General features: G+C 42.2%; 6 protein-coding genes and 1 long non-coding RNA gene across 14 annotated transcripts; 3 read left to right on the top strand and 4 right to left on the bottom strand.

The window, feature by feature from the left end:
* Positions 1–2,976: 2,976 nt before the first annotated feature.
* LOC133514692 (adhesion G protein-coupled receptor E2-like) lies at positions 2,977–18,638 on the bottom strand. Its single transcript, XM_061846548.1, is given in 24 exon segments — positions 2,977–3,120; positions 3,903–3,968; positions 4,107–4,266; positions 4,594–4,685; positions 4,794–4,860; positions 4,971–5,212; positions 6,247–6,450; positions 6,529–6,720; positions 6,811–6,986; positions 7,551–7,664; positions 7,761–7,923; positions 8,016–8,045; positions 8,326–8,406; positions 8,517–8,554; positions 8,692–8,838; positions 8,945–9,091; positions 9,318–9,461; positions 9,580–9,705; positions 9,787–9,933; positions 10,057–10,188; positions 10,273–10,641; positions 10,718–10,756; positions 10,967–11,084; positions 18,502–18,638. Coding segments are annotated over 23 exon segments (2,976 nt in total). The 5' UTR covers positions 10,998–11,084; positions 18,502–18,638; the 3' UTR covers positions 2,977–3,051.
* On the top strand, positions 11,627–17,753 carry LOC133514637 (uncharacterized). The gene is made up of 13 exons (XM_061846465.1): positions 11,627–11,719; positions 11,876–11,963; positions 12,061–12,098; positions 12,199–12,277; positions 12,372–12,589; positions 13,556–13,622; positions 14,398–14,579; positions 14,951–15,082; positions 15,154–15,277; positions 15,365–15,516; positions 16,221–16,329; positions 16,419–16,479; positions 17,590–17,753. The coding sequence occupies exons 1-13, from the start codon at positions 11,649–11,651 to the stop codon at positions 17,751–17,753; spliced, it is 1,485 nt and encodes a 494-aa protein (XP_061702449.1). The 5' UTR covers positions 11,627–11,648.
* gtf2f1 (general transcription factor IIF, polypeptide 1) lies at positions 18,513–26,266 on the top strand. Of its 8 annotated transcripts, none has more exons than XM_061846553.1 (14): positions 18,513–18,536; positions 20,259–20,303; positions 20,471–20,517; positions 21,070–21,142; positions 21,274–21,467; positions 21,560–21,730; positions 22,273–22,475; positions 22,578–22,725; positions 23,868–23,926; positions 24,009–24,140; positions 24,321–24,394; positions 24,570–24,711; positions 25,333–25,471; positions 25,584–26,266. In XM_061846553.1, exons 2-14 carry the CDS (start codon positions 20,292–20,294, stop codon positions 25,786–25,788), a joined length of 1,599 nt encoding a protein of 532 aa, XP_061702537.1. In that variant the 5' UTR covers positions 18,513–18,536; positions 20,259–20,291; the 3' UTR covers positions 25,789–26,266. The 8 variants fall into 8 exon arrangements, with proteins under 8 accessions (XP_061702537.1, XP_061702543.1, XP_061702542.1 ...); XM_061846559.1 differs by lacking the exon at positions 18,513–18,536 and adding an exon at positions 18,853–18,946 and having other exon boundaries at positions 23,871–23,926; positions 24,321–24,391; XM_061846558.1 differs by lacking the exon at positions 18,513–18,536 and adding an exon at positions 18,853–18,946 and having other exon boundaries at positions 23,871–23,926.
* A 133-nt stretch (positions 26,267–26,399) lies between these two features.
* alkbh7 (alkB homolog 7) lies at positions 26,400–28,253 on the bottom strand. The gene is made up of 4 exons (XM_061846560.1): positions 27,863–28,253; positions 27,243–27,416; positions 27,016–27,140; positions 26,400–26,925 (listed from the first exon to the last, which is right to left on the bottom strand). The coding sequence occupies exons 1-4, from the start codon at positions 28,148–28,150 to the stop codon at positions 26,805–26,807; spliced, it is 708 nt and encodes a 235-aa protein (XP_061702544.1). The 5' UTR covers positions 28,151–28,253; the 3' UTR covers positions 26,400–26,804.
* Positions 28,254–45,299: 17,046 nt separating this feature from the next.
* Positions 45,300–110,049, top strand: cacna1aa (calcium channel, voltage-dependent, P/Q type, alpha 1A subunit, a). The gene is made up of 49 exons (XM_061846547.1): positions 45,300–45,392; positions 45,985–46,124; positions 52,091–52,182; positions 53,496–53,648; positions 53,794–53,981; positions 55,608–55,711; positions 55,842–55,957; positions 56,629–56,673; positions 57,239–57,322; positions 58,779–58,985; positions 59,322–59,434; positions 59,589–59,701; positions 59,832–59,963; positions 60,129–60,201; positions 60,763–60,880; positions 61,247–61,314; positions 61,424–61,530; positions 63,377–63,427; positions 64,012–64,180; positions 64,793–65,397; positions 65,846–66,186; positions 66,274–66,409; positions 66,927–67,056; positions 67,997–68,056; positions 68,145–68,251; positions 72,271–72,370; positions 72,467–72,627; positions 72,757–72,897; positions 72,980–73,181; positions 73,269–73,433; positions 73,576–73,686; positions 75,575–75,658; positions 78,226–78,342; positions 78,511–78,576; positions 79,649–79,746; positions 79,820–79,970; positions 80,064–80,191; positions 82,531–82,627; positions 87,942–88,056; positions 89,903–90,010; positions 91,702–91,805; positions 92,710–92,801; positions 92,879–92,999; positions 93,969–94,082; positions 95,060–95,098; positions 98,259–98,475; positions 99,384–99,646; positions 102,387–105,418; positions 109,936–110,049. Exons 1-48 carry the CDS (start codon positions 45,300–45,302, stop codon positions 103,170–103,172), a joined length of 7,125 nt encoding a protein of 2,374 aa, XP_061702531.1. The 3' UTR covers positions 103,173–105,418; positions 109,936–110,049.
* LOC133514696 (uncharacterized) lies at positions 57,172–61,488 on the bottom strand. Its single transcript, XR_009798832.1, has 3 exons — positions 61,340–61,488; positions 58,771–58,981; positions 57,172–57,312 (listed from the first exon to the last, which is right to left on the bottom strand). It is a non-coding gene; the product is annotated as an uncharacterized LOC133514696 (long non-coding RNA).
* Positions 110,050–117,620: 7,571 nt separating the features above from the next.
* nacc1a (nucleus accumbens associated 1, BEN and BTB (POZ) domain containing a) lies at positions 117,621–132,114 on the bottom strand. Its single transcript, XM_061846549.1, has 8 exons — positions 131,934–132,114; positions 123,699–123,852; positions 122,634–122,906; positions 121,298–121,925; positions 121,011–121,181; positions 120,745–120,850; positions 120,544–120,641; positions 117,621–117,931 (listed from the first exon to the last, which is right to left on the bottom strand). Exons 2-8 carry the CDS (start codon positions 123,822–123,824, stop codon positions 117,621–117,623), a joined length of 1,713 nt encoding a protein of 570 aa, XP_061702533.1. The 5' UTR covers positions 123,825–123,852; positions 131,934–132,114.
* Positions 132,115–133,325: the final 1,211 nt, after the last annotated feature.

The following is a 133,325-nucleotide window of genomic DNA, read 5'->3' as shown; positions in this document are numbered from 1 at the left end:
CCAGTCTGTATGTATCATGTGAGAATATACCGTATATACAGAGGAATCTAAAAGTATCAGTTACAGTTTGCCTTTCCAAAGCTCAGTTCTGATTTGACATTAATATTCGATCCCTCAATGCCAGAGGAATGACACAGATGTGTTAATCACTCATAGTGCCGCTATTATTATTATTAGCAGAAGTAGTGGCAGTAGAAGGAAAGGGGGAGGAGTCATTGTTGTACTTAATTACTTTCCATTAACCTTTTAAGAGTTTAGTAAAAAAAAAAAAATTAAGAATGTGTTTCCATTTTGGAATGTAAAGTTATCACTAATGTACCACATTTCAGTATAATGCAGTAAATTTCCTCAAAACTGCAATCTACTTCAACAACAATACAAACCCTGACTGTGGAAAATACATGTTGTAATGGCATATGAAGATGTTACATAGACGGTGATTAAAAACATGCAACATATTTTGAAGAAAATGAGCTAAAAGCTATTAAATCTGTGGACACATGCATGGATATGCACAAAAAAATTAATAGAACATGGACACAAATAGGACTCAGTCAGCTATCCGGTGCAGACAACGCTGAATTCCAGTTTATCTTGATGGATCTTTTGCACTCATAATCGTTTCTACATTCAAAGTTAGCCCCGCTCACTCATGCCTTCGACTCAATTTGATCAATATTTCATTCATCTTGCTTACACCACTGCTGATGTAGCACATGTTGCTGCTATGAGCGGCGGTAATAAAAGCTCATAAATGATAAACACAACGTCATAATTTTGCTACGCATGCACAGTTTATTCACTGGACTGCAGATTATGGACATTTTTACCATTCAATGAGAAAGAAAACAAGAGCCGTGTGAAAAATGATACGATGATGCTGTAATTGACAATCAATACTGAAGTGAGCTGGACTTTTATGCTGCGTGACGGGAGCACCGTTAGGGGTGTGTAAAACTTGCAGAGTTATGGTTTGGGTTTAAGCGCTACCGAAGGGAACATGTAAGTCAGAGACTGCCAATAAATCAGACCAATTACGTTTTCCAGCTCTTTTCTGACATCTAACGGTAACCACTGAAAATTACATCAAGTTGGTATTTTTGTTTTTACTAAAAGCCCATTCTTAACGAGCGTCCGAAAGAATGTTGAACGTATTAGTCCTAAAAAAAAAATATATATATACATTTACTTCACTTAGGTTGAATACAACTATTTAAAAATAAAAAAATACCAAATTATCATGAACTGCTGTGAATTTTTCCGCTAAGCTCCTTGTCAGAGAGCAGCAAGTTGCGCAAAAAGTACTAAAATATTAAATACATAGGACATGTGCATTCAAACGTTTATAGGTCAGATTAAATTTACCTGTAAAGGGTTTACAGAATTTTAGGCTGTGTCTGAAAGTTCACACCAACAGCTCAATTTGGCGAGTAGTTTTACTTTACCACGCATCATTCCATTTATATATTTTTATTAAACTGTTATACTTATTGTTTCCATGCATATATTATTAAGCTACATTGCATTTGTTCTTTAGTGTAAGAACAGTGCCCTTCTAGTTATATTTTGCACCTTGTAAAGTTAAGCGTGCTACTGCTTCATATTACTTTGCATAATGTGCTATAAAACCTAGTGGATCTCAATTGCTTTTCTTTGTTCTGCAACACGTTATTGTCCCTTACTGATTTTAAATGGGATTGAATTATCAACAAACATGAAATAACTAACCGGTAGGGTTACTGCTTCAGCACACCAGAGCTGCTATTATTTTGGCAGCTCGGTTTATAGGCCCGTGTGGGATGATGTAAAACAAACAAACAAACAAAACATTATCTTATATCGCAAAGTAGCAACAAGCTGTCACAGGAGTCAAGGAAATGTTTCATTAATGAGTAATCTTGTGCAACTGGTTCACATCATGGACATTCAATCTTGAGTCTTAAATATTTGACAATGCATAAATTGTTAGTATTCCCAGTCATCTTTTTCTCAGGCAAATTATGTTTGAGCACTTCATAATCCTTGTCATGTTGTGTCGGATGGATAACAGCTATCATATCGGCTGGTGCTATGAGCTCATTTAAATCATTTTATTTATCATAGCAAAGAGGCACTTAGCAACAGGACTCAACAATAGAAATTCCGTGGTGAAATTTTAAACTTCTACGGCAAAATCTTGTTTGTTTGTTTCATTAGCAAGCGAATTGTAAATTTTCAAACGTTGATGTAATGCTCATTGATCAGATCTCTCAAAAATGAATTAGTTTATATTCTCGCCACAGTTTCAAAAGGAGGTTGGCACAAGGTCATATTGCTTGCATAAACTCCTTGAGAAATAATTTTATTTTCATTGAATTTTCAAATACATCCATTTGTTTGCAAATGCACTCCTTAGCTTTTTATCTTTGGATGAAATCATAGAAAAACCTGAGAAAAAAGAATACCCATAATGTGTATGTTAGTGTGTCTGTGTGTGTTTTTTAACTACTTTTTTTTTAGCTCCTTTCTTTGGACTGTAACAAATGTCATGAAGTAGCATAGAAAAAAAAAATCACATTATCTATTACAAGGTCTGTCTTGCATCAGGCTTCATTGTAGAGAACTGCATTCAGTCTCGGTATGCCAGTTCTGTTTCGCCACTCATTTGAGTTTGTCTCATGAAGTACGATGTACTTCAGGAAGGAAACGTCACCCAAGGCCTGAATGTTTTACATTTTAAAGTGTTTGTTTCTTTAGGACAGGCACGCTCTTGTTTGTCAAAGACCCCACACTCACTTGTAAACAAATCATGCAAAAGGGGACAAACCCTCCATTTGCCTACTCACACGAAACAACCGCACATGACGTTTTAAGAAGGATAAAACTGTTTATCTGTGGCACACGTCATGTTCGTTACAGTCAGGGACATTTCAAGTGAGCAAAGTAAGCACAGTTAGTTGTTGCAATGTTTTATTGGATACAACAGTGGAGGCAACAGCAATCAAATGTGTTATGGCTAATCTTTCCAAGTGGATGAGGTTCTCATAAGAACTAAATTCTTTTTTCATCATTTTATTTTTCAACATTGTGTCTTTCCTCTTCAACCTTGTCTAACTCCTCAGACACTGACTGAGCATCTTTCTGTTGAAAGAACAACGTTCATATATTTTTCATGCACCTTCCAAATTTTGTGTAGCAAATCAGACACCCATCTGTTACAATGCACTAAGTATTAAGCACTAGTTCTCATTGCATCTTGAAGGACACATTAAAATAGCTGCCTTTATGAGAAAGGCAGGACCCTCTAAACACAAACACTCCAAATGTGGAACAACTGTAAAATCCTCAAAAGTCAGATGACAGCACAGCGAGTCTAAAGGATAAACTCTGCAAATGTTTTGATTTTTTGGGGTCTCTTGTGATACCACCATAGAAGGGTACCAGGAATGACTTAAACAGAAAATGTTGTGGTAAAAATAGAACAGGAAATTTAACTTACTCTGACTTAGACACTTATTAGAACACATTAATTGCAGCAATAACTACAAAACCCCATGCGGTGAAAGCCTTACTATTCAAAAACATTATGTTCCTGTTTCAGTGCAGTATCATCAAGATGAGCACTTGCTACTTTTTGTGAGGTGGCACCGTTATTTTTAGAGTTAAAAATGTTCAAATATTGTCCGGGGCAAAGGGCCGGGCCCCCAAGACTTCCAAGAGGCCCACTCACCATAGCTAAATCATGTCACCAAAACAACTTTTTTTGATGCTATTCAATCCTACATACGGCAGATCAGGTCTATGCAACCTTTCAAGTGGTTGTCAGTCCAGTACAGCAAAGATATGAGAAGCAGTTTCACCTAAATTTCATCAAAATAGTACACGAGCCAAAAGAGAGGAAAAAGAAATATCCATATACTCACCATAGAACCATCGTCTTGTTTCTTTTTGAATGAACAGGTCAACCATTTCCTGTACTCCTCCCTAACCTAGAAAATACATTGAAATAGTGGCATTTTTTTTTTTTTTTTTTTTTTTTTAATAACAGTGCTTAACATTGAAGCAACATGTTTTTCTGGCCAGTCGTCACTTGATATGTGGAATAATGGTGATCAGCGGGGTCGAACCTCTTTGTTGAGCACACAGTGGACAATATAGAGGAAGGTTCCCTGCTGGGAGTTGAGAAGTAGAAAGAGGACATGGAAGAAAAGGTTGCTCTGGTATAGGCCAATAATCCATGTACAGCCCAGTATGACAAACTGGGCCACAATTTTAAAAACAATCAACCTGCAAAGACGTATAAAGGGGTTTCACTTCATGATGTATAATAAAAAGATAAGAAAATACAACTGTATATCTTCTTCTACATTTTAGTTTAATTCAAACACTAATGAGATTGTCAAAACCAAGCGTAATAGTCTTTTTAATAGAGGCTTGTTTCTTGTGGGGCAGTAACTACAGGATGTGCTGCAAAGCTATGAACCCACACAAACCTCCTTACTCATTTTCCTCCATCAAACTGATGACTCATGTCAAATGACCATTAATTCCCTTTGGAGTTTCCAATTTCAGAAATGTTGCGAGAAAAATGTTAAATACTGCAAGCATATTCACCTTGTGTCTCGGGACTGCGAGACATCACTTCTCATATCGGCCAATGTAGGTCTCAGACTCCATAAAGTAGCAATGAACAAGAAGATGTTAAGCTGGTAGACCAAGCATAGGCACAGTGAGTTTGAAATCAGACCAGTTATATCTCAAAGAAACACATTTTCAGCATTAACGCAGTGATTATAAGCCTACTTTATACTCACTGCGAGGACAGTAATGACTGGTCCTGATACAGCCCAGTTGAAGTTGCGCTTTTGCGACAGCCAACAGCTGAAATTCATCCACATATTAACTCGTCTTTTCTAAAATGTTAGCATGACACATCATTCATGAATAAACACAAACACACGCATTTGTATTTTGCTGCTGTCACGACTCACTCCTCTGAATTTGTGGCTCCGTATCCATCAGAGTACACGAGCGCAGAAACACCCACAATCACGAATGGAACACCGTAGCCCATCACGTAAAGGAAGAGCCTAGGAAGTCCATCTCTCTGGATCACCTCCACCCTGGAGAGCTTGCGGACTAGCAGGTGAAGCTGCAAGGCCTCCAGCAGCATCCACACAAAGCTGGCGATTACTAAGAAGTGGAGGAGACCAGCTATGACGGTGCAAGCCAGCTGTGAAGACACGACGAACGTCCATCGGGAGGGTACTCAAAGGTTAGCGATAACGCATCAAACGCCCTCAAATTCTGCTGACTTTGGGCAAGATGACCAGTCACAGTCATCTCCCCAAGTACTCCAGTAATTTTGCTTATTTGGTTTCACTTCCCTCCAGATGAGTTTCTGCCGCCCATAGTGTGTGTGTGTCTATACTAAAGGTGATTTTTTGTTTTCAAAATGTAATCTGTCACCAAACTTCCAGAGCACCAAGTCTCTCACTTTCTCTAATTTCTCTTAAAGACCCAGATCGCTTTTAATTCCACTCTGCACACACAATTGTGTATTCATGTAATCATCACCCCTCCCAAACCCCAATTATGGCTGTTTACATAAGTCCATATGCCTTCCACATTTTTTAACCAATGTGTAACTACAATGAATTTAAAAAGTTTCAAAACCCAGCTTTAATGCCATATTTTAATTACATTTAATAAATAAGGCCTAGATAAATAATTTCATTTTCATTTTTCCATTATTAATTTGATCTATAACCTGTGCAACTCAATTGATGATTAGCACTTTTTGAAAATTATTCAAATCTTTTTGAAAAGCGATGCGCATAACACAATCTCCCAAAGACGTAGGAAAATGTAATGATGATACCAAAGATGAACATTTTCATCTCTCCTTCCAAAAGGTATGTCCAGCGCAAACTCCACACTTCTCATCCACAGAAGAGCACGATGCAATCATAAAAGGCTGATCATACCTCCGGAGCATCATTTTAGTTGTTTATTTTTCCTTCTCCTCTTGAAAATGATATGGAAATGAGAGCTGTGAAATTATTAATCATGGTCTCATTTTTATGCCACAAAAACCCGACATTTGACTCAAGGTTTTTTTTTTTTTATACCCACTACATCTAGACATTGTGAATGTAGCATAAATGACATGTAACTGTGCCTTTTTCTTACTGAGGTCTTGTCATGTAATATACTGTACTTTTTATAGCAAGCAAAATACATGTCCGGATTTTCAATGTAGTGTACCTCATGTTCAACATATTTGTCATTCCACAAGAGCAGGAGATGGGACAACGAGAGGCTGATACACAGATGAAGACGAGCCGTGTTGTTGATTTTGGGGTTCCAGCTACACAGCAGAAAGGTGAGGATGGCCAAAGCAAAGAAGAAGAGTCCAACTATGACACACATCCGGTTCAGCCACTCTAAAAAAGAATCCTCAAGTGGCGGCTGAGAGGAAGAAAACTCCGTCAGCAAATAGCAAATGTTGACATTTGTCGTTAATCTTTTGCAAGTCGTAAATGATACCTGGCCACTCTGCAAGATGAGGGCAAATGTGGAAAGATGAGTGCAGCTACACACTGTGAAATTTTCATTTGAGTACGCAACTTGGCATCCGTCCACTGACCATCTCATTCTCTCAGTGGCGCTCATGTTTTTGATCTCTTCTGTTTTGTCATCCCAGTACACACAAGTCGCCAAACCAGATTCAGGTAATATCTGATTAAATGAGAGTTAGCGTTATCAAACATTATATGCTGTACTGCATAGTTTCCAGAAAAATTATTTAATTAAAATGAGACATAGAACCCTCTTGTGTTGAATGGTGAAGTTGACCGGCTCGGTGAGGTTAGTCTTGTTCGCAGAGGGTAAAACTGCCGTGAGAACGTCAGAGTACATTTCCCTGCTGTTCTCGCTTTGGAAATAATGATGACTGAGAAGACTCTCCATGCCCCTTAGCGTCATAAAGGCCACTGCAGCGGAACCTGAGGTAGTCCACAAGGACGCACCGGTGAAACCAGTGAGGACAACTAACGTAGATAATTTTCTTGTTGAAAAATAAACACCCCGCAACATTAAGTCATTGTCGAAATATAAAGTACAATCAAGACATGCCGCATTAATGTTAATACAGAGAGTTTACAAGAACTGAAAACATCTTGGAAAACACTAATTTTCTACAATCAGATTCCTCGGACGGATTAATAATGGTCAACTTGTGTCAGAACGATGGGGAGAAAAAAGTATGGCAACATCATTTGGTGGAGTGCAGGGTGTTTGGCATGGATGTGTTATGGAACAACATTTTGGCCTCACAATTCAATTTGGATCAGATACAGAAGAGAAAAAAACTGAATTATATTCATCACCAGTGGAAGAGTATTTAAAATCTTTTTTTTTAGCTGGCTTTTGCTAAGTCACTCATGAATAATTTTTTTCGTAACATTGCATAAAAATTCCCACCATTGTCATCATACATTTTTAATGTATGAAGTGTCTTTTTCATTATGTTTTTGCATTATTCCTAATATTAAACTTTCCAATCTCACCATTGTTGTTTTTTGCCAGACTTTGTAGGCTGATGTCCATGACGTTTCCATTCACTAAGAGATGGGAGCCACTCTCGTCATCACTCCCAGGCCCAATCGTCTCCAGAGTTAAGGCTATCACACGTGTGGATTGGAATAATTTATTCCCGTAGAATAATTACACCATATCTGCAGTGTATGAGAATATAAAAAATTTGGAAATCGTCTTACCCACTGATGAGCTATTCAAGGTAGTCTTGGTTTCATTCTGAGCTGGCGACACCATGGCACTCACGAGGTGGTCTGAGATGGCCAAGATCTTACTTCCAGTCTCTCCATCTCCATCATTGCTCAGCTTGATTTTCTTGGCTCGCGGTCCAACACCTGAGACCTCCTAAAGCACATGGAATGAAGCATAAAAAGTGTGTATCGTATAAAGAGTGTTACCAGCAAATATTGACGCATGTGCAATTGTGGAAGTAGTACCATGGATGCTGCAAAGCTGTTGGCCACTGTCTGAAGAAGGAATCGCAAAAATGGCAGAGAGAGAAGTCACCAACACATCGTTGCAATTTATGTTTCAATCATAGAAACATTTTTACTGTTTGGAAGTTGATTGTTCAACTTAATTTTAGACAAATTTGGTGAACGCCGGAAAAAACGCTGTCACCACGTTTCCTACACCAAAGAGAGCTGACAAATAATTTTCAATAGCAATGCCAAACTTATATTTTAAAGGCACAGCAAAAAAATTACATATATAAAGAATACAAAAACATTATTGATCTTTACTGACAGGCACCGGTAAAATGATATCTGTGTTGTTTAAAAGTTGTTGGTCCATGTTGTCAAGAAACACTCTCTCTTTTGTCTGGCCCTGAAACAAATACAACCACTTTACATTGTCCAAATCACAGGAATTTACAGTATTTAGTAAAATGCATTTGATTTAGGGTCAGATTATGACTCCTCCTTATCAATCCTTACCACTGGTGGGTTTATCTCATTGAGAATATCCTGGAGACCTGTGGAATGATCATACAAATATCAAAATTATTGAGGAAAAAAAATTTTATATATATATATATATATATATATATATATAAACACACACGCACATATTCATCTCTGATGATAGAATTTTTGTGTATTTTAAACTTACTTTTACAAAAAGAAACCCCAACAATCCATAAAATCCCAGTTGAGGGGTAAAAGCCGTCTGGACAGGAACAATAGAATGTTCCGTTTGCATTCGTACACACAGTTTGAGCACCACATATGTCAGGCACCTCTTTGCACTCATCCACATCTATACAATGACATGTAAGTCCACATTTTAAAAATATATACATGATGTACATTATACAGCTTAATCAAGGTCAAATGTCAAAAGGTGTGAAATGCAACACACACACCTGTACAAGGGTTGGCATTACTGGCTATCTCTTTTGGGTTATTCAGACGGTAACCATGGAAGCAGGTGCAAACATACGAGCCCACTGTGTTTGTGCAGTTGGAATGAGGACCACAGACTGTGGCATTTTCGTTACACTCGTCAATATCTGCGCAATACAAATTACAATTCATTGAGAGACCTTGGGTAAAAAAAAAAACTTGAGCCCAGATATCAAAGAAATGAGTTACCCTTAAATAAAATGCCACTGAATTGTCTAATCTTTTTGTCTGATAAAACCTACCTTGTCATGAAATCTGAATTGCTTATACTGCTTATTAAGTGGAAATCTTTTCCCTCCCAAATGTTTGTTTTTCCACTGATTAAAGGTTTACCAAGACAGTTGTTTTTGGCGCTGGGTGGCTTCTTTTGTTCAGTTGGAGAGAAGCCCACTTGGCATACACACGTGTAAAGGCCGGGTGTGTTGGTGCATTCAGAGTGGGGACCGCAGATGGTAGAATTCGAGCATTCGTCGATATCTGACAATGAAAGAGATTACGCACGGAAAAACAGTAAGTATATAGTCAAACTTGACTCTTCCACCCCAAAATAAAACAGAAAATACATAAAATTAAAATATTATATTAATAATAATACCTTGGCAAATGGGACTGGCATCTTTTACATTGTGGTGCCCATCGTTGCATTGACATTCAAAACTTCCCGCCACGTTCACACATGTCCCATGGTCACCACACACGTTTTCAAGACACTCGTCGATATCTCACGGGATTAAAGAACGTAAGGAGAGACTGGATCAGCTGGTAGAGAATGCATGTAAATAAAACACTTTTTAAAAAGTACCTTTGCATTCATTGGTCCCTCCGGGTGGCTGTTTTGGATTGGCTGCCATGAAACCCACCAGACAGGTACAAGTGTACGCTCCAATTGTGTTGTTACAATCAGAATTACTTCCACAAACACCTGGATTTGCTGTACACTCGTCTATATCTATTGAAAGACGTGTCGACATGGTGTGGAAATGTCATTTAAGGATCTCACTGTATGCCATCAAAAAATAAAAAAAAGAGAAATGTAAAAAAAAAAAAAACATGCTGGGATTCTTTTATTTACCAGTACAGCCATATGAGTCCGTTGCGGGCAGATGACTTGGGAGTAACTCTTACCCGGTCAAACAAGTGCACCCTCCATCACTGTTACACTGAGCAAGTGGTCCGCAAGAGTCATTTCTACACACGGAATGGTCTGTAAACACACACATGACGGGGATCAAACACTGCAAATGGATAGTCATGAGGTCAGTAATGTCAAACATTTTGACTATCTTACAGGTTACGAAGCCAGAACTGGACACAGGATGATTTGTTGGTTTGTGTATGTAAAATTCTCCCGGACAGAGCACCACTTCCATCGTGATGCTATGCGTATCACACCCTCCAGCATACACATACGCATTCCCAGATGATGCCGTTATAGATTTCCTATTTGGATACGTATACATAAAACGGATGGGGTTTTGGAAACCGCCGCGAGGTCCTGCGTGGCAGTTTTCCATGAGTCTGTCTCCACCGATGCCAGTGAAGCGTGACCACTGACTTGAAAGGTGGCCGTCGTCGCGTGGGTATCCAGAGAAAGAAGACGAAGTAAAGGCTATGTTGCGAGATGGTTCGGTGATGTTGACGTAGCTATCGCAAGAACCTGCGCGAGAGGGCAAGACATCATGACGTGCATGTCATCTCCGTGTGGATAGAATGCAAAGTATTATTCAGCCTACCGGGAGGAAAAACACAATGCCCAATGGAGAACAATGATCCTTGGAGAAAGAAAAACAGATTATCCTCATGGAAATAATTGATACACAAATTCATCTAAATGTTTGTGTTTGGGAATACAACTATGGAAAATACTACTTTTACACATTTTCTACTTCAACTACATACGTACACTTGGTACGTACAACTAACACAAAAAGCTCATGTTTAGTTATTTTTATTAAATAAAACAATATATCATTTACACTCACCCAGGAGGAGTGTTAAGGCGCAGCAGATCATGATGACAAGAAAACACGCCAGTAAAAATCTCTGCAAGAGCAAAACAGCTTTGCAAAGCACCCAACAGCTGTTTTCTCAAGGTCAAGTCTATATGCAAAAAATTAAAAACAATGCAAATTTATCTGGCTGGAATTGAATACAGTGAAGTTAGAGTGGGTTTGTTTGATATTTTAATCTGATTTTTGTTTGCGTGGTGGCATGGTAATGGGTGGTTGGTACATCAAGTCTGATATCATTATTCATGATTTTGTATGCATCTTTAATTAAAATATCAATCTCTTATTCATGAATGTTACAAACTGCTCACAAGCTAAAAAAAGAACAAAAAAAATTCTTTTTCAAACCATTTTTAAAAGTGACCTCAGTTAGTTTTGGTTAGCCCGACTAATAAACAGAAGGACTTTTTCTCGCCGAACGATGACTCATTCCCGCTGATGCTAATGATATAAGGGCTCTGATGTTTGACAAAGAACATGATGTCATTTATGACCAATTAAGTAACACGAAACTGAGAGGATTGTGTAATTTCCCGTCTTAGACTGCACTAAGGAACCCAGGCCCATTTTAAGACGGCCCTGTTGACTGTGGTTTGCATTTAGGTAAACGCACTCGTATGGCCAATAAACACATGAACGGCCATAAATTACCGAAATGGTTCAAAAGAACACAACTCCTGTACATGTGGACGCATATGACAGCAAACGGATGACATTCTCTGAAAGGTGATCAAATTCTAGAATTTTTTTTCCTTCAGTTGTCCTGATGAGGGCTCAGATATTTCCGGCGCACTTTGATTCATAAGTGTTCTTCCAATTCGGACCAACTCATAAGAGGGTTGAGAAGGCAACATTGATCACCGTGTTTAACTTGTTTCACAGACTAGTCAACCAAGTTGATCCTGCTGCAGCCTCCAACATTAAGAATGAAAGCATCTCATGGTGGAACCGATTCTTGGGCTGTCAAAAGGTATATTCAAGAAAATCAGTACGCTTGAGTTGTTCTTGAGAAAATAAAATGATTTAAAACTCTGAAACCAAACAATAAATGTATCTGTTTCTCTAAGACAAAAGAAAACCAAAGTCCAAAAAATGAAAACCAGAGGTAAATATCCTCTTTTTATTTATGCAATGCCAAACATACATGTAGTATGTAGCCAATATAACAAAAACATTTTTTTAAATTTCCTTTAATTGGTTTGCAGTTGTAACTGCTCGGAAAGCAAAGGGGCAGTAGGGAAACGACACAAATTTAAGAAGTTACGGTGGTGGGTGTGGTGCAGGGTAAGTTGGACAAGAGCATATCACGTTTTTTTTTTTTTTTTTTTACACATTGGACCATTTATTAATCTAATTGTGATTTCTTTATACCAACAAGTGGAGACCTCAACAGCAGAGCTGCAACTCCTCTCACCAGGACACAGTGAATGTTTGTGAAAGCCTCCCAAAGCAAAAGCAAAGAATGCACGTGTCTTTTAAGGAATACAACAAAACCACAAGACACACGGACCTGGGTGTTAGAAAGGCAGATTGGGGCCCAAAACAGAATCCAGCCATTGTCCAAAACCTCACCGGTGAAAAAGAGCACCATCTTGGGTGAGTCAATCACTTTTCAATTGATAACAAGATACTAGTCCTACTTTAGGGTGAATTTTAAAAATAAACGAGATGATTTATGGAAATCCATCCATTTTATCAACTGCTCACTATTTTAAACCAATGCCATCAGACTCATAGCAAAAGTCTTCCTTGATTGTTAGTCAATCAAGCAGTGGATTGTGAACAGGGCATTGACCAAGAATTGAGCCAGTGCAATCTTCCGTAAAATCAGCTATGTGAACTGCTACACGATAGCAACAGTCCATATTCTATGTGCTCAGTCGTGGAAAGAGCAAAAAGAAACTAATTTGCTGAATGTTTTAATGTGTAGCGTAGATTATAATTGGCCACGAGCCATTTTGTCATCATCAACTCACCATCAAATAAAATAAAAACACTTCTATAGTATTTTATAGTAGCCTACTATAGTTTACTTTCTTCCTTGGACTTGGCATCAATGCCATTATTCACACACCCTCTTCCACCAATTACAAAGATGCTCTGAATAAACAATTTGATTGGCTGAGGAGGGAGGAGTCACATATCAATGCAATTTGATCAAGTGACAGTGACATTCAATAACAACCAGAAAAGATGATGAAAACATGTTCTAGTTCAAATAAGACCATTATATACTGTATCTCACAAAAGCGGAGGTTAAATAACACATGTACAAGGTGTTCATTGGTCTAGAGAAATGGATCGGGACATGAAGTCCACCTTTTGAGGACGTCTGATTTAGAAAAAGGCATGTACTGGGGAAGGTGACATTCATTCATTTCCAATTAAGGGCCAGTCATAACAATAAAAAAAAATACAACAGATGCATTAGAGATTAAATTTTGCTAAAAATATTGCCAAAACAGCATCTAAACTAATCCCTGTGAAGTCCAACATAATTTGCTGTGAATTTCACAAAAGGCACTGGGAAAAACGTTTACAAATAGTTTTCTTCTTCAACAGGAATGTCGTCCGAGATGATCTCGCTCATGTTAACAATCGGAAATCACGGTGGTGGCAGTGGCACAAGGTGGGTTTGACACAAAGCTCAGGACTTGATATACAACCCATCCCAGCAGTACGTTTTGAACTGATTACCAATTAATCCCAGGGCATGTGTGTACAACAGAGGTCCGAAGCAAATGAAAGTTTTTAATTGCAAACATTATTTTGCCACATGGTTCTCTATTCTGTATGCATTTTAGGTTTTTTTTCCTAAAAAAGTTGGTTTTGGTAAAATTTCTGCTTTGCTATAGTATGAATGTTCGTTTAACTACTGGTGGCTAATGTCTTGTATTATAACATACCGTATTTTCCGCACTATAACGTGCACCGCATTATAAGGCACACATTCAGTGCATCGCCTATATTAAAACTTGTTTCATATATAAGGCACACTACATTGTAAGGTGCAGCTTCAATGCGTGGTCTATATTAAAACTTTTTCATTTATAAGGTGCACCGCATTATAAGGCGCATAGAATAGACGCTACAGTAGAGGCTGGGGTTACGTTATGCATCCATTAGATGGAGCTGCACGAAAGGCTCAATATTGATCCATATATAAGGCTCACCGGATTATAAGGTGCACCATCAGCTTTTGAGAAAATTAAAGTGTTTTAGGTGTGCCTTATAGTGCGGAAAATAAGGTACTTGGCAAATAAAGATGATTCTAATTGAATATCAAACTGCAAGCTCACATTATCTGCTGGATCTTGGGTTAGCCTGTCCCTAATTCAGATTTCAGAGTGAGTGTGAGAGTAGTTTAGCATGACCTATTCAAGGCTTTTTTTATTTTGTGACAGAGATGTCAAGTGGCACCAAATCCAAATGAGCAGTGCCATCGAAAGCAGAGCCGCGCCTCTTCTCACTACGACAAGCCGGTGGTGTTGGGGGGCCTTGGGGAGAGAAAGAAAAACTATAATCAAACCATAGAGGCCAGATCCATCGCGTCAACTCTCCCATTTCAGCATTTCAAATATCTTGGGTGAGGCCATAAATATGTCTGTGCCAGGCTCGTTTGTCCAAGGTTTTTTTTTTTTAATGCTGAGTGGAGTGCACAAAAAGAATATGCCTTTTCCAGCAGCCGTTCGCACAGCTGAATTCCATGCAGATGACATGGGATGAAGTTACAGTCATTGACTCACTGACCCTTTTTTTTTACTGTCCATTCATCAGTTATTAAGGGTGTAGTGTGCCCTTCGCCCTAAGAAGGTTGCAATAGGCTGGATCTGTGGAACAATATTGTTCACCAGTAGTAGTTTATGCATGTATCCATACACATACCTTCCCCAAAAAAATTAATTTAGAATAAGGGTTTGGGCAATTTGTTCAGGTTATGCCTTTCTTGGTCATCAGGCTTCCCAACCCAGCACAGATCTGCTACATGAATGCCAGCCTGCAGAGCCTTCTGACTCTGGAGGATTTTGTTGAGGGCATCAACTCTCAGAGGTCAGTCTGGAGTTCAAGTCCTGAGGCTACACTAATAAGGTAACGTATAGAAACACGTAGTGTGGATGTGATCGCTAAGGACATTATTAACTGTTTTTCCTTCTCAATAGATCATTTATGAAGATTAGTGAATGTCACAGTTCGAGTAACATCCAACATAAAATCGGCTGCCTTTATTCGTTCAAGGATACTGTCTCTGTTTTGGCCCCAGAGTTTGAGGATCTCCGCCAGAAAGTAAGGACGTTTAAAGATTAGATATATTAATTTTTGTAATACATTTTTTTTTCTTTTAGATATTTATTTGTGTTTGTGTGTTTACAGGATGCCCATGAGTTCCTGACTTCTGTACTTGATCAAATAAGAAATCTGAAGCCAGCACAGCAAAAGATGGCCGCCACGATAGGAAAAGCCTACAAATGTCCTGTGGAGGAGCACTTTGTTTTCAAGATGCAGAACATTAGGGTGTGCTTGAGGTACAACTCCACAAATATCTGATCAGCATCCAAACACAAGAAATAGTTTTGAGATGTATTTCCTAATCAATTTACCAATCGAGTGTTGCCCTTGATCACTTGCCATCCACTAAACTTAAATCTTCCAAAATATTTTGGTCAACTGTGTTTTCAACTTTACCAGAAAGCAGGACCAATACAGTCAGGTTTGGATGAAAGAATATGACTATCTTGCAACACTCGCATAACACTTTGGGGTGACCTGTAGCTGAGATTTCAAACCAATAATTTTCTCTACCTCCTAATCCTTAGGTGTAACATTACATTTACGAGAGAGGAGGAATTTACAAACCTGTCTCTAGACCTGATACCTGGTTGTGGAACAGTAGAGGAAATGCTTCAGAATTATCTGACGGTAACTAAGACAAAAACACAAGACATTCCATATCTTCCAACTCTAATAAGGAAGTGAAAGTAGGCTGTTCTGTCACTTTTGTGCAGAAGACACAAGTAGAATTTCAATGCGAGTGTGGTTCCAACGTATCATGGCAGAAAGTTTCCTTTATTAGCCTCCCCAAGTAAGTCATATTTTACCTACCTGTAGAAAGACTATCTGAAACTGGCTGAACCAAGAAAATACTTGTGAATTAAGTCATGTAGACGATAGAAAATATGATCTAATACCCCCCAAATTCAATGATTCCCATTTTCCCCCCTATCTGTAGAGTGCTGGTGTTGCACCTGAAGCGATTTGTGTTTTTTTCAGTGTTTGGGTCAATGAAGGTCCGTCGGCCCATTTGCCTTTCTAAGGACATGATGCTCCCATCAAAACAGGTAAAGTGAGATTAAAAACAGCAATCACAACAACATCTATAAAAGCAACCAATGACGAACTATATATGCAAATTGTTGGTTCGTTACAGGGTGGGGCTTGCTACAGTTTGGTGAGCATCATCAATCATAACGGCTTGACAACTAGCAATGGTAAGATAACCCATTCTGATCTAATTATGATTTACTTATCCTTAAGTCCTCTAGAGACGCTATTGTTTATGATTGTTTGTTAAGCAAAATAGAACATTACCTAAATCTACAAATTTGGGGGGGTCTAAAGATGCATCAAGGCTTTCCACTATACAATAATATAGCCCTTCAAACAGTTTTCACACAACTGGAAGAGATTGTTAAAGCAGGATTTATCGACCTGTGCCTTTCACACAGATGCCAACAAAATGAGATATTTGCCTTGAGCATGGTGACTCGGCTTCCCACATTTAAATAATTGGCTCTGTGGCCATGCCATCACCAACATTTGTGGAGAGGTATATTTTATTTGATGGATAGGGAAATGTACTTTCAGCATAACAAGTGCAGAAATAGTGAGTGCCAGATATTCAACTTCACACTCTATTCCCAAATTTCTGCGTGTGACGGCTGTGCATTTGGATAGCTGGGCCTTCACTCGAGACTTATCTGAATGAATCTACATCTTGATACCACCACTATTATGTTGCAAGTCTAGAAGCCATCAATACGTTACAAAAATGCAATATAATTGCAGGCAGCTGTGTCACATACATTATCTGGAATAGTTCAGAATCAATAATGTACATCAGACTGACCAGAGATGCAGATTATTTAGTGCATTAATGTGTGCTTCTCGCTATCGAGGTGTTCTCTTATTCAAAGGTAGGTGTAAACAAGTTTTGCTCTCACTAACTTATCGAATGATGGAATAATGCTGATATTCCCCAGAGCCAGTGCACTGGCCCTGTGAGGCTCAATTTGATATCTAATTAGTTGAAGAAAAAAATACTAGTATAGTTTAAGTTATATCGGCCAACACTACCATTTCGGGAGGCCCTGGGAATATTAGTTTGACATGGAATGACACCATATGGACCCTGAAATGTCATCAATATCCACATACTGTACAAAGCCCCATCCATTGCAGAGGTTACAGGACATTCCAGGCCTTGGTAGCTTTGGTCTTCAACACTTCCCCGTTTTTTTATGTACCTTTACACACATTGACACTGAATTAAAAAATTTCATTGTTAGTGGGACTGGGGGTAATGTTCCATTTCTTTTTAGGACATTATATCAGCGATGGAGTGGATCCGGCTGTGAAAAAGGAGGACCCAACTGATCGCTGGTTTACCTACAATGACCTGGATGTCCAAGAAACAAGTTGTGCCTCTGTGTGCGACAAGCGTCAAACCACAGCCTATGTCCTGTTTTACAGAAGGCATGACTAGAGGGTCCTGCAACTCAACACCAGGGTGGTGACAGGTACTCTGCACCTCTCATATCCCAAAGGCCAGAAACAAGTACCGGGAGCTACAGATACCATGAGATGGTTACAATGTCAGTGTCTACTGTTTGTAAGCAAGCACAAGGGTACCACAACCAGTGACCATGGACCAGAGTTGTTACCCTTTTGGGAGGTGAGTCAAACCTTATTTTTGCAAGTAACTGGATATATTACCTTAAATACTGTAGGTACCCTGATAAAAAATTTCTATAGAACATTTCTAAAGAATTTCTCAAGAACTATAGAACTTTAGGACCTAAGGCCTATAGAATTTTTATTGTTCTGTAGAATATAGAAAATCACAGCCAAAGTTCTCGAGAACAAATTGTTCTGTACAAATTCTATAGAATTCTATAGAATTTCTATAGAATTTTTTTTTTTAGCAGGGTAGGGGAGTGGAGTACAAACTAAACTAAGAGAACTCAATATGCAGCAGATGTTGCTCTGCAACACATCGTAGTAAACTATAGCCACAAAGACATATTACACCGTACAAAAGTTATGGAAGAAAATGCTTTTCAAGTGAAAAACTTCTGCACCTTATTATTCATTTAGGAAATACTGTACATATTTTTCTCATGTCTTACTTTGCCCTGCCACACACAAACAAGCACGCACATTTACGGAGTGGAATCAAGAGAGAACTGATACTGATACATGAACTGATAACATACTTATCCATCATTTGGTACCTTGGCCTTCAATAGGAATTTATCCAATCCACCAGGTAAGGCAAGCTGTCAGCTAGTCCAGGTCGTCAAGTGAGACATTCTTGGTTCTATTTCAATTTATCTTCACAAACATTTATGCAGCGACATATATGCCGCTACTAACCCTGAAATACCAACCCTATGACTTATGTCCGGATTGGAGCTGTCTATGTTTTTGCCACTGTATCCAACGAACGTTTCTCTATTAATTATTAAATCCACATTTTAGCACATCCAAGAAGATTCGACATTCACAACAGACAATAACTGAGTAGGTTAATACAGAAAAAAAGAAAACGGGAAAACGAACACAGGTGTATTACTGTTTGAGTTCATTCCCATCCCTTTACTGATTGACGACTGGGGAACCTTTATCGTTACTTGTTTCTTACGCGCAGGATACACCGACGGACCCGAGAATGCACCGGTAAATTGCTGTCGTACAAAGAAACGCATAATCTGTAATCCTGCATTTTGGATCGTTGTACTTTTCAACTTCTCGCCTCATCGTAACATAGATTTGTACATTGGATTAATGATATTTATACAATGGCTTTAAACATCAACAGTAATGTTGCAATTGAGATATGCTCGGTTGTGTGAATTGTGAAAACACTACCGCCCGGTGAACGATATCATAATCAAAAGCCTAAAAATAAACTTGCTACTCCTTATTTATGTTGTCTGGACACCACATAGGTATATTCCATGTGCTGGCTTTTTGCAATGTTACCCAATTAATTAACCCAAACCCAGAAATCAACGTGAATGCCACCAACGATTGTCGGGTATCACACGACACTGTGCTAAACGCAATATAAATCGTGTTCAAGACAAAGTAGACAATGTTGTGTCGTTAAGACACTATTCGTCTAGATCGGGTCTGATGTATTACACTTGGGAAATTATGTTTGACGCAATCACTAGTATAACTAATTATTCAACACTAACAGTAAACGTTGAATGTATTTTTTTCCTCTAAGTGTGCTTGAACTAAGCACTAACCGCTAACCTAAAAGTTGTGACTTGTGACTCACATCTCATTGGGAGCAAATCCCACTTTGAGCGTGAGAAGGTAACCTCCGTGTAGGAAATCAGATTGTTGCTTAAATCAGTGATCGCCAAATTTAATTGAGCCAAAGCAATCGTACATGACAAAAATCACACGGCACCAACGTCACAGAAAGCATGAAGAACGAAGTAATGATGGTCTCGTGTCAGTTTGACTTTCTCAGTGTGAAATCTGAACCTCTTCAATCAAGCACAATGCTGCTAATCATGCAGGAAGCATTACCTTATTTTATTTGCTTGGCATTCGGTGGATGCATATAATAGCTCTGGGTGTCAATACATGTGGCTGACACAGGAAAAATTGACAAAACCTGCATTTGCAATTAATTAGCAATTATCTCTGCACAAATACTGTGAAAATTGACAATTTCCTATGGCACCCCTGATCTAATGACACAACATGGCCACAGCATCATGTTTGTCACCCATCAAATAAGAGCACAGGTTTGTAAATAAATCCAAAGAACATAAAGTGCTGTATTTTAATTCCATAACCTCACAACACTCCGGTCAAAAATTTGATTTATTTTATTTTTCCAAATTCAAAACTATTAAGAAGTTTAACGCTTTTATGACAGAAAAACTTTGAATGAATTTCAGACCCAAGAGACACATTATTTGCGTATGTACTATTTGGGCGTATTATTATTCCGCTTTTCTTTTTTTAGTGTACCTTGAGGTTAGAGTCAAGATAACAAATCATGGCATCACTGGTGAGTAATGGTTTTTGGCTTGCTGACATATTTCTTCTGGTAACTGCAATGTGTGGGAAATATTTTTACACATTTTAATTTCATTTTGTTCAAATGTACTTAATAAGCTGCTGTGTTGAAGGAGGAAGAGCCATGCAACATTGTAAGCTAAACTGATTGTGTTACAGGCAACCAGCAGTTCTTCAGGCACTGAATACACTGTGAGAGTCCCTAAGTGAGTAACATACGCGTATGTCATTATCTTATAGATAGTGAAAATATCTGCGTAGGTCCTCAGTTTGAAAGCTAATTAAACTTTAAGTTTATAGTTGATCCAATAACATGACCAGAAATCAGCACCAATCATGTATGTAATGTCTGTATTTTTTTCCGTAATCTTAAAGTACAGTGATAGCGCCTAGGCCGGCAGGGAAAAAAAACATCTGTGGATTAATTTAAAAACTATTTTGTGAATCAAATAACTTTTTGGGTCTCTAAATACTTAAAACAAAGACCTAAATTACAGGCATAACATTTGATTATTTTTTTTTTTACAATCCTTATCCTTATTTGTTTAGATTTATAACAGGAATTTTCAAGTAAAAACAATGTACAACACAAGCAAATCTTACTACAGTATCGCACTGTGGGAAATTAATTCATTGATTAATAATGGTTTAACCCCAAAGATGTTTGACACCTTACAATTCTGGTTGATAATCTTACATTATGTGATTCTCCTGCAAATAAATGTTTTAAAATTAAATGTAATATTTTCCACCCCCAGGAATACTAGCAAGAAATACAACATAATGGCTTTTAATGCTGGAGATAAAGTCAACTGTTCAGCATGGACACAGGTAACTTTATCGTTTTAAATGCATTCATGCAGTATATCAAAAAACTGAAACATGTGTGATCAGTCCATAATATGAAGAGAGTCCAAACAAACTTTTTTTTTTTAATATTACATATCTAAACATCTTCTCAGGCTCGCATGGAGAGAGATATGAGTGCTCGGAAGATGTATGGTGAAGAAGAGACACCGGAGAGTGGAGCTGGCAGCGAGTTTGGCAAAAAACAGCGTGAGGAGGCGCGACGGAAGAGGTTTGGGATTGTGACGCGGGAGTTCAAAGTGGAGGACCAGCCTTGGATTCTTAAAGTCAATGGCAAGGCTGGCAAAAGGTGTGTTGCCAAAAACAAAATCATTTTACCTTTCCCTATAACTTAGAATAACTGCAGCTATAAGTGAACTACCCTCTCACTGTCTTTATAAGGTTCAAAGGTCTGAAGAAGGGGGGCGTCACCGAGAATGCCTCCTACTACATCTTCACCCAGTGTCCAGATGGAGCTTTTGAAGCCTTCCCTGTTCACGGCTGGTACAACTTTACTCCGGTGGCGAAACACAGAACTCTCACTGCGGAGGAGGCTGAAGAGGAGTGGGGCAGGTAAGGCAACTGAACAGTCGGAAAGTGGGAGAAGACATTTGGGTTAAAGCTCCTGACTCAATATTATGTTATTGATTGGAAGGGGGGACAAAAACAGATACTCATTTTTATTTAATTTATTTGTAATGCGCCATCCATCCATTTTCTTAGCCACTTATCCTCACAAGGGTCATGGGACTGCTGGAGCATATCCCAGCTGTCAGTGAGCAGGAGGCGGGCTGGTTGCCAGCCGATCGCAGTGCACATGGAGACAAACAGCCGCACTCACAATCACACCTAGGGGCAATTTAAAGTGTCCAATTAATGTTGCATGTTTTGGGAATGTGGGAGGAAATTGGAGGACCCGGAGAAAACCCACGCAGGCACGGGGAAACATGCAAACTCCACTCAGGCGAGGCCGGGATCGAACCCGGGATCTCAGAACTGTGAGGCTGACACTTTCCAGCTGCGACACCATGCCGCATCATATAAATATAATATGTAATTTTTATTTGGGAGGCATCTTGTTCTTTTTTTAAATAAAATCCTCTTGTTCAATACAGGAGAAACAAGGTCGTAAATCACTTCAGCATCATGCTTCAGAGACGTCTACGCGAGCAAACGCAGGGTGACGAGGAAGAGGATGAGAGTGAGAAATTAGCGAAGAAGAAGAAGGGCGCCGGTCGTGGGGGTGACCTCCGCATCCATGATCTGGAAGATGACTTTGAGATGAGCAGCGATGACAGTGACAACAGTCTGGGCGATGGTGAGAACATTCAAAGATGTCTTCTTAAACACTATGCCTCATTTGCAGCAAACGTACAGCATGTCTGCGCAATTCAACCGTGATGAAACTTTGTATCTTTAGATGGAGAAGGCAAGACAAAATCAAAGAATGAAAAAGGGAAAGGAAAATTGAAGAAGAAGAAGAAGAGCAATGACAAAGATGCTTTAGAAGACAGCGATGATGGGGACTACGAGGGTCTCGAGGTGGATTACATGTCAGATGAAAGCAGGTCAGAGCCGTAGTGTTGATTCAATAAGATTTATTTGTTACCATTTTTTTTTCAGTGCATTTCAGCAACATTGTTGGGATGTCTGGTGTGTATAGGTCTCTTGAGTGTCATGTTATAAAATGTGAAAGAAGAATGGCAATTCATAGATAGATAGATAGATAGATAGATAGATACATAGAGGAATACAATTGGAGGAGGAAGTCATTGATGCCTAAAAGAACATTGCTAAAGAGCACGTGAGGTTCCACAGCATGAGTGAGAAAATACTCTTTGGACAGATAAAAGGAAGGATGTGTCAAGGAACGATAGGACAGCAGATCATCATAAAAACCTTAACCCATCTGTGGACCATTTTGGTATGGGTGCGCATGGACAACTTCCTGTCCTCATAGAAAAAAATGAAAAGCCAAGTTTTTGTAGATATTTTGCAGAAAAACATGAGGTTTTCTGTACAAAACTTGCTCAAAAGAGAATGAGTGCTGCTACCTGAGAATGATCCAAAGCAAAAGCAATTCAACAACAGAAAAGCTTCAGGAGGACAAAAATACATGTTTGGGAGGGCCCCAGACAAAGTCCTGACCTCAACCTTGTTGAGATGCTGTGCTATGACCTCAAAAGAGTATTCACACAAGACGCCCTGGAAACGTGGCTGAATTGCAACACTTTTGTAAAGGGGACATGTCCAACACTCATCCCCGTTTGGTTGAGGTTATTGCAGCCAAAGAAGGGTCAAATCAGTCATTTTATATTGTATAAAATGTGAAAAATTATAATTGTGTGATAGTTGTTTGAGAAGTGATTCCAATGAAGATCAGATGACATTTGATGACCGATTTTGGCAGAAAATTCCAGAAAGTTTACTTACTAGTCCTCCAGTTTGTTTTAAACTTGTCATCCGGAAGTTAACGAAAATACTCTTGAAGTCAGTAAAGTAAGTTAATTTTTCAAGGTGACTGTGGCAGCAGTGTTCTCTACCCTAAGCATGTATGTACTACGAAGGCATGTAAATGACAGATTTCAGAAGATGGGAGACTCCATGTACTGTAGCTGCGGGGCTTCTTTTTTTTTTATATATATACTTAAGCACGTGGGTGAAAATGGCCCTTAGTCTCTAATAATTCAATCATGTTGTCTTTCATAAGCAGTTCAGAAGAAGAACCTGAAAAAGGAAAGCCCAGCAAAGGAGAAGACCTCCCTAAAGGTCAAACAACTATATTGTACTGCTGAAATGTTTAAAAGTTATTCAGTTCATGTGACATGCTGAAATGTTTTTGACTGTACAGGGATCGATGAGGCCTCGGAAAGCGAGGAAGAGAGCGAAGAGGAGAAACAGAACGAGGAGGAAGCAAAGGAGGAGGAAGAGGAGGAGGAAGGGAAGAAAACACCAGCACAGACTGAAAAGAAGAAGAAAAAAGGTAGAGACTTCAGTGACAGTCACAAATTTCCTCAAAAATGTAGCCAAATGAAGAAATACTGCAAACACCTTTCAACATTTTGCTACTATAGTTACCAGAATTCATATTACTACCTTAGTAAACTTGCAACTCATGCTGGATCCCAATTAAATGTGTGGCAAATTCAAATGTGTTTCTCAGACAGCAGCGGCGAGTCGGACAGCTCGGACGACAGTGACATCGAGGGAGAAACGGCGTCAGCTTTGTTCATGGTGGTTAGTGTGTGTGTGGTTGAATAAGTGAATATTCTCACTTCAAAATGGCAATTGTTGTGTTCGTGGGCTTAAATGTGACAAATCTAATTGTAAACATATTAACGATATTATGTGCATTTGATAAGAATCTTTTTTTTCCCCCAAACATCGATCTTCTTGTGTTTCTGTCTTATAGAAGAAGCGCACTCCTCCAAAACGTGCCGGTGGGCGCGGATCTGCCGGAAGCTCTCGAACTGGCAGCCGGCCGGGGACGCCATCCATAGACTCTGCCGCCACCTCCAACACACTCCGTGCTGCTGCCAGCAAACTTGAGCAAGGTGCTGGCGTGTACATTATTATTTGCTCTGAGCACGTTGTGATGTGTAGCTATGGCATAGAAATGGATTATTTTCCGTATTTAAAGGTATCGGGACACCTGGCTATTACACTCTGTTGGTGTAACAACTTTTAGTGTTCCAAGAAAACTTTATAGAAGATGTGGGAGTGTGTCTGTGGATTTTTTTTTTTTTAAGTTCATTTTGAGATAAAAAGTTGAGATTCAGGGCAACAGAAGAAATCCACTGACTCGTTCATGAGTAGGCCTGTCCCAATTCTTTTGTAGTTAAAACAAAAACTCGCAATATTCATCAAAAAAAAATATTATTGTTGTTCAAGTTAATGAAGAAATAGTTTAAAGGAGACATTCTTTTAATTAAACCACTGAATGATTTGGAACTTGGTTATTCATTGTAGAAAGGGGTACTGGGCTTTTTTTTTTTATACGAATAATTATGGAAAAAAATTATTCTGCTCCGGTTGGGTATGATGTGGATGGTTCCCCAAGTTCTCCCTAAGTGAACTTTTTTTGCCCAATATCCTCCATCGGTACACATTTCAACTGTTGCACAGCGTATATTCATATTGAGTAGCGGTGCCAATCAGATCTGACTTTCCAACAGGCAAAAGACAGACACAAGGTCCGGGTACTGACTCGCCAGCTGCCAAAAGGCTCAAGATGGACCCCAGCAGCCAGAGTCCTGCTCCGTCTGGAAAGAGCACACCTCACTCCCCATCAGGAAAATCTACTCCCAGCTCCAGGTACTGTGTACACTTCTCTAAGATGTTAGTTCATCTTGCAGTGATAATAATTTAGTTGAAATAGGTATGGGAGTTGGCTTAAACTGGTCTTTTTGGTCCCTCGATCCCATAGTGATGTGCAGCTAACAGAAGAAGCGGTCCGCCGCTACCTGATCCGGAAACCGATGACCACCAAAGACCTGCTGAAGAAATTCCAAACCAAGCGCACAGGCCTGAGCAGCGAGCAGACTGTTAACGTGCTGGCGCAGATCCTGAAACGCCTCAACCCGGAGCGCAAAAACGTGAACGACAAAATGCATTTTTATCTCACGGAATAACATGAATACGAGCAATTTGAGGACTAGTGCTACGGAAACGTGATGGATTGAATAAATGGGACCTAAGGGTATAGAGGGAAGTGAGGAAATCATTTTATGGGGTTTTACTTTTGTGATATGACTTCTGATCTGAGGTTTAACTGCGTGAATAATTGGGTGACATTTACCCCCACCCCCAGATAACTTCATTTCTTTTAGCATGTTGAAAAAAGCTATTATGCACAGCTAAGAACCTGTATGATGGGGAAAATGATTGTTCTAAGTAGGATGATTTCTAATAAAAGTTTACAAGCATATAAAGCTCTTTAGTAAAACTGTAAGACCACTAAAATTGAACACAAATCAGACAAGATGTACTGTAGATGCCCAAACAGCACACCCAAAGAGCTTTGCTGGTTTTTTGAGTCAGCTATCTCATTTGAATGCTCGTTTAACAGGAACCACAGAGACACCAAAATATAGGCAAAAGTTGTATCTACATTACGAGTTTTTAATTCTTACATAACCATAAATGACGCAAAGGTGTCAGCAGAGGAAAGTTGTCTCAAATAAGCTTATCAATGAAGGTAATGAGCTGTTTGCACCTGCTGCTCATCAAGAATATTTTAGTCCTTTGAAATTATGAAATTAACAATACTAATGAAGTAAAAGCTTTTTTTTAATTGTTCTGACTAAACTTGTCAATTTACAACACTTAAATATTCAAATATTTAATAAGATTGTCAACAAGCCAACAAATAGAATATTTTTCCCAAGACAATACATAACAGGGGACTGTTTTCGAGAAACAGATATTTTAATTTGCATTTCAAGGAGCCTGTTGTGGGAAATGAAAATATGGATTCTGATTATACTGTACAAATTGCATTTTAATCTAATACACATCTTACACAGTTCATTCAAGATATGGATTATTGCTATTGCAGTTGACAAAAGAAACCACAAGCAATAAAGGCCATTTACATTGTCCTCGGAGCTCAGGCAGAATTCATAGCCCAGCTAAAGGGAAGTGCATTTTAAGACGGAAGATTCCGACAAATAACAGAGATACGTCGCTGTCGAGGCACTTTTTGTCCATTAAACAAAGATTCTTCATCTTTTAAGATTTCGTGAGTGAAGTTGTATCTGGCCTGGTCCCTGTAATGTGAAATGGGAAATACATTAGTGCCAATGTGTACTATAGAAATACCTGCTCAGAGTCCAAGTATGATATTATGCATGCTGAACCTTAGAATGTAGAGGGAGCGTCTGGGCAGCAGCAAATCCAGCCACTCACTGGGAGCGTCTACTTCGACTAAGCGCATAACACTATCTGAGAGAAGACTTAACCCAGTGATGGTGCTGCCACAAAACTAAAAAAAAAACATACAAACTCAACATGTGCGCAGTTATCATCACAGATTGCCCTGTAAATCTACAATTGTCTTTATAATCTGAATTAAAGTTTTTTTTACCTTGACACTATCAATGTGAGGTTTGATGTAGCCAGTTTTATCCAGATCGAGGACATGGACGGGCCCAAGAAGTGAGCTTCCAGAAGCGAATGCTACAGATCTGACACGGGCTAAGATGGTCTGGCATGCTGCCCCCCACGTCACACGCTCTGTTTCTCTGTACCCATGTATAGCCTGCATGGGAAGCGGGGAGCACAGAAAGCCTTTATCCCCTGAGAAAAAATGCAATAGTATCTGGTAGCACAGAACATTGAGAGGTGCATTAATTTGGCAAAAAGTCTCCACTGAAGGCTTGGGCACCAAATGTAAAACCTGTCAATGTATGCATATCTCCTCGTGTGTATGAGTAGCTGCTTCTTTTTCAGAAAGATGTCATTTTATGACCTCTGTGAATCAAAATTCCAGATCCATCAAGGTTACATTCTTACTACCGAAGGGAAAATATAACATCAACAATTTTCTTGGAAAAACAGGTTTAGGTTGTGAGGGCAGGCAAAATAGTTTCGTGTTCCAGGGTCCAAATTCCCTGTGGTGAGTGTACTGTACAAATGGATCTGTTAATACACTTAGTGAAACTCCATTTTTAGTGAAAGTCAATTACTGTATGAAATGGGACCTACGTCATCCCAGTGATCAAATTCGTAACGTTTCTTCTTCAAACCGGGTTCCAGCTCCAGCAAAAGGGCGCCCTCCTCCTCTTCGGTGATGAAGGCCGTCCTCACCTCCACCTGCGTCCCGAGTCTCCGCACCAAAGCCCGGCTTGACCCGACGATCACCGCCGGCCCGTCCCCCTCAGCTTTCAGGCCGCTGTCTGCCAAAGAACTCAGGTAACGACCGGGACGTTTGTAAAAATGGGCATTATGGACACTTTTCGCCACATGCAGCAACAGTTTCATATTCTTGTCCATTATGAAATCTTGTTCCTGTTATGTTTAAGTAACAGTGTTTTGGTTCTTCGACTCAGCCGACTGCATACGACGCCATATTTAAAACGTGATGCATTTTGGGTAGCGTAGTCAAAGAGGAAATACTTGTGACGTGATGCTACAGTTCTTCAAAATAACCACTAGAGGTCAGTGAAAATTCGGATCGCTGCTTGTTTTTTTGTTGTTGTTTTTTAGCCTCACTGCACCTTTCTGTTTTTCAAATCTCCCATGGTGCAATTCTGCGTGCGGGTGTGGTAAGCCTGTTAAATAAACAGATGACTTCAATCTCACAAAAGATTTGCCCAGAAAAAAAAAATTAAAAAGATTTTAAAAGAATATGACCTACTTAAAGCTCAGCACACGTAACGTTTTCGTCATCATCTTGTTTCAGGAAAATCAGACATGGTCGTGTGCAGAAATTTTTGATGATAGCTGACAGCATATCTGTTGTACCAAATCACATTTAAAATCAGTTACTTCTTTGCAAAGAAGCAGTACTCGGTGCCTTGCTCAATGCCACCTCAGGAAGTCATCCAGCCTCCACATTCTTTCATCAGTTAGAGTCAGCTCTTTTAATGGCAAGTATTATTTGGTCCGAATCAGGTCTTACATCTGATCTTCCAACCACCCAAGCCAGGTCCTGAAGGATGAGGTTTATTCAATCTTGATGTTAAAATTTAGATTACCAAACACACAACATCCATGTTCAAACACATCCATACACAAGGATGGTTAATGTGAGCTTGCTGGTGGTCTCGGTCAGTAAGCATCTACAATAAATCTTATACCCCCCACTCTTACACACACACACACATACACGCACAATTGATGTGGTACCACTTCATTGGTGAATGCCACGCTGCTGCCTCCAGCCTTCGCCATCATATTGTTTTCAATATAATATAGCACGATCCTAATGCAATTAAAGTGGGTTTAAAGTACTAAACGTGGCTAGCAGAAGATAATTACTTTTGCCCCCTGTCAACACAACAATACTGTTTACGTTCATGTAAATTATTCGGCTTGATCAAACTCAACCAATTCTTATATTGATGCAACTTGTAAATGGGCAATTGCCAATATGTCAAGGAAATCCAGCATTTTCCTTTCTTGACCTTTTTTTTTCACTCTAATGTGTTATTGACTGATGTTTGCATCAAATATCTAGGTTTTTTTGTTTCGATGATGTGGCTGCCTTCGTCTTGGAGAGTTTTACATCTCAAGTCTACATCAGATGGAGCGAGTTCACTAAGGGCGGAGTGCTCTACAAGCATCCATCCATTGAATTATTCAGTCTTATGAATCATTGAGTCGCGACACTCCTTTTTCGGCCCTCTCCTCACATCTCAAGACACAGCCACAGCTACCCGCCATTTTTTTTTTTTTAACATTGACCGAGATATGTATACGCACACAAGAGTCTGAAGGCTTTTCTTGTCTTAAACACTTTCTGATTAATCACTGTGGAAAAGGGAAACGTATGTGACTCTCGGAATCGTGTTCTTTTGTGGATGAGCAATCGTGTGTTCGCGTCAAACTTCTACTTTTTCAAATTATGCCCAAAAAGTTTAAACTTGTTGTCATTGGACCATACCACATTTTCAGTCTGATTTAGCCAAGGTTGAAATTTTAAGCTTTGGGGCTGCTTTTCTTCAACCACAACTGGGGCCTCAGACATCCATCCATTTTCGTAGCCACTTATCCTCACAAGGGTCGCGGGGAGTGCTGTAGCCTATCCTAGCTGTCAACGGGTAGGAGGCGGGGTACACCCCAAACTGGTTGCCACCCAATCCCAGGGCACATCGAGAGAAACACCCGTACTCACAATCACACCTAGGGGCAATTTAGAGTGTCCAATTAATGTTACATGTTTTTGGGATGTGGGAGCGCCCGAAGGAAACCCACGCAAGGGCGGAGAGAACATGCAAACTCCACACAGGCGGGTCCGGGATTGAACCCGGGACCTCAGAACTGTGAGGCTAACGCTTTACCAGCTGATCCACTGTGCCGCCTAGGCCTGAGACAATGGAATTATGAACAGTTGAAAATAGGAGTCGGTGTGAACACATACCTTGGGATTTCCTGCAGAAAGTGGAAAAAATAGCCTAGAAGAATAACTTAACTTTCTTTTAGGTTCATCCAAAACTTTGAAAAAATGGCAGATGATCCCATTTACCATGAGTTTTAATTATGAGTACAGTCACATCAGTAATGAGACTGTGGACACTAATGAAACCCCATTCTATCTATCTATCTTCTATCTATCTATCTATCTATCTATCTATCTATCTATCTATCTATCTATCTATCTATCTATCTATCTATCTATCTATCTATCTATCTATCTATCTATCTATCTATCTATCTATCTATCTATCTATCTATCTATCTATCTATCTATCTATCTATCTATCTATCTATCTATCTATCTAGCCTACACTGTCCGCATGCCCTTGCGGTGGGGTCACCGGAGCCTCTTACAGTCGGAAGCATCGCTTAAACGGACACAAAGCTAAAACGATCGCTTTGCTTTCTGGCGTATCAGATAGACATTTAAGGTCGTGCTGTTATTGATTGTCGTCTGCGCGAGGAAGGTTTCTCTCCCATTTCAATCTCCAGTGCCAGGCGAATTAATTCTGCCGGTCATCCTTAAATATGTATCGTCATTTCCCATTCACAGAGCCGGCTATTTGTGGAGTCAATCAATTAGGAAACATAATAGATTTTACAGAAAAGTTGTGGGGCTGCAGTCTCCCTTGAGCTTGTGAGAGGGACTCGCTACAAAATGTTTTTGTTTGTTTTCAACCCACACCTCTCTTACAAGAAATTCATAAAATCAAACAACAAATAGCAGTTGTATGATACAAAAGGAACAGATTTTATTAACTTCAATGGAACAGGCTGCTGTGGTATAAAAACAGTGCTGTGTGCTATCTGTCTTCTTCACATATTTTTGTATTGTGTTTCTTTTGGTGCGGTACGGTGGGTCAGCTGGTAAAGCGTTGGCCTCACATGTCTGAGGTCCCAGGTTCAATCCCGTACCCGCCTGTGTGGAGTTTGCATGTTCTCCCCGTGCCTGCGTGGGTTTCCTCTGGGCACTCCGGTTGCCTCCCACATTCCAAAAACATGCAACATTAATTGGACACTCTAAAATTGCCCCTAGGTGTGATTGTGAGTGCAGCTGTTTGTCGCGATGTGCCCTGCGATTGGCTGGCAACCAGTTCGGGGTGTACCCCGCCTCCTACCCGTTGACAGCTGGCATAGGCTCCAGCACTCCCTACGATCCTCGTGAGATAAGCAGCAACGAAAATGGATGGATGGATGGATGCTTGGGTCCAGCACTGTGCCTTTTTCTTGTTGTTTTTGGTGTTAACATTTAGATGTATGTCAAATCAAATCTCTGCGTGGCATGACTGATCACTCAATCCATTTCCATACACGCATAATGCTGTGGTCCTATCTTCGAAGAACGCCGCGCAGATGGTCAGGGACCCGTGGACATACTGGACTCAGATGGCATGTTGGTGACTGGTCAGCATATCTCCCTCACAGTTCAGAGGTCGGAGGTGCGTTTCTGTGCTCTGCCCTACCCTGCGTCGTTCGCGATATCTGCTCACGTGGGTTTTTGCCAAGGGAGTACCCTGCCCAAATTTCACTTTGCCATGGACCAAAATAACACTGATTTGTTCATCCGAGCAGAAGTCTCGCAAGATTTTGACGTCACGCCTGCCATTGTTTCCCCTCCCAAGTTTTGTCTATTGAGGCATTTGTTTTTTCCCCCGGAAAGCAAAACAAAACATCAAATTGGAGGACAGTTTGAGGGTGTTCAACTATTTGGGGGTGCCACAGTATGTTGTGTATGAATTGTGCATGTAATGCCAAAATGGTCACAGTTTGCAGTCGCAGCTGGTTAGGAGCGAGGGGAGGGGCGGGGAGGAAAGGTGGCCAACTTGGTGGGGGGAGTAGAGCGCTCTCCTCGTCCATTAATTTCCAAATGTCTGTTACTAAGAATAGCCTTCCTCCTTCTCCACCTTTCTTCTCGAACACACGACTCGCACGCTGGCACGCGCACGTACTCCTGGCGCCGTTGCAGGTGCGCACATGTACGCGCAGCACGTAACCAACACCCCCTCTTTGGCAATTTCTATACGCATTCACGTGAATTTGGGAGTGCAGATTCTCGGTGGGCGAGCGCTGGTCTGTCGGCATTCTCGTCTGTAAGAAGTTATTGTGGCTGACGTCAATCAGCAGTCTTTGGTTCCCAGCGCAAAGCGTCGCTGAAGCTGGCTGCAAAAAGGCATACGTGTGCAAGTAAATGCTTGCGTCATCAGGTATGTGCGGCTGCGGCGCGCACATAAGCTGTGCGGCTGTGTAATTTAGACACAGTCCGCTTCTATCATTCCTTCCGTTGTTGTCTCGACCCATCCAGGCATCCATCCGTTCCTGCGTCCCTCTCCTCCTCCCCCTGAGGCTGCTGGTGGAGGAAACCACCCGCCCCCCACCACCACCATCACCTCCACCATACACTCTCCAATGAGAACGGGACGACGCTCTAGCAGGACATCCAAGAGATCCAAGAGGACGGAGGTTCGCCGTCATCGGGACACGGTGAGGGACTCTACCCGTCTGAGGGTGTAAAACGGCAAGGGGAGAGGCCGTCCCACGCGTGTCTTTGACGCCGCGTCCGTCCTCTCCGTCTGTGGATGGCGAGGCAGGTGTTGCAAGGAGGGAGGAGGAAGATGTTCGCCGCGCTCATCTCCACTACGACGGCATGGACATTTTAAAACCACACGGAATCCTCCGTTTTTCCATTTTTGCACGGCGTTTTATATTTTTAAACCAATGACATTTCGCACTACCCCCCCACCCCTCCCCCGTCCGACCTCTCACGTTCGAAGCTTGTGAGATCCTACACTTTAAGGTAAAATTAGCAGTGCCACGTAAGACTACCAAATATTGCGGATGTTTTAGAAATAATTAAATAAATCACAGTCACGTTTAATTTCCGATGCTTTTTAAGCGAAAACGGTGGCTTCAGGGATGGCGACCACGAAACATTTGAGCTTTTTTTTTTTTCAACATTGGATGCCGTGAATGTGATTTATTACTGAGGCTCGTGTCGTTTTAAATGCGCCTGTACTGTAATGACATGTTGTCATGACAGAGAAGAACTAAATCTTGTGGTGCCTGTGGAGCGGTCTGATGCAGCAGACATGACCAGCCGTGGTTCATGTTGAATAAGTCTCCATGATCTGGCGGTGGGGGGTCATCCTCAGGGTTTGGACTGATCCAAGACGAGCGTAGGACTTGAAACACCCTTCATTGTCAGCCAAAAGACCAAATATTTGATTCCTTGCACCCACGATTTGCCCCTGGCAGAGACGCACAGGCAAGATTGTCTGTTCATGGGTCCCCAGGTTGCTTAGACCAGAGGCTGCAGAACCGTGACCCATTTGAACATATGAAATGTTTTGATCCGGATGGGATGTAATGTGTGGCCGTGCAGCTGAGCACCGGTCTCCTTCTCCGCTGCTTCGTCAAGATTGGCTTCTGGTTTCCGGAGAATGGCGCGGTTTGGAGACGAGGTACCAGCTCGGTATGGAGGAGGGCCCGGCGGAGGGGGCCCGGGTGGCCGTGGCGGAGGCAGACAAGGAGGGCCACACGGACACGGACATGGTCACGGGCACGGACACGGGCACGGACACGGCCATGCACATGGCCACGGGCTGGGCCACGGTCCACCTGGGGGGCCTGGAGCCCAGAGAATGTACAAACAATCCATGGCGCAGAGGGCCCGGACTATGGCCCTGTACAACCCGATACCAGTACGCCAGAACTGCTTCACTGTCAACCGTTCCTTGTTCATTTTCAGCGAAGATAACTTTGTGAGAAAATACGCCAAAAAGATCACCGAATGGCCATATCCTTTACCTGCGCTGTTGTAAGTAAACACCTAACGGAGACCAGGTAGGCCCGTGATGATGGCGTGAATGGCAGCGGTCTCGGCAAGAATGCCCGTCCACGGGATTGAGGCTGGACTTGTAATTTACACTTAATGAAAAGGTGGCAGCAGAAACTGCGGCCCCCTTTTTATGAGCTGTTGATCTGCATCAATCACTTCTGTTAGTAATTCCACGTCACATCCAGTGTGAGCTTGATATATGATCCCCGAACGCTCCTTGTGTGTGTGCATGTACGTGTGTCTGTGTAATTGTGTTTTGATGCAGATAGGAGGGGTCTGGGTGGTTTCTCGGGGGCGCTGCTGGTTGCTGATGTCAGCAAGTACAGATTAAGAGAAAGGAATGGTTAAGTCGGGGAATGGAGGGAAGGGTGATCCCAGGAGTGAAGACAACCAGCTTCAGTGTGTGTGTGTGTGTGTGTGTGTGCTAACCCTCAATAGCACACTTATATTCAGTGAATTATGAGGACAAATGTCTGTCCACGCAGTTACATCGTGGGGACCTCTTGCGGCGTGAGCATCGAAAATCAAGTGTCCTCAAAACAGCAATGTGAACTAACCAGTTTCAATGTGTTTGTGTGTGATGCAAGGTTCCATATCACAATTCGGCAGTGGTGTGTATGTGTGTGTAAGCATGAAGGTGTGTCCCTCTTTTGAATTGTCCAGAGACAAGATTTAATTCCCTAGCTTGATTTTATCCATACAGTACAATTAAAAAGGACTCAAACGCGTCCGCATGAATGTTCCTTCATTTCCTGCTCTGCGTGTCCACGTGTGTTCAATTTCATCTTCCAGCAATCCCCACGTTGCGCCATTCTGCTGGGATGAATAGAAAGTGATTTCCCCGCCGTTGAGGTGCGTGGGATGGTTGTCGAAATCTACAAAAAACGAAGTTTGCGCGTCGTGAGTTTTAATGACGTGAGTGGAAATTGGAGTAATGATTGTATTGATCTCTGCTGATGCTTGAGCTGTGACATAACTACGCCCACTAATTGGGCTGCTCCGGTGAAATGCAGGAGCTACTTATGCTTATGACTCACAGTCTATTTACTAAATGACAGAGCTGTTCACAAGGAGTCTGAGGTCGTATAATTTGGATTTAGAGTCCATAACTTCCTGCCATTCACTTGACCAGGTTAATCGGTTACCATGAAAGCAGTTCATCATGCAGTAGTTGGTTACCACATGAGCTCTTGAATGTTAATCATTGAAGCGCATTACAGAGACGAGAGAGGGTGTAAGTTTGGTTCATTATAGTTTCAGTAATGTAATTGCTGTTTAAGATGATATTGTCAACGTTGAAAATGCAAGCCAAAAGTGACAAGAAGAGCAAAAGAAAAAAAAGAGCTTTGACCTTTACAATCATGGTTAAGTTTTATCAACTGGACTATTGTTGAGTTACACTGTCTCGTCCTTAGTGGATGCTCGCAAAAATTGACTGGAACGGTCAGAAAAAAATAATACCATAATCATAGAGCTTTAAAACCAGATTATCTTAAAAATACAGTTTGTAACAACTTGGAGGAATTTGGACCTGTTTTCCCAATATTGTTAACATTTCTTGGACATTGTTTATTGTTTGTATTTCCGCATTATAAGGCGCAGCTGAAAGCCTTTGATTTTCTCAAAAGCCGACGGTACGCCTTATAAGGTGGTGCGCCTTATATATGGATCAATATTGAGCTTTTAGTGTAGCTCCATCAAATAGATGCATAACTTAACCCCAGCCTCTACTGTAGCGACTATTTTATGCGCTTTATAATCCGGTGCACCTTATAAATGGAATTTTTTTCTCAATAGGCCATTCATTGGAGGTCCGCCTTATAATGCGGTGCGCCTTATATATGGATCAATATTGAGCCTTTCGTGCAGCTCCATTTTAGAGATGCATAACTTAACCTCAGCCTCTACTGTAGCGTCTATTCTATGTGCCTTATAATCTGGTGCGCTTTATAATGCGGTGCGTTTTATACATGGATTTTTTTTTAAATAGGACATTCATTGGAGGTGCGCCTTTTAGTGCGGAAAATACAGTACTCATACATTGAGGTAGTATTGATAGTATTAGGAGAAGGAAATTGGTGATGATTCCTTATCAATCACGAGGTCATCTCAGGTAACTGCTGGCCTTTCCTGTAAATAGTGGAGTGTATATTCACCAGCAGTAACTCTGACTCTGTAAACAAAGAGTTAATAAAATGTGTACTTAACTTGGTCGCCATAGAAATACTATAAAGCTTATATATTTAAAATTGCTTGAAAGCCTCTGTAATATGAAAAGGTGTCTTCTCCATTACTATAAACACCAGTGATCTTGCAGTTGTAATTGGGTACATGTGCCCTAAAACAAGAACCTGATTTATTTCAATCTGAGAGATTGGTCACAATAACCTGACTCATGTTGTCCAGATGATTAAGGAGTCAATTGTGTGAACGAACGTATGGAAGGAAAATACATCTTTATGCACCAGATGCATGCGTCTCAGTGGACTCATTGAGAGCTTTTATTTATTTGTGAGCTGACTTTGGACACAAGGGAGTGTGACATAAATAACCATGTGCCCATATCTCCATCTAGACAGACATTTTTATGGCTGTGTAATTAGAATTGGCACACTATGATGATTAAATTTAATAACATTCTGGGAGGGGAGGGAAAAACAAGGCCCAATCCAGACACATGGAACATTTAATGACCATTTCTGGATTTAAAAAAAAATACAACCAATATAACTCAAATCATTTAAAAAAAAAAGAATTTATTGAGGGGAAGTAAAAATAAAACACTGAGATCATGTGATTGCATAACTGAGCACACCCTTGTAAAACTAGGGATGTGGCTGTATGTGTTCAGAATTAAACAATCGCCTTCAAACTCGCGCTAAATGGGAGTCGGCACACACCCGCCCCCATTTAAAGTGCTTCTGAGTAACCATAAATAAAATTCAGCTGTTTCAGTGGGCTTTTCCTGATATTTTTGTCGTCACATCTTAAATTGTAAGACGTGGTCTGCAGAGAGCTTCCACGGCATCAGAAGGATCTCATTGTTCAAAGGTATCAGTCAGGGGAAGGTTACAAAAGAATTTCCGAGGCATTAAATACGCCGTAGAATATAATGAAAACAATTGTTACGTGGAGAAAATATGGCGGAATGGTGACGTTGACAAAAATTGGGCATCCCTGAGTGATTGATGAAAAGACGGGATGGATAGCAGTCAGGGAGGCTGCTGTGGTATAAAAACAGTGCTGTGTGCTATCTGTCTTCTTCACATATTTTTGTGTTGTGTTTCTTTTGGGGCGGCACGAGGGGTAAGCTGGTAAAACGTTGGCCTCACAGTTCTGAGGACCCGGGTTCAATCCCGGCCCCGCCTCTGTGGAGTTTGCATGCCCTCCCCGCGCCTGCGTGGGTTTCCTCCAGACACTCTGGTTTCCTCCCACATTCCAAAAACATGCAACATTAATTGGACACTCTAAATTACCCCTAGGTGTGATTGTGGTTGCAGCTGTTTGTCTCTATGTGCCCTGCGATTGGCTGGCAACCAGTTCAGGGTGTACCCCGCCTCCTGCATGTTGAGAGCTGGGATAGGCTGCAGCACTCTCCGCTACCCTCATGAGAATAAGCAGTGAAGAAAATGGATAGATGTTTCTTTTCTTTGATTAAGTTTATTTTGTACCCATAACCACTCCGCCCCCACCTTTGTCAACAAAATTAAATTTACTAAAAATGTTTCTGAACAGCAGACGCCCACCCCCTTGTTGGATCGAGTCCAGCACCCCTGAAAATACCCTTAGACCCAAGTCTGGGCACTCGCGCTGAAAGTCGGACTAGAACCGCCACTGCTAATGTGAATGTACACCATATGGTGTTAAGTGCATCATCCGTTTACATTGAAGTGTTCCCCCCGCACCCCCTCTGATCTTGTAAATGGAGAGGAAGTCAATATGCTCAATAGCAACCATGATCCCCATACAAATGTTCGCGTGTAGGGAAAAAAAGGTGGCATTTTATAATTTAACAAAAGTCCCACGGTCTCCATTGCTTTGCAGCACTGCTGGCTTTACACTTGCACAATCCAAAAAAAGATGAAAAGCTAACTAAGAAATGGATTGGAAAGGTTGGCCAACAACAGTTGCGCCCTAAATGAGTGACAGAGGAGGGGCCTGCTTTTTTTTTTTTTTTGGGGTGGACGTAGATTCCATGATCAATGTTTACTGCAGAATCTAAATTATTTATTGTTTTTCTGCAGCTTTCAAGTGTTAGTTGGTGACTGTTCAGAATAAACATCCCCTCAGTTTATGTGATAGGTGATGCGTCATGGGTGGTGTTTTGTTTGTTTACAAGTGGCGCTATCTTCTAGTGGCAAGTATTGAGTTACTAGTGTTGAGTCACATCTGTATCTGCTCGTCGACAAGAGAAGCAGGTGAACAAATTGGTTATTACAATAGTTAATAAACTAGATTTTATGTTCATGGTGGACACATGCCTGTTCGACACGTGTATATAAACACACTTTTAAACCATCTGCCCCTTTTGCCGCACCCCGTCCCCCCCACCTCTGATTGATCGGAACTGAGGTTTTTTTCGTCACCTCTCACCACAAGCTGCACGTTTTCTCTCTCGCTCCATCCTGATCCGTCACCCCCCCCCCACCCTCTGCTCCCGCCCCTCCCCCGTCACTGCTGTCCCGCTCGCTCGCCTCCCCACTACATCTTGTCCTTCCTCTAAAGGGCTGCTTTCGCTTTTTTATGATGCTAATTTAAGCGTTGTGGAGGTGTTTTGATCCTGACAGCTGCGAGTGGTGTTTGGTTTGGTGTGTGCGTTACCACGTGCAGGCATGTGTGTTCCCCCTCAAGGTTCAATATGCCTAACTCATAGCTTTTGACTGTCTGCTAACAAATGTGTGAATTGATCCATAGCCGGAGTACCTTCGGGCACTGGGGCTCACTCACACTCACACACTGAGTATCTCGTATCATTTCAAATATCACATTAAATGTCGTGTGCAGAAATCTTGTCAATTTCTTTTACTTTCACAGATTCTAAAGAATATTACATTTGGTGTATGTGGGTTTTCTTCAAATGTGCTTGTGTGCCCAATGCGCAAGTGGAGAACACTGACAGCATTTAAGGTGGACAGGAAAGTAAATTTCCTCCCACATCCTCAAAACACGCATTCATTGGAGACTCTAAATTGCCCTTTGCGGTTATGAATGGTTGTGGTTTTATACTGTTATTGCCCTGCGATTGGCTAGCCACCAGTTCGGGTGTACCCCGCCTCCTACCTGAAAATACCCGGGATAGGCTCCAGCACTCCGGCGACCCTTGTGAGGATATGCGGCTCAGAAAACGGATGAACGGTGGCGGGAAACCAAACAAGAGAGAATTGCATTATCCCGAGTGGGAAGTGATGAGGCTGTGAATAAGGACAGCAGCAGTGTGAGCGTTGAGGGATGCGTGGATGAGATTTATGATTCGTCAGTGAAAGCATGCAGACGGGGTAATGTTGTGTACGTGTGCTTGGGAGGCGAATGTGCCGTTGAAGAAGACAAACACACTCTGGACCTGAGGGGAAGAGGAAACAGAGTAGTTGTAGAAATGTTTGAGTTCAGAGAAGAAGAAAAAAGTACACACACGTTTATCCTTTACACTTCAATGTACAGCAATCCTTATTCTGGCACGCAATGAAATGCTCTTGATTGAACTGTAAAGATGATGTTACATATAAAAAAAAACTAAATGGAAACTATTGTGCGCTGACCCCCATTTAACATGAGTTTTCATTTGACTGATTCATATTTTTCACTCGAGTTGTGCGGATTTTCTATTACATTATACTGCAATAAAAATATGGTGGGAAGAGTTTTTAACAGTGGGTCAGGTGGTAAAGCATTGGCGTTGAATCCCGGACCCGCCTGTGTGGAGTTTGTATGTTCTTCAAGTGCCTGTGTGGGTTTCCTCCGGGTACTCTGGTTTCCTCCCGCATCCCAAAAACATGCAACATTAATTGGACACTCTAAATTGCCCCTAGGTGTGATTGTGAGTACGACTGCTTGTCTCTATGTGCCCTGCGATTGGCTAGCAACCAGTTCAGGTGGTACCTCGCCTCTTGCCCGTTGACACTGGGATAGGTTGCAGGGCTCCCCGTGATCCTCGTGAGGATGAGCGACGAAGAAAATAGATGGATGGACTATGTTGCATGTAAAAAACTTTAAATGGAGGCAATTATGCGCTGACTCCAATTGATCATGAGTTTTCATGTGACTGATTAATATTTTTCACTCGAGTTGGGCGGATTTTCTATTACATTAATATGATGGGAACTGTTTTTAAATGATTTATCTTGGTCTTATATTTTTTAGTCCCGAAAACACGGCATTCGAGCAGGGTTGTGTAGGCTGCAGCGTTTTGTTTTTGTATTTTTGTGGCTCGTGACGTGGGATAGAGCTATTTCGGGGGATTGGGAAACGTGATGAGAGAAGAAATAGAGGCACATACTGTGTGATGGATTGATTTTCTCATTACCGTGTTCTTTGGTCACGTGTTGAGGCCGGTACAAGGCAAAAAAAAAATGTGCTAGCGCACACACGCACGCTCAGAGAAAAGCAGGTAAATACGTACGGCTAGCTCAGCACGTACTATCACTCATTACCACATAAAGATTATGAAAAGGCATGCTAGACCGAGACTCTGCACGCAGCTCACACACATACCGGTGTCAGCATCTTGTGAAAGTGGCAATTCAGCTGTATTTGGGTGGCGGGAGGGGGTGGCGGTGGCAGGCACAACATATGCAGTACAGAATATACACGAGGAGAAGAGGAGGGCACCTGCAAGGACTAAAACACTGATTGATGCTAAGTCCTTCTGAGAGAGGCCAAGCAGGGCTAAACTGGCCTTTGGACACTCCCAATTTGTTTGGGAATGAAGTCAGTCAAACATGCTTCAAATGTGCTAAACAACTTTGTTTCCAGTTTTTGGGAAAAAAAAGGCTATGATAAACTATGAATGCATCTTTCTACGTGCAAGAATAACATATTTATATCATATTTTTAAGTTAAACCTCTGGTCACAAGAGGCTATTTGCATCTTTGTTTCTACTGCCAACATTTAGACATTATGTGTGTACTATATATATTATACATGTTATGGTTGTTCACATGTTTTTTATACGTAATATCCTCTTAATAGAACTGTATAGATGTATACAAACTGTATACATAATAGGATATTACTGAGTGACTTTTTTCTCATCCAACCTACTCTTGAGCTCAGCCAGGTGATCCAATTTTTTTTTTTTGCAAATATTCATTCATGTATCTCAGATGATTCCATGAGTTTGCATTCTTGTAATCAAACTAGTTCTTCTGCGGGAGTAGCGACAGCCAAATAAAATAATTTCAGCACCGTCTTGCCAAGATAATTAAAAAAAAACAAACACTTAAAATGTAACCAAAAAAGCATGTTCGTTTGTGTAGGAGCACAAAAAGACCACTCGCTTGTTTAGACGATTATGAAGGCTGGCGCGTTCCCAAATGGTAGCAGCTGGTGCGGCCTTCATTGGCAAACCGGTCTTGGGTTGTGTAGTGGAGTGGAATCTGTTGGCGGTGTGTGGTGTGTGTGTGTGTGTGTGTGTGTGTGTGTGTGTGTGTGTGGTGTGTGTGTGTGTGTGTGTGTGTGTGAATATTTGTGCTTGGATGGCCAAATGATGCTTGAAAAAGGGTACGTGACAGTCCAGACAGGACTGTCAAGGTTATTGAAGGGTAGACCTTTTGAGAAATACAGAACATGTTATATACAGTAAGGTCACACGTGTAAGCATGTCATTACCTACTGGGGTACAGAGATGACTATTTAATGGAGATTGGGAATTTGCCACCCATGTTAAAGGTTATCTTGCGAAGTCCCATAGCTCAGTAGTTAGAGCATTGATTTGGTAAGCCAGGGGTCGTGAGTTCGTATCTCACTGGGAGCCTCTACTCCCCAAAAGGGCTCGCGTCAGGAAGGGCATCCGGTGTAAAAACCGTGACAAACAAATATGAGCGTTCATCTGAGATGTTACGCTGTGGCGACCCCTAACGGGACAAGCCAAAAGACACTTACTATATGTTAAAGGTCATCTTGTCAAATGTCGTCAACATTAACCACGAACTTCCAAATATGTTCCCATATTTCCTTTCAGGGGGAAAATAAACTATACAGGTGCATAAAATGTGTTTTCCAAACACATTTAAATGTTCACGGGTCAAAGCCTTGACAAATCAAGCCAACATTGACACACAATCTTGTATTCAGAATTTGTTAAACACATATAGCATACATTTTATATAAAAATCTGAAGGTCCATAACAGTTGCCCGTTAGCATGATAATATTTGTGACAGCATAGAGATGGCGAGGGTGGATGATTTCAAATACTTGTGGTCAACAATCCAGAGCAATGATGAGTGTGGTAAGGAAGTGAAGAAACGGGTCCAAGCAGTTTGGACCCATTTCTTCACTTCCTTACCACACACGGGCAAAGTCTATAGAACAGTGGTGAGGCCATGATGCATGGATTAGAGACAGTGGAACTGAACAGAGAACTGGAAGCAGAACTGGAGGTGGCAGAAATGAAAATGTTGAGGTTCTCTCTCAGGGCGAGCAGCTTGGATAGGATTAGAAATGAGCTCATTAGAGGGACAGGCAAAGTTGTACGGAGGTTCGAGAGAGCAGACTTCGATGGTTTGGACATTTCCAGAGGCGAGAGAGTGAGTGAGGTGCTGAGGATGGAGCTGCCAGGCAAAAGAGCGAGAGGAAGACCAAAGAGAAGTTTGATGGATGTTGTGAGGGAAGACATGAGCGCAGTTGGTGTTAGAGAGGAAGTTGCAGGAGATAGGCTTTGATGGAAAAATATGACACGCTATGGAGACCAATAACAGGACAAGCCGAAAGGAAATGAAGAAGATTTGAGACAGCATAGAGTCCTTACATATCAACGATGCTCTCCGGCTTCTGCTCATCAGAAAACGGATCCACAACTTCAGTGTGAAGTAGCTTTAAATGCCTGAATTTCTCTGCAAAAAAAAAAAAAAAAAAGTCTTGGAGCCCACTGTGAGAAAGCTATGGATGAAGGGGAAGCTAAATAGTATGGCTTCAAAGCAACCTCCGAGTCATCCAAGGAAAGACTTCGGAAAAGGAAGGCCAACGTTTCGAAATGGCATTGTTAAAGATTGCACCTCGATTTCAAACAGCGCTCTGACAAACATCGATACCTTCTAAGCATTGGGACCAAGGAAATATAGCAATGGTCAAACTGTCATGGACTGTCATATGATCAGTAATGACTAATTTAGCAAACCATGCCACCATGGTTTTACATATTTCAACTGAAATAACGAGGCCGTGCCATTGGCTGGCAACCGGTTCAGGGTGCACTCTGCATCTCGCCCAAAGTCAGGTGGGATAAGTGTCAGCCAGCACATCAACGAACCTAATAAGGAATGAGGATTAAAAAAAAATAAAAAATCTGACTCTTAAGTATCATGTATGCCTTTATGGGAAATGTATGGGCACACGTCATCAGAAATATTGTTTTTCTTTTTTTAAAAAAGCTGCGCTGGGAAGCGTCAGCATGAACACTTTCCAATTGTGCCTCGTGCGCTTTTTGCAACATATGCTCTTGCGGCGTTGCGGAAATGTGTGAAGTGTGCCTAAAGATGGAGTCGTGCAGTGATTACATGCACAACAGTAGGACGGTGTCATATGCAGCATAATGTATCATTTCCCTCCCACTCTCCTGCATATACCCCCCCCAAATCCTCCTTTTTACAGTCCATGTGTGTGTTCCGCCACTAACCTACTTTCCACAAAGCTCAGGAGAAAAAAAAAAATACCGCAATACTCTCACGCCCCTCTATCTTGCATTCTCCCAAATCTGAGTATTCTTTTTGCTCCTCTCTTCGTCTTCTTACCCTCCACCTTTTCCTCCCTTCACTTCTTCCCTCCCTTTTTTATGATTCTCCCTCACTCTTTTCAATCACGTCTGTGCCCACAGGTCATTTTCTTTCTCTTTTTCATTTCGCTCTGTGTACGTTTTCCCCGCTTAATACCCGCCTCTACTCTCTTTTTGGTGCTGCCGCTGCATTTGCTGACGCTGCATGTTTTCATTCCCTCTTTCCTTTTGGATATCGGACGGAGATGGCATGATAGACATGATTGATGGGCTCGAGAAAAGCAGCCAGAGAAAGGTAGAGTGAGAAGAAGATGAGATGAGAGGCAAAAGATGACAAAATGAGGAAAAGCTGGAGGGAGGTGGTTTGGGGATTTTGAGGCAGAGGAGGCTCAACATGACAAAGGCGCAGTGACGTTAAGAAAAATGTCTGCTTGCTTGCGTCACCGTGAACATTTTAGGGGGCTTCCTTGTCATTTCTCGGTGAGACATCCCGATGACCTACCAATATCCGCATTATCATTTAAATGCTTCCACGCAAACACGCTTGACACACAGTGGAAAAGTAAAACAGCAAGACAAAGAAGTTATAGAGCAAGCATCTCATCTCCTTCACTCTCAATTCTTTCCTTGCTTTTGAGTCACGGCTATATTTAGCTGTAAGAAAGGCACAGGAAGCAATTCATTATTGAAGGTTTATGGCAAAGTGAGAGTCATTTATTCATGTGCTGGATTTTCTGTTTGTGTTTGTGGATGTGTGTGTGTGCGTGTCTGCGCATACTTGGCAGAATAAAGACGGAGATTATAATACTAAAAGGTTTCAAACACACCATAACTTCCGTTTTCCCACTCCAGTTCGCTATAACTTGCTCAAACAGACGCAAACACACACACACACACGCACAAAACACTTGCACTTGCACTTGCAGCATTTACTGCAGGCCAGTGCAGCTAATTGGGTGGAGCCCCGAGTGAGCGTCGCAGTGATGTGTGCCCGTTAAGGGCTGTCAAACACATCATAAGCTCGGACCAGACAATTAACACCTGGACCAGCTTCTCGGGTTCGGGAAAACACACATATCTACATAATGTGTCTGTAGTCCACATGTGAACGCTAACACATGCAGGTTCAAACATCCAGTATACCGCGTATGTATCTACAAATCAGAATCAGAATCTACTTTGATTGAATGTAGGGCATTGTTGTCTTTCCTTAACTGACCTTGCCCACTCCATTTGAGTGGATGATTCTCGCCACCATTATTGCCAACTGCATCGTCCTGGCCCTGGAACAACACTTGCCCGACGGTGACAAGACCCCACTGTCCGGACGTCTGGTAAGTTACGTACAAATGATATTGTATACCGTAATTTCCGGCCTACAAGCCGTGACTTTTTTTCCACACGCTTTCAACCCTGCGGTTTATGCAGTGATGCGGCTGATTTGTGCATTTTTTCTAACGGCATGGGGGCATTCGAGCGGAAAAGGTAAGAATGAGACCATTAGAATATATGTGCCGAGGAAGTGACTTTTATCGGCCCTGTTAGCGCTGCGCTAGCGTTAGCGCTGTGCTAGCGTGTTGCTGCTGTGTTACTGGCATATCTCAGTGATATTCACCGATAAGTTTTATTTTAACCGGCCCTGTTAGCGTTAACGCTAGCGTTAGCACTAGTGTTAGCAAGGCGCTAGCGTTAAACTCTTTCTGTGTACTTTCTTTGGAACTATCTCGTGTTTCAATGTGTGTTTCAATGTGGGCAATTGCGGTTTTTACACAGCTGTGTCGTATGTATGTACGAAATGGTATTCCCTTTACAAATGTAGTAGGTGAGGCTTGTAACCAGGTGCGCTCTGTAGACCGGGAATTACGGTAATTTAACAGTTTTATATTCTCACCATAACTTTGCTAATGTCTTCTTTCTGTCCTTCAGGACGCTACAGAGATGTATTTCATTGGGATCTTCTGTTTTGAATCTGGTATAAAGATCCTGGCTCTGGGGTTTGCATTCCACAAGAACTCGTACCTGAGGAATGGGTGGAATGTCATGGACTTTGTGGTGGTCCTCACAGGGTAAGTGACAAGCGGAGCACCGACTGTAAATGTGTCACACACACATTATGTGCACGATGTTACAAACACATGAGGTCAGGATCCTCTGTCATGTCTTTTATGGCATGTTGTGTGTGCTACTGTAAGTGCCCTTTCTGCTAATGAATGGCCCCATCCTGAGCAAGGCAGCAGTCAGATCACAGAGCAGATCCGCAGGCAGCGAGCAGCCTGGGTAGCGAACAAATGCCCCAACAATATCGTGCACGCAGAGTGGGGGGAGGAGGATGGTGAGGGGACTCTGATGGAACAGAGAAGAAGAGAAGCAGGTGAACGTGGGTTGCACGAAGCCAAACAAACAGGACTCAAAACACACATAAGGCTTGCACATTTTACTGGATTTTTTTTGCGTGTGTGTCGATTTCAAATGATGTGTGATTTGCATACGATGAGTAATGATGAGGATGTTCCCCACTACGATTGTGTAAATGTATCAAGAATTCATATGATGATTTCTGAATTACTCAAGTAGTTCACGTTTACTATTGCACTTATGCAGAAAATGTGCTTTTTATTATGTATTTAAAATTATATTTATTACCAGTGTAAGCAAAGTGTGAAAGTTACTGTCTTAGAATAAATTAATCAATGTTAATCTTGAAATGTATAGAGCTAGTGCACGTAACGTCACGATTATACGCACTATATTGCCGGTCGAAAAGAGCTGCTCGACAGTGTGGGTGACATTGAACCGGAGCAGAATATACACAATGCCCGAGAAACGTTGTACGGTTGGTTGTCACAACAGACAAGACATATAATTCAAAGAGATCATTCTACGGAATACCAGCTGAAAAGACCAGAAAAGATCGATGGATTTCGGCAATTAAACGTGATGGATGGTGCCCAACTAAATACACACGACAACGAACACTTCAGTTAGGAATTATTCTTCTCAATCTCAAATTCCCAAGAAGTATTTGTAATGCCAAATTGGCTCATTTGAGAACAATGTGTTAAAAAAAAAAAAAGACAGGGTGTTGTCTCCAACATACACGGAATCGTGTTGCGGCCAACCTCTCCCCGACAGACGTTTTTTTTTTTATATATATGCATTGTTCTCAAACGATTCCAATGCATATTTAAAAAAAGAAAATAAACCGTCGGTCACACAGAGGTTTACGTAGGATAATGTGTGGCGGCAACACTCTACGCTACAGAGGAACCGACTCAGTCTTTTTTTTTTTTTAAAGCATTGTTCTCAAATGAGCCAACGTGGCATTGGAAGTACTTCTTGGGAAACGCTACGGAGGAGCTGATTCGCTTGTCCTCTTTTTGTTACCCTAATCATAGTTAATGAACACAAGTTTTTGTAAAATCAGGGGTCATTTATTTAAATATTGGTATTTATATTGAATACTAGCTGAAAAGATCAAGGAATTTTGCCAAAGATTAACGTGTACCCAGACACACTTCCGCGTTCACGAGCCATGTCCCCGTTGAGAACAGATCCAGCAACGAAGTATTTGTAAGCGTCCAGACCTTTCTACGCTTTCAAACTCTTCCGTGTAAATCTCGACGTCTTACTCACCAGATATGTGTAGATCCATTTGTCCAAAATAAGTGCAAGTGGGGTAATAGTCCAATTTCTTATCAGCGAAAACATCGACTTCGGCATGAAATATGGGTCCTCTATGCCAAGTGTCTCTCACTTTTCAACGTACCTTCGTTTATTATCACCTTCTAAATGTTTATCAGTATCGGACAAAACTCTGGGCGTCGTGCTATAGGACGCATTTTCACGTCGTCTCCAATCGACCTAGCATTGAAGAATGCTTCGCTTGACCGACACTTCCAGCCAGTGACGTGATTTGATGACGTAGGTGCACGAGCTCTACGGACAATAAAACACTGAATCTTCACTTAAACGACAAAAGGTGTAATGAGTTGCATCCCACATTTTTAACATGCTGGCATGCTGTGAATGTGAATACAATCATTTATTGTAAATTCCAAATGTACAGTAAATTCACCATATAGTGTTTAACTGTTAACCATATTTATATCCATTACTGTAGCATAGATAAATGTGGGCGTCTTCTGTATTTGTCGAATCAATGCTTTGATGCTCACTGAACTGTGTTCCCACGAGGTTTGCACCTTCATGCGGCTCTCCACAAGTGTGTATTTTTTTTTTTAGCAGCACAGCGGCTTTGAACATGAAAGGCGCTTGGCCTTTCCGCCCATCTTTGGCCCCAAGCTTTGATAACGCACTGACCGGTGTGCACAGACAAACGTGTACAATTTCCACTTCAAACGTTCCTTTCCATTTCCTTGGCACCTCTCGCGGTCTCGCGGCCGCTCTCTTCGCAGACATTCAAAGACAAACACACTTTAACATGACTTTAATTAGATTTGATGTCCACACTACAACCTTATTGGATGGTGGTTTGATTTGTGTGCAACTGCGTTTCTGTGCCCGAATGTGTGTATGTCTATGTGTGTGTTGACCTACGGGCTGTCGTGAATCGTCTGAGTGATTTGGGCCTTGGAATAAGATAGTTGTTTTTTATGCCCGCTATCGATTATTGGTCCAATTCCACTTACTTTACAACCATTCTTACAGTGCATTTCTGCAACCTTGAGCTCATTTACCATACAATTGATGAATGAACGAAAGTAATCTTCCAATTAATTCATAGAAAAAAGTGAAAATCAATTGAAACCTTTTCCTTTTAGTGACGGTAAGGAGAAAAAGGAATGAACTGCAGTCCCTCTCACCCATACTCGTTGCTTTTAGGGTGGTGAGAGAGCATTTTGGATAATGACCGTCATAACAACAGCAAAAAGATAAGCGGCAAGTGTATTTGGTCAGCCTTGTAGACACAACTAATTAGCCTCATTTAGCTGAAGTCAGCGGGAACACAGATGGCAAGTGGGCACGTAAGATTATGTTTTTATAATGTGTTACATTCCCGTGAGTAGGGAAAGAGGGAAGCACAATTGTGCTTAACCTTAATCAAAATAATGAGGGTCCTTCCTCAAAATGGCTACATCGCATACTGTTTGTGCGTTTCAAGAAGTATCGTAGACTGCCTGTGATCATCGTCGGATGTTTTCGATTTGTTACACCGCTTTTATTTAACGACCTGCCTTCCAGAGCGCATTTGGGAAAATTATTCACACCCGAAATGTTTGATATCCCACCACCGTTGTGTCTGCTGTCGTGTGTGTGTCCGTGTCTGTGTGTGTGTGTGTGTGTGTGCGTCTTACATTGCAGGCCTATATTAAGTATATTGTAAGTTGTTGATGCACAAAAAAGATAGAGGGGGAAAACACCCAGACTCCTCCTTTGGCTCTGTTACCAAGGTGATACAGAGATTCTATCAATGAGCCAATGTGGCTGTTGCCATGGAAACACTTATGAATAAGAAAGGCCAGAGTAACCGTGGAGACGGTGTGAATGAGGAAGTGCCTCATCGACGTGACAGTGTTTGTCATGGCAGGCGCTGCTTATTAAATGGCATTATTCTTTTATCAGTTAGATAAAAATATGAAAGAAAAAAAGGAAAGTATTTTTAGTTACAAATGTAAATTGTGGCCAACTTTGGGAGCAGACAGGAGAAAATGCTAGCTGCTTTAGCGCAATCTGAAAGTCAAATTCTCACTTCGCCATCTGACTTTACTGTCCAACATTCTGTGTTGTGAGTGACAAGCTCTTAAATTATGGGATGCCAGTGCTTGCAAGGCAGCTGCTCCTTTGTGCCGCTACAGTATCAAACCCACTGGGGTTCATGTGTCATTACATTTCCCTGACCACCCCTCAATGAATCTCTTCGGAAAGTAACTTCACTCCATCGACCCTATTTTGGTGTGCACAAAAAAAACAATTAATAATTATAAATTATGGTTTCCCACTAAGAATGTTAAGCATGTACTCTGACTCCTCGATTACAATTTTTAAATTTCATTTTAAAAAATGCCATTGACTTCTATACTGTGTCCCTTTTTCGATATGTGCATGTGTTTTAGTGAGGTGACCGCGCCACTGGGATTAAGATTTTCAAATCGTTTGAGATTTTATTATATCAGTCATTTTTTTTCCTTCATTTTCATCATAAAGTTTGCTCTCTACAACCGTTTAAGGGAGGGGTGTCCAAACGTTTTCTTGCTAAGGCTACATACAGAAAAATCAATGGATGATTTTGACTTAAAGTTATAAAACGCACTAAAATAAGGTCGCCCCCCACCCCCCCAGAAAGTGTAAATCCTCTTCCTTCCTTGGGGGTTGGGGGGATCGATTTTTCAAGTCCACCTGCCTCAACGTTTTAGTTTAGGGGTGCAGTAGGAGGAAAATTCAAGTATGAAGGGTACAAAACCAATACGTTGGAGGACATTTTAAGGTACAATGATGCACTTTTTAATCAGTCAGTGTGTACATAGTGGTGAGAGTACTTGCCCTATGACTGGACCAGGATGCTTTCAGGTTCACAACAGCCTCCTGTGATGAGTTAATGTCACACAGTGGCATTCCAAGGGCTCTATAGCCACCACGAGTGATGTGTCACCAGTAGGGCTCCTGTCACCATAAAGAACTGTTGAAAGCGGCATCTCAGGGGCACCAATGTGTCTGAATGGCTATCGGCCAGTAGACCTGACTTCCAAGAGTCCTTAAGTACTTCGAGAAGGTAATTCCACTGACTTACAGGAAGAACCACTCCACTGATGACACCAGAAGAGCAAGAATGTCTACGTCTTCCTGCGCTTCTTGGGTTTCACCTCGGACTTCAAGACCATCACTCTACAGGCCCAGGTCCAAAAGACAAAGTGGAGGTCAAATATTATAAAACCTGCTGAGGATATTGTTACGGGCAGCCTCCCCACCAGTACAGACATTTTAACCAACAGGTGCTGAAAGACAGCTCCCTGCATCATCACAGACTCAACACCCTTTCTTACTTCCGCTCCGCGAGCAAGGGGCTACACAGCATCCGGTGCAGGACCACCAAGCTGAACAACAGCTTCTTTCTGGAAGCATTTGCACCTTTACGCACATTCATAACTGCAACTATTTTTATCTTTTGATCTTCTCTCATCTAATTTCTTTTTAGATTTCACAAGACTTGAGACCCATTCAGCTAATGTAGGACCTTGGGTATCAAATACAGTGGCATATCATATGTAAATGTACATTGTTATGACAATTAAATTCCTTGAATTATTGAATACTATATCCTGTATCTTACATGCTGTTTCCAAGGAGAGCAGTCTGTTTTGAAGCCTGCAGTAATTAAGGCTCTGCTGTGTCACTGGAACAGAGGAAAGTGGAAATGTGTCAAAGTGACAGAATGAAAAAAGAATGAGCGAAAGGGAGAAGTGGGAAGGAGGGATGATTCACTCTGTGCGTCAGACGAGAGACTGACTGGAGGTCTGGCGGCACAGGGGAGCATCTTTAGACTCTCCACACACGCACATGCACACTCACCAACTTGTGTACCATTCTTGAATCGGCCTTCATTCTCTAACGCCACATCAATTTCTCCTCGGTCTGGAAACTCTTTTAAAGCGCTAAGAATAAAAAGTAAAAATAGACTGAAATGTAAAAGTCAGCGTCTCTCATTTCCATCATATGACATTTCTTTCCTTTGCTTTGTCGTCCCTCTCCCCGCCTCTTCCCCATCACTCCATCTTTCTCCATTTTTTTTTAAATTTATAGCCCTTCCGTCACGCCGTACGAATCACTCACCCCTCAACCCACCCCTCCCTCGCCCTAATACACCTCGCCGTCCGGCCTGACTTGTCAGCGATATTGATCAACTCAGCTTCTGCAGGATTTACATGCAATGTGCCTGTAGTTCATTGTCATGACCCAAAGTGTGTTTTTAAGTTTCTGGAGAAATATTTGTGGAATGCATATAGAAAGGAAAGTACAACAAGCCTGACAAACTTAAATATTGATTGCCAGTTTCCATATGTCCCATTCCTGTTAGGATTCTGTCCACCGTGGGCTCAGATTTTGACCTGCGGACCCTGAGAGCTGTTCGAGTCTTGAGGCCCCTCAAACTGGTGTCTGGTATTCCCAGTAAGTCTGCCATTTAAAAGAACCGTGTTGCATTAATTTCTTTTTTTCTGTTACAGTTTCTTGTCCCAAAACTGACAAAATATCAAATCCAGCTGTGAGATGAAAGTTCTATTTGGAGGTTTAAAAATAGCTCAGTGGAGCGTTTTGAATCAAGGTTTTATCCAGCTTCTTTGTTGCTCTGCATGATGCACCCAGCTAAAGTGGTTCTCCTGTGCACTCTGCTTTTTTTTTTTTTTTTAATTGTACCATTATTGCAGCAGTCGTGTTCCAGCAGCGCTGCACAGCTATTTTTACCCTAGATCTCCACTACTGACCTCAACATACATGTCACGCTGCACCAGTTTCAAAACAAATTTCACTGAAAAATAAAAATGTTTGTGTGTGTGTTTATGTACTTTTTAGAACAAAAACTGAGAGCTTAGATCAGGGGTGTCAGACTCATTTTGGTCGCGGGCCACATTGGAGATCCGGTTTTCCTCAGAGGGCCGTTATGACTGTGAAACCATAAAAATCGTTTATCGCCTCATCATATTGAGACGTGAAATTTATGAATTACTTTTCGAATCAGAAATCAAGCGTAATGGCTTTTTCAACTATTATTGATGTTTGGCAACATAAAAATGCATGCAATACCTCAAGATTATGATTTATGATATAACAATTTTAAATTTTGGTACAGATCTGAGCAAGAATCACAGAAGTTGACATAGATGATTTCCTTTCACGGGTCACATAAAATCGTGTGGCAGGCCACATGTGGCCCCCGGGCCTTGAGTTTGACACATGTGTCATAGATATTAGAGGTATATGCTTTTCATTAGACGGAAACAGTATTTTTTATTGTTCCATAAAATGTTAGCATCACAGCAAAAGTAACAAAATTAAGCATTGATTGTGAGTGCGGATGCATCGTTATTATCATATCGTATTTCAAACCACCAGCATAGAGCCTGGTAAAATCCTACAAATTCTCTTTACAGTATATGAAATGTGCTGAAATGGATTTGGTAATCATGTCAGGTGTCTTTGAATGTTCCAAAATGTTGGACCCAGCATTGCACTTCCTCAGCAGGGTCTTGCAAAGCTACGAAGGGTTGTTAAACCCAGGATGAAACAGTCGAATCATAATACTAAATGAAAACATTTGAAAATCCAATTCAGCGGCAGATGGCCTTTTGAACAAATCTACTGAGGTGGTAATATTGGAAATTCCAATTATTTGGTCAAGAACTTTATTTCTGCAATACTGTTTTATGTCAGCGGAAGTTGCCGAAATACGTACGCACTTGTGGTTTGTACGCTCTGCCTTTCAGGCCTACAGGTGGTGCTCAAATCCATCATGAAGGCCATGATTCCTCTGCTCCAAATTGGCCTCCTGCTTTTCTTCGCCATTCTCATGTTCGCCATCATCGGCTTGGAGTTTTACATGGGCAAATTCCACAAAACCTGCTTTGACAATCACACAGGTACGGTACATGAATAGCGTGGGTGGAGGATTTGGATCGCTCTTATGTCCAGGCATTATGATAATCATCCACTGAATTAATATAAAGAAGTAAATCATAGTGTCATGTTGTCGTGAGACACCTCTCATCTTCTGCATTAATCCAGGCGAGATCCGAGAAGAGTTCCCATGTGGGACGGAGCCTCCGTCGCGATTGTGTCCAGAGGGTACCACGTGTCGAAAGTACTGGCTCGGTCCAAACTACGGCATCACCCAGTTTGACAACATCCTTTTTGCTATCCTCACCGTCTTCCAGTGTATCACAATGGAGGGCTGGACTGAACTGCTGTACTATGTGAGTGCTAAACAGACAAATATGAATACTGTATTTCTGTCGGCGGCACGGTGGTTCAGCTGGTAAAGCATTGGCCTAACAGTTCTGAGGATCCGGGTTTGATCCCGGCCCCGCCTGTGGGGAGTTTGCATGTTCTATCCGTGCCTGCGTGAGTTTTTTCCGGGTACTCCGGTTTCCTCCCACATCCCAAAAACATGCAACATTAATTGAACACTCTAAATTGCCCCTAAGTGTGATTGTGAGTGCGGCTGTTTGTCTCCATGTGCCCTGCGATCGGCTGGCAACCAGTTCAGGGTGTACCCCGCCTCCTGGCCATTGACAGCCGGGATAGGCTCCAGCACTACCCGCAACCCTCATGACTATAAGCGGCAAAGAAAATGGATGGATGGATGCATTTCTGTCAAATTTATGTGTGATTTGTTTTTGGCACATTATACACACCTCTCATACTTTGTTACTGTGTACTGTTGCAAAATTTGGGACGGTTATTAACACAAAGCAAACACTAGGTAAGAAATACACTTTTCATACATTCTTCTAAGATATAATACCCGTGCTATTTTTTTCCTTTTTGATACGCAACCAATTTCCAGTCTCTCATACCGTGCCGTCCCTTTCGCTCGATGTCTCTCCCTGTGTCCCTCATTCCCGGTGCTGCTCTATATTTAAAAGGGCCTGTTCAGCCGGAGTTATTCTTGCAGCTGCTGGTGAGAGAAGTGATAAAAGTTTAATGGTAGAAAAGAAAAAAAAAAGGGGTTTGCGGTACATTGGGTACACAGCAGCCATGCCAGTTTCCGAGTAGGCAGAAGGAAAGGATGAGACGCGGCAAGGCAGGGGGGCTATTACGGCAATCACCCATCGTGGGGAAGAAGGGAGCAGGACTAGAGGTGGGATCAGGATGGGGATGTTGATCAGCAAGAGTGACAAGGGCTTTGAAAGATCACAAGAAAGGAAGGAAAGATGGTGGGAATTGAAGTAGAAAAGATTGCAGGAAATAACGGATGACTAAACAGGATGCAGGAGGATGGTAGGAGAATTGTTTTTTTTTTTCCACTGAGGCTTGCGGAAGTCAGCAAATAAAGAAAGAAAACAATATGGAATTATCTCCTTTAGACATTTTACAAAAATGATACATGAATGACAAAGAAGATTACGTTTCTTTGAGTTTGTCGTCACATGCTTCGAACCGTCTCACTCAAGCAAAAAAAAAATAAAAAAAACAAACGTTGAGGCTTGAGTTTAATTTTCAGGGCGCAAGAACCTTCGCTGTGGCTCAACATTTCTGATTATGATTGTTACTAAATTATACTCCTTCACATATCTGCCTCCTTCATATACAGTACTTGAATGTATTCATTAAGTTCTAATGATTCAACAATACTGCGGGAAAATAAAAAAAAATAAAAACAAAATGGCACTTTCACAATGTAAAAAGTTGGGAAAAAAATTTCCAAACACACATCTTAATTCTGACCCACATCAAAAGTGTATTAGGATGACGGGACCTTCTTGCCCCCACCCTCCAAAAAAAAAAAAAAACATACCTTCCTTTATGAAGGTAACCGCGACGAAAGTGACATCGTCTTAGCACCACCACTGATGGTGTGCGTATGTATGTGTTTCCAGAGCAACGATGCCTCAGGGAGCGCATGGAACTGGATGTATTTCATCCCCCTTATTATCATCGGCTCCTTCTTTATGCTCAACTTGGTGCTGGGTGTGCTGTCAGGGTAAGGAACTATGAGACAAGCGTGTTAAAACTCCATATATAAAATGATATACAGTACCGTATTGTATAGATTGTTGTTCACGTCCCAAATTTCAGACTGGAGTATTTTATTTGCATGTATATCCTCACAGGGAGTTTGCCAAGGAGAGGGAGCGAGTGGAAAACAGAAGTGAGTTCCTGAAGTTGAGGAGGCAGCAGCAGATTGAAAGGGAACTCAACGGTTACTTGGAGTGGATCTGCAAAGCTGGTAAATCTATGCACTGGGTTGTAACTCTTCATATACACAACAATCATTTGAAATATTTCAACTATTGAGCTTATTTTTTAGGGCGTATGGGGAGTATATATTTACCGTCCTTTACAGGAGCTTCGCCCACGCAAAACATATTTTTTCATGAACGCACCGAACAACTGGGTTTGCTCGTGACCCACGGCTTTTAGTTTTTGAACATTAGATTGTCACCGTTTTATTCTGAGGTGTATTTAGATTTTTCTGACTTCATTCCTTCCAATATTAACCCTGCGGTTAACTTTCGCCCGCCGTCTTGTTAGCGTACAGCACGGCGGGTAGGGTGTGCAGGACAGATGCAGGGAGAAGATGAAGGAGGCTTGTGCAGTGCAAATTGAGGACAGAGCTTTGATCTTCTTTGAATAGACAAGCCACATCAAAATAAGTCGCGTATTAAAATAAAAGACGGGGTGAAATCAAAGGTGCGACCCAAAATGTATTCTCAGGGGCACTGGCAATTGAAAAGACCGACTGAATCAAAGTGAGCTGTCAAGAAACTGTTTACTTTTTTTTTTTAAATATTACAACACTACTCTAAGGACTTTTGGCCATTCTATGTAATATAAATGTATTTATTTGCCTGTATTGTAAAATACATGCATGAAAAGTGTATGTTTCTTTTTTTGCAGAAGAGGTTCTCTTGGCAGATGATGAAAATGAAAATGATTATGACGGTAGGAATTCTTTCAGCAGTTCTTCTATGTGGCTGTCCGTCTTCTTGTAGAAATTACTACTAAATGTCACAAGCTACCGCAGAAAAAGACGTTGGAATGCTATGAGAAGCTGACACTGTTATGGAGGTAAAATGCCAAACAAAGAAATTCATAAAGGACTGTTATAGTGGTGACACATCACGGCATATCATAGCAATCTGCACATCATGCAAATATAATCCCTTGGTGGTTGTGAGAAGTGTAGTATTTTTGTCGCAATCATTGCAGCTCATTGGGTTTTTTGGTACATTTCTGTTCATGCTGTGCAGTAGTCGCAATATCATGAACTTACCATTGATCTTTAAAAAAAAAAAAAGGTTCCCAGCACACATTTTTTTCTCTAATTAAGTCCAACTCCAGAGAGATACTATTACACGCAATTTTATTTATATATCTATATTTTTTTAAATAACACGTTGCCTCAATGCTTTGGTTCACATGATTTCTCAGTTTGCTTGTAATCATTCACGAACTGAAGTGAATGCAGATGGTTTGATTCAATATGGACTGCTGCTTTCTGCTCCAGGCTCCCGGAGGAGAGCCACCAAGAACCACAAGAGCAAAGCTGAGCTTCTCAACCCAGAGGAGGGGGAGGGGGACCTGGCAGTTGGTGAGACACACACAGACACACGCAAAGTCAAACCACTGGTACAGTACATACAGACGCTATCTTGCATATCAGCATTACCTGACACTTCTCTCCTTGCCTCTCCTTCATCCTCCTCTTTGCTGATGTGAATTCCCCCCTCCCCCGTTATCCCCCCCCACCCCCGTTCTTTCTTCACCCTGTCATCGACAAGGCATGTCGTCAAACCATATGAACGTATTATTTACCCTCCTCCATCTGTCTATTCATTCAGTGATGAATATCGAAGCACACATTGTCCACAAGTTGATATTTTGGAATTTGATTGAAATGAAGCACGATCAATTTTTAAATTTTTTGACAAATATACAAATAAATACTTAAAGATTTATCTGTTCTGCATAGACAACTTTTTTTTTCAGATTTTGACACAATTACACCCATTGGGGATTGAAAATAATGGAGACAAAATTAATCCAAACTGAACTCCAGCAATACTAACACTAGTGATAATAATACTACTGCTAATAATAACAACACATAGCGTATTTATCATTTTTGTACAAACTCAATGAACAGCAACTGTTATTAACTGTGAAGAATTTACCGTACGTAAAATTGTAAGCTAAAAGTGCCATATTTTGATAAAATCACTTTTTTTTCATGTATTTAGAAGGTAATATTGTCTCTATTGTGCCACAGCAAACATTGGAAATATGAATTAAAATGGTCCACGGATTCCTCCGTTGCAGATGTTTTTCTGACGAGAGGCCTGAAATCAGGTCATAGAAATTTCTCAAGCTTATTTACATCAATAGCGAAGAGCCCCGCCTTCTTCTCTGCTTCTGAACCAATGCTGTCAAAAAAAAAAAACACGTGCTCTCGAGGGTGTGTTTTCCACACAGAGACGATCAATCAGAAGAAAGGGGCGGTCTTAGCCCAATATGGACAAAGTGGATGCGAAACTGGGTCAAACAGCGGTAGCTCTCAAAAAGCCCTTTTCTGGCCAGTCGGATGACAAAACCAAGTGTCTTTTGGAATGACATTGATACTTTTATACTCAATGCCATGATATGTGGGTCTAAGTGGCAAAATATTGGACCTCTTAACCCCTTTAATGATAATACTTTAATAATGATAAAACAATCCGACTCTTAACTCTAATGAGAAAAAATAATCCATATCATTGATATTTTGTTGACTTACACTTTTACCACTGTTTTATTTTTGTTTGTTTATTTGTAAGGCTTATTTATCCTGGAAATTTGGATTGTTTTCTTAAATCAAATGATTTCCTCGTAGGTTTGAGATGTTGCTTTAAACAACCCAATCAATGGGTCACAACCTCAGTTATCTTCTCTGGATCTCTCTCTTTTGCGTATCTTCTTTTACCTCATATTCCTCATCCCACACATACCTCTGGCGTTCTGATAATTAGACAAAGCTGAAGCTAACACTGGTGTCTTTCTTACCCTCTTAGGTTCACCTTTTGCCCGCGCTAGCTTAAAAAGCTCAAAGTTGGAAGGGTCATCTTTCAAGAGGCGAGAAAGACGACTGCGCTTCTTTATCCGACACATCGTGAAGTCCCAGGCCTTCTACTGGACTGTACTGTGTTTGGTGGGCCTCAACACGCTGTGCGTGGCTGTCGTGCACTACGACCAGCCGGAACCGCTTTCAGATTTTCTAAGTGAGTAGAGCACACACAGAAATGACTAGATACATTGTTCCATCAATGAATATCAGCAGTAATGAATGTTATAATCATTTAATGTCATATTTTTACAGTTGTATTATTTATTTATTTTGAGCACACTGATCTGTTTGTGGGTTGACATCCACTGTCAGTATGAAGACATTTTGACACTAATTAATTTGAGAGACTGAAATGCCAAAGTGCTTTTTATTTCTCTAATACTTGAATTTTTTTTTTAATTGAACAGATGAATAGCCTACAGAAAGCAGGATGGATGGATTCCTCCTTCTCTCACTATCTCTCTCTCTCTCTCTTCCTCCCTCCTGATAGATTATGCTGAATTTATCTTCCTGGGAATATTCTTGACGGAGATGTTTGTCAAGATGTATGGTCTGGGAAGGCAGGCATACCTCAACTCCTCTTTCAACTGCTTCGACTGCATCGTGAGTACAGCCGCAACTAAGGACTAACTGCAAACGCAAAATCTCACGCACACACACACTAACGAAGACCACCTGCAGTATTTTTATATGCAATGAAGATGTTGTTCCCATCTTAATGAATAACAATGAGCTGCATATGCTTGCGTTCAAAAAGGTGATCTGCGGCAGCATATTTGAAGTGCTGTGGTCCGTTATTCAGCCGGGCACGTCATTCGGCATCAGCGTTTTACGAGCTCTCAGGTTATTGAGGATCTTCAAGGTCACCAAGTGAGTATCTTTCTCAACAGTTCTATGTTATTATGTATTATATGATTATTGCATTATTGCACAGTACACTCAGGGCAAGTCAAAATGTAACATTGTGTTTCTCTTTGTTTTTTGTTTTTTTTTTTTCCAGGTATTGGGCATCTTTAAGGAACCTTGTGGTGTCTTTGCTCAATTCCATGAAGTCCATCATCAGCTTGCTCTTCCTCCTCTTCCTCTTCATAGTCGTCTTCGCCCTGCTGGGAATGCAACTCTTCGGAGGACAGTCAGTGCCGTTTCATTTAGCTTTCCTTCATTTAGTTTTCATACCATTGTTAAAGAGGATTTTTATTGAAGGAATACCACATTTGGGTGTAGTTGTAATATGCTTTAATGTGACTGTTTCCCTTTTCTTACTCGGATCAATCTTTTCCACATTTTTGCCTTTTAGGTTTAATTTTGAAAACGGCACTCCTTCAACAAACTTTGATACCTTCCCGGCAGCGATAATGACAGTTTTTCAGGTAAGCGAAGTAGGCTAGAATAGGTTTAAAGTAGTTGAGATCAATTGTACAGCTGTTAAAGATTTTTTTTTATTTTATTTTATCACAATGATTGTAAAGGCTGAGTTTCTAATACAACTCTTGCGTTGATGTCATTAAGAGTACACATCAGTAGTCGCTCACTAGTAAAAATAGTGAAATTGTCTCAAAGGAGACGTGTAACACCAAATAACATTTCAAAAATTATAATTTCAATATCTGTCTGCGACTGACTGGCGACAAGTTCAGGGTGTAGTCCGCCTTTCGCCCAAAGCTAGCTGAGATAGGCTCCAGCTTTCCCGCAACCTTTGTGAGGATAAGCGGCTTGGATAATGACACGACATGACATGACCCCCTATTTTTTGATGTGGCTGGCATAGACTCAGCCATATTGTTGGGCTAATGGTCAGTATGGATTTTGTTTCCATGACGACTGGGGACAGAATTTGGATTTGGGCCACCTGCACCTCCAAAGTATTCCTAAAGTGTGTTTTAAAAATCACAGTGTACAATGGCTGGAACTAAATGTGTGTTTGTGCTCAGATCCTGACAGGCGAAGACTGGAACATGGTGATGTATTCCGGCATCAAGTCTCAGGGCGGAGTCAACAAGGGCATGGCCTTCTCAGTCTTCTTCATCGTGCTCACTCTTTTTGGCAACTGTATCCTTTGATTTTGGAAGAAAAAATACATGTGCAAAAACCATTCAGGTGTGTCTTACACACCCATTGTGCATTTTAGAAAGTGAATGTAACATTATGCTAAGTTTTAGATTAAACACACTGTCCTGTCTTGTGACAAAATGTGGGCTTTTCTTGTTTGTTTGTTTTGGGGCGCCCTATGTGTAGTGAATAAATTAGTTTCAAGCCTTTATTGGAATTAGTGTCAAACATGGTAAACTCGCATCACAGAGCGAAGTTGTAATGCTATTGCGGCGTGGTTGTTCTCATGAATCGGTGCCTGGTGTGAAAATGTGTACAGATAAGCCCGACTCCCACTCAGAGGATTTCCCATAAGTCTTTGCTCAGATACTCTGCTGAATGTTTTCTTGGCTATCGCTGTGGACAATTTGGCCAACGCGCAGGAGCTAACTAAGGTGCAACAACACAGCTCGACGTTACCTCATCGTGACTAAAGCTTTTTGTCCTCCACTCTGCTTCCTCCATTGACGTCCTTTACCTCCTTCCGCCTCTCTTTCCCGGCAGGATGAGCAAGAAGAGGAGGAGGCTGCCAGTCAGAAGATCGCATTGCAGAAAGCCAAGGAGGTGGCGGAAGTCAGCCCCCTGTCGGCTGCCAACCTCTCCATAGCAGCGTGAGTGTAGAGCTCCATCACTCTTGTGCTTTGGCTTCCAAACATTTTTCCAACTGGTGTGTCGCTAATAGGAATAACACTGTTGATTATTGTTTTTTACTTCCATATGCATACATCTGGAGTGAAATGAGCACAATTATGGCCAGGTTTTCATTCATTTTATTTTGTTTACTGATAAACTAGTAAAGACATAATGCATGATAATAATGATGTTTTTTTACATTTATATTAAGGACTAATTGAGCTTTTGCTCCTTGCTCACCACATGCTAACAAATCAATGGCTGAGATACAAGGATTTAGAATAAACAGGTTTCCTACAGATTGCATTATGCAATAAAACATTTTTTTTGTTTGTTTACTTTAAAAAAAAAGAAAAAGGGGAGCAAAAACATTCACATTGGCGGCTTTGTGTTTTGGCCATCAGAATAACCACTGTCTGATCCTTTTCACAGAAACTAGATGTTTATATGCCCTGTACACAATCCTTTACAGTAACGTTAGCATTAATATATTGATTAGGGATCCTGGTTGTTCCTCGGCTTTTATACAGTGTTGAAGGAGGAGATCTGATGTTGCCGGAAATGGAACAGACTCCTCCTTATTACCACTCTCCAATGCAAATGATTTTGAAGCTGTTGTGTTACAATTTATACAAGTTATACACAGTGACACTCACTCACGTGTAAACTTGTAGTCATAAAGGTTTGACAACAGCAGGGGAGCACAGCGTGCACACACACGCGCACACAACTTGGTGACCTTTTCAGCTTTGATACAACAAGCGTATGCCTTCGTTGTAGCGCACACACTTACTTACTACTTCATGCACACACACTAAACACACACATCCACACGTCTGCAGTGAGTGGCCTCATGTCACATCGCAGTGTGTGTTGTCATTGTATGTGCTGTGCGTGTGTGTCAGTTTGCTGTCACTATACAGTATGTCTGTTTACCAAGGGATGTTCATTTTTACCTGGAATTCCTTTCTAGGTTCAATGTTTTCTTTTCCGACACTTGTCTGTTGTGTGTGAAAGTGAGCGAATGATGGATTGAAGTCAGAATAAAAAAATAAAAGTGAAGTTTTATCTGACGTGTAACAATCATGTTCAATCAATAGTCGTGCAGAATTTTTCTGTATTTATTTTTTAAATTATGGGAAATTTAATATCTGCAACATACAATAAGATCAAATAAAAATATTTAAATATAAAAAAAAATAACTAAGAATCTGCTCACTGTTACCAACTGAAAAGTAGATACAATTGTTGGAGACAAAGAAAGAGCATTTGCCTTATCCTTTATCCTATGTGGAAAATTAACAATTACTTCATCAATAACATTATTCTTTTAGATATTTGGTAGAAAATCACACCAAATTTCCCCAGATATTACTTTTATTTTAAAAATGTAGTGTTTTTCAGTTGTTTTCAAATTTTATCATGAAAGGCCAGGATGTTTTTCTTTGAAACACAAACTCACTAAGATGGTTGCTTTCCTATGGCTTACGCCTCAATAATAATTTAACAGAGACTACAGAAGTCTTGAAATAATTTTGTTCTTTTGTACCGTTACTGTGTGTTATACTTGTTTAGAAATCTTACAAATAATGATCTGCAAATGGGATGGTAATTTTGAGACTTTCGGAGTGAGTGAGTATATGTTTGGGTTTCCATGTCTCGGTGTACATACAGGGTCATATTGCAAAATGTGATTCACTTGGTTTCTTTTCCAGTGGATCCGTTTTGGAATGAAAACCTCACTTGTTTTTTTTTTTGTACTTTTTTTGTGTTTTTTTTTTTTTTGTGCGTGCCATCTCACTCACCAACTGTTTCCTTCCTCAGCAACAAAGTACACAGTGATTGTCACAGCGCTACTGACCCCTTTCTGGACTGGTATTTATTTTATTTCTTTCTTTATTGATTTCTGAATCTCTCCCGTTGAGTGACCTTACAACCATTCCTCATCTCCTCTCCTGCTCCAACCTTTTTAATGAACTTAAAGAGTCATCAAAAGCTACTTTTGCTACTTTTCCAAGTGTTCACTTTGTGTTGCTGCACCTCACAGGATAGTCATGACTAAAATTGGATGCTATTTCAGGCCAAAATGGTTGTAGCAGTAATTCGGTAGTAATTATTATCACTTGTTTAGCTCCTGAAATCACAAATATAATCCCATAATGACTTTGGTAGTGTCTTAATGAACTGCGTGCACTTTTAAGTGGGTTAATAATCGCTATTAAATTTGGACTTGACCAAATTTTGCCCCGTTCTTTGTTGTTGCTACATGACTTCCGAAATTCCTGCAAACTCCTTTGTGTGGACAATCACCCCAGCATCTCCTCATGACCTATTTATAACGTTGGTGTTTGTTTCCACTTCACCCACACTTGTTTGAGTGTGTATTTGCTGAGCATTCTCGCTGAGCCAGTCCTCGCGATCGCCTCCACTCATTCTCGCCGCTGTGCTTGCGTTCACAGTAAGGAGCAGCAGAAGAACCACAATAAGGGGCTCAATAAGTCTGTGTGGGAGCAGCGCACCAAGGAGCTGAGGAAGCAAACTCTGGCATCCAGCCGAGAAGCCCTCTACAACGAGCTGGACACTGAAGACCGCTGGAAGGCAAGGACGGGGAGGGAAGAACACAACAATGTAAAGGACAAGGCAAAAACCAAAATTGCCTTTAGACTTGTGTTATCTGTGTACACAAGTGATGGCTGTGTAAATATTGTTGACGGTTTGCTATACGGTGGAACCTCTGAGGTCATAGCAGGTGACATTTTGCATTATTTACCACAGGAAATGCTCTAAATAAATAGAATCTCATCTAGGTGAAATCATCATCATAAATCTATTTAACTGTACAGGCAAGGTTTTAAAAAATGTTTATGAATTCTTTGTCACACAAATAATAAGTAGCCACTCCCAATAGTGAAATAGTAAATAAACCAGTACACCCTTCCATTGGTAATGTGTATTTAGTGACGCTGAAGTTTGAAATTTGGATTTGCTTCACATACTGTACATGAATTCCACTTTTTGAAAAGGAAATAGTTTGATCTTCACTGAATTGACATGTGTACCTTCTATGATCATTTGAAGTGAGGATTTTGCAACAATGCATATGTACCTTGAATTTTTTAATTCAAATTCCAATATTTACAACTTCAAATTTTAGAGATTCCACCGCATGTTGGCTTGAAATGTTTACGTTTACCATTTTTAAGTAATACAGGTCTAAAGATGTTGACCCTTCATGTTCAGGTCAACTACTCACGCCACGTCCGACCAGATATGAAAACTCACCTGGATCGACCTTTGGTGGTCGACCCCCTTGAGAATCGCAACAACAATACCAACAAGAACACGGACAACAATCCAGACCTCTGCTTCACCCAGCAGCATCCTGCCGATGACGTCCACAGGCAAACGCGGCACCACGAACGCGGCTGTCAAGGAGGCCCCGCCAAATCTCCTCCAGAGCGAGGCGAGTCAACTGAGAGCAGGCGTAGCCGCAAAAGTACCCATCACCATCGTAGCTCCCACGTACGATTGGATACAACTGTGATTCCCGGGCCGGGCTCGGAGGAGAGGCCGACGAGGCGCCATCATCACAATCGCAGCGGAAGTCGAGGGACGGGACAGTCCGAACACAGGAGACCTCGAATGCATCGCAAGACTGATCAAGAGGAAGATGGTCGAGAAGGAACTGGAAAAGCTGGAAGACACAAGAACAAAGGGGTCGATGAAGGTGGGGAGGGAGGAGAGAAGGAAGCAGCTGCTGATGGAGGTGAGAGGAGGCCGAGAAGGGGTCGCCATAGCAACCAGACGGAAGGCGAGGGGAAGAAAATGTGCCAGCGTCGACGGAAGTAAGTATTACACACAGTACATCCTATTATAAACACACTATATAAATAGGATTACTGTGACACCTGGCACCGCAAAAAAAAAAAAACTTGACGTAATTTACAACTTTCAGGAAATATTTTTGAGATTATTGATGGCCACTCGCCCTGACTCACAATCAATTTCTATTGCGGTATTGAAGTCTTACCCAGGAATTCTTTCATAAGCTTGACTTGGTCATGCTGGAATCGCCCAAACAGTTCCCACAATCCTGAAACCAAATACATACATGTCTCATCGACATGAAGAATTGAAAGGGAATAATGCGTGGATCCCAAACACTGATATTAGGCTTGGTCTCAGTTCATAAATCCATATTCTTTACAATTATTTTTTTCTTCTCCACCACTGATTTAAAATAAAAAAAATAAACCATAGCATATGCTGTCATAATGTCAATTTGTGTTCCAGGGATGGTAGTGTACCGAACCTCTCTACCACAAGGCCCATCCAAAAGAGGCTGTCCAGGCAGGACAGTGAAGATATGGACAACCTCATGAATACCAAATTGGTTTCGGACTCCGCCCCTTCCAACGAGCATCACCCAATTCCACTTGCCAACCACACTGGGGACCCCGGCTTTGAATCCGCCTTCCAACTCGCTAACAGCGGCGCTCGAGGGAGTTCGGTCCAGTTGGACAGCTACGGGAACGTCGGACATCGCCGTGCCAACAGCATCATCAGACAGCCCCGCCCTGACCACACAGCTGTGGACATGCCGATCTTCCCGTCCACCAATGCCATCCTGCAGGGTAGAAATAGCACCGTGTTTATTGTTTTTTCATTATCCCGCTTGTCTCAAATCACATTCCTCCTCCATGTGTTTCTTTTGAACCCAGTCAATAAAAATGCAAACACAGAGCCTTTACCAGCGAAGGAGGACAAAGACGATGATGACGATGCAAAGGGAGGTGATGGAGGACCCAGGCCCATGCCTCCCTTTACCTCCATGTTTATCCTGACCACCACTAACCCGTGAGTAGGACCAACAAGCCAGTCACACAACTTCATTTCCAGCAAGTAGTACTATATATTTCAGTTCAATACAAACCTTTGACTTTTCCGCTGTCAAAAGTAGACTTGGATCTCTGGATCCACAGTCTTGTCGGCAGAGAAGTAACAGTTCTATCAGAGATGAGACGACAATGGAATTAAATAATGTACAGTAAATAGCGGAGTAAGTTGACCGGGAGTTACACGGTCACAACGCTGGGATGTCACACCCGTTTATCACTACCGTTCACACACCGTGTCGTGGAAAGATTAAGGTTTGAAGTCTGTACTACAGAACTGAACAGTACAATTTGCCGGGGAAAAAAATGGATTCAGAGGAGCAAGCCTACTTGGCCTTGTTTGATCATCGTATTTAGATTGGAATCTCAAAAGGAAAGAGGATCTGCTCTAATACCATAGCCAAAGCTATTATATATTCTTACAGCACTGATGGGAGGTTATTCAGTAAAATGAAAAGAACAACTTTGTCTACTCTCAGGTTTCGTCGGGCCTGTCACTACATCTGCACCCTGCGCTACTTCGAGATGTGTATTCTGCTGGTCATCGCCATGAGTAGTATTGCCCTTGCTGCCGAAGACCCCGTCTGGCCTGATTCTACTCGCAACAATGTAAGGATGTGATTAAATACTGCCTGAAAAAATATGAAATCATGTTACCTGTTTTCGACGACAGATTTTCAAACACGCCAGTCATTCAATTAGGCACCAAAAGCCAGCAAGAGCTTTTCTCAAAATTCTGCCTTGAGGACGACAAAAGTACGGTTTTGACTCACACAGCCAGAAAGGTATTAATCTAGTTTAGATACATGAATTGACTGTAGGTATGGTGTGGCACAGTTCACCATCACAGCCAAATGCATCGAAAATAATGAGCTAGATGAAAAATTATACACAAACTGACATATGGAGGAGCTGACTGCCTGATTAAAGTTCATGATGTGTCAAACTCGTTTTTTGTCTCTGGCTACTTTGTAGTTACAGTTTTCTTTCGAGGGTAATCGTGACTGTGAAACCATGAAATAAGTCATATCACATTATCATAGTGTTACATATGTCATAATATTACAACAAATTGATGGATAAGTACAGCGTAGTTTGGAAATCAGAAGTCAAGGATAATGGTTTGTTCAGTTATTATTCATGTTGCAGTAAAAACAAAGGGGGGGGGCTTGGTAGCTGAAAAATGCTTGCAATATCTCAGTGTTTAGTTATTATTTATTACATATGATGACTTGAAAGTGAGAAAGAACCTTGAAAGTTGAGAAAAAAGATTTGCTTTCGCAGACCCCATAAAATGATTGGGCGGGCTGGACGTGGTCCCCCCCCCCCCCCTTTTGTGTTTGGCACATGTGCTGTTACCGGATTCTGGTTGATTCGATCAGTCCGTGAAAATAATCATCTTTTGACCATAAGATTTCACCCAACATATTCACTCAGCCACGGCTATTGCCAGTCTCTTTGCCTTCTGGACAAATTCAGTTTGTCTGCCAAACGATTGTGAAGCATCCAATGGCTGTAATTCATATAGTTCCTCTGTTTATATCTTTAGGTCCTGCGTTATTTTGACTATGTCTTCACTGGAGTGTTCACATTTGAGATGCTAATTAAGGTAAAATGATTCGTTACAGCCTTGTTTTATTGTACGGCCTGAGCGGACTACTTCAATTTTGTCTTCATTTCCTGTCTTTCTCCTGAAGATGGTGGACCTGGGGCTGGTTTTGCACCAGGGCTCTTATTTCCGTGACTTGTGGAACATCCTTGACTTTATTGTGGTTAGTGGCGCACTGGTGGCCTTCGCCTTCACGTAAGTGTTCATCCTACCTACCTACCTACCTAGCTGTCCTCTTGACCTGTTCTGCTTCTTTTCCTTGCAACCTCTCTATTCCTCTGTCATCATCCATAATCCCTATTCGGGTTTTTTTCCCCTCTCTTTCTGTCCTTCTCCATTAAGCTCAACATTGTCTCCAGCTGACCTTTTCGTCTCCTCCCACAACCTATCACGTTCTAACAGTTTCCCATTCCTGTCGATTCCGCTTGAGGCGAGGACCACTTTTTCCTACCTGTAACCCTTTGGTGTGAAGACTTTAAAATTCCCTTACTAATAATCCTGAATTTACCTTAACATTCCATTCAATGAATTCATCTGAAGGGAACATTTTTTTAATTTAATAATTCTGGACTTTGTGTTATCACAAATTAGTCAGCTAATGTATGGTCCCATTAATTACAGTCTTTGGTTTAATGTTTAAAACTTTATTTTGTTGTTGAAATTCTAGTCATTGTGGCTCAAAATGGTTCCCACTTTCCACTGTACATCTACGTTGTGCTTTGCCCCTTTATGTCGCATCCATTTCACCCCCTTTGACAGCGTTAAGATAAAGTGACACAGATGCATCGAACAAGATTCTCCCCTCAATCAGTTTGCGCTATTGAATGCGGAAAAAGTATTGGGCAAAAGAAACAAATGTTTCAGCAAATCAATATGAGCTTGCACTACAAATTTAACATGCGCCCGAGGTGGGAAGAAATACATTTATCTCAGAAGACTAATGTAACACCTGCTTCGCCTTTTGTAGTTCAACATGGTCGTAGATTCTAGGACGCCATGGAAATGACAAATTACTTTTCCCATAAATAAAACATAAATGAAGCATGACGTTCCCCTGGGTACTGCTTGTGCTGTCTCGGTTTTGTGATTATTTTCTGCTCTGAGTTTTTCGCTGGTCCGTTCCGTCACTAACATTATTTTTGTACTGTTTCTTTTAACCCGGGTGTGTGCAAATTTGTGACCTCTCGCCACTTTGTCTTTGTTCGACTGGCGGTATTCCACGTGACGATGTCGTGGAAGTTTTCCCCCCAGTTTGGATTGTTGTAGGATTTCATTGTTACACTGATATTTTTCTTAAATATACCTTCCTAAATAGTGGTAAACAGACTGACGTATAAAGAAAGGATTTCTTATAAATGCTGAGAATACATTTACATACATTTTAAATTTTCCACATGAGGGAGGCAAGTCTACAAAGGCAAATGTGGGGCATACAGGACTAAAAGTCTGTTTCATTATGCCGGGCATTCCAGTCTCATGCACATCCTGATTCTCTCGGAACTCAATTGATTGGAATCAAACAGCACTCCAGAAAGGCTCAGCAACCTCATTAGAGATGTTTATCACCCCTTTTAATGAAATTAGTCTGTCTGAGGGCTCCGAATGTGTTGGACTTAGACGTGAACGTTTCTGCGGATGAGCTGAGGCGTCCGAAACGCACACTTTGTTTTTACTCACATGTTTTTATGAAGCACTGAAATATTTTCCCTTTGAGCCTTAAATCTATGAACTTCTACGACAAGTCTCGGGGACTTGCCATATTCAAAATCGGACACATTATTAAAAAAAGCCCCCTGAAGCTAGGCCTTGATATTAGGATAGTTCTTTCCCTTCCACTACTTGTTGTAGTTGCCATTTTTTGTTCAACGTCAGTTGGTGTTTCGCTATGCACCCATTAGCCATAAAATTAGATACATCTGCACAACTATGATTATTATTATGATATTATAGAAGATAGCTTAATATTTTTCTGATGGTGCATCACTGTAGCTGTATTAAAATTTCTGCCTTCCGGCCCGATGTTTATTGTCAATATTTTTCTGTCGAGTGTACTTTCTATGAACTTTAAATTAGTAGGTGTTCTGTATTTTGTATGTGATACGTTGAAGACGTCTGTGATGTAATTTGGACACATTGAGGACCAACTTGGAATTGCAAACGGCTGCTTGATACATTTGAAGCAAGTCTCTGCCACATTACAAAAATAAACCCTTTATCAGGGTCATAATTGTGGTCAAAGTCTCTTTGTAAAATATGACTGCTGTTGCCAAACTTTTTTTTTTTTTTTTAACTTTTGTTTAACCCTCTGATAAGTGCACCCTTGTTGTAATGTAGAGCAGAGTTTTCAATGGCATTTGCCGCTTGAATGCAAATAGACAATGGACAGAAAAATAATAGCCCTCTAAATGATTTCTTTTCAGATGATACAGTCATACATGTACGATTATCATTGCATGCACATGCAAGATGTCGCCGCTGACCAGAAGAATGATCACGAAAAAAATTGTGGCGAAGATATTTGATGCCTTTTGAGTCTTACGGGCCTCACTTCTTCTTTGCTTTCTGTCTCTCTCTCTCTCTCTTCCTCATCTGGCCCCTCATTTTCAATCCCATTCTGGTTCTTCCTCCCACCCTTGTCTTTCCGTCTCTCTCCTTTTTGTCCTTTCAATATCTCACCCCTTTCTCATCTCTTCGTTTGGACCACCACCAACAGCGGCGGAGGGTAAAGTTGTTGTTGCTTTTTTCCCCCCCTCCTCTCCAGAAATCATCTCTCTACTTTCTCAGTGTTCGTTCAACGGACACGCTTTACACTCGTCACCTCTCCATCCATCCTTCATAGCAGATAATGAATTGTCTGTCCTTATGTTTCATTGTTCACCATGGAAGACTCAGTTACCACAAAAACAAGCAGTTAACCTGTCTTACCCTCAACTGAAACGCTATTAAACAAACGGAGGATTGCAGATAAATGACGATGGTGTTTACAAACAAGTTTACAAAGAAATAGTTGAATGGAATTGTAACAAAAAAGCACCCAAAAATGATGCCGTGAGAGAAGCATGATTTGGACCTCGCCATGCAAAAAGCCCAGCACAACCCAGAAGATGATATTTGCACGCACAATACATAACAGCATGTGCACACTCCACACATTTCCACACAGTTGTCTCCCATCTGGCCTCACATGTGTCGGACACACAGCTGCTGACACCCTTCAGGCCACCTCAATGACCTTTTGACATTGGTGAGCTTGATACAGGAATGTGACGAGTGTAGGTTAACGTCAATTATTATTTGGCACTAATTCAGTGTCCAATTGTTAGACTGCAAAGCAGCTTTAAGGTCAATTATTGAGCTAAATGTGAGTTGTTGGGTTTTTTCATTGGAAGCAGCATTCACTTGGATTATAATTTTATTAAATCCACATGTATACCTGTATTCCAAATAGGTTTATGTGAAAGTACATCAAAGAGATTCATTCAGGGATACTTGCTGGTATATCTTTGTGCAAAAAAAGTCTACATACAATATTCCATGTTGACTGAACAATGTACTGAAAACAACTGATCCAAAGCGGTTGTTTTGGTGTTTGTAGACGATAGTAGACTTCATAACGAAAAGAGAGAGTTTGTCTTTTTGTGTCACTTAACGCACCTGGTGGCACGACCTGATATTGACCTTGTTGGATTTCAATTGTGATTCACATGACAATGACTAAACTCTCTCTGCAAACGTCTGTGTAGAATAGACTTTGAGATCACTTATAGTGTAACTTAGCGTCAGTCGTGATGCTTCGCGTCATAGAAAGCAAGTTTTCAATGCAGCATGAGTATACTGTAGACACCCTTACTGTCCCCATATGACTTATGATGAGTCATCTTTATACAGCATTGAAAGACATTGCGGATTATTTAAGATGTTTAGTTATAGCATGCACTATAGTTGTAGAATAGCCACTTAGATGGAGCATGCAGATATTTTGACATTTAGAAATAAGGTTTTACACTTGGAAATAGGTTGAAGTGTAAACCTATAGGAACACTGCATGCCTTGCTACGTATTTAACATAAGACAGTTACTCATCCTGAGTTAACTTGAACACAAACAGCATCGAAATTGTGTCCGCCGGCTGCTATTTTGGGATTTGAGAGGACTCAGTCGAATCCACTTGCTGACTCTGTACACCTTTTGTGTGATTGCGTTTGCACGTTTAGGGGGAGCAGCAAAGGAAAAGATATCAGCACCATCAAGTCTCTGAGGGTTCTCAGAGTGCTGCGGCCACTTAAGACGATAAAACGTCTTCCCAAACTCAAGGTATGTTTTTAGTTCGGAGACTTTGCGTTCCAGTTTGTGTTGCGTCATCTTAGAGTGAGCTCTGTCTCTTTCTCTTTTGAAACTCGCCCCTTTCAGGCTGTTTTTGACTGCGTAGTGAACTCTCTGAAGAACGTCCTCAACATTCTGATCGTCTACCTACTCTTCATGTTCATCTTTGCTGTGGTGGCTGTGCAGCTCTTCAAGGGACGTTTCTTTTTTTGCAGCGATGAATCCAAAGAGTTTGAGCGCGACTGCAGGTCAGAAAAATGTTGTTTTCGGTCGATGCAACATCCAAGTAGCAGTCATGGAAGTTGATGAATCTGTGTTGAATGGACAAGAGTGTGTCGAGCACCGATGTGTGCAAATGATCTCATTTGTGAATGTAGAGGCGAGTTTTTGGTGTACGGGCGCGATAACGAAGTGAAAGCACAGAAACGGGAGTGGAAGAAGTACGAATTCCACTACGACAACGTGGCTTGGGCCCTGCTCACCCTCTTCACCGTGTCAACCGGAGAGGGGTGGCCGGAGTGAGTACACACGCACCCTCGCATGTCCAACTCAACCCCACACCGCTACATCTTAATCTCCACCCCCTTGTCTCTTTCGAAGCGTGCTGAAACATTCAGTGGACGCGACTTATGAGAATCAGGGCCCCAGCCCGGGCTATCGGATGGAGATGTCCATCTTTTACGTGGTGTACTTCGTGGTCTTCCCCTTTTTCTTTGTCAATATCTTCGTGGCTCTCATTATCATCACCTTCCAGGAGCAAGGGGACAAAATGATGGAGGATTACAGTTTAGAAAAGAATGAGGTGAGGAGGGACTGAGGACAGAGGAAATGTTCTGGTAGTCCTACAGCAAAACTTCATCTTTGTGGGTTTTTTTGTTGTTTTTTGCAGAGAGCTTGTATCGATTTTGCCATCAACGCCAAGCCTCTGACTCGCCACATGCCCAAGAACAAGCTCAGCTTTCAGTACCGCATGTGGGAGTTTGTGGTGTCGCCACCATTTGAGTACACCATCATGGCGATGATTGCGCTCAACACAATTGTCCTTATGATGAAGGTAATGATGCTATTTCTTGTTCAGTTCCTGCCAGGATTCTTTGAAATCAGTACCGTCCCATGTATCCTATTTCTGTGTCTAGATGTTGACGAATGTGTATTTGTGTTTTTTATTTTTGTATTTTTTTTTTTTTTTTTTTAAGTACGATGGAGCTTCAGATACCTACGAAGCTGTGTTAGCCAACCTCAACATAGTGTTTACCTCGCTCTTCTCCATGGAATGTGTACTCAAGATTATTGCCTTTGGAGCACTGGTGAGTGTGTGTATGTGTATCCATGTGTATGCCTGAAATTTTCAGCGCAAAAGTTGGAATGTTTTTTGGCTACTGTAAAGATGAAGGTGTTTCAGCACTAATTACTCCTATAGTATTTAACATTTTCTTTTCCAATATGTGGCTTGAAAAATTATATTTCACCAATTTGCTTTTTTCTGTTCATCATGAAATTGGATTATCGTAATTTCCGGCCTACAGAGCGCACCTTGTTATAAGCCTCACACAGTACATTTGTTAAAGGAAATACCATTTGGTACATACATATGCCGCAGCTATGTAAAAGCCGCAAGTGCCCACATTGAAATCTACAATGAAACAGATATTTACAAAGAAAAACAGTACACAGAGAGTTTAACACTAGTGCCACACTGACGCTAACGTTAGCGCCACGCTAACAGGGCCAGTTAAAAAAAAAAACATACTGGTAAAAATCACTGAGCCATGGCAGTAATACGCTAGCGGAGCGCTAACAGGGCCGGACCGGTAAAAGTTACTTCCTCGGCACATATATTCCACCGGTCTCACACTTAGCTTTTCCGCTCGAGTGCCCCCTTTCGGCCGTTAGAAAAAAATGCACAAATTAGCCACATCACCGCATAAACCGCAGGGTTAAAAGCGTGTGAAAAAAGTTGCGGTTTATAGGCCGGAAATTACAGTATATAACGCAAAATGAACAATGGGAGTTTAGGAACAGGAATTTAGTTTTGATGTAATATCCTTTCCTATAACACAACAACGAATAGAAATATTAGGATAAAGTTGTTTTTACTACTTGGTTGCACTGGCCTACAAAATTACTGACACTTGTCTAACCTCCCCTTGGTGCGCAGTTGCGTTGCCTGCTCCGCTGGATTTACAGTTCTCACGAAATAGGACTCGACGTGTTTATAGGAATGACAAACCAGGAAGATGCTTCTAAAATAGTGTTTGCGCCCAGCTGCAAAAGTTGATAGAAAGGTGGAGGAGGAGGGAGGGACTAATAGTTTAAGGGATAAATATTAAGGCGACGTAGTCGTGATAATTAGCAGCATTAGGGTGAATGACAGATTTGTGGTATAAAGAGGAGCATGGATTACGAAAGCGGGAGGAGATTAAGTGCGAGAGGATTTAAATCTCAGAGAATGGAGTCCAAAATGCTCGGCCCTCCAGACAAATAACGTTGGGGGTGAGTGTGTCTCAAGGTGGTTTATTTTGATAGCCTCCTACCCGCTTGTGCGTCCCACTACTGGTCTAATGCACAGTTTGGCTGCAGGCAGCGTGTAGGAGAGCGAGCGAAGTACACGCCACTCAGCTCAGACTCTTTCCCTCGAAGAAATCTGTAAATGTGTGCACGTGTGGGAATTCAGTATTTAAGAAGGATTAATGTCCGGAATGATTTGTGGACGGGGTTCATTTATTAGAGGTTATAAAGCGAGGAACTTTTTCAAAAGTTTCTTAAGTCTGATTCTTCTTCTTAATGTGTGTGTGTGTGTGTGTGTGTGTGTGTGTGTGTGTGTGTGTGTGTGTGTGTGTGTGTGGTGTGTGTGTGTGTGTGTGTGTGTGTGTGCACTTATTGATATACAGTAGAGTGTGTGGTAATTTGATGAAGAACAATTTCCTGCAGTTTATCTGCTGGAATTGATCCAACATGTCCTCGCTGATGGACCATTTGTCTCATCGCTTTTCTCTCTCTCTCTCTCTCTCTCTCTCTCCCTTTCTCATTCATTGGATTATTTTGATTTATATATTCTCCTTTTTTCCTTCCTGACACTTTTTCATTACTTTAATCATGTCATTGAAATATATTTAACTATTATTCTCCTACCTCTCTGACCTCTCTTTCACTCTTTTTTCCCCCTTTTATCTTTTCCCTCCTTCCTGCTGACAGAATTATTTTAAAGATGCCTGGAACATTTTTGACTGTGTGACTGTTCTAGGCAGCATCACTGACATTCTGGTTACTGAACTCGGGGTAAGTAGTCAAGTCGTTATAAGAGCACTTATAAATATCAGTAGAATGTCTGCACGGGTCTGTGTATTTGCCCATCTGTCACATTGACTCTAGACATACAGCAGAAGAGACTACGAGTTTAAGGAAGGCCTTCGGATTAGGGGAGCGCAGTCGAGCCCTCTATAGTTCAGGCATGCACAAATATGTCTTGAAAGTCTTATATAATTGTCCCATTTGGTGGGACCTGGGGAGACCAGACTCCTGGAAGTGTAGCACTGACTCACTGACAGCAAGGCTAGAAGAATGCTGACGCTGCAGGGCGCTTCTAGCTTCTTCGAGCAACCTAATAGCAAATCAAAAAATAAAGCGGAGGCCCGGGAGCCTCGCTGCATTTGCGTCCGTCAGTGACCACATCGGAGCTCTTCAGAATTACAATTGGAATTCATTTCCCCCCCAAAATAATTTGTTTCGTTTTTACATTTGCAGTCTGGACAGTGGTCAATCATGAATTATAAAAATTGTGCCCAATGTGAGCTGACGAAATGTCCATTATGAAGGTTTTTGACTTTAGCAGAATGAGGTATCAATTACTTTTTTACACAATGAAGATTTATTTAGTATTCCCAACATTTTAGCTTTAGCATTTAGCTCCGTCTGTCAGAATACACTAAGAATCCCTAGATGTACATCATTTTAAATTCACAGCAGATTACACAATACAATTACAATTACAGATTATACAATACAATACATTATACAATGACAAAATATCAGGATTACAATGCAGGATGTCCACAATTTTTGTTTACTAGGTTAATGTGGATGGGAGTTATTAGTTGTTATTTATGGTGATTAATGACAATGTGTGTATCTTTAATATTGAGGGAAACTTTTTTTTCTTTATGTCACAGGAAATATGTTTAATGTTGTTCAATGAGAGAACTTGAACCCCAGTAACCTACAGGATTTACATGATAACTGTCCGTTACGGACACATTAATGCTTATAACACGCTACATTCCAGAATAGTCGATTTTTTATTTTTTAAAGGCTAATCTAAGGACACTGGGTGTAATTGGCTGACTTTTTACGCACAATTTTGTGACATTATGTCTTGAAGTCACACTAACCAAAGTTTATAATTACGCTTCTCCTTGTTGACATGCAACTTTGTGTACATATGTTACCTTATTTCTGTACTTGTTCTTGTATTGATTATTGATTTATATCTTGTTTTTATCTTCTTTTTTTTTTTACATGCTTTCATTAAACCTTCCACAAACTTAACGGCGATCTTCTGTAATCTACTTCGTCCCGCCCCCTTCTGCCCTGGCCCTTTGCCCCATCCGCCTTCAATCTACTTCCTGTGATACCATCCAATCAAAATGCACTATGAATCCTCTGTGTCCACCCATGATAACTGACTCTGGTTGTGTCTTCAAAACAACCAAACATCCCCAAATGTGCTGCTATTAACCATGCGTCTGCAACATCTACATGTAGATGGTTTGTAATTTTTTTGTTGATCTTTTTTTTTTGTTCTGCATCTGCTTCAGTCGCATGTTAGGCATGTAAAAGGTGCATGTTTTTTCTTGAACCTTGTTGAACTGAATTTGCTAATTCCTCTGCCACTCACTGTCTTACATTAGTTTCTTTCTTATCCCATTCATACTATATACAGTATCCTTTACTAAGAGCTGGTGTTTTATAGCTTGTAAAGGATTGTATCAACCCAAATAGATCTACCACATCTATCACATGGGATGATTATCGACTGAATGTATATAATGGCCATATTACATAGACAGTGACGAGGAGGGCGACCAAAAAGGAGGCTGTGGCAGAGAGAACCAATAAGTGGATGCAGCCCTTTGCATGTCTTCAGCGTAAACCTCATATTCACAATCCTATACCACGTACAGTATGTGGATTGAAACTGCATGTGTTCATTTTGAGGACTTTAAATGCCAATCGTTAAACCTCCGTTCTTTACCATTTGTAATGGTGGAAGAACCTTATCTATTTTAATTTAACTGTTTCTAAAGAAAGAAAAAACTTGGAATCAATAAATAATGTACTTTCTTGTGCTTCAACCACCCCCTTACACATTTGGAGCCGACGCCTTGAGCTTCGGTGTCTCGCATTAGTCACATCTGCATGCTGTTGACTTGCTTCATTGAATTTAAAGGCTATTGCCCCGAGAGAATTAGTGCATTTGGTTGTCTTTCCGAGCAAACATTCTGCGTCCCTGCACTTCCAACCACCTGTACTCACCACTCCCGACCACATTGACGATGAAACCCGATTTGTATTGAACGAAGTAAATTTTGCCTCTCCTCTTTTTGCCTTGTATTGTTTGGTTTATGAAACGCTTGTTGGAGCCTTGCAGTGTTTGGTTTGCTTTTTGCTTTTGACTTGAGTTTGAATCCTCCTTTTACTTTGATCTTGTTTACTACTTTGACCTTCTTCTCTGCCTCCCCAACTTCTCACCTGTCTCAAGAGTTTTTTTTTTCCTCTTCTGTGTGTATGGCCCGATTCTAATTGAAATTGTACCCTCTCTCCATGATTATGGCACGGATCTGCTGTAGAATAACTTCATCAACCTGAGTTTCCTGAGGCTGTTCAGGGCAGCTCGCCTCATCAAGTTGCTGAGGCAAGGAGAAACAATTCGCATCTTGCTCTGGACCTTCGTTCAGTCCTTCAAGGTCTGTTCTCACTCGTACACATCGTCCCACGAGCCCTGAAAAATATTTGCATTTACTGATGCAGATTCAGAAAAAAACAAGTGCTCATATTCTACAGACAGATTTTGTAATGTCCAAGTGCAGCAAATTACATTCAGGTGATGCAGTGATTCTTTCATCTGTCCTCAGGCTCTGCCTTATGTATGCCTCCTCATTGCCATGCTCTTCTTCATCTATGCCATCATTGGGATGCAGGTGTGTGGAAGCCGAACCGAAAGATAACCGAGATACATTCGGCATACGCCTGGTTTCTGTGGAGCCTTGTAATTACAATTACAATTGGGTTAGAACCCCAAACGGGATAAAAATGCTCAATCATTTGGTTTCACAGGGGTGGAATATTCCTTTTCTGAATCTGATGCAAAGTCGGAGAAACTGTTCCGTTGCAATGGTCAGGCTGCACGAGCTCCTCCTTAACATAAATCCGTAGTGATGTCGTTCGTGCACTTCAAAATATGATAGCTTTCAGACAGACCTCAACTGCAACGAGACCTAACTTGTTTTCAATCGAGCTGTTGGTATAATAAAAGTGTAAAAGCAATTCTCGCCACTACGGTAATTGTCTTGATTAATCACGGGACATTTAGACGTTCCAATTAAAAGTACTGAACGTATATAAACCAGATGGAAAGAGATCACATCACATGTAAGTTGTTGACCCGAGGTTATTAATCTGAATGACAAAAACATTCTGGCGGTATCTAGAAAGAGAAGTTGGAAAATAATCTAATAATCAATTAAAATGGCAGCAATGAAAAATGTTCATTGCAATATTCCCTGCTTGCTCTTGGTGCAAACAAAAATGAATAAAATGCAGTATTTTAGCCATTTTTGTTGTGATCATTAATTTGAAGAGAGGTCTTAAAATAAAATTTCTGGAAAACTGTTACAGGTGAGCAATCTGCAAAAATGGAGCAAGTGCACATTCATGTTAAGTGTTCAGTCTTTGCATGTACTTTGTGTGTGAACTTCAGTCTTATGCTACTGCTATTAAAGCCAAAGTATTTTCCACACGTCAAATTCTAAACCAGCATGTACACCAACAAGGTCAATGATTGCTGATTGATGATTGGTCTATATACGTAGTACATATTCATATTCTTTAAAAAGTAGCAGTGGAAATGTAATGTTTTTATTTATATTTTGCAGGTTATATTTTGCCCAAATGCTCCAAAATCTGAAAGGACAAGCAGTCCCTTTAACTTACAATGCTAGATACTGGTTGTAGAGACATACCGTAGTGTTCTCAATGTGACCGTGTTTGCAGCTTTTTGGCAATATTGCTATTGAAGAAGACGGAGAGGGCGCCATCGACCAACACAACAACTTCAGAACCTTCGTTCAGGCTCTCATGCTGCTCTTCAGGTGCGATCGTTGAACTCGAGACAAGCGTTGCGTAGTTTGGTTTTGAATGTGTTTGAATCCGTTGATGTGTCAGGAGTGCAACTGGGGAGGCGTGGCACGAGATCATGCTGGCGTGTCTCGGGGGCAAAGAGTGCGACGAGCTGTCAGGGAACACCGAGCCGGAGTGTGGCAGCCAAGTGGCTTACCTCTACTTTGTCTCCTTCATCTTCTTCTGTTCATTTTTGGTGAATGAACCTCTGACGCTGGCACCGATAAAAACATCTGTTGCGCTGCCTGTTGGACTTCCCTTGCTTGACTACGTGTGTGTGTTCATGCAGATGCTGAATCTGTTTGTGGCTGTCATCATGGACAACTTTGAGTACTTGACCAGGGATTCTTCTATACTTGGACCTCACCACTTGGATGAGTATGTCAGAATATGGGCGGAGTATGATCCTGCTGCCTGGTAAGTGGGCCTTCGCCTGCACCACCGTGTACTGTACACTTCATGTAACCACATGAAAATGCACACATCTAAAAACGTATCTCATGTATTTTGCTTCTGCAGAAACGTTTACAGCGTACTCTTGGATACCAAACATCTTATTTTCTTGTCTCTCCTAAGTATTGTAAAAATCGGGGAGCAATGAAAGCACTACAATTCTGTGGAATCCTGTAACAGCATGGTTTTTACTTGTGTGAAATGCAAGAAAGTGTATTTTGTATAACACTGACTGCTATCCACAGTTTGTAGTGGTTTTCCACCAAATGATTCTCCAGTTCTCTAATCGCCAAACTTGCTGTGATATATATATATATATATTTTTTTTTTTTGTCATAGCAGGAATTGTAGTCATCCAAGTGATTTGGACCTGGTTTTGCATTATACACAATAGCTGATGTTGCACATTTAAAAAAAAGGGCTATTTACTTTTGTTCAGTGCAAGTATGCTATTGATATTGAATAAAAGTAAATAAAATACTTGAAGTAGCTGCACTCAAAGGTCAATGGCCAACCGATCATAATTAATCAGCAATTACGATGCAAAGACAGGCCACGGTTTTCTACTTTTTGTCCAAAGTGGTTGCGATGGATGTGAGAATAACCCACATGGACATCTGGTTATCTCACTCTGGCAACCGTTCCCTCCTGCTCAAGCTCCTCCTCTCCTTTTTATGCAAGTTGTCCTTAAAAAGCCCTCAAATCCGATTCCAAATCCTCCCCCTGGTATCTGAATACAGCCAAAAACTTACCGTGGCAAAGTCCACACTTGTTTACAACAACTCCTTTGTCCATTTCTCCAGTATGATCGTAAACGGTGGACATGCTAAGTTTCATGGCATCTGTATTCTAATATGTGTGTGCTTGTTAGTCATGTTGTCCTGTAGACTGCACGTAGAAACGTACTAGATTATAAAAGCATTGACGTTAGACGAGCAATAAAAACAGCTAGGCTCTGACCACTTAAAAACCCTGTAACAGGAATTCAGACATTTGTTTCTAAATATGTTATATAAGTAAGAAGATAATTGCAAACATGGAAAGACTGGGAACAAAGAATGTCTTTGTTCGCATCAGTAATTACCCATCTAATTGTGCAGTTAGCTAGCTAGCTACGTCTACATCCAAATAACGCATCTGCTTGAGAAGGCCTTGTTGTTGCCTGTGGGTGTGGGCGTGTAATGCAGAGAAAGGCAGAACAGCAAGGAAGGAGGAACATTTATATTTTTAAGTCTGACTTGACAGCCAGCATATTGACAAGGCCTATTTAGAGCGCCTCGTTGTCATGGTGGGGTAAAGGCCCGTGACAACCACCAAAGGCCTGAAGCGTTTCATTTTAGTGGCTCAAACATGTAGTTTTGTAGAGATTAGAAATATGCCACACGAAATAACATCCACTTGTTCAGGTGATCCAACTTCAACTTGTAAAATTGCAATCAAGCTCTCCAGCAAGCGCAGCAACGTAGATCCATAGACGTAGATTTCTTTTTCCTGGTCTGTCGTACATTTTTACTGCTGCTTGTTCCCAGGCAGGATGACGGGTCTCAGACAAAGCTGGCCCTTTGGCAATAGGGGAAAAAAGAATAAAAATACTGTATTTATCCAAGGGAGAAGAGACAGTCTGTAACAAGGAGCCATATAAATAACATCAATTGTTCCCTCTATATTAAATACAAAATGCATACTGTGGAGAAAAGAACAAACAACTTACTCTACTCACATTGCACAGCCGGCATCTAGTGCCACCACTGTATAAAAGTTGAGTGGGTTCTGCCAGATTCTGTGATTCTAATCTATTGCTTCACACACATCATTGTCCCTGTCTAAGAGGAAGCAGAGGCAACATACAAACAAGTGGTTGACCGTGAAACCCGTATTTAAGAGGGAGGCGTTTTGCGCACCGCAGGCTGCTATTAAGCGGTTTGCCACGTGCGCTGTCGGAGTTGTTTAGCAATGGCTTAATTAAAGCCTCCATTCATCCAGTTTGTTGTAGCAGTAGTTTAAATTAAAAAAAAAGGGTGTTTTGGGCAGTGCTAAGGACCACATTTAATAGTGTGTAGCATGCAGTACTGTGTGGTGTTTACATGTGTTTTGTGCGACGGTATTATTAAATGTATTCTTTGCGGTGGTTATCTCAATTCATAGCACAGTATTTTTGACGGTAAACATATTGCAAAGTATGTTCAAATACTGTGTGAATCTCGTGTTCTTCCTCCCACTGTTTTTCTCTTCTTTATAAATGTTTGTTTGTGTGTTTTTCCTGTGTGTGAGTGTCTCCTAACTCCCCTGTATTCTTCTTGCAGCGGGCGCATTCATTATAAGGACATGTACAGTTTATTACGAGTTATCGACCCCCCTCTCGGCTTAGGCAAGAAATGCCCCCATAGGGTGGCCTGCAAGGTTGGACTTCCATTCAAACAAAACTTCTCAAGCACAATTGCTAGCCACAGCATCCAGGAATGGAATGAATGCTGCTTTATTGTTCTCATTTATTTTATTTATTTATTTGGGTGGGTAGGGGGTTTGGCAGGACTCCTTTTCATTTCAGTCTTTATATCTATTTTCCCACCATTATCAACTTGCACTCTGAAATGCCGAGAGAATGTGCCAGACAATGCAGACACCCAGAAATGCATGTGAAGTGCTCAAAGTGACATATAAAACCAAAACTGAGGATGCTTTATTATTTAAATGATTACAAAAATTTATCTTTTTTTTTTTTTTGGATTACTATGTTTTATTTTTGTTGGTTATGACTATTATATCGCAAGCTACAGTGGCCCACTGTAGTGTTGCATTGTTCTTGGTTTCCGGGGGGGTTTGGGGAAAGACAGAAACTGCATTGACACCCCTTCCTCCTCTTCCCCTCCTTCCTCGTATGAGCAGGAGCAGCTCGGTGCCTGCTGTCGACCTCTGCCCTCCCTGCACACACACCCACTCACGCTCACCAAAGTGCTCTCATGAGACGTTAGTAGAAAATCATTCAAAAATGTACACACTATAATTAGAAAAATGACAACTTGCTTCAATATCACGCTGTGGCTCAGGACTTGGTTTCGCCTTGTACTGTACAGTTACAGGTTCAAATGTCACTGTGGACAAAAAAGTCAGGAGTGTTGTTGGAGGGAGGCTCGAACTAAGTCACCCTCCGTTACGTACCAGAGATCGGTGACGCCTGAGTCAGTGATGATTGGCAGAATGAAAGGACAGGCTTGTGACACTAAACACTTCTCCCGCTGTTTTGCTTTGAAAGCAATGTCGAGGTCCAAGAAAGCTACGCTCGTATTGATGCCGTCATGCGTCTAAGCCCATGTGTACACAGAGGAATTTAAAAACTTTTGTTTTTTCCTTCTTTGGGTTTTTAAAGAGGATCCCCAAAATGTACAAAATTCCATCCGTACACCATTTACATACCACATGTACACCATTCATGCCCATCAATGTTTAGACATAAATGATAATGCTTGTGCTCAAAAAACCCACAAAAACAACACTTTCAGACACATTTTGTACTTTTTGTCCAAATATCTTTGTTGTATGAATGAGTGGGCAGGACAGCCCAATTCTTTTCCACCAATTTCTAATTTAACCCTCTCTGGACCAAATAACATTTTGCAGAGAGAAACATCTGATACTTTCAGAACATGATACTCTGGAGTTAAAATTTTATATTAAACCTGTTGCAAATTTGCAACCCCTGCCCGGAAAGGGTTAAAACATAAATTGCCCTCAATTTTGGGGGACAATTGTGGTAGTCTATCGTGAAATCAGATACACTGAATGTCATGGATCTGGCGTGGACTCGATTCCCAGTCAGTCCCTGGAACCCGAAGTAAACTGGAATATGATCCAGTTCAACCCACAGATAAAACCCCCATGCACGATGGAATCTGTGGAAAATATTAAAGTGTAGTGGGGATGTGCTAAAAATGTTCTCAAATCTCAAATGTACTTCAGATTCAAATTGGTGAGGTGTTGGAGAAAGCTTGCTCAAGTGAACTATTGCGTTTTCTCACAACGGTTGCAATTCTGAAATCCTGCTATAATTCATCACATTCACGTACTGTGTACATCACATACTCACATGTTTAGTATTTAGAGCTCACCGAATGTCTTTTTTGACATTCTCAATAACCTTTAAGTGACTTGTATAGCTCAGATCGAAGCCTCATCAAGGCCACAGAGTCCTCAAATCAACCCAATAACCTTGTCTTTCTTTTTTTTTTCCTTTTGGTTTTTCTCTCACGCTCTCCTTGACACCATTTCTAACTATATCTCCATTTCTAACCACCCATCGCTCTGTCTCTTTGCTTTCATCCATCTCTTCTGTCTCTTGGTTAACGGGTTGGCGGCACTGGCCGATGGTGCAGTGGCAGGATCAGTTGCAGGCAAATGTATGACATGCTGAGGCACATGTGTCCTCCACTAGGCCTCGGGAAGAGGTGTCCTGCACGGGTGGCCTACAAGGTTAGAGAGGACCCCGCCCTCACTCTCCAATGGGGGGGGTGAAAGGGCGTGGGCAAGGGTGGGGATTTAGAAGGTGCTAGTAAGACATCAACAATCTTTATTGCTGTTGTTTTTTTGATTTTGGGTCATATTTCTAAATATTTTTTTTTTGTTTCGTGGAGAGTGGGGGTGGGCTGGTCATTGTTGTGGTTGTTGTGTGGCAGTGTGGAAATTTCGGGTGGAGGCAGGGCGACAAATAGGGTGATGCTGGGTGAGACGAGGATGCTTATCCACAAGAAGGAACGAAAAGAGGGACCTTCTCAGCTCGTTTGCACCATGCACCTTAGACACCAAGCTCACTTGCTGTACACAAAATACGACAGGGCGCATACACTATGTGGACAAAAGTATTGCCGTAACCCACCGCCCAAAAGAAAAATTGTATTCTCCAACTTGCAAAGACAATTCAATGATTACAACTTTGTGAGAACAGTTTGGGGAAGGCTCTTTTCTATTCCACCCTGGTTGTTGGGTGAATTTGGTGCAGACAACCTTGTTGACCCTGACCCCGAAAGCCTTGCGATCAACTTGAACAGAGCTCGTCAACAAACATCAGTGACATCATTACATTTTTATCGAGTATATTTCCTACCATTACAGCTCCTATCGCGTATCGACTCGAAGCCCGAATACTTTTGTCCGTATGGCGTATTAAAGAAGCATACTGACATCGAGCCCAGACACACATCCCACTTCCACAAAGAAGCACGCATGTGCAGCAGTGCTCGGAAGGTCCGCCAGACTTCCATCCTCTGACTCGTTCCTTCCTGTGGATGGTGCAAACGCACTCAAACATATCCAACGCAAATGCAAAGAATGAGGTCACACGCACCCACACAGAGACAGTATGTGTTCTTCGCTATGGTAGAGAGAGCAGAAGGGCTTGTGTCAGTGATGTGTTTTCCTCCGAGAGCCTTTGGTTGCCATACAGAAGCAGTTCTTTTTCTGTCACCCTTCATGTAGCAGCGCCGAGCCCCCAAGCTGCCTTTTTTTTTTCCTATCTGCAAGTCCAATCTTCTCTTTGTCCTTTGGTTCTGTCGTCAATGCAGTTCTATTCTGTTTCCAGCCCCCTTCCCCTCCTCCTCCTGCTCCTGCCACATCTCTGCATAACCTCCCCCTGCCCCCCGCCCCCCAGCAATCAACCCTCACCTGCCCTCTGCATGGCCCATCAGCACCACCGCCATTTCCATGAACGCGCCTCTCCAAATAATCAACACAAACACATTTGCTGTCAGAAGAGAAAGACACAAAAGTAACCTGATTTTTACCACATTCTAACACAGATTACCTTAATCATTATCCAGTAGATAGAGGAGAGTACTTCATTACCAGCGTACATTGTTTTATTTAACACTCTCGTCCAGCACGACCTGGGCTCAACAGCGCCATTACATTTTCTTTCCATTGGCTGCTTTTAAATGTGGAATATAAATCACTGTCGGTGACATTTACACTTGCGGCAAGACCGAAGTAATTGGCCAAAATAAGAAAATGTTGCAAATAGCGCATTAAAACTCAGCTGCAATGATGTCGAAAGCCGTTGTAAATGTGACATTTACAAAGTATGTAAAATGTAAATAATCAACATTCTTAATCTAGAAGATTGGATTTGATGTGATTTATTGTAAGCAATCCGTCCGCGGCGCTTTTTGAACCAGGATTGTGCGCAGTCACGTTTGTTGTGAGTCCCCGTCGTTGTTCCTTTGGTTCTGCCTGCCAAGTTATCTACTCAAAGCCTCCTCCCTGAACTCTACCTTGGACCCTAAACGTTCCCTCCTCAATAAAGCTAATATGCCTTGTATGCACAGCAAGTTATAACTCGACATATATTTTCATTTTGTTACCGAAGCACGAGCGGAATGGAGTCTTTTAAACCTCCCAGCTGGTCCATTTCCACCCAGAACAATGACGCATACAGTATAGCTGATCTTATTTTCTCAGTCCTGACGGGAGACAGCAGGGTCTTCAGGCAGGACCGCTTTCTCAACTGTGGTCTTTTTTTTCTGCTTTTGCATTTCCTCTTTATTTTGACCCACTTTTTCTATATACATGCACTAACTCTCAACCTAATACTGTACTAGATTTTTTTCCCCATCTCCATCTTTTCTTTTAGCTTCAGCACCCCTCTTTTGAGTGTTGTCTCATTTTCCCCTCATGACCTTTAATAATCATGACACAACTTTTTTTTTCTTTGCAGTATTCTCCCCCTCCCCCTCCATTTTCCACAGAATGCTGCTCTCTCTCACCTATTAACCCTCAAAGTCTGTGCTCATTTATCCACACATAGGACACCAAAGTTTTAGCACTGGAGCCACTTGTTCTATCGTCTCAGCTTAGCAACGCGCTCGACGCATCTTCAAGTTGTCTTCAATAGCGGCTAATATTAAAACAATGCACAAACTCATTCTACTGTTGTCCCTCATGGGATGCTTTTTGTGTACGGCTGTGCAGCTGCTTGTCCTGTGAGGCCTATCTTGTATGCATTGCATGCTTGCATGGGGGATGGGAAAGTTTGCTTCGTGGAGAGCTAAAAAAGTAATAATAATGATCAAATACTTGCAATGGACCGATGAAGGGGAAGGCGTTGCATGGTTTGCCGCATGCCTGGGTGGTCGTCGTCTTCCTGTTACCAAACACACACATAGTGACTGTTATGTGAGTTGGTGTTTGTCTCTATTTGTCTTTTACCGTTATAAGCCAACAAGGCCTCTAAAGGAACAAACCAATGAGCTCAAAACCAAAGTGCACTCCCCTCCCCAAAAAGATGTCTCACGCTTGGTTTTAGGTTATTGGTTCCGGACAGGTCTCTGTTGTGAACCTCCAATCTGAACCTTAGGAGCTGTGGGTAACAGACATCACCTGTCCTCCAAATGATACGCTTAGATTTCAAGACTGGTTGACCCAACCTGAGAGAGCTTAAAAACAAAAAGAAACTATTGAGTTGACAAACTAAACTAATATAATCTTCAGAAGTTACAGTACACGAAATTACATAATAGTGGATCCTTGCATCACTTTTGCGTTAGATCTCAAATCAGTTCTTATTTGAACTTTGCCTTATTTGAGTCAAAGTCACTCCAGATGCTCTCCACAGCTCCTTTACCCCACCTTTTCCCCTCTCCCCAGTCCCCTCTCCCTTCCCACTTGGAGGTTCCACAAGTATTTTCAAACCCTTTCTGTTCCTTAACCTGACCGACCGTCTCCACAGAGACTGCTCCGCATGGATCTGCCCGTGGCCGACGACAACACGGTCCACTTTAACTCCACCCTCATGGCTCTGATCCGCACTGCGCTGGACATCAAGATTGCCAAGATTTCTGAAGGTGCACAATCACTTGTACTATCTGACCCTGTTAAGTGAGTACTTGGAGACTGTTTCCAATCTGTGTCTAGTTTGTCTCTGAGGTTAATGTTTTAGATTTTGTAGAAATGAGTACAATATTACACTGAAGAAAATAAGTATTTGAACACACTGCTATATTGCAAGTTCTCCCACTTAGAAATCATGGAGCGGTCTGGAATTTTCATCATCGGTGTATGTCCACTGTGAGAGAGATCATCTAAAAATAAATATTCATAAATCACAATGTATGATTTTTTTTTAACGATTTATTTGTGTGATACACCTGCAAATAAGTATTTGAACACCTGTCTATCGGCTAGAATTCTGACCCTCAAAAACCTGTTAGTCCGCCTTTAAAGGTCCACCTAAACTTCAGTCACTATCCTGAATCAGATGCACCTGTGTGAGGTCGTTAGCTGCATGAAGACACCTGTCCACCCCATACAATCAGTAAGACTCAAACTTGTAACATGGCCAAGACCAAATACCTGTTCAAAGACACCAGAGACAAAATTGTACAACTCCACATGGTTGGAAAGGGCTACGGAAAAATTGCCAAGTAGCTTGGTGAAAAAAGGTCCACTGTTGGAGCAATCATTACAAAATGGAAGAAGATAAACATGACAGTCAACCTCAATCGGAGTGGAGCCCCATCCAATATATCACCTTGTGGGGTCTCAATGATCCTTACAAAGGTGAGGAATCAGCCCAGGACTACACGACAGGACTTGGTCAATGACCTGAAAACAGGGATGAGACCATCGTTACCAAGGTGACTGTTGGTAATACACTAAGACGTCATGGTTTGAAATCATGCATGGCATGGAAGGTTCCTCTGCTTAAACCAGTACATATCAAAGCCCATCTAAAGTTTGCCAAGGACCATTTGGATGATACAGAGGAGTCATGGGAGAGCGTCAGATGAGACCAAAATTGAACTTTTTGGTCATAATTCCACAAACCGTGTTTGGAGGAAGACGAATGATGAGTTCCATCCCAAGAACACCATCCCTACTGTGAAGCATGGGGGTTGTAGCATCATGCTTTGGGGGTGTTTTTCTGCACATGGGACAGGACGACGGCACTGTATCAAGGAGAAGATGACCGCAGCCATGTTTTGTGAGATTTTGGCCAACAACCTCTTTCAGAGCATTGAAGATGGGTCATAGCTGGGTCTTTCAACGTGACCATGACCCGAAGCACACAGCCAGGAAAACTAAGGAATGGCTCCGTAAGAAGCATATAAAGGTTCTGGCGTTGCCTAGCCAGTCTCCAGACCTAAACCAAATGGAAAATTTTTATAGGGAGCTGAAACTCCGTGTTTCTCAGCGACAGCCCAGAAACCTGTCTGAACAAGAGAAGATCTGTGTGGAGGAGTGGACCAAAATCCCTCCTGCAGTGTGTGCAAACCTAGTGAACAACTACAAGAAACGTTGACCTCTGTAATTGCAAACAAAGGCTACTGTACCAAATATTAACATTTGTTTTCTCAGGTGTTCAAATACTTATTTGCAGCAGTATCACACAAATAAATCATTAAAAAATCCTACATTGTGATTTCTGGATTTTTCTTTTTTTGTCTCTCTCACAGTGGACATGCACCTACGCTGAAAATTTGAGACCCCTCCATGATTTGATTGAATACTTATTTTCTTCACTGTACATAGATGGGCCCTTAACAGTACAGCAACCTTCACAACTAATATATTTTTTTCTGTATTTGTGTTTTCTCTTTCTCTTTGATATGAATGCGTATGAATGTGTGCACTTGCTCGTACATGTCTGTGTAACTGTATTTATCGCGCATGCGTGTGTCTATGTGTCAGGTGGTATTGACAAGCACCAGATGGACGCAGAACTGAGGAAAGAGATGATGGCCATCTGGCCCAATCTCTCCCAGAAGCATCTGGACTTGCTGGTCACGCCCCACAAGTGTAAGTTACAGAGGGAAAGGGTGCGCGACGTGGCCTGGCCGCACCCACCCCGCGTCACCCACTTCTCCGACGGTGTCTTTCTTCCACGCCACCTGAGGATCGCTTCTTTCTGCCAGTCTCTCTTCACCGCTACACCCTCTGATACAGCTGGCACGCAGTAGGGACGGAACGTGCAAACAGCCTAACTCAATGCCAACACACCGCAGCCTAAAATCAGAGGGTGACTTTCTATAGAGCAACTCTCTATAGATGTCTTTTCACTACAGGGCCAATTAGAGTTGAGCATACGGTACATCGAGAAATGAACTATACTTGTGGTTCGTTTAATGCATGCTTCTTATTTTAAATCAATTTACAGTGGTCCCTTGAGTGTCTTGGCCTGTACGTTCTTTGAGGTACACTACAAGCCATTGTCTGGCTGGTTCTTTGCTTCGACTTACCCCATTCCATAAATATGATACAAGCACTGTAGGGTCACTGAACTCAGGTTATCTCCCTTCACTACAATCCAAAGTATGGAAGATAGTTAACAATTCTTAAAAAAAAAAAAAAAAAAAAAAAAACCATACTCTGCCAAAACTAGCTTTATGCTAACATATAATGTGAATTGCTGGGTTAACAGATATCTTTATGGCAGTGTTACAAAGCTTTAAAAATGCCTTTTTTTCCACATATGTGGAAAGATAACATAATATTCAGTCTCGGGCATACAGTACATTCTTTTTTATATACGATAAAGGATTTATATTACAGCAGTTGGCGGTACGGTGGGGTAAAGCGTTGCCTCACAGTCCTGAGGTCCCGGGTTCAATCCCAGACCCGCCTGTGTGGAGTTTGCATGTTCTCCCTGTCCCTGTGTGGGTTTCCTCCGGGTACTCCCAAATCCCCATAACATGCAAGATTAATTGGACACTCTAAATTGCGAGTGTGGCTGTTTCGCTCCATGTTCCCTGCGATTGGCTGGCAACCAGTTCAGGCTGCACCCCGCCTCCTGCCTGTTGACAGCTGGGATAGGCTCCAGCACTCCCCGTGACCCTCGTGAGGATAAGCAGCAGAGAAAATGGATGGATAGATGGATGGATGACAGCAGCTTTCGGGGTCACTTGTTTGTCTTTAAAACTGTACTATACTGCCCACTGGTGGCATACACCTGAATAAACCCCAGTCACGTCATCATGATGTATTGAGCGTTAATTTGGTTTAATAATGTAAGATTTTATAGAAAAATAAAATGTTCATTGGGGTATTTGGGGGATGCTGGAATGGACTGATGGCATTCCAATTCATTTTAACGGCATTTCATTTGAATGGAGACAGATGATATGAGATATGAGTGTCAGGCAATGAATTAAACTCATATTTCAAGGTACCACTGTAATTATAAAACAAACGTCACACATGCAGCCGAGTTCAAAGGTGGCTCGGTCTGAACTTCGTTAAGTGTTTCTTTTCTTTTTTTTTTAATAGCAGATCACAAAGCTGTAAAAGAATGCAAAAGAAAAAAAAAAGAAAACGATCTGCCTGTGAAAAGACTTTTTGCTCAATGTCTTTGTAAGTGTACGTGATGTGTGTGGAAACCACTCGTGTGTTTGTCGGTGTGCACGCCTCACCCTTCTCTATCTACCATGCCTGGCGCTCAGGGTCCATACCAAAAGGGTCTAATCTTGCAGGGTAACTTGTCATTCTCTCAGCAGCGACAGACCTGACAGTTGGCAAAATCTACGCTGCCATGATGATCATGGAGTACTACCGCCAGAGCAAGATCAAGCGCTCGCAGGCACTCCGGGATGAGCAGGTAACGCATGTGCGGAGGGGGGCCCGAATCAGCCGGCATCCGAGCCGTCGGGAGATGATCACGGCGCTGTGCTCACGTTCGCACGCACGCAGGTTGGGTCTACAGTATGTGCTGAGTTGCAATTAAAAAAAAAACAAAAACAAATATTTAATAGAACTGAAAATGTGAAATTTGCCCAAATTGCAGTGTTATTTAAAGTTTGGCAGCACTAAACTTGATACAGAATGACAGCACTAGCATCTGCTTAAAAACTGTCCTCCATTTTTGTTATTTTGGCTCAATGACGCAATCTCTGGATTCAGACGTTTTGTTGTGGGGGTTTTTTCGGACATTGCAGGTCATTAAGCTCAACTTTCGCACTGGGGATGACAACTTCCCTGGAACTTTATAGACAGGAATCAACTTTTCGACCAATTTTTTTTAACAAGATCCTCCAAACGTGGTCATGAAAGTAGTTATTTTTTCAATTCTGGATACTTTTAGTGATCCAGAACTTCAATACATGAAACGACATACTGTACCCCCACCCTCCCTATGACGTGTTCCATAAGATTTATTTGTTTTTTGATCTAGGTGTCCCTGGCTCTGCTTCCCCAGGCACTATTTTTCCTTTTCATTTTAACTTGTTGGTAAATAATGCATCACCTGAAGCTGACAAAATGTAGGCTGCCTGTTACTCGTGTTGCTTGGGTACTACTGTACAGTATGACTGAGTTTCCTTGTTTCATGCCAGTAACGGCTAAAGACATTTTGTCCATAAAGGCATGGTTGGATTCCAGCGGCCCGCACCCCTTCGGTCCTGCTTTGCTCCTTGCCATGCCCCATTTCCCTGTCGGTCTGCCTGATAGCCGGCGATGGCCATGTCGTATATCTTACACAGAATCGAACGCCATTACTGTTTCAGCGCGTGGAACCGCCTTCCCCGACCCAGGACGGGGGTCCGGGCCTTAACAGTGCCCTCCCTCCACCTGAGACGACGGAGACAATGAGCAGCCTGTGAGTCTGGCTTCTGACACCGTGCGGAGAACGACGTGGCCTTTTTTTGCGTTTGACGCTCTGTATTTGCGGGACAGCCCGGTGGAAGTGGGGGTCCCAGAGAGCCACTCATGGGTCACGGCTCGTGCTCAAGAGATGTCCCAAAAGGTCGGAAGCTGGAGCCCAGAAGATGGCCTGGGAAGCATGACCACCTCCCAGGTAGAAAGCTCACACACACTCACCAACTCAGGCACTTACAGTACATAAAGCCCCGCAAAATATCGCTTCATGTTGTAACTCTCTCGTGTGCAATCGCCGTTTTGTTTTGCCACCACTTCCACAAGAAATCCCAAAGAACGTTTTTATTCTGAAAAAGGATTAGGTGCATTGGTTCCGAACTCTGGTGCTGCTAAACTTCATCATTCTCTCCTTCAATCATGACCACTGGAGAAAAAAAAAATAATTCCATGTCTCCACTTTAGAACACCTTTTATACAAAATATAGCTTGACGCGTGTATTTTGCTTTCTTCCCTTTGAGCAATGGTCCACCGGTCATGTCCTCTTTTATTTCCAGAAAGTACTTTTTTTGTTTGTTTGTTTAAGCAGTGAATGTCATTATTACAGGTTTTGGCTAGTTCTGATCGTGTGGTCATGTATCATCAATGTAAGCTTATCCATTTTATGGAAGGTTTGTGGGGGTTAACTTCCTGTCTTCAGTTTATCTTGCAGCAGTGTGGATTTTGTTCTTGCTGGTAGGTATTCTTCCAAGGATGTTCCTTTTTTTTTCCATGGTGGCGAGAATGCACACTTAAACATATATCAAATTCAATTCTTTATAATACACAAAAGAGTGCTTAAATCAATGATTTTACTTGGTTTCTGTAGGCTTCTGTGATAGTGAATAATCCATCCATTCTTTAACCGAAGGGATTTTATCCAAAGGCAGAATACAGGATTGGTCTTTTTAGAAGCATAGTAACAACGTAAAAAACTAGAAGAATGACAAAGTGAAAAAGGGAAAGATCATCATGATACTCATCTGATCGTCTCATTGATTTCATTTCTGTGTTTAAAAAAAAAAGCCTTGGCTATCTGCCATGTGTGGATAAGAACCAGCGCCACCTGTACCTCCCCCGATGTCTTGGCAGCCAGTCACAACATCTCCTGCTCTCCTGCTCTGTTTGCAGACGGTAGAGATGAGAGAGATGGGGCAGGATGGTTACTCGGATACTGAGCACTTTCCACCAATGGACGGCCACGGCAGGGCCGCTTCCATGCCCCGCCTACCAGGCGACAACCAAGTGAGCAGCATTGTCACCTCTCCAACCTTCTCCCTCTGTTTCCCCTCCTCATTTGATCTCCTCGCCATCATTTTTTTTTATTTTGTCTGATCACGCAGCCCTTTGCTCAATGACTCATTGCTGTGGTTCATGACATCCCAAAATGCATTCGATGCGAGCCCCAAAAAAAATAACGATGAAACAAAGACTCAAAGTGAATACTTGCGCTGGCGTTTTTATTTCTGACTCTAAAGAACCATAGCAAGGCAAAGTTCGACCTTTATGTCTCCTTTTTTTTCTCCCTTTGGCGTCCTCTCTTCTGCTCATATCTCCGCTTGCACGTGATTGTTCCTCTTCTCATCCGACACCCTGATCCATTTTGTGCTGTTTCACACTGGTGAGCGCTCTGGTTGTCAATGCACAAAACATGTCAGAGAGGTTCGCTTTGCACGTACGCAGAGCCTGATTTCGACGTACTCACTTGGCGGTGTCGTCGTCGTTGCTACGCCTCTGCTCAACTTTGTTTTATTTTTCTCCCTTTTTGCTGGAGGTTAATTGTACCTTTGATTATTTTAGGGGCCTTTTCTCTCGTTCCCACCTAGCAAACTGTGTGTGTGGGTGTGTGTGTGCGTGTGTGTATCTCGTGTATTTTATCATTGCTTTTGTGATCATGGCGTTGTGGATTTGGCTTTTTCTTTGTATGTGTCTATAAAGCACTGTTGCGATGTCTTTTACCTGCCAACATGTGTGGTAAGTGTTTATCCTCCACCTTCACTGCTGCTTCAGTGTACACTTAAACTTTTTTGTGGGTCTTTTTTTTTTTTTAGCTGCACCTCCCCACACTTTTGCCCCCTCAATCTTTTTTCTCCTCCGTTATGAATCAATTCATCTTTATTATCGGTCTCTGCACCCCCACCCCGTGTTACTTTGTTGTTCTGGTTCTGCTTCATTTGCGGCTGTGTGTGTATGTTTTGTGTGTTTTCTCTGTGCTCACACAGAAGCGGAGGAAGGGGAAGCAGCGTGGCAGTCACCTCAGTGTATGTACCTTGTCTTCCCTGTCTTGTCTCCCCCACCCCCCCTCCCTTTCTCATTTCCTCTCTATCCGTCTGACTCGCATCACCACCAACGAGCGCAAAATTTGGTAGGAAGTTGTTGCTTCTGCATTGTGAAGGGTACCTGCTATTGCGCTACCAACTGCAGTGGTATCAGGTTTTGAGCTAAACACACAGTAGTCCTTTAATTCAGCGATTCTCAACTGGAGGGTCGTGACCTAAAAGTGGGTCGTGGAGCATTTTTCGATGGGTCACAGACGGTCAATTAAAGCCCAAGTCATGTGCCTATAAACATTCTAAAATAGATATTGTAATGAAAAATACATATAAAATCAATATCTAAAAAATATGAGCGGACAGCGTGTCATCCATGCGCAAAGTTGCGGAAGTCTCACTCGACATCCAAGTGGTAGCCATATTGCCTGCAACGTCATCAGCAGACATCACACTGGGACATTCGCCATTGAAAACACGTAGTGGCGCCTGCTATTGGAGAGGAACAACAGATTTTTGGATTTTTCTGACACGGAAGCTCTTTTCGAAGAAGAGAACATCTCACAATCGAGTGACATGACCGAGGCAATATTACCCTATCATTTCGAGCCATATTTAGATGATATGCGGATTACTTCTAACAACAACAGACTCCCCGACATTATGTATGACTGTATGTAGCGCAAAAACGCCGTAAAGTGGCCCGAAGCTGTGATCGGCTGACGCGGCGCGCCGAAGCCATGATCGGGAGGCATGGCACTGACGCGCACATCGACACATTTAGCACCCCTGATTTACAGATTACGTCTCTCCCCCAACAATTATTTTTATTCTAGTAACTCTATACACACCTCCCTGTCATTTGGAACCCACAAAGCTCACGTCCTTTACACCCATGCATTTTTTACGACGAACCGGGTCTCTTGGAAACTTATGAAGGGTAAATCCATCCTCCCGAGCGTTCAAGCAATATCCAGCAATACAACGAGCCAGCAATTTTGCTAACACGAAGGAACAAAGAGCTACCTTGCAGCAGATAAAACTGGTATAAATACACAAGGCTGCCTGAGTGGGCGTCTGCTGATAACGTCACTTCCTGCTTCTTTTCCCAAAAAACTCCCTCGAGACGATTTTCATAGCGGGAGTTACAAAATCGTCAAAATCATGTTGTGTGGTCAAAAAAAACGGATGGATCCATTCCGTCTGTCTTTTTTTTTTTTTAATCGAAAGCATACTTAAAATCATGCTTTTCCTATCAGTGGCCCTTTAAAATTGTACAGTGGGTACAGAAAATATTCAGACCCTATTAAGGTTTCACTGTTTGTTATATTGCAGCCATTTCCTAAAAACATTTTTGTCCACCCCCCATTAATATACACGCAGCAACCCATATTGACAGAAAAAAGGGGGAATTGTTGGGACATGTTTGCTGATTTATTAAAAAGAAAAACTGACATATCACACAGCCATAAATATTTAGACATTTTGCTATGACACTCGTATATTTTTGTCCCAGCAGACATTCGCTCCCATTCACACAGTGTCCCTGAATACAGCTTTCACACACAGGCCGCTGTGACCTGCCTCCCGAACGTAAAAACGAGTGGCGGTTGTCCCAATGGGTTTTGTCATATAACTCCCTAGCACAAACTGCTACTCTCGAATGAAAATGAACATTCATTTGAAAATAGTTCTTTGACACCAATTCGCTAATGTTCGTCAGGCACAAGTTGCATTCACGTTCTCTCAAAATGTGAACTTGTTAATGCGCTTTCGCTCCTTGAACTCGTTCAGGGACAACATTGAGGACTAGTAAACATTACAATTGTTTTCTAGAGTTATGACTCATTTTATTAGGAGAAGAGTTTTTCCAAATTTCCCCAATTTAATCTTCCTCAGCATGATCTTACCTGGTGTCTGTCAACTTTGCAAGTGATCCTGGACTCTTGAGCTACTGAATGTAGATCTGTAGCACGTTGCCTCTTGTCTTTAACAACAGCGCCACTTGCTAACTGATGGCGTCTATCCGTCTCTTTCTGCTGCCGTTTGTTCTCTCCTTGTTTATGCCTCCATGCCAGTGTGCTCGTCACGAATGTTTCGTTCATTTTGTGTCTCCATTCCCACCTGCGGACTTGCATGCAAACTTGTATTGACTGTAAGCGGGTGCGCGTATGGAAGCATGTTGTGTGTGTGTGAGATGAGGAGAGACGTCAAGAGGAATGACCTGAGTGTAAAAAGTGGGATTGTCAGTCTCACTCCTCCTTGGAGAGAGTAAATGATGGTTTACATTGATACACTAAATGGGCAAAAGTCACTTAATCAAATATTTCATCAATTTCGACAATTCTATGCTTCTAACGCGGTGACAGGAAGGAAGCCCACACCCCCCATGTTGCTTCTACAGCAACATAGGGGACAATTCTCACTACACATTTGAACAGCACTATAAAAAGGTGACTAACAAAGTCAAACTACATCTTGGATTAGTTATTATTCTGAATACAGCCAAAGCCTAAATTTTATTTCATTTCCACTTGCTGAAAGTGTCCTCACCAGGTCTCCTAATATTTTTGTCCATTTAGTGTACTTTACACGCCAACTTTACAGGCAACTTCGGCACCGTTGGCTCTGTCCTGCTGTTTTGACTCACGCGTCAAGTACGCAGCCAAGCCTCCTACGTGCCTGCATGACTGGGATAAAAAAAAAAAAAAAAAAAAAGCACGATGTACAGTAGCGGGAACACTGGAGCTTCCCGCAGCCTGGAATGTGCCATGTTCAGGGGAGTTCTGCTCAACAAGGATGGGGTAACGGTGCGAGCCACCTGACCCTTCTATGCCTTTTGATTTTCTTTACAATGTAAAGAAGCATGAAAAGCATGGCTGTTTGCCATCATCTCTGATATTCTCTTAATTCTTGCTATTTATCGCATTCCTACCGTCTCTAAGCTTTTCACAGTATTATGAAGTAGCTTTACTGGAAGGGGAACATCCAAGCCGGTTGTGTATTGAGTTTAAAAACAGATTACAATCAAATACACGACTACATTTACACACGTGCACGGTGTCAAATATTAAAAAAAAAAAATACAAGAGTCAACACTTCAACAAAATATGAATCTCCCAGCATGTGTCCCTCCTTATTTCTCCTGTAGACCATCAGTGACAACAGCCCCATGAAGCGCTCGGCCTCGTCGTTGGGTCACAGCAGGTCAGGACGCGCCAGCCGAGACAAAGCGGGCCCAAATGCTTACAACATGGAGCGCGTAATATCTGAGGAAGGTCGGGCCTCCCGGCACGGGCACAGGAGGAAAGAGCGCAGTCACCGCGCCTCCGAGAGGTCACTGTGTCGCTACACGGAGGCTGACACAGGTTGGAGGCGTCACGGACGTGCGCAAACACCCGCATGTTCACAAATGTCATGTTTTGATAAGGCTGTCCTGCCGCACAAACAAACAAAATCAGCAATCAGTGGCAATGACAGTTCCTCACCTACCTGAAGAATGAACTTCGTATACATTCTTTGAAGTAGATGCCATGCTGTTAGAAAAGCATATGAGTAAAATGCCCATACTTTTTTGTGTGTTTTTATCAAATACCAGGGTATATGGAAGTAAATTAGAGCCACCAGGATTTGAATTTGAAATGTAAAGTGATCACATTTTCAATAGTTGCTACAATTCGCTGTCTGAAATTCAACCGTCTGTGCCACTGGGCAGAACACCCAGCCAATCGCAGTTACATTTTCCTTGTCACGTGAAGTCACATACTAAAAAGCGTAACTGGATTGGCTGGGTGTTCGGTTGTGACCTGAGGTAACCCTGCCTGGTGGCACAGACGGTGAATTTTGGGCTGAGAATTGTAGGCGGTTGAATTTCAGACAAGGAATTGTAGCCAGTTGAATTGTTATCATTGAAAAGTTACACTGAAATACAACTATTGAAAATGTGATCACTTTACATTTCAAATTCAAATCTTATTTCACTTGACGTTTCAAATTCAAATCCTGGTGGCACTAATCTACTTCCATAAGGGTGGGCATTTTTGGCTAATATTAGCATTTTATGAACATGGTGGAGGTTCACAAACTGTAGCAATGTGATTCAATTATCGAGCTCATCTGGCTGTTCTGTCCCGATGCAAACATTTGTTCAAATGACCGCCTGCTCTTATATACAACATGAATTACTCTTATTCTAAAAATAAAAACAAAATCTTTAATCTACTGTATCGATGAATTTAATGTTGTACTCATTCTCTCCCATCGGGTCTTGGCACAGACACCCAGCAGTCAGGTGACCTGATGTCCAAGGACAGGGATCGGGACAGAGATCGTGGCAGGTCCAAAGACCGCAAGCACCATCACCATCACCACCACCATCACGGTTCCGCGGACAAAGAACGCTACGCCGCCGAGCGAGGTGGGGAGTACGTCCGCAAGCCTTCTCGTGACAGAGAACCCGACAGGGAGAGAGAGCGAGAGAGGGACCCTCGCTGGTCTCGATCCCCCAGCGAGGGCCGCGACTGCATGACGCACAGACAGGTGGGCTTCCAGCTAACTTGATGGTCATACTGTGGAATTCCAGTCTCAGTCGCAGAAATATGCACATGCAAGTCAATATTTGATAATCAAATCTGTATTTTACTTATTATTGGGATATCGATTCATTGGATGATGGGAACTAATACATGAGCTGTAACCACCCCCCCACCCCAAAAAAAAGCTTCCTTTGCAATGACAATAATGCTCAGTTATGACTGAGAGCGGTATTTAGCGACTTGATTTTTATTTTGATGTAGCTGGCAAAAATCAATGAGCAAAAACAGTCTTTAAAAGATATCGAAACCAAAGCGAGAAGCAAGACAATATTTCAGCATTTGGAAGTGAGACCCACAGAAGCAAAAGTTGACGGAAAGGAAAACTCTCACTAGGAAGCAGATAAGTTGAGTGGAATTATTTTCACATTTTCTCACATATGCCAAGAAAGGCATCAGATGGATGCCAATCACAGTGTCGATCGCGCTGAAGGTTGCCAAATATGTTACACGTCGCAAAAGCAGTCATCTATCCGCATACCGGTACTGATCCGCTACAATTGTGGTAGCAGCAGTTGTGATATTACATGCAATCCATCCTCCATCTTAAAAAAATGGCCAGCTCGACTGCAAAGTACAACAGTAATAATAGAAATGATAAGTACATCTTTAACAGCATCAATCAGAAGTGAGCATTATTGTTTTTGGGAAAGTAAAATATTTGCTGCAGTCCCTGTATTGGATCATAAGCTTGTGCGGGTGCCCCGAATGTTGTGGCCGTGGTGAATGGATGTTACACAAATATGAAATTAGTCAGCTATGATTTTATGTGAACATCTCACCAAATATGCATCTATATGGTACTGAATATTTGTTTCCTGGAATGCTGGATCCAATTTCCTCTCCCTTCACTTCCCTTTCCACCATTCCAACATCATTTACGTTTAAATATACTTAACACAAAAATGTTAATGATGTATGCACTTCAACCCGATGCATCAAATTAACTTTTACAACCAGTCAGGAAGCATAGAAATATATATATATATTTTTTTTTTGTGCCATATAGAGCTCGTGCACCTGCGACATAAAATCACATGACTTTTTTTTACCTCTTCATATTGCCAGTCAAGCTAAACATTCTTCAATGCTAAGTCGGTAGGAGACGACACGGAAATATGTCTTGTAGCACGACGCCCAGAGTCTTGTCCGATACCGTCAGAGATTTATAAGGTGAAAATAAACGAAGGTACTTGGAAAAATGAGATAAACTCAACATAGAGGACTGTATTTAATGCCGAAATCGATGTTTTCGTTTTCTTGGACAACTGGAATTACACATGGATCTGGTGAGTAAGTCATTGAGATTTACACGGAAGACTTTGAAAGCGTAGAAAAGTCTGGACGCATACAAATACTTTGTTTCTGGATCTGTTCTCATCTGGAATAAATCCCACATAGTGATGGTTTTTGACGGCTTGTGAATGTGTGTGTTCGGCCACACGTTAACCTTTGCCGGAATCCATCGATCTTATCAGCTAGTATTCAATACAAATACCAATATTTATATAAATGACCCCTGGTTTTACACAAACTTGCATTCGTTAACTAAGATTGGAAGTGAGTCGGCTCCTCTGTAGCGTTTTACAAAAAGTACTTATAATGCCAAGTTGCCTCATTTTGGGAACGATGCGTTAAAAAGTCTGAGTCAGCTCCTCCCTACATGAAGCGTGTTGCGGCCACACATTAACCTACGTAAACCTGTGTGTGACGGACGGTTTATTTTCCTTTTTTAAATACGCATTGGACTCATTTGAGAACAATGCATACTTTAAAAAAAAAAAAAAAAAAACATCTGTCGGGGAGAGGCCGCAACACGCTTCCGTGTATGTTGAAGACGACTCCCTGTCGTTTTTTTTTTTTTTTTATTCACATTTTTCTCAAATGAGCTAACTTGGCTTTATAAATACTTCTTGGGAATTTGAGATTGAGAAAAATAATTCCTACCTGAAGTCAAGTCGTTTGTATTTGGTTGGGCACCATCCATCACGTTTAATTGCCGAAATCCATCAATCTTTTCTGGTCTTTTCAGATGGTATTCCATAGAATAATCTCTTTGAATATCTGTCTCATCTGTTGTAACAACCAACAGCACAACAAGTCTCGGGCATTGTTTATATTCTGCTCCGGTTCTTTTTGACCGGCAATATGGCGCCGTGAAAATAGTGACAACACGTGCACGAGCTCTATAGAACATATGTGTACAGATAATGGAAGTAGAAATTTGTGCCACTTATTGCTTGGTGGAAGAAAACATATTATCACATCCTTTTAATGAGCCTTGCTATAATTTCTTCAAATCCTTTTTTTGTGCCTGATGTACAGTAACTGGAAGTTTTGAATGGCTAACATGTCAAGAGTTGCAGAATATACTATACGTGTTTACAATACTTGCATGATTCGATGACATATTTATAGTGTGCTTACAATGGATGTTCCAGAAATCAACCCTTTTTCCTCCTCTTCTTGTTTTTCTCTCCTCCGCATGGCACGTCTTTTTCACCCTCATCCCTTGCACTGATACTTTACACTGACATCAACTGTGCTTTTATTGTGCTTGTCTTCTCGTACTTTGTAATCTATCCTTTCCTCCTTGTGGCTCCTCATCTTCCGTCTTTGACTCTACGTTCTGTCGTTGAATTTGTGGTTCGTACTTTTTTATTTGCCTTATTTCACTTTTCGTGTAGGGCAGTAGTTCGGTCAGCGGAAGCCCTGTTCCATCAACCTCCGGGACTAGCACGCCACGCCGAGGCCGACGCCAGTTGCCTCAGACGCCCGCGACGCCCCGCCCCCATGTTACGTACTCCCCTGTAGTCCGTAAAGCCGTGCCCCCGCAGCCTGTGGGGCCTCAGGGGCGGGCACCGGTCCCAGCGCCCCGACGATTATCTCCTGATGCCCCCCAAGGTCAGGTTCCTCTTGCTGGCATCCCTCCAGCCCACCATGCCGTGCCCCGCCAGGGTCATCACCCTCCACTTCGCTGGGCGGACGCAGACGGAGGAGCCATAGAAGGGGACGGCTGCTTTTACAACCAAAACTACATCCCCCACCATGAACCCCCCACCCACGAGCCAGGCGGCAACCCCCATCCGCACACGCACCCCTTGACCAGCCACCCACTGCCACCTCCTCCCCAACCACAGCCACGCAACCTGCACGCCCTCCCTCCACCCCAGCCGCACCCTATAAACAACCCCCACCCTCACCCCTTGCCACAATACCCGCAGCCAAACCGTACCTCACCTCGGACCGTCCACCACGTGCCCCCTTCTGGCGCTCCCCTTCAAAGCCAAGTGCAAGCCCCCGTCCAGCGCCGCCTACCCAACGGTTACCGCTCTTCGTCACCTTCCACACATCTCCACGGACCCCAACACAGTGGGCCTCACAAGGTCCCACCCCCAGGGGGACACCCTAGAGGACCCCGCAAGGGCCTCCACGAACCCTATTGCGAGAAGGAGCAGGACGACTGGTGCTAGCCTCCGGGGATCGGGGAAGGACGTAAGGATGCGGACTTGCGTGGCATCCGCCCTTCCCTCCGCCAGTGCTTGAAATGTTGCGGGAACGCTGGGCTTGACCGGGCGTCAGGATGAAGGAATGGAAACACGGATGCTAAGGCAGGATCGGGGACGGGGGGGCCACGGGGTGGAAACAGGAAGGGGTACCAAATGTTGCATTCGTCACTTGGCAAACGTCAATCTACAACTTTGAAGGATGCAAGTCGGAAGGGTGATTTTAAATTCTGCCACTGGTCAAGAGCTACAGCCACTTACAAGATGTCAAGAGTTGCGACTCGAGAAAAAAAAAAAAAAAAAAGAAAAGAAACAAAAGACACTTTACAGTCAAAGATAAAAATACGATTTTTTTTTGTTGTTGTTTTTGCTTCCTAACTTGAATTGTATTAGCTTGTAAGGGAGTCGATTCCAACCCCGCCCAGCCACTCAATGAATATTGATGAGTTTTATCATCTGTGTTTTTAAATAAGAACAAAACTGAGGCCGAGCCCGCCGCCTGTATGAGGCGAGAGGTTTACTGTAGGTGGGTAGGATAGTTAGGGATAATTAGGAGGGGGGGGGGGTCCACTCGGGTTGGATGGAACCCGAGGACGGTTATCCTTATCCCTGCAGCTCGCCCTCTGCCCGGGAACAGACGGACTACTCCCAGCTTCCTCCACCGTGTTGAAGAAAAACAGAGTGATGATGGGTTTAACCACCAAACCGGTTTTCTGCAGCATTTCTTCTTCTCTTACTGCAGCTTCTGCTTCTTCTTCAAAACACTCAAGCTTGAATCTTCTGTTATCCAAACAACCACACCGCTTTTTTTAAGACGTGTGTAACCCCCGCGTGATCTTGCATGAATGATTATAAAGAAAGATAACACTAGGAACAATGAGAATCTACTTTATGTAAGGGGGGGGCATTTTTCTTCGTATTGTAGGCTGTAGGTTTCTGCCCTTTTGGGTGGGGTGCGTGAAATTGGTTCTGTTTCTCTCTCTCTTTCCTCCCCTTTTTTGACATCCCTCTCTTTATAACCTCATATTCAGTCAAAAGGTCATAGAGAGGTCGTGTGTCATTGTAAGTAAGAAAAAAAGAGTTATTGCTTGCGTGTCTCTATGTTGTGTGCCAAATGCCTGCCACTTACGCAGATGGAAATGCACTTTTTTTTTTATCTTCTGAACTTTTCCAACAACAGTGATAATCTTAAAACGATAAACTGGCAAGCAGGGTAACGTGGACGTGGGCGCATTCGTCTTTTGTGGGAAACATTTCCGAGCTCTTCCAAATATCGATAGACAGAAAGGCAGAGAGTGGAGAGAAACTTTTCTTTTGACCATGACAAGGGAAGGCGTACGTGCAATGTCATACTTATGTGATCATAAAATGGAATGTTCCATTTCGGGAATTTGTTCGAACCCTGGGGTGCAACTCGGCCCCATTGCATCACGGGTGTACAAGAAAATCATTTTGAACTTCTAAGGATACACTGGAACCTTCAAAGTTGAACATAATTTATACTGTGACTTCAGATTATTTACGTTCCTTGCGTCACCCCCTTTCACTTTGCACATGCGATCAAGAACCTTAAACCGGGGGTCAGGAACCTACGGCTCACGTGCCATACCTGGCTCTTCTGGTGGTCGCGTATGGCTCGCGTAGCCTTCATAACGACATACTGTACATGGGATTTCTGTAGTGCAGAGAAGGTTTGTCCTAGTGGGGTACCGTAGTTAGCTGTGGGAGACAACACAAATGACAGAGTGACTGGTTGGCCTAGCAGGTTGCCGTAGTTTTTGCGTGGCAGTCGATGTCCAGACTTGCAGAAGGGTCTAATGGTGATCGTGTCGGAACAACTGATTATGGAAAAGCTTTTGACAAAGGTAAAAAAAATATGAGGAGTACAGAAGTTTTCAACAAGAATGGACAGCCATTGTGGAGAGGGAGGGTTCTGCTGTGTGTTTAAATTCACAGATGGGGAGTATGCCAGAGCATTCGTATTCAGCGTTGCCAATCAACATTTTGCCGTCACAAAAACACAAGATAATCGAACGAATAAAAGACATGCCTTTGTCGGCAAGAACTCTTCACCGCCGTACCAGCATGATGGAAAATCAAATTGAATTAACGGATGGAAATCTCAACGCCAGCGTGAAGCTTATTCTGACAATGTATGAAACACACTATCAAGCCATTAGCAAAACCAGGAAGCACCTGAAGTCGCATTAATGGTAAGAAGTACTTTTGTCATCTTTGCTTAGCAACATCATAACAATGTTATTTAAAAGAATTCAGACTTTATTGTACTCCAAGTGTTGGTTCTACATAAATGTGCAAACACACCTGCATTTAGTTTTTTTAAATATTGCATGGCTCTTTTGAAATTATGTTTTGAAATATTTGGCATTTAGGTTCACGACCCCTGCTTTAAAGACACAGAATGAGAATGACACAGACCTGGCAATGTTTTTTTTTAAACCCATAAAGTCCAATTTTCTGAAAGATATTGTTGAAATTTCAAGTATTCATAGTAAAAGCAATCCTTACTGAAAGGGCAAATATTGGCGTCCCACTGAAAAACGCTTCTCGCATAACTATACATTCAGCTTCATAAAAATAGTGAGATGCAAAACTCACACGTTTCCCTAAATTCTGTGGCTCAAAATGCAAAATGTATAAATCATCCATTAACTCTTGGTCTCACATACTTACCTCTGAGCGTGTGGACCACTGCAGGAAAGTGGAGACTGCGTAATAACAACCGGGGAGGCCACCATTAGCAAGCGTGTTTCCATCCATCCATTTTCTTAGCCACTTATCCTCACAAGAGTCGCGGGAGTGCTGGAGCCTATCCCAGCTGTCAACAAGCAGGAGCCGGGGTACACCCTGAACTGGTTGCCAGCAAATCGCACTCACAATCACACCTAGGGGAAATTTAAAGTGTCCAATTAATGGTGCATGTTTTTGGGATGTGGGAGGGAACCGGAGTGAGAACGCAGGACCTCAGAACTGTGAGGCCAACAATTCCCCCCCCCCCCCCCCAAGCGCGTTTATTTTTTGTTAGCCCCTATAACAGGAACGTGTTTGCTGTTTTCCAATGTGACGCGTCTAGAGTCTGTGATCCTAATTTTCCCCTTTGTCATCACTGACAGCTTTCACTGGAAAAAAAAAATACACTAGCAGAATATTTTGGTTGCAGACTTGAGGGTGTTCGACTGTGGAGGTTCCATTGTATTTAAAAGTCTGACAATTTGCCGTTCCGCCTTCATGATTGCACCCCTCTGCTCACACTTGTAACGCTTATAAAAACCAAGACAACTTTTGAGCTCAATCTGCCACGACACCACACAGGCAAGTGAATTACACAAGGTCAGTAGCTAAAAAACCTGTCTGTAGTCCAAGAAAACACTAACGCTTCGTATCTCCCGTGTGTGTATATATATACAGTATATCTAATTTCTTTCTGTGTTTCGACGTGTGCCCCGGACTAACACATTTCACAAACACCACTGTCAGCATTCTTAGGGTGATGTGTAACTGTTATTTTCTGTTTTATCTGGAGGCCGTTCACATATTGACCACAGAATGCACCAAAAAAAAAAAAAAAAAAAAAAAGACAAACCTATCAGTGTCTTTCCAACCTCAGCGGAATGTCATGGGAAAAAGTATTTTTTCACAACAGTTTGGAATGATATAGCACATAAGTTATGTAGCGAATATTTGTGGTGTGCGCGCATCTGTGGCTGCATGTACGCACGTGTGAAAGAGGGAGTGATATTTTTCCACATTTTTCATTGGTTGCAACTTTTCCATCTCAAAAAAAAAAAAAAGCCCCACAGATGTGGGTGCGTGTGTTTCTGCAATTGTCTTTGTGCAGCAAAATCCTTGACATCCCACCTTTGACGTGAGGCTGTTTTTCTTTGGGTGGATATTTTTACTGATCCATAACTAAAAAAAAAAAAAAAAAAAAAATGGGCGCTGTCAAGATGCGCAAAGCTGAGATCACCCAACATCCTTTTCTGTTCTGTTTTGTTTATGCTGCAGTGAAATCTACACTAATTAACCACACCGAGTCTTCGAAAAGCAATGTAAAGCCGCAAATGAGAAGAAAACAATGTTTTGTTTGTTCTTTTTTTTTGTTTTGTTTTGTTTTTTAAATAGAAATGTTTTGAGGAAAAAAAAAGTTTAAAAAATATCTAGTTCAAGAACTGCATGTGCTATGTGCATGCCACACTGTGGGTTGACAGTCATCTTCAGGACATAAAAGAAAAACAGAATAATGAATTCATAGATGTTTAAAAAAAAAGAAGATATATAGATGTTTTTAAAAAGCAACGTTTTTTTTCCTTCTATTTTTGAGAACAAAAAAATATTACAAAAAAGGACCAAAAAAATAAAAATAAATAGGGGATCAAATCACAAAGGAGACTTTGGTGAGAGTATTTTTCCCCCCCACCTGTGACATGAACTCGAGGCACAACACAATGTTGAATGTTGAAGAATATTGGGGGGGGGGGGGGACATTGTAAACAAAGAAAGAAAGTGCAGATTCAACAATGATGATGATGATGATGTTTTGTTGCTGTTGTTCGTGCGGGGCGAGGGGCTCCCAATTGGATCTTACTAACTGCCTGTGGAATCTCTTTTTCTCTCCTTTTCTCGCTTTCCAAACGCTGTCTCTTTCGCACTCTTAATCTCTCTTCTCACTCTCAACCTGTCTCACCACAATTTCTACCAGTGCATTTTGTAATTCCAAACAGAACTCTTCCTAAAGAATAACAATAAAAGAAATAAAAAACAGAGAATGCACACAGGGCTGTCTGGCAGTCATTTCTGGTCGCAATTTTTCATTTTTTTTTTTTTAAATCGATGGTATTTCCTTGCAGAATACATTGAATAATTGCTCTAAAGAGAAATCGTGGAAGCACAACCAATGTTTGAGATGCTTTATTTTGATTAAATGAAGAGCTTCGCCCACCAAAATTGCGGGGGATAAAACAAAACGTTAGTTGAATTATTTGCATTCTTTAAAGTGACCTACAGGGGGCGCTGCCTGCTTCTTAAAAAAACAGTCATAATTTAATCGTAATAATTGACAATCCTTTTTCTCAAAAGGACACTTGAGGTAAATTGTATAAAGAGATACATTTAGGTTCAAAAATGGGTAATGGGTAATAGGTAAAACGACTTTTTCCTCTGCCCATGGGCACGCATATAACGAGTACGTGTAGGGCTGACCCAGAAGGCCTTTTGAATAAAATCGAGAGGGGCCGGGGGTTGATTAATGTTTTTCCCCCCCTTCGCTTCCATTTTTCTACACGCGACGGATACACAATGAGGCACTTGAAAACGACCACGCCAACGAAATATCTGAGGTGATGATTTTGGTGCGGAATAAGCTTTATAACGGGATAAACGCTCAAGGTGCTCAAGTTCTTATATTGCTCAGGAGCGGAGACTCACACCAGCAACCCAATTGCGTCACCGGGCTCCATTTTAGCCACTGATCTGAAAAAAACAAAGACTGGATGCCTCATTTGCCACCAAAACTGAAGTCGCCGAAAGCAGATATCCGCCATCTTGATACTCCCAAAACAACCATGCCGACCTGCGCAGCGACAGCGTTAATCGCCAGTTTTGCGGCTGTGAGAAAACATTCCACAGGTAAGTTAGAAAGATATACTGTGACACTGTTAAACTTTGTAAATGTTTTTTTTTTTCTGATGAGCTTAATACACTTGAACAATGTTTTGTTTACAGTTGTTGTTGTTCACTGTTCACTCTCTGCTTCACCTTTATAGGCTGACGTTTTTTTGCGAAAAAGCGATGTAAATATTTTCCCAAACTTCATCAGTGGATATGCAAGAAAACACATTTTCTGTGAAATGTTTGATGAATTTCACAAGACCGAACTCTGCAAATTGAATTCGATTTTCAAACACGAGAAAACAAGTTAAAATTTTGTCTGAAATAGGACGTCGCAGAGGCAACAAATGTACAATGTGTTTAGCATGTTTTTTCCCGTTGCGAGTCCTTATTTCCAATAATATACCTAACACATTGACTTAAAATTTTGTTTTTATGACAAAAAAATTGTGAGTTTTTTGCTATGTTATGATGATAGTGCTTCACAGCGTATTCTGATAAAAGTTAACATGTCACAGAACACGTCATGGAACATGTCACAGAAATCGGGCCCTAATGTGCAAGGTTTCTTTGTTGTCCTTTAAACTTGGACTTTATTGCCTTACCAAGTCGAATTAAAATTCATTCATGTTACCAGAACTGAAAAAATGTCAAGCTCACATGACCAGTTTTAATTCTACGTGCCAAAGTTTGAGAAAAACCCCACCATTATCCAATCTGTAAACCATTGTCCTCCACACGTTTTGGGAGTACCAAGATGGCGGCCAACTGGCTTCAACCAATCGACATACGCTATCTCGTCTTTTAAGTGATTTTAGCCGTGCTCAAAACACCCGGAAAACTGAAACTTTAAAACTTCAAAAGTGTCGCAGCTCGCAGCAAAGCATGTATTGTCACGTGTAGAAAGTTCAAGAGGAAATTATGCAGAGCACCCAAAAGGACAAAGACAAGAGCATCGTAACATTACAAGAAAACAGACAACAGAGAGAGAAATTGTTACAAATCTTTTATTAAGATGGTCATCATCGAATCCATTTGGACATGTTCTCTTGTTTTTACAGTTTGTTAATGTGCAATTACCGTCGCTAATGTTGGGTCACAGTTACAGGGCTTCACAAAGTTATTGGCACTTGGAACACAGAGAGAAGAGCTGGACCGGCGCTACAGGATTTTCGACGCGGGCCGAAGAGCGAGGGGCCAAGCCAGCACTGTGCGGGTTGTGAACAAGCGGCGCCGTTCCAGGGTAAATATTGGATAGAACTCATGCTGTGAGTGTACGACAAACAATCTTACCTTTACGCGTGTCTATGCATTATATACAGTATTCGTCTATACATGTATATATCATATTTATATATGTACCATTGTTTGACACAAGGATCTCCATGCCATGCCACACCTTTTCTGTTCAAGTGTGTAGGTCTACATGTGTGTGTAAACACGTTTTTGGGAGGAAAGGCAAAAAAAAAAAAAAAAAAGAAAAAGCGAGCGAGCGAGAACAAAGAACACTTGTCCTCAAAAGTTCTAGTTGATGCACAGTAATGACTAAAGCCTGTCGCAAAAAAGTTCACCTTGAAAAGCCCAAAACCAGAGTTTGCATCGGGAGAGCCCACAGCCAAATCCAGTACTCTTCCCGCAATTGCTGACGTAAGAGCAAGCAAACGCTTCTTTCCTTGGAAAACGGTGCTGATTCACAGCGCGAATCAATGAGTCACCGGATCGAAATTAATCTGGACCAGTCGGGCTGTCTGTACGACGCCCCTTCGGGACCTCGTTATTAGTCGCACGTCTCAGTGCGAAACTGAAGGGCATTTCTGTCGTTTGGACTGGACTGGAGACAATGAACGGTGAAGGTACACTCAGAAGGGGACGTGTACTGTGTCATTGTTCAGAATTCTGCGGATTGTATGGAAGTGATTGTTGATTAAGTGGAATTGGAAATGGCCACAGGATGGCGTGCACGACTGTTAATTCCGTCTCAACTCGTTTGCTAGTTTGGACAGAAGAACATGTGCCAAAAGCTCTCTTGTCAATGTCAACAATTCATTTAGGAATGACTACGTTCCGTTGATCTATTGAGGGATCAATTAATTTTTTTTAAAATGCAACTTTTAATGGGATGGGAGCATTGCTCTCTGTAAGTTCTGAACTCCTGTTTCGAAGCCAGCTGATTGGGGGCCGTTGTCATAGCTGAGGTCGACAAGGCTGTAGTTCAAATTTCCAAAACTATGTATATATATATTGCATTTCGTTTCTCCATTTATTTATGTTTTAAACTGTAAATATGTTATATTACATTTCATTTGGCCTGTCTTTGGCATTTCACATATGCTAGCATAAGGCTAACATACAATATATATATTAGACCAAAAATATGGCTGGGTTGAAAATGTTGGCGTTTAAATATACAGTGGTACCTTGCCTTAACGCAACTCAAATCATCTTTGGCCATTTAAATGAAATTTAATAACGTTAATACAATCATGTCTTGTTAATATGGAAAAAACGTTGTCGCATTGGACTTATTAAAAACACAATAATGACTTTAACATTTTTTGCCATACTTCACAACGGCAGAATGGTCTTTGTGCTGCTGCCTGCCCTGACCACTTGGGGGCAGTATACAACAAAGCGACATGCAGTATACTGGAAGTCTGTACAGTGTAAGCAACTTGTCTTACTTCCTCGCAGGGGATAAAGAATATATGATTGTACTGTTATATTAAATGTTTAAATGTGTCGTGTTCAAACAGCATTTGCTTAAAGAGTTACATACGGGCTCCTCATTTAAATTTTAGCATTAGTATTAAGCTAACGGTTGAGCTATGTCCGTCAATCTATCCAGTTTCTCTTATCCTCCCAAGGGTTGAAACCGTGCTGGAGCCTATCCCAAGTATCTTCGGGCGAGAGGCGGCGTACACGCTGAACTGGTCGCCAGCCATTCGCAGGTCACACATAATGGTTTTATTTGAAAGATGTAATTATATTTGAGTGATTTTTTTTTTTTTAATAATCAGCTAAACGTTCATATCTCAAAAACCTCGTAAGTCTGATCACCCCTATCTCAAGGCACCAGTATACATTTAATTAGTGTTCAATTTTCTTCTGATTTATGTGTCAGTTTTGCAGTAAACCTCAACTGGGTTTCATTATATTGTTTGATATTTAAAAAGGTACCGCTGTGCACCTCCCGTTACAGAACTACACTAATCCACTATCAGTTCCACACAATCATCTACATCCAATTCTAAATCAATGATCTTAAACTTTTCTTTTGTGAAGCCAAATTGTCTGAGGTCATTTAAAAAAAAACATAAATAAATGTCAACGTTAAAAAATGTTGGAAGAACACCATGAAGAATTTAAAAAAAAAAAAAAAGGAGTTTTAAGCCAGTGAGCATATGAAACTTGAGTCCCGGCACAACACTGCTGATGCTGTGGAGGTGAACGAGACACCTGGAAGCACAACAGTCTTCAAAAGATCCTGCAGAGGTAAGTGGAGTGCTCAGATGAGGTTTTGTAGTTATTTACTGCTTAATCCCAAAGTACTGCATCTCTGTTTGCACATGTTTTTTTTTTAATCTCACAACACACATTCTTGTGGTTTCAGTACGGATAAATAAGGGTGCTTTGTAGCTATCATTTGATGTTTTGTTTTGTTTTTTAAGTGAGGTTGTACGGATACAGAGCCCCGAAAGAGACCTTGAAAAATAAGAAAAACTAACTGGTTTCTCATTGTAATGAGTAAGTTTCTCATTGTGGTGAGTGAGTTTCTCATTGTAATGACAAAGTTTCTCATTGTAATGAGTAACTAGTCCATTGCATGTATAAAAGACCCTCATTCTTTATTCACGAAGCTCCCGCTAGCAGGTAAATAAGCTACGACTACCTGAAAGCAGGAAGCGACCGCAAGCAGGTAAATAAACTACGACCCATAGGTAGCCGTTTTTCGACACTCTCATTGTATTGAGTAACTTACTCATTCTGTATACGGAGCCCCTAAAGGGACATTGGAAAAAAAACTAACTGGTTTCTCATTGTAATGAGTATCTTACTCAAATGACAGTTACTCATTACAAGTTACTCATTACAATGAGAAAGTTACTCATGAGCAAGTTACTCATTGTAACTCATGAGTAAGTTACTCATCACAATGAGAGTGTCGAAAAACGGCTACCTATGGGTTCGTAGCTTAGTTACCTGCTAGCGGTATATTCCTGAACAAGGAATAAGGGTCATGACAATGAGAAACTTTCTCATTACAATGAGAAACCAGTTGGGGTTTTTTTCTTTTTCTCAGTGACCCTTTAGGGGCTCTGTAAGGTGGAGCTGGCTAGGAATGAAAATTAAAAAAAAAAAAAAGAGAGAAGCACGGCAATACACTCCCGATTCAGGTTTTCCTCAAGACGCGCACACAAAACTTTTCAACTTCAATGAGCTCCGATGATCCACACACACACACCACACACACACACACACACACACACACGCACACGAGTCAGTAACAAACGGAGTCTTGACGCTTAAAATGGGAACGTGCAGATGTGGGGGGTGGGGGGTGGGTGGGGAATGACAAGTTCTACCTAAAAGGGTTCAGTTGTGACACAACACTTCTCAATAAGGTGCACGAACCATTGGTTCTTCTCCCTAAGGTGCTAAAGCCTCCGCCCTGCCTCATATGAAAGGACCTCCAAAATAAAAGCCACCAAGCTACATGTATAAATGACGCAGACACCCCGATTCTCCTCGTCATACACGCATACGTACAAACACAAAACGTTTAACTGGAGCAATATTGCTTCAAACTCCTCCGTACCTACCGAAATTCTGCTTATTGAGTTCCGTTTAAAAGGCACATTCCAATATTTCATAAATATTATATTGTACTAGGGTACAAAATGTCACCAGTTTACCCCTCCCCCCTCACCCGTAACATGATTTGAATACAAAGCACAGTAGTCGTTTTGGGGGCCTTGACTTCCCTGCACATCTTTGTCGAAACAGTCAAGCCAGCTGAGTCAGTCCCGCTGCTTTTGAGCTCCAGAACAGGAGACGAAAAGCTCATTCCATCGGCATCTCCTCACCATAAACCATAAAGGGTCGCTTTTTTTTATGTAAAAAGTACCACGCCCCTCCTAAACAGTCGCCGCCTGCGTCAGTACAACATCGAGAATCGAAAACAATCTCCATCTCCGCTCGTCACAGCAGGCGCGGCGGGCACACATACAAATATAGCTTCTCTTCTAAAAATACGACCATCTTTGATTACCTGTTGACCGTAAAAATTTTCATTAGAATCATCTCAGTAAAAAGCTGCTGCCCAGTCTCTCTGATCACCGTTTGCGCTCGCTAAAAATATAGAAATCAAAGATGGGATATATTTATATAACGGTGCACAGTAAAACACAACAAAGGTAGATTCGGTCGAAACCATTTGAGGCGGGGCCAAGAAAATGAAAATTGATGAGTGGATGATGTTGTGGAAAGAGAACAAAGTCGTGTTCATATCTTATTTTTTTGTTGTTGTTGTTTTTTGCCCAAGCATGTACTGGCGCTTTTTGTGGAACACAAGTACGCATTCTTGCACTGCAGTGAAAAGAAAATGCCAGCGCTTACATTCAATACATACCGCTAATTATGGAAAGCGGTTGGAGCATTTATTCGATAGCCAATATCTAGCTTAAAGTCCATGTACAAGTGTGCTCACTAGTAAGACAATTCAAGTCAGCACACTTAGAGAAGGACTGCAATCGCTCACATTTGACGAAATCTGCACAGTCACGCACGAAAAATCACACGTGTAAAATTTGTCACGAGTAGAAAAAATAGATATTGAATATTGTTGCTTATTTTGTGTATTCTTGACAATAATTTACGTGTTTATTTCATGAACGCTGTTAACTAAACAAGCCTGCTCCTAAACAATCAGCCTTCACCCGGAAACAGAAAATGCAAGTTAACCGTACTGAGCATGTCCGGAAGTGATGCCAAAAGCCCATGTTCAGAGCTTCTTCACGTACAGTGAAGTGCAATTTACGTCGAAAGTCATCAACATCGTGAGCCACGTCAAAGGAAATTCAGTTACACAAGGGGTGGTCAATGCGTCGATCGGGAGGCAGTGTGACGGCGTGCCCAAAAAAAAAAAAAAAAAAAAAAAGACGTTAGACTATCATCCACCTCGTCGCTTGATTCAGGTGTCGCCAATACGTCAAGCGCGACCTCCTATTTAAGGCAATCACCGCGTCGCGCGTGTGCATCCCCCCTCCCACCTCCCACCTCCCACCCCGCTATCTAATAAGTATGAGATTGTGATTTACTTTGACTTGATCTAAATTCTAACAGTCATTTTCCCCATGGTACTCGTTATCTTTAAGTTGAAAACTTTCCCCCTCTACATTCTTTACGAAGATATAGACCATATACTGCTAGCTTTCATCAACGAATTAACAATATATAGCGCCGTAAATTGCGCTAGATTATAACAATACATCCAGATTGCCGACAGCAATGTTTGTTCCAATGTACCGCTATCTTGTCGCCACTGACGCCGATTATGTTGAACTAAACTTTCAGCATTTTCAAAACATTGCGAGTATAGACCGTTGGTGTTTATTCCTTGACAGGCCAGTGCATTTAACTTTTCTTCAGATAAAATTTGTCACATCAAGAATTTTTATTCATGAAAAATTTTAAATACGGTTTGATATCATGTACTACTAATATCAGTTGAAATTGGAAATAATCATTTCTGAGTTTGAAATTTTTGTTTTCTATTTTAGTTATGTATTTGTTTATTTTATTTTTAATTTACAATTATGTCATATTAAGTAGTAAGTAAGTTATTTTAAGGTCTTGAGATTCCATCCCTAGACACACCCACAAGTTTATCTGCGGGCATGACTGACCACACCTTCACCTTTTTCAAATATGAGCGACTGTGACTGTTTTACTTTTAATGTTATTTTGACAACTACCAGTGCCTTCCACTACTGTCTGACAAAAAAACAATTAGGGCAATCGGATGTCACTAGTGATGCAAAAACTGTGTACTACCTGTACTATAAGCGAACCTCAATTCTAATTTTCTGAAGCTATTACTAGTAGCGGTCTGGTTTCTAGTTAGTTCACTAGTGAACAGTTTTGCTTCAATAATATGTAGTCTTACTAGTACGATAAAGTTGGCATAGTAGTGAGGTAAAATTTACCAGTTAATATCTAATGCTACACTAGTGGCTCTTGTAGCATGGATGATAACTAGTGCACACTTTTGCTGCACTTGTAATGTGGTTGTCCTACTAGTATGCCATAGTTATCTTACTCGTGTGCTGAACTAGAAATGCCACACACCACTAATAGGCAGTAGTGCAAAAAGGGTTACTAGTAATTTGTTCTACAAGTTTGCTGAATTGTCTTACTAGGGAGAAAAAGGTCATACTAGAACAAAGATCTTCCTCATTGTATAAGTAGGCCAAAAGCAGCACTACTAGTGGGGAAATAAAAACTTTACTGTCTTACGAGAGAGAACAAAGAGTACAGTAGTACACAGACCTTAAAGGAACAATTCGCTATTTTCAAACAAAAAACACTTTTCAAAACGTGCAAAAAGTGTCAGTATGACATGATAGTAGAATATCATTGCAATGATCATTTGAAAAAAAAATAATCTTTGGGCCTATTTAAGGCCTATAATTTAATTTGAATTATTTTACCACTGCGCATGGCAGGACAAGAATTGCCAGAGAGTGTAATGACAAGAATACACTCTCAGTTATTTGCACATGCCCACTCTACACACAGAGGCTCACAAGGACCCTCCGTAGGCTCTCACAGAGTAGACAATAGTAGTTTCTTGGATGGATTATTTAACTATGGTTAGAAACAAAAGCTAAAGCCAAGGAATTGGACAGCTCCATACTTCAAATCAAGGAAAGATATATAGCACTGGTGTGTGTCCTACACGCAGACGGCGGCACGCCTGTGATTGCAAAACCCCCACTTACGTAACATGCACTCACCGAGTCATCAGGTAAGTTGATGACCTCTGATACTTTTGACCGATTGTACATTCCCAAAAACATTTTGGGAATGGCGGCCAGGTGACTGCGACTAATCCTTCTCTTCCTAGAGAGATGCGACGTGGCTAACGGAGGGGCAGGGAATGAAAAGAACCCGCGCGGAAATATTGCCAGCAGTTTGAAAACTGCATATCGTCCGCCTAAGCTCGATATCGGAGAGCCGTTTTAGCGTTCATTTCAATATCATTGATAATGATGGTAGTAGTGCGTGACTTGCCTACTCGTCGACCCTCGTCTACTAGTGCAGCTGAGCAGTTTACTGGGAAGGTTCAATTGCATACTAGTAGACTAAATGTGACACAAACAGAGAAAAAAAACAGTTCATGGACTTCAAGCTGGATATCTATTGAATAAATGCTCAAAGGGTTTTTTTCCCCCCCCAACTAATTCCCTTTCCATGCACCCGACGTCCTCAGGCTCCACTATCAACTCATACAACCCACACCACTGGGAATGTATTGAATATGCAACAATGAAGGTGCTTCTACACCTTGAAAGGACAAAGAGAGGCAGAGGACAGTCGGGTGCCCTCTCACGCTCTCCCTCCCCTCCCCAAGCTCCGTTCTACAGTCTGAAAAGTAAAGCAAAGGTCGTTTCCATGTCCTGGTTACAGCCGTAGCAGTGTAGTATAGACAGTCACGTGAGAGTGAAGAGGCAAGCACAACTGGGAAACACTGCCGCACGTCTCGCCAGACGTCCCCGAACGCAACGCTCAGAATAACGCTCCCACGTCCCCACTCACGCCCGGTAACGATTCACCTGAAGAGCCGCCCGAATCCGCGCCGGCGCCGGCCGAGGCCTCCAGAGAGGCGGGATCGAACGCCGGGTCGGCGCCCAGGGCGTCGTCCTCGGCTTTGACGCCGTCGGAGAGGAAGGTGGAGTAGGCATCGCTTTCGGCGATCAGCAGCTTGAGCTTGGGGATCCAGCTCTTGCGGACCACTCGCCGGGCGTTGGTGCACATGTCGGCGGCGATGGCATTCATCTCGCTCTCTTTGAAGCTGGTTGCAAAGTTCTGGCAGTAAACTGAGGCAAGGAAGGGGAAAAAAAACAAGATTAGCGTGCTCTTTTCTGCTGGTAGCACTGACCCATAGCCAACCACCATACAATATTTTGTATATCGTTTATTCGCATTTAGCAACCTGCCTCAATTGAAATGGGGTGTCATAGTCACTCATTTGCAATGGACAATATGGACATGAATGTTTCTGAGAAGTGGGAGGAAGCCGCAGAACCTGGAAAATCTGTATGCAAACTAAGAAAAGCCAGAGCCCTGATTCGAACCCTCCGCCTGATAACTATGACATTAACTGATAACTTTAATTTTGACTTCCATTACTAAGTGTCTCCAAATGACTACAGTTCAATTGAGGTATTGTGCCACTGTCAAAATCAGATAAATTACTGGATGAGCCAAAATGTTCACAACAAAACTGAGACAATTGTTTTTGTCAGTAAAGAAAAGAGAATAGCTGTTAGTAAACATCTGGACTCTCTTATCTTTAAAAACCAAAGACCAAGTCCAAAACCTTGGTGTTCTGATTGATTCCGACCTGACTTTCAACAATCATATCAAATCAATCACAAAAAATTGCCTTCTACGATCTGAAATATATATATGATATATATATATATATAATATGAATATATCCACTTTTTGATCATATTACTTGCACTGTGTGTGGTTTTAATTGTCTTTTTTTTATATTTTGGTTGTCATTTTTATTGTTTTTATCCGTTTTCAAATGTTTTATCTCTTTTGTTTTCAAATGCCTATAATCATGTAAAGCACATTGAGTTACCACGTGTATGAAATGCGCTATACAAATAAATTTGCTTTGCTTTATGAGGAGGATGTGCCATAACCACTCAACCATCATGCTGGCAACACCGGACTACATTTCCAAAGTAAATTCTAATATTTGTTAAATGAAACGACTTTATTCCCAACAGCCGACAGTTTTCTTTTGCTGTTAGAATTTTGTGTGACCTTAAGAGTTCAGCCTGTATTTGCAGCCACCTCAATCTAATCTTCAGAAGCAGCTGCGCTGGCCGTAGCATCAACTATATTAATAACGGGACTATTTCTTTACCAAATCAGATTTCAAATTCACCTCACAGGATCACAGCTGGCCCACAATATCATCGGCATTTTTCTGACTTTTGGTTGGTGAGAGTAGATTTCTTTTTTTTTTACAGCCAACTTCAGCTAGGAAATACTTACACAATTTGTTCCGCTTTTACTTTTCACGCACGCCCCCTTATAGATCAGTGGGCCAATAATCCAACACCTGGCGAATTGTTCTTCACAAAGATAGTAACACATTGAAGGACGTGATGTTACTATGAATGCTGGGCCGCCACAGGTTTGTAGATGCTAGTCGGCCCCGCGATATCAACCAATCAGAAGCAAATTGTTTACCAAACTTCAGTTGGGGCAGATGAGTGATTTAATTAGAACAAAGCCTATTAACATGTTTTATACTTATGAGAAATCCGCCTATTTCAACTGCGAGAAGTAAAAGACAATCAATCTTACATTACTGCCTATGGGAAAAGTGTTTTGAGTCAACCAGCGTCACATAACGGATTGTGTTCTTCTTCTTCTTTTCCTTTCGGCTTGTCCCGTTAGGGGTCGCCGCAGCGTGTCATCTTTTTCCATCTAAGCGCCCATCTCATGCATCCTCCTCTCTAACAACCACTGTTCTCATGTCCTCCCTCACAACATCCATCAACCTTTTCTTTGGTCTACCTCTCGCTCTTTTGCGTGGCAGCTCCATCCTCAGCACCCTTCTACCAATATACTCACTCTCACGCCTCTGAACATGTCAAAACCATCAAAGTCTCCACTCTCGAACCTTGACTCCAAAACATCCAACTTTGGCTGTCCCTCTAATGAGCTCATTTCTAATCCTATCCAATTTGCTCACTCCAATCAAGAACCTCAACATCTTAATTTCTGCCACCTCCAGTTCTGCTTTCTGTTGTTTCTTCAGTGCCACCGTCTCTAATCTGTACATCATGGCCGGCCTCACCACTGTTTTATAAACTTTCCCCTTCTTCCTAGCGGAGACTCTTCTGTCAAATAGAATACCAGACACCTTCCGACAACTGTTCCACCCCGCTTGTTCCACTTCCTGACCACACTCACCATTGCTCTGGATTATTGACCCCAAGTATTTGAAGTGGTCCACCCTCGCTATCTCTTCTCCCTGGAGCTTCACTCTTCCTCCTGCGCCCCTTTCACATTCACACACATATATTCTGTTTTACTTCAGCTAATCTTCATTCCTCTCCTTTCCAGTGCGTGCCTCCATCTTTCTAATTGTTCCTCCGCCTGCTCCCTGCTTTCACTGCAGATCACAATATCATCTGCGAACATCATGGTCCAAGGGGATTCCAGTCTAACCTCATCTGTCAGCCTATCCATGACTACCGCAAACAGGAAGGGGTTCAGCGCGGATACCTGATGCAGTCCCACCGCCACCTCAAATTCTTCTTACACACCTACAGCACATCTCACCGCTGTCCTGCTGCCCTGATACATGTCCTGTACTGACATAACGGATTGTGTTCCATCTTGAAAATCCCACTGCGCGTTGGCACAGGCAAAGTCCATCTCACAAAGGTTTGCTCACATTTGACTGCATGCAGTACTCTGTTGTCCAGGGGCTTGCGGCTCGGGTCGTTGGTGGACGAGCGGATGCCAGTCCCGCAGCTGTTGGCCAGTGTATTCCTGAGTAAATATATAATTACAAGGCCAAAATAAGCAAATATAGACGTTTATACACTCTTTTGATTATTCTATCAAAACAAAGAGTTAGCCAGAGGGAACTAACCTGTCAAAGAAGGCAGCCAGCAGCCTCCTCAGCAGCACCTTGTGTCTGGTCCCAGCACTCACATGACAGTTCATCAGCTGGGCTCGGGAAATAAAGACAGACGTACCTGGGGATAAACACAATCAATGAACAGTTACAACACTTCAAATTAAGTTCACCTTCTGAAATTTATAGTGGATTTTAGGTTCGGCGTGGCATTTCACCCAAGAGCTCATTAGCCTGAAATTCTTGTGGGTCGAATACATATCGATCAGACGCACGCGTACCTGAGACCAGCTCTAGTTTCTCAGCAGGATCTCCTTCCTCATACAGTTTGGGATGACAGCGGTTGCCGATCTGGGCAATAAGCTCTGCCGGGAGACAAGTGAGGTCTCGGCCCCGCATGCGCCCCCGTGTCTCCGTGTGGTCGGGAAGAGCCTCCACCCGCTCGCCAGCAGCTGAGGGAACAAAACGCTGAAATATTAGAAAGCTGACCACCCACCGTTTACACACAGCTCAGCATTACATTTAATATATGACATATTCAGATTTATGCAGATGTCATTGCCATTACCTACTGCCCCCATGTTGAGCATGCTGTACATGGTGTACATGTTGCAGATTTGCCTGTACTGCTCTTCCGCACTGTCCTCTGTGCCCTCTTCCTCTTCTTCGTCATCGTGGTAGCTGATGGGTGAGTCACTAGCGTAGGTACTCAAGGTGCCAGGACTGGCGCCCTCTGACATGCCCACACCGGATGAAGAATTCCCATTGGTGCCTGCACTCCCACTGAGCCCGCCACTCGGCACCATGCCAGCCAGGCCGGTCGCCGTGGCACCCATACCTATGGCCAGACCCAGCACTCCGGGGCTCTGGATGGCGCTGCCTCGCACCGCATCCTGGGAGTAACGCGCTGCTTTTCTAGCTCCCCCTCCTGCCCCGGAGCCACCGCCTCCTCCATCACGGCTGCTGCCACCCTCCCACAACCGCTTGGCGACGGGCGTGCAGACCACTGAATGAGCGGCAGCTTCCGGTTGGCTCGCAGGTTGCTCCGTCTTCACCCGTGACACCAATGGTAGAGGCGTCAAGCAGGCGGCGGGCCGGGCCGCGCTAGTACCGGTCTGTGTTACTGGACTCTGAGGCTCAGACGGTGGCGCCTCCTCTGCGTTAAGACCCTGGGAGTCACAACTGGGAGAGGAAACCTGAATATGAACGTACAAACAAAAAAAAAAAAAAATCTGTTTCATCACCAATGAAGACATTGAAAAGCAAGGGTGTCAATCTCATTTTTGTCTCGGGCAGCATTGTAGTTATGATTTCCCTCACACGGCAATTAGAACAGTTTAAGCACATATAAATCACATGGAAATCACTAAATCATATTACCACTACCTCAAAAACTGAACACAAAGATAATTTGTTCTAGTATTGTTAAAGTTAATGTAGAAAAGGGGTTTGGAAATGTAAGAAATAAAGCGTTGGCCTCACAGTTCTGAGGTCCCGGGTTCAATCCCGGACCCGCCTGTGTGGAGTTTGCATGTTCTCTCCGTGCCTGCGTGGGTTTTCTCCGGGTTCTCCTGTTTCCTCCCACATCCCAAAAACATGCATGTATTGGACACTGAAAATTGCCCCTAGGTGTGATTGTGAGTGCGGCTGTTTGTCTCCATGTGCCCTGCGATTGGCTGGCGACCAGTTCCGAGTGTACCCTGCCTCCTGCCCATTGACAGCAGGGATAGGCTCCAGCACTCCCTGTGACCCTCGTGAGGATAAGCAGCAAAAAAATGGATGGATGTAATATATCATAATAATGAACATTATTGTTTATTATTGAGAATTCACTTCTTCCAGTTTTCACTCATTTCAACTGCTGACCGGCTGCAGTAGAAAGTATTTTTTTGTAAAATTTTTACCTTGAGGAAGAATTCCGTGCCCTTTTCCATGATCTGTTGGATCTGCAGGAAGCCGGCTGTATACATTAGGAGGAACTGGTCCCCCACCGTCATGCTGAGACGGCCCGTGTAGCAGAAGGCCAAAATCTGCTGAAAGCTCTGCGGCTGCACAGCCGGTGGAAGCTCCACCACAGTTGGGCTGGCCTCACTGCCGCTGCAGCCTCCACTACTGCCACCGTTGCTGAAAAGGTCCCGGAAATAAGAACTGCTTGCAGCCAGCACGGCGCGATGGGCCTTCAACAAAAGGAGGAGTCTGGTTAGAATGTTTTAATTTTAAACTAAACACAAAAACAACTTTTCGTACAGTGGTCCCTTCATCTCAGAGTTTAATTCATTCAGAGACAAAACTTTTTTTTTACTCGCACATCAACTCAAAGTTGATTGAACTGAATTCCCACCCTTGATCATTTGGTCTCAAAGCAAAGCAAGCATTATGGTCCTCGCTAGCACATAGCAGGAATCACAAATCATTTGTAACAATATAACTTAACTTCAATGCAGTGCTACAAAAAAAGAAGTAAAAAGTGCATTGAGTGAACTTTTCGATGGGAAAGTCCAGTATCAAAATAGCAAAGCATTAGCAACTGCGTCAGTGCAGCATTGACAGTTTGAAGATCTTTTCTCAGCACCTCAACCAAGTTGCTTCCAGAAATGCTCTGGAATAGTTGACTTTTTTTTTAGACCTGAGACTCAATAGCATTTCACACAAATGTACTCGCCCCACAAAACAAATGATTGGTCCTCGTTTAGCAATCTGAGCTTGTAAACTGAAACGTTGTTGAAACCGCCAATATAAACGAGTAAAGATAAGCAGGGGTGCCGAAGTGCCAACTTTCCTTGCCTAACTCACTCGATCCATGTGTGAGATATGCTCTCAAAGAATAGGATAATCAATTTCTCAATCTTCTGTTCGTGTTTCCAAATTTGGCCTTCAAACAGCGGCAAACTGATCCTATGTTTAGACTTTTATTGAATTCCACTCAGCCGTACCTGAAAGGTTTCAAAGCAGTAAAATCGCAGCCCTACCTTGAAGGCATGACCCTTGACCACCACCGAGACATCGCAGTAGAGGCCCTGGAGCCGCTGCTCGTTCAGACACTCTAAAACGTTGTTGCCAAAGTTTGGGATCGCCATCTGGAGGGTCTGTGCCATGGTGCGCAAATGCACACCAACAAAGGCTCTGTTTGGAAAAACACACAAAAATGCATTGGATTTTTCACGCATGAAAGGGAAATTGCAGTCGTGTAAAACAGGCGTTTGCTTTTTAACGAGTGCATTGATTTGTCTGTGAGCAGTAAATTCTGTCGCGGTGCAAAGGAATCAATTAAAACAAAGCAATTCCTTAACACTGCGTTTTGTGTTCCCTCTATCAACTGGATTATGGGTATTATGGGGAAACAGGGGCAGCCTCGCTAAAGAGTTGCTCCCTCCGAGTTAACGCGCTTACGCAGGTGACACCGCTTCATCCGTGAGTCAATGTCATTTCATTTTCTGAACATCAGAAAAAAATGTTAGCAAACGTTTTTTATGTTTACTATTATTCTAAACGTATAGGCAAATCTGAATTTATAGAGATACACGCCCTCAGTATAAAACCACATTGTGCAGAAGTCACTTCCACTGAATATAGATGTGGCATAATTAAGAGGTGCAGCAGCAGAGAAGGTCCCCCTACTAAGCAGAGAGAATACAGTATATGCCTGTCAGTCATGTGGTCATGCAGCGGTGCTCAATGTGCCTTGCGGGATGGCGTGCCAAAAAAAAAAAAAAAAACGCCATCAGCCAATGTTCCCTCTAAACTGCGCGCGTGCGCAATTGTGCACCGCTAATGCAGTCTCTTATATTCTGTTGCGTTGCGCACAAAAAAAATCCAAAGCAAATTGAAACTATAACATACAGCAGTTTGTGGCATTTTGCAATATGATTCAATGAGTGAGGGATGACTGGTTGTTACATCCAATGGCACAATTCACATACCTACTGTAAAAAATGAAAAGAAGCCACTGGTTTCTTTTAGGCAGCACGGGGAACTTTCTCTAACAACGATCGCTGCTCCACCACACTTTCTTTTTCCTAGTTTACCTTACACCCGCCCAACATCCCCGCTCTTAAAGACGTACACTCATAATTACAAATGTTACAGTCCTTACGCAGCCCATCAATGCGTTTTATAATGACAGCGGCCACCACCGCTGCTTTAGTTAGCAACACAGTCTGGGCAATGTAGAGCAAAGACGAGCTAGATATTCTGCTTATGTTTACTTTTGATATTAATGGAGCAAGTTAAAAAAAGAAATGCTTTTGCTTTAAGATGCCATGAATGTCAGAGTATGTGAATAATAGAAAAAAAAGTGGTGAAACTGAATGAGATTTTCTCTTCTCCGAGTGTGAAAGGTCTGGACTGAAGCCAAAGTAGAAAGTGCAGGATGAGATGGTGTGTAATTTTAAAATTCCACCTTGGCACAGCCTGATCCAGGATGAAAGCACAGACAATACAGTGCACAAAAAGCTAATTCTGTATTTTAAATATACATATATGTTTATATATAGTATAATATATCACATAACATTAATAACATAACATTGTGAGCATGACCTCCCTTCCCCCACTGTCGTCAGTTGCTCGCGAGAGGCTGGCTGCTTGAAAAGTAGATCTTGGGGTAAAAAAGTCTGGGCACCCCTGTTGTAATGTATCCTTTGCCTGAACATTTTGGGTTTCGATTTACAACGTTTCTCTGTTGTATGTGACGTTGCTCCATTTTTAAACCTGTCCCGTTCAGCTGCGTGGCCTTGCAGAATTGTGGATCTGTACACGTTTGTGCTAGAACCGTTTTGCTGTGAAACATTTGAAAATTTAGCCAGACAGAAAAGGGTTTTAGGAGACAGACGGAGGGACAGATAGGACAGGGACACTAGGGGCAAGAACCACAGAAGAACAATACGAAAACAGTCATTTGTACATGGGGCGGGGGGAGTAGACATGCAATAATGACCCAAGAGAACCTCAAAAGGGCAGGACAGGATGTGGGGAAATTAGCAAGGCAGTGCTACTGACAAGTGGTGCAATGGGATTGTTTTACGTGTCTAAACACCTGGAAGAACTTGTGAGTTGACGTTAGTATAACCTGGGATTTTTGTTACAAGTGGACCCAGCGTAAGCAATAAAAGCCTATCACATGCGTGTTAGTCAACTGGTGTACATAGTTGCTGAAACTGCACATTGAGGAAAGGTGGGCCGAGGCAGCGAGCCCATTCAGGATGGTACCCAACCAGAGTCCCCCATCCAGACGCCCCATCCTTCCGTGACCGAAAAACCGGGACCTCGCAGGGTCCCATGTGTCAAGAAAGTGAAACGTGAAAATGGACCACCCACAGGCAACCATCATCCATGTACTGTGATTGTGCGGGGTGGGGTGGAGTTCTTAAATCTTAAATCTGGAGAAACTGGTGGGAGTGAGGCCAGACGGTCACAGGGCAAATAATGACCTGCAAATGTCACCTCCAGCCAGACCAAACAGCACCCCAAAGGATGTGCAAATGTATGTGGTGCAATAAAAATGTGCGGGAGGGGTAAGCATGGTGGGCCAGAGAGTAGAGCAGAGTGTCGGGACACCTGACCTCGTGTCCTCTCCAGCCCGACCCTGCACTTCCCCCACAGGTGATAATGCATTAAAACCACATGATGCATTGAAAGTGGAGCCCTGCCAGCGCAGTCAAGGAACCCCACACCACAACCCCACATTCCCCAACCCCTGGGGGCGTGAACCAGACTGGAAACCAGCACACATGTGCCAACACCCAGCACGGCGCCCGCCCCACCGCACCTAGTCCCAGTCCCACAGGGGTCCCTGAATGAGATGTGTGTGCGCCCAATGTGTGTACACTGTGAGTACTGTACTAAAAATGTACAGTGTGCGTGAAGGCCCGACAGCTAATTACAATTCATATGAATACATATGCTCTCCTTGTATTGCTGTTTTTCACCTATCACTGGTGGGTCTGGAACCATAAAAAAAAAAGAAAAAGGAGTTCACTTTACATTTGCTATCTGGCACACACAATTCTTTCGCACGGCCCTACTGGCCCATGAAATGACTATATTTGTTCAAGATTTGGCGAATAATCTACATTCCATTAATCCTATACGTCACGTCGGCCTCTCAGGAGCCGTCACTGCCAGAGCTCAATGAAAGCCTGTTTTATGTTCTGTCTTCTATGAGCCATAAAATCCAGTGTCCTTAGATAACTAGGTCATGTGCTGTTATTCTCTGCGCATGTGGCGCGTCGACAAACAGCAAATAGCATGATTCTATTCACTGTACAACAAATATCCAAAAGCAAACACCCCTGTTACAGTACTGCATCCTTTTAAAGGCACAGTGGGCCTTAAAGTAGTTATTGTAACACAAGCGAATAAAAACTTATTTCACTGCATATGAGCACACTCTAAAAATCACGTGATCATACTCTATACGCATGTACACCATTTACCGAAAGAAAAGTTCTGTCAACATATTAAATATGTATCTTAAAGGTCAAGTGTCATCCCTATAAACATTCTAAAATAGACAATGGAATGAAAAATACACATAACATTATTCACTTCAATGTCTATACAAAAAAATAAATATGAGCGGAAAGCGCGTCATCCATGCGCAAAGTTGCGGAAGTGTCATTCGACATTCAAGTGGTCGCCATATTGGCTGCATCTCCGGTCCGTGACGTCACCCCGGACATTCGCCATTGAAAACACGCTGTGGCCGCTAATATGGGAGACGTACACGCCCCTTCTGACACGGAAGCTCTTTTCGAAAAAGAGAACATCACACAACCGAGTTAAGTGACCGGGGCAATATTACCCCATTGTTTCGAGCCATATTTAGATAATATGCGGATCACGGCCAAACTGCCTCCCAATCTGATCCACTTCGGCGGATCGATGAGCCATCGCAGCCCGGTGCCGCGACGAGCCACCCCACTCACCCTTGTCGACAAGCCTTGTTAGCCAGGGTGGCTCATTTTCGGCGCCAAAGTGGGTTATCACGGCAATGAGCTGGGCCGCTTTACGGCATTGTCGTCGGCAGCGTTGTTCATAGCCGCCTTCGCCGCCGTCCAACGCGCACATTGACACATTTAGCAACCCTATCATACATATGCGGATCTTTTGTTACATTATGAGAGACAGAATTTGTGGTCCGCCACACACTATTATTTTTTTTAGTAGGTGTGTACACACCTACCTGTCGTTTGGGACCCACGAAACTCTCCTCCATTGCACCCGTGCAATCCATTTTTCCCGACGAACCAGGTCTTTTGGAAACTTATGAAGGGTAAATCCATCCTCCCGAGTGTTCGAGCAATATTCAGCAATCCGACAAGCCGGCATTTTAACTAACACGAAGGGAAAACGAGCTCCCTTCCCGCAGATAAAACTAATAGAAACAAACGAGTCCGCTGGAGGGCGCTCCTGCCCTATAGGTCACTTCCTGCTTCTTCTCGAAAACAAATCCCTCGAGAAGTTTTTAATGGCGGGAGTTACAAAAACCCATATACGTCAAAATTATGTTTTGTGGTGAAAAAACGGATGGGCCCATACCGGCTGCCGTTTTTTCATGAATAACATACTAAAAATTATCCATTTCATGACACTTGACCTTTAAACATCCCTTCCCAATGGGATCTATTTTTTTCACATTTTTATGCGCAACTTTGGTCAAAATGAGTCTGTGACATGGTTTAAGTTTGAAATTCAAGCAGTTTGTCGATTGCATGTAAAAATCAATCAACGGCATAAGGTTTGCAAAAGCTGGGTGGATTTTTATGATGTAGTTTTGTCAATTCACTCAAGTAAGTGCCCATTTTGTGTTGGGTACCACACAACTCAGATGAATGGCAACACGGCCACTTTCCGGGTTTTGCACGAGCAAGTCTAAGCCACTGTCGAACCATAAAGTATACATAAGTAGCATTGCACCACAATAACTATACTTATAATTTATGATGGAAAAGTGGTGGCTGAAATAAGCAAAGCTTCCACTCATTGTCACCAGCAATGATCTCTCGACAGCTTCAATTCAAAACAACGGGAGCGGAAGACGAGCTGAAAATATCTCCCTCTCTTTATATTCTCATCCACTTTTCAAGCTTGATGAATTGTTCTACATAATGATAGTAACGGGCGGAGGGCATCCCGCTGGGTGCCGTAGTTGCTCGCCGACGGCGAATCACGATTCAGGGCCAATCCAAGATAGGAATTATACAACTGTGGCACTCGAAACAGTCGGATTAAGCGGGGATTGATTGGTCGGGCCTGGGGAGCGAAGACGCAGTTATGATGTTTTAAAAAGGCGATTTCTGGTATGCTGGTCATTTGTGAGCTGAGTTCAGTTCTGTGGACTGTGCATTGGTTGCAGGCCCATACGAGTTTGTGTGACTAGAGTAACTTTCGATGCCCCACACTTCAGGCGCTACATTAACGTGTTATGAACACGGAATAACGATTAATCGACTGGAACGGCATCAACGCGACAAGTTTGCGGTAGGATTTTTACAGCACCTTAAATACTCATTTACAACAGTGCTCGAGGAGCAGTTGTTGGCAATATGCTACAACGCAGAGATCTTAACAGAGATCAAAGTGGAAACAGAGCCCAAAGGCGTTGGGTGCCAAAAACAGTGAACCGTAAATTCATGGTTTGGTTTTAAAAAGTGAGACATTCGCCACAAAAAAAAATGGTAATCTCTAAAACACATGGCTGACAAATTGTTACCAATCAAAGCTCTAATCTTAGTTTAAAAAAAAAAAAAAAACAGATGAAAAGGAAAAAGGAAATTGCACAGTATTTTAATACAGTACAGTAGTTACAAGAGATCATGTCTCAAGCCTGAAAGAGTTGACCAGCATGTCTATAATATTCTATCCGGCAATTTAAAGAAAGATGCAACCAAACTAATCACGATCTCCTTTTTCAAGCAACAATAAAATGATTCAAAACGGACTGTGGAGTTCATCAAAGGCAAGAACTGGAAGGTTTGAGATTGACCAAATCTCTAGATTTAAACCCTATTGAGCATGCATTTTGCCTTCTTGAGGAGAGACTAGTGCAAGGAGTAACAACCCCCCACCTCCACCTTCTTCTTCTTTTCCTTTCGGCTTGTCCCGTTAGGGGTCGCCACAGCGTGTCATCTTTTGCCATCTTAGCCTATCTCCTGCATCTTCCTCTCTAACCCCAACTGCCCTCATGTCCTCCCTCACCACTTCCATCCACATTTTCTTTGGTCTTCGTCTCGCTCTTTTGCCTGGCAGCTCCATCCTCAGCACCCTTCTACCAACATACTCACTCTCTCGCCTCTGAACATGTCCAAACCATCTCAGTCTGCTCTCTCTAACCTTGTCCACAAAACATCCAACTTTGGCTGTCCCTCTAATGAGCTCATTTCTAATCCTATCCAGTTTGCTCACTCCAATCGAGAACCTCAACATCTTCATTTCTGCCACCTCCAGTTCTGCTTCCTGTTGTTTCTTTAGTGCCACCGTCACTAGTCTGTACTGTACATCATGGCCGGTCTCACCGCTGTTTTATAAACTTTGCCCTTCATCCCAGCGGAGACTCTTCTGTCACATAGAACAACAGACACCTTCCGCCAGCTGTTCCACCCCACTTTCTTCACTTCTTTACCACACTCTCCATTGCTCTGTATTGTTGACCCTAAGAATTTGAAGAGCAGACCCACCCCCCCCCCTGCCAAAAAAAACAAACAAAAACAGATAAGCTGCAGTGAAAGCGTCATAAAAGAATACAAAACTTTAGTGGCGACAATTAGTCACAGGCTGCTGTAATTGGAAGCAAACAGAACTAAACATTCAGTGTGTGTGAACTAAATGTGAAACTTCGTCCAGTTTCAGTGTATCTTTTAACAATGCCATCTTCAACGTGTGTCTCTATTGCTGATGTATATACCTGGAAAGAAGAGCTGCAATGACCCTTTGTCTCATATTTGTTTTTTGTCAAACTCAAACAAAATGAATCTATGGTGGGAATGACCAGCAAAGCCTGGTGAGAGCAGTTCCATCATATCCACAGCCTTTCATTTGGGACTTCGCCAAGCTCCAGGGTAAAGAGAAATGCTCTCTTTGTCTCACTTGAGCTCCCTCTCCCTCATACTAAAACACAGATGCGCACACACCAACTCAAACAAACCCACAAAAGGCACACTGACTCGCACACAGACAATACAGCTTGTTTACGGATTGGCGAGCCGCAGTGAGCACACATGCTTGCACACGAAGACACACAAACGCGGGGTTTGGGGAGAGGAGGGGGCAGCGGGTTTTGCACAGTTTGCTCTGACAGTGAAAGAGATGTGACTGATGCGTCTTTATGCACAAAGGAGGGACAACCCAGTCTCGGAGAGAAGACAAGGGATCACCCCAGGTCGGCCTTCCATTAGAAACCAAGTGTTCAGAATGCCGCTGAACACAAAATCACTGTATAGCAAAAGCAGGCTTGCTGGGGAAGTGGGTCAAACACGAAGAGCACACTTGAGACCTTCCCATCATGTCGAGTGAATGACTTGCACGCTTTTTCTAAAGCAGCACATGTGATGTTGTGACAGCAAGCAAAGCGCATTTCCACTGCTGGACTGTGGAGTCATCGCCGCAGCTGGCTGGCACAACAATGCCGACTTTCTGCGGGCATTTCCTGGTTCTGATGTGCCCGCGTCTGCATGGCTATGCCACCCGCATCAAGTTAGGGCAGACGTGTCCGGTTAGTCCAGTATACAGTGTACAGTATCGTTACCATTGAGACATCCTCGGTCCACATTTGCGCGGATGCGTTTCAACCGAAAGGGACGCTGGGTAAATCGGGGCACGCGAGGACTCCGCACGGTGCCAGGGTCTCTCGACTGTCGGCTGGCACCAGAGGCGACGCGAGGACGGCGGCACGGGCTGGCAGCGGGAGACCCCCGGCGAGCGTCAGCCCGTCCCCGCCGCTGACGTGCAGGTCGCACTGCCTCACCCCCGAATTGTGGCCAAAAAGCCCCCCCCCGCGTTCATCCCGACACTCTCGTGGGACTGAAAGAGACGTTTAACCGTCCTCCCGAGTCCGCAGCGGGCCTGCCGAGGTGGCTAACGGCTAATGCTAACTGTGAAATAATTTGGGCGCACCGTCCAGCTCGTCCACACTCGACCCAACCAATAGCAAACAATTCCACGACGGTCCGCGCTCCTGAACGCACAAACCCGGGCGGGCTACTCACTGTCAACGCGGGCGAGGAAGCTCGGCTGCGGCGTCGCTTATCAAGCACCCAAATGTGGCTTATTTAAATATTTTGGTGATGGGGGAAATCGCTCCCCCTGCCAGTCTCCATTCTACCGACATCAACAGGTCATCCCGGGACACGCAGCAGCTAAGCGAGAGCCAGACGGAACCAGTGCGGCAGGGAGCGGGGGTGGGGGGAGGTGGTGGTGGGCGGGGGAGGGCGCACAACAACCAGCAATTCTTCCCAAGTGCCGCTAGCGACGACTGACTTGGCGCACACCTGACGCCCGACGCATTTGGACATTTTTGTGACAAAAAGAGCAAGTTGGCAAGCGAGCATTTGCAGCCTCGCTTAATGTGCGAGGCTGCGGGGGTGGGGTAGCGGTTTGCGAGGCAACCGAGACTCGTCCCCGACTTCCCCCCCGAACTTTCAACGTCCCGTATCGGCCGGATTCTTCATCATCATCCTCGTCGTCGTCGTCACCAACCTTGACGTGAGGCGCAGACTGGCCCTCCCACACTTGATTCGCCCCCTCCCCTTTCCTCCTTCTTTGGCTTCCTCCTCCGCCGCCGCCGCCGCCGCCGCTGGATCCTCAGACGACCCCCACAACTTGCCCACCCACCGACTCAACCCCCGGCAAACGAGACACTCGCTCGCTCCCCTTCCGGCACAACTCGACAGCGCGACCGTCGGCATCGACGGTGACTGCGGAAAACTGAAGCATCGCGCCGGCTTCCATGGCGTCCGATTCGATCGCAAGAGTGCCATGGGTGGGAGAATTGCGAGCGGCGCGGGGGTCATTTAACAGCGCCAAGGGCCGACCCTCCCTCCGCCTGGAGTAAAATCGGATTTTGAGAAACTCATTTTCTGCCAATAATCAGATTTTGCAAGTACACTTAAGTAGAAGTACAAATATTTGTGCGGCTAAAGATTGGTAAAGAAAAACAGTACTGATTCACTTCAGTTCTTAAGTAAAAGTAAAAACAGAACCTGAAACGTAAAGAAGAGTATTTTATTTGCCACAGTTAGAAAACACTTCCTACTACTGCCACAATCAATAATAGTGTTTAGTCATCGGTGATAGATCAATTAAAAACTCTGCTCTGGTAATGTTGTTTGACTCTGCAGGTAACCCTGGCATGTATTTTTTTAAAGGTACCACATTCCACTGCAACAGCAGACTGGATTGAATTCCCCAAAACTTTTTTTAAACTTTTTTTTTTTTTTTTTTTTTCCCACAAATTGAGATACTAAACCAGGCGGCACAGTGGAGCAGCTGGTAAAGCGTTGGCCTCACAGTTCTGCACGTTCTCCCAAGCCTGCACGTCTTTTCTCCGGGCACTCCGGTTTCCTCCCACATCCCAAAAACATGCAACATTAATTGGACAC

The sequence above is a fragment of the Syngnathoides biaculeatus genome, chromosome 16 (genome assembly GCF_019802595.1).
Source record: "Syngnathoides biaculeatus isolate LvHL_M chromosome 16, ASM1980259v1, whole genome shotgun sequence".
Taxonomy (NCBI): domain Eukaryota; kingdom Metazoa; phylum Chordata; class Actinopteri; order Syngnathiformes; family Syngnathidae; genus Syngnathoides; species Syngnathoides biaculeatus.
The sequence above is the reverse complement of the archived record's forward strand: the minus strand, read 5'-3'. Positions and strand labels throughout refer to the sequence as shown.

Bases quoted from the DNA above. Each gene is read 5' to 3' on its own strand.
- LOC133514637 (XM_061846465.1), top strand. From the start codon at position 11,649: ATGGTTCAAAAGAACACAACTCCTGTACATGTGGACGCATATGACAGC. The intron at 11,720-11,875 runs GTGATCAAATTC...CTTGTTTCACAG, and splicing joins CGGATGACATTCTCTGAAAG to ACTAGTCAACCAAGTTGATC. The intron at 16,480-17,589 runs GTAAGATAACCC...ATTTCTTTTTAG, and splicing joins CGGCTTGACAACTAGCAATG to GACATTATATCAGCGATGGA.
- gtf2f1 (XM_061846553.1), top strand. The intron at 23,927-24,008 runs GTCAAACAACTA...TTGACTGTACAG, and splicing joins AGGAGAAGACCTCCCTAAAG to GGATCGATGAGGCCTCGGAA. The intron at 25,472-25,583 runs GTACTGTGTACA...TCGATCCCATAG, and splicing joins AAATCTACTCCCAGCTCCAG to TGATGTGCAGCTAACAGAAG.
- alkbh7 (XM_061846560.1), bottom strand. From the start codon at position 28,150: ATGGACAAGAATATGAAACTGTTGCTGCATGTGGCGAAAAGTGTCCAT. The intron at 27,417-27,862 runs GTAGGTCCCATT...CTTCCCATGCAG, and splicing joins AATTTGATCACTGGGATGAC to GCTATACATGGGTACAGAGA. The intron at 26,926-27,015 runs GTTCAGCATGCA...TTCACATTACAG, and splicing joins CGCTCCCTCTACATTCTAAG to GGACCAGGCCAGATACAACT.
- cacna1aa (XM_061846547.1), top strand. From the start codon at position 45,300: ATGATTCTCGCCACCATTATTGCCAACTGCATCGTCCTGGCCCTGGAA. The intron at 45,393-45,984 runs GTAAGTTACGTA...TCTGTCCTTCAG, and splicing joins CCCCACTGTCCGGACGTCTG to GACGCTACAGAGATGTATTT. The intron at 55,958-56,628 runs GTAAATCTATGC...CTTTTTTTGCAG, and splicing joins GGAGTGGATCTGCAAAGCTG to AAGAGGTTCTCTTGGCAGAT.
- nacc1a (XM_061846549.1), bottom strand. From the start codon at position 123,824: ATGGCACAGACCCTCCAGATGGCGATCCCAAACTTTGGCAACAACGTT. The intron at 120,851-121,010 runs GTACGCGTGCGT...GTTTATCCCCAG, and splicing joins GAAACTAGAGCTGGTCTCAG to GTACGTCTGTCTTTATTTCC. The intron at 117,932-120,543 runs GTGAGCAAACCT...TCCTTGCCTCAG, and splicing joins AGTACTGCATGCAGTCAAAT to TTTACTGCCAGAACTTTGCA.